Source organism: Neopelma chrysocephalum, unplaced genomic scaffold, assembly GCF_003984885.1.
Source record: "Neopelma chrysocephalum unplaced genomic scaffold, ASM398488v2 Primary Assembly neopelma1_60, whole genome shotgun sequence".
In the NCBI taxonomy this organism is placed as follows: domain Eukaryota; kingdom Metazoa; phylum Chordata; class Aves; order Passeriformes; family Pipridae; genus Neopelma; species Neopelma chrysocephalum.
The window spans coordinates 11,271,000-11,406,812 of NW_020897715.1; the positions used below are offsets into that span (position 1 = coordinate 11,271,000).

The 135,813-nt window shown below is 40.0% G+C and overlaps 4 protein-coding genes and 1 long non-coding RNA gene across 9 annotated transcripts in view; 2 read left to right on the top strand and 3 right to left on the bottom strand.

Annotated features, from left to right (window-relative positions):
* Positions 1-1,779, bottom strand: part of F5 (coagulation factor V) — a 35,142-nt gene extending 33,363 nt beyond the window's left edge. Inside the window, exon 1 of the mRNA XM_027681105.1 lies at positions 1,520-1,779. Coding sequence (XP_027536906.1) covers positions 1,520-1,680 — 161 coding nt within the window. The 5' untranslated portion in view covers positions 1,681-1,779. The remainder of the gene's footprint in view (positions 1-1,519) is intronic.
* A 6,847-nt stretch (positions 1,780-8,626) lies between these two features.
* ATG3 (autophagy related 3) lies at positions 8,627-31,516 on the bottom strand. The gene is made up of 12 exons (XM_027681471.1): positions 31,330-31,516; positions 28,595-28,636; positions 25,279-25,328; positions 23,928-23,998; positions 22,086-22,193; positions 20,027-20,076; positions 17,965-18,046; positions 17,411-17,445; positions 16,528-16,683; positions 15,761-15,888; positions 10,515-10,583; positions 8,627-8,864 (listed from the first exon to the last, which is right to left on the bottom strand). Exons 1-12 carry the CDS (start codon positions 31,399-31,401, stop codon positions 8,783-8,785), a joined length of 945 nt encoding a protein of 314 aa, XP_027537272.1. The 5' UTR covers positions 31,402-31,516; the 3' UTR covers positions 8,627-8,782.
* Positions 31,517-32,058: 542 nt separating this feature from the next.
* Positions 32,059-44,399, top strand: SLC35A5 (solute carrier family 35 member A5). Of its 4 annotated transcripts, XM_027681113.1 has the most exons (9): positions 32,293-32,399; positions 32,511-32,675; positions 33,149-33,301; positions 34,036-34,134; positions 35,278-35,414; positions 38,514-38,581; positions 39,874-40,669; positions 42,378-42,481; positions 44,286-44,399. In XM_027681113.1, the coding sequence occupies exons 3-8, from the start codon at positions 33,172-33,174 to the stop codon at positions 42,444-42,446; spliced, it is 1,299 nt and encodes a 432-aa protein (XP_027536914.1). In that variant the 5' UTR covers positions 32,293-32,399; positions 32,511-32,675; positions 33,149-33,171; the 3' UTR covers positions 42,447-42,481; positions 44,286-44,399. The 4 variants fall into 4 exon arrangements, with proteins under 4 accessions (XP_027536912.1, XP_027536913.1, XP_027536914.1 ...); XM_027681111.1 differs by lacking the exons at positions 32,293-32,399; positions 44,286-44,399 and adding an exon at positions 32,059-32,138 and having other exon boundaries at positions 42,378-42,747; XM_027681112.1 differs by lacking the exons at positions 32,293-32,399; positions 44,286-44,399 and adding an exon at positions 32,120-32,142 and having other exon boundaries at positions 42,378-42,747.
* A 2,456-nt stretch (positions 44,400-46,855) lies between these two features.
* Positions 46,856-68,403, bottom strand: CCDC80 (coiled-coil domain containing 80). 2 transcript variants are annotated; one of them, XM_027681107.1, is made up of 8 exons: positions 67,791-68,403; positions 65,506-67,407; positions 61,345-61,501; positions 56,579-56,715; positions 55,812-55,960; positions 52,477-52,580; positions 50,818-50,898; positions 46,856-48,138 (listed from the first exon to the last, which is right to left on the bottom strand). In XM_027681107.1, exons 2-8 carry the CDS (start codon positions 67,396-67,398, stop codon positions 47,792-47,794), a joined length of 2,868 nt encoding a protein of 955 aa, XP_027536908.1. In that variant the 5' UTR covers positions 67,399-67,407; positions 67,791-68,403; the 3' UTR covers positions 46,856-47,791. The 2 variants fall into 2 exon arrangements, with proteins under 2 accessions (XP_027536908.1, XP_027536910.1); XM_027681109.1 differs by having other exon boundaries at positions 65,506-67,406; positions 67,736-68,403.
* Positions 68,404-69,209: 806 nt separating this feature from the next.
* Positions 69,210-98,137, top strand: LOC113966431. Its single transcript, XR_003533826.1, has 2 exons — positions 69,210-69,294; positions 97,937-98,137. It is a non-coding gene; the product is annotated as an uncharacterized LOC113966431 (long non-coding RNA).
* Positions 98,138-135,813: the final 37,676 nt, after the last annotated feature.

Here is a 135,813-nt window from a genome sequence, read left to right on the forward strand (position 1 = left end):
TTTGGAATCCAAGCCATTAGCTTTTTCTTAGTGAGTATCTTTGTGTTGGGTTTTTTGGGGGGATGTTGGTGGGGGCTTTTTTGTTTGTTTGTTTGTTTTGTTTTTAAGTTAAATTTCTATAAGCTCTACAAAATTTATTGGTCATTTGCGATGGGACTTGCTCTAAATATTTATGACAGATAACTCAATAGGCTTTGTGTATGAAATATTCCTGAGTTATCCCAGAGTACTTCAACTGAGGTTTGAGACAGTCTTGTGAGTCTGTACTGCATGAAACAGTCTATCCACAACGTGACATTTAACAAAACAGCAGTTGATGCTTATACTGATTTACTGAGTGCAGAAGGGAATGAAGTTCTAACTAGTAAGTTCACATGCCCAGGTCAATACTTAAATGACATTTGGCTTCATGTTCCTACATTTAAATCCTATTTTCTTCTCTCTTGCCAGTTTGACATTATGCTTATACCAGCTGTGTTTAATTTCCAAGTGGGGTTTTAGAAATCACAGAAACTTTGTTTTAATTAAGTCTTCAGAAAAAGAACAGTTATAAAGTCACAGTCTGAACTGGAAATATCTTTTCCATATTATCCCAAAATGCAATACATGTTTAGAAGAAAAAAAATTACAAATGAAAAAAATAAGGAAAACAAGTAATTCACCAATATATATAAAAAAGCAGCAGCATCCAAATACACTTTCAATGTAGGAGAACAAGTAATTTTTAATTAATTTTAATATTTAATTTTTAGTAATTTTTTTGCCCAATTTAAGCAGAATTCTAAATTACATTCACATTCTGTACTCTGTAGCATTGTACTTGCAGTGTTTATAATCCTAAGGATAATAGTGGTAAAACAAATAACATATTTTATATGCTTGATTGGTGTATGCAGGTAGGCTGGCCATGCTGCAATGCCCTCTGAAAAAAATGAAATTAGTAGTTTCACTTAACAAAGTGTAGCAATGCTTGATCCTTTACTCGGTAGAACTGAGGACATACATTTCACAAAACTACTGAACAACTCAGAAACAACATAGCTAGTTCCAAAGTTCATCAGACTTTGATTTAAGTGAAAGTGACAGTATACAAACTGGAACATATTTATTCCTTCAGCAAATTCTAAAACATGAAAATTTTTGAAATCTTACAAACCATGGCTCAACTTAACATTGCTCAAAATCCATATACCTAAAATAAATACCTTAGAAAACCATGAACAACAAGCATTGACCTACACAGAAGATGACAAAAGCAAGACCTGGAACATATTTAACAAAAGCACTCTGAAAATATAAAAATAATTCTATCCACTAATGAAGCAAATAAAAAGGAGCTTTTAATACTTCACTGGCTCTAGTTCAGATCATGCTGTTTAAAGTAAACCAAGCTCCTCTGAATTCAACAGGCTCTAAAGTCCTCCTGGGCTCTAGAATTCCACAGGAGACGGGAGACACAAACCACTTTTCAGTCACAAGGGAGGACTAGTTTTATCCTTCTTATTCTGTACTTTGTTACCTGGACTTTTCCTCAGATTCCAGTTTGTAGGTCCAGCTAGTGATCTGAGCAGCTATATAGTGCTCCCTGACCTTCGCAGCTCCCGCCACACGCTTCTCTGAGTCTGGCCACCACGAACCCAGCACAAGCAAGAGAAACAGACCCATGCAGTGCAGTGTCATGGTACAGATGCCTGTTGATGCTGCTCTGGAGGACAAGGCAGAAGCTGCTGCTTTTATTGCTGTTGCTGCTTCTAACTTCCCCTCAGAAATGAAATAATTATGATGCAAGAGAGTAACAGCATTTGCTACGCTCAGGTCATTGCTCTTCACCTCCTCCTCCCCTTACCGACAGGGATCCAACAGAGATAAAAAACTGTTTAAACTACCTTCCTTCCCCTCCTCCACATCACCTTCAGCAAGGGACAAGCACCAAGGAGGAGCAGCCAAAGCCCCACTACAGACTGTGGTTGGGTCACTGTGTACTGAAGCAGCAGGATATCAGAGGCAGAAGACAATTATTTGGATTACTTCAATTACAGGATGTTTGATTTGCATGGTTAGGAAGAAGGGGGGGGCATATTTTCTGTCTTCCCAGAAAACAGAAACCCAGCACATGGTTGGCATTGATGGAAATTTCCCAGGTAGATGCTACACTTCCTAAGAAATAATTCCCAGTTTAAAAGCAAAATGCTGAGGCATTAGGTGTGGGAACTAGAAGTGGGTGCAGAGCTAAATCTAGTTCAGATCACCATGTACTGCACACTCACAGTAGCAAGCCAATAACCTTTCCAAACATGTTGTCAGCTTCAGTCTGGTTCCCACTACACTCCCAAATACCTCAGGTAACGGGTAATGAATGGGCTTCTCAATGGCAGCTAACAGGTCAGCCTGGAGACTTTTCATCTAGTCTTGACTACGGTCTGTTGACATTTATCTAATGAGAAATCATTAGGAAAATACCTTTCGATAAGCTCATCACTGATGTCACAAAAAATGTTTCCCTGCTTTTGCCAGTGCTGAGAAGTTTGTCAAAACAAGAAAATTGTTGATCATGTTTCCTGCATGCTCAATTACTCAAAAAAATAAAAATCCCTATCTATTTTTTTCATGGACAGAAGATGAAAACAATTTTTCAATAATGTTTTGCTAATGTTTTCATGAAAAAAATACCTAAACCCTAAAATCAAAATAATTCTACTCCAGAACTAGACAAAAAGGACAACATTTTCTCAGAGTACTTCTAAAGAAAACCTGACCAATTCTTGATATACTGTTTAATAGCAGAATGGCCTAACTAGCAGCTTGGTTAATTCTATCCAAACTGTATGATACCATATGGCCTTAGAAGAAATAGGGAAGATGGTTGGGAAAAAAAAATGATGAAGACAAATAGCTAAATGTTCCCTACCAAACTTCAGGGTCATTTCATACTAAAACCTGAAAGCAATTATGATCACCTAGACAGCATAAGACTACAGACATGGTGGTATATTTATCACTTTAAGCAAGTCTTCCTGTGCTTCTGTCTAATGAACTAAGTGTTTGCATTTGGAATTTCCACTATAAGTAGATTTCGAATAATTCTTCCCTGTAATAAAAAGCTATAATATTGCAGGCTAAAAATTAATACCCAGAATACCTGTTTAATCCCCCTTGCTTTGTGTCTGTGAGCTGGGCATCATTAAAGCTGACATCAATTTGTTATTTCTCTTTTATCAATTTTTATGAATTTGGGAGTTGTATTTTTAAATTTCTTAGTCAATGAATAATGCAGTATCAATCTAAAGGTAAAAGGAATTACTTTTTTATGGGTGGCTGATAATATTGACCGTTTAAAGAACAGTATAAAATTAGATTATATATACTTTCCATTAAGCTACATTGATTACCATGTATTACCCTTTTTTAACGCTTTAAGAACAAGCAGTCCAACACTGGCTACTTGCTTTTTTTCTCCTCTTCCCATGCTCCTAGTATCAATATGAAATTGAGTTGACTGAAATCATCTTGGTCAGTCTTGTTGTTTTTTTTTTCTTTTATTTAAGCTGCTACATCACATTGTCTCTAGGCTTTAGGAAGTTTCACAGTGTTCTGAAAATCATTATTTATAATCCAAAGATTTTGTTCCCTTTTCCCTGACCGTTAATTTCTAATATCTGCAATTATATCCTCTTGTCTGATGTGGTGAAAGTCTAAAACATACATATAATTTTTTTAGTTGGCACTGGTTACCTGCAAGCTAATACTATTAGTCACAGGACAAGTGACTACAGAAGATGTTCTTCAGGCTGAAGTCTTCCAAGATAATGCAATTTTATTGGCAACTCATATATTTAGCTGTTATCTTTTTTCTACTTCACGACATTGCACATGTTGCAAACTTCATATTTTATCCCTATTGCCTACCCACATGTTCAAATGTATATTACATTTCACCAGCAACATCAAAAGATCATGTCATCAAAGGCCATGCACAGAGGAGTGTGCGTCTAGTCCAGGCTGGCAAGACAATCTCTGCAGCACAATGAGCAATGCTGTTCCCAAAGCAAAGAACTACCTTTGGGATGTACAGAAATGCCAAATGAAAACAAAGCATAAGCAATACCTTTTAACACTAAAAGTGGGTCTGCATCTTCTAACTGGGTGAGGGTACTGTCTGTTCTGACACCTAGTAATTATAATCTTGATTCTTGTTATGCTACATGTGAAATCATCTAGAAGAGGATGCTCCCAGTCCTGCTCTAAAGCTGACCTGTAAAATTAACTGGCATTGCCAGTTTTTCACCCAGAACAGCCTAGGCTGAGCCTGAGCAATTAAGAACAGATCTTTCCAAAGAGTGGAAGAGTAGTGATATGCAACTTACTGCAAATTATACGTTATGACCCACAACAAACTTGGTTCTACTTCATCACAAACACTATCCTAAGTGCCAGCAGGCACTCATATCCTGATGGTTGCCATCAGTTTTCACAATTGTATTACGGTGATGAAGAGGGAGACAGAGATCATATAGAGGGAAGAAAAGGTTGTAAAACAATTCTGGAATTGGTTGCTAATAATGCCCCAGCAGAGATCTATCTCTCTATCTCTCATCCAAACACACGAATCAATGCACAGTGGTCCAGCGAGCGCACTTTGTTTAGTGCAGAGTGGACGGATTTCATGGGCAAACAAGGAGTTAATTATTGATCAGCAGTGAACACGTGCTTCTGAAGTAGGTAAAAGACAGAGGGGGCACTTACCAAATCATCCAGGCAGAACTGGGAACAGAAACCATCCAATGAGTATCTTCACTTCTGCAAGTAGGCACTAAAGCCAAGAAAGGTTAATCTGTGAAATAGCTCATTTCAGAAGTTTAAAGTAGGTGTGCCATGTCAAAAACCACATGAGCAGGCAAAAAGAAAAGATGGCAGAAAAACTTTGGCTTTCTTTCAGATAGCAACTTATACAAAAGGAAGATGTGTATGTGTTTTGGTGACAGCCCTCACAAGAACACATTCTGTTAAGGGAAGGCAGGCTGTGTGACTTCTGTGTTCGTAAACACACTACAAGGTAGTAAGAACCCAGAAGGGTGTTTCATATTTCCCTGGCACTAAAGGGCTCAAGAAGACAGATAATCATGTTGATTTAAACCTAAATACATTCACAAGTTTTAAACCTGTATTTTTCCTTAGGAGAAAAGCAGGCATCCTTTGTTAGAATTGAGTGTTTCTCCAGTCAATGTTTGCCAAACCAATTATTTAGCAGGACTTAAAACTATTTGCACAGAAATGCTGAATTCAATGCAGTTTCAGAGAGAAAGAAATGTGTTTATTTTCAAAGTACTATAAAATGTAATTTCAGTGCTTTAACTAATTTGTCTAAGACCATTGGCTCATGGTCTGAAAAAAAAATCCTTTTAATGGACAAAAAGAGAAGAGGATATACTAGCTTCCTGTCTTCAAAAATTGCATTAATGATGTGTCATTCAAAATTTTGGACTGACCCAAATCAAATATTTTTTTTTCCCTTCTGTGTCTTTAATTTTCATCAGAAAATTTCCAGTTTGGCTCGAGAAAGAATTTTGCTCCTACTCAATGTTTGTGTTCTCTGTGTTCCAGTTTGTCTTCTTTACTAAGAGATTTCTGTATTTGCCCAGGCTTACAACTGATATGCAACACGGGAGCAGCTGCCCTCATGCTAAGCCAGTCTAGCAGCATATTCAACTTGGATTTCTTTCTGTAGAGAATAACAACAGTAAGGGTATCAGTGCAACAGTTTGCAACTAGGAAGATTTGCATCTTTTTATCATAAAACTTTGCTGCAAATGAAACTGGATTATCAAAAACAAAAAGAGAGCCTCTTATCAAGTTGTATACATACCTACTTCCAACAATAGGTACAATATTCTGGACTAATTAAATTTTTCTTCTTTCATATGGTTGAATTTTCTACATCCAGGTTTGGGTTGTTGTTTTTTTTTTCAAATAGTAGACTTCAAACACTTCTAAGAAGTTAGTAGCAGAGGTTATTTTCCAATAGAAAAGCAGGTAGGTGTATTTCTTTCTGAAACATGAAATCAGTAAGCTTTTAGCATAAGACAGTAAATTGTATCTGTCCTTACAGACTTCACCACACAGACAAATTCAGGGCAGTCTAGTTCTCCAGCAGTGGCTCAGGTTGTTTGATAAACAAGCTGGTTAAACAAGCTCCATTCTCCCATATGTAAAAATGCAGCCACAGAAGGACAAAGTTGAAATTACCCTGTTTGTTTAAACAGTATTTCCACCCTCCATTATTTATAGCTTAGACTTCGATTAGACTTTTAGAAGACTAAATACAGGACTGAACTTCCCACATATTGCTTGGAATTTACTGCTTTGTTGTTTTTTCTCTTCTACACTTGTTTTCTTACCATAAGCAAGTATTTTTTTATATTTTAAAAGCATTTCATGTAAATTGAGGACTAGGTATCTGAAGTTTGACCATAGAGCTTGTGATGTTTATTATTTTACACTTCTGTGAGGTTACCCCCTTTGCACCACAACCCATTCCTTGTGCATAACTTTCAGATTCAGTACAATCAAAATTTCACCCACATCTTTGCTGCATGCAGCACCTGTAAAGGGGAATGTACTCCAAGTCCAAGACCAAGAGAGAGAGATCTAGAAGGCAAATAAAGAGCCACAAGAGCTGTAAGATGTGCAGTAGGAAAGTGGATTGCAGCACAGCAGAACTTCTCAAAAGGTATTCTGAGGCAGAGACAAAATTTAGACCATTAATGACCACGTAGGATTTGACAGAAGCTATAACTGAGGTTTACTATTATGTTTGCATATGTTTATAGCAGTTCCTACAGCAGCAATATTCAGTTCTATCAGGAATTGTAAGTATTAGTCCCAAAAGGAGGACTAAGGTACAGTACAACTGCTGCAAGTGTACCCAGGTCAAATTTGCATGCTCAGGTGCAGTCACTTTGATATGCAGCCAAGCAGAGCACCACATATGAGTCACCAAGCTTTGGGTTTTGTCACACCAGACATTTCTGTGCTAAGAATGCTATCGGGCATTAAATATCATGGTGCTGATGGAAGCCATTGGCTAGTTCTCTTCAGTTCTGCTGTGCCTCTGTTGTTCTGCTTGGGTCAGAGAAAAAGGCCTTCATTGGTTTATACTTTTTCTTAAAAGAAAAATAAAAAAATCACACCACTTACTTCCATCAACAGCCTGACAAGGAAGAATGTGATATTTGACAACTCACTGGAGACTGGTGAAACTAATTCACCTTCCTAAAGACGAATAGACACCTTTTAGGGAGAAGGATGTTTCAAAAGATTATGACAGAGCAGAGGAAAAAATATACATCATCATTATTAGTTATTTTAAGTCCTACTCCCTCTCTTTGCTCCCCTCCAAACTCCCCTCTTTATTGGGTGGGGGACAGCTACTTCCTTTGTAACCAGAAAGCCCAAAACGTCTTTGACATTAGTATGATAGGAAAAATCCTATGGCATGACTCAGTGGGTGTGGTTAAGTTTTAACAGGTTTCAGCTCACTTACATAGACATTGCCTAAGATATAGTCCAAAAAAGAGGAAGTGAAGATAGATATCAAAAGAGGAAAGCCAGTTTAAGCATAGAATGCAGAACTGATTACAGGCTCTCATGTAAGTAAGAGCATGGTACAGAGGACAGCCAAAACAGGGACCAGCTGTGCCAGGACAGGGACCAAACTTCCTACCCAACAGCAAATTCAGTCCACTGCAGACACCTAACTTCTGATTACCTTGCAGAATGCAAGGTGGATGTTTGGGAGACAAAGATGCTGTCCTAAAAGCCAGTTTAAGTGAACCTAATGAGTATAAATATATACAGATACGTATAGTGAGAGATGATGGTCCTATCCTCCCGTTTTCATCAATAAAAACCTTACATTTTACAGTGCAGAAAGTGGCTGCTGAAGCCTGGACACATCTGCAATATCTGAATTCATAAATAACTCGGTTTATGTTTACTTCAAAGAGGAAACCATGCTATTAGACTACCAATTAGTGCTGGTGAGGCACACAAATAATCAAGATTGAACCTTGCTCTACCACTGCAATCCTCTCCCTTTACCCTCAAGCTGTAATTTCGTCAATAAGACTGTTCTTGTCTTTATTAGAAGACGAACAGACTACATACCAATATTCCTGCTTTGTCTCCCAAAACATTCTATCTCAAAACACTAGTCTTGCTCAAGTGTAAATCTAAACCACCTTTCAAAGATTGGTTAGTTACAGTTATTTTAGTTTAAGATGTAGTCAAACTTTCCTAACAAGACAATCACTCATTTTGTTCAGCTACCAAAATCCTCCTCCACACAGAGGAAACATAACCATTCATAGCCAGGGAATAAACCCACATAACTATCAAGTGAATTTAAATAGGAGAGGAAAAAAAAAAAGAAAATTCACATTTTCAGGAATCAGCAATGAAGCTAAAAGTATTAGGCTTCTACTATAAAAGTAGATTTCAGTTTCCAACATACACAAAAATAGTCTTCTGATGAAAGGAAATTGAAGGAATCATGGAGAAAAAAAATCCCACTTCTTAGTGCAGCGTCTGTATCGGAATGAATGTGATTTATTTATATTACACACAAAGATTTTTATTAAAAAGGCTGGTAATGGAACATTTTATTTTAATGCATCAAGTTGATAAAAGATTAGTTACAGAAATTGTGTATAATGTTGTGTAAGTCACATGGATGGGTTATTTAAAAAAAGATTTTATAATTAGAGGAGTACATCTCTTATTTTAGTTACATTGTAAAGTGCCTTGTGTAGTCATATTCTATTGTTGGAATGACCGCCTGTACAAATTTCAAGAAAATAAGAAGGTACCTGAGTTACATGTTAAGGAAAATGTACAATAGCTAGAAATCCTGTAAAACAAAGCAGAATTCATGTTCAGTTATCAGCTCAACAGTATTTCTTGCTAATAGGAAAATAACACCTAGCAATTATGCAGTTAGAGACTAGGAAATTATACAGCAGAATTCTGGTAATGACATCCAATGCTTGACCAAATGTACAGATCTTCCTGTTTTAAGTTAAGAGAGGGAAACAGGAGCTATTTTCAATAAATCTTGCAGACACCACACAAACATTTACAATACTATTTACATACTTAGTATTTGTAAACAAACGCCAAGGTGAATTCCACTCAGCAAGGCTAATCCCTAGCTACCCTCCTGTAGTGGCAGGCAAAGCAGGATCCTCCTCAGTGTTTCAGTGGCTCAGAAAAAGAAATCGGTTTTCCTGTTCTGAACCATCCTTTGAAAGAGGTCCTTCCTGTTAATGAGTGCAGAGATTAGCCTTACTATCCTGAGCAGTCTGTCTTTGTAGAGGAGAATTCCCTTGTATATAGCACCTTCAAATGCATGTTGGGCCTGACTTTGCAGTCTGGAGTATGTTGGATAATTACAATCTAAAGTATCTCTCCATGAGGGAATGAGGCAGTCAGGGATCTGCAGAATTAAAATACATCACTACTTTCAATTGACTATTAAGTTGCATTGGTACTGTATATAAGTAAACTCTACTATTTTGATGTATCAGTCTCATGGACCATTTCTTCATAAACACACAACAACGAGAGAAATCGCACATTAAAAATGCCTCAATTTGTTAAGTAATAATAAAAAAAGTAATCAAAACCTTGAAAATAAGCTAATTGTAACTGTTGAGGAGTAGGGGACTTGAACTACCTTGCCAGATAGTTATTTTCCAGTTTAGTTTCAGTTGATTGCTGCACAAATTGAGCAAGTCTCAACTTATACAGTAAATGGGAATTTTACCAATTCAAGACCTACAGCTGCTCAGTAATTCCTTCCTGCTTGCTTTACAGCATCAAACAACACTATTCTGAAAGGACACACTTGCTTCTAACATGGAGGTTACTTCACTCAGAAAGCATAGCATCATTTACTACAAAGCATAACTAAGATAAGTCAGCTTGCTGAAAGAAAATTCTAATGGTGAAGCATTTGATATTGATGTACAGAATGGTTTCAGTAATTTTCATTGTCTTTTTGTCAGCTAAAGGTTTTACCAAGTTACTGCTCATGTGCAGAGTAGAAAATAATGGGACCTCTACATCTTTCAGAAATTAATTTCAGATTCAAAGGTAATACAAAGTTGTTCCAAGGAGTGATTATACTCCAGATGGAGTCTGTGAATCTCCAGTCTCACCCTCCTACACTGGGATCTCTGTTTCATGCTCACAGCTACCTCCTTCACATCCCTACAAAGAAGGGCTCAATTCTGTCCCTCCAATCCTACATGCTTTCCCCATTGCTCCTGCCATACACCACTCCTGGCTCCCCAGAGTGTTTGTACAACGGAGCTCATCCGAGAACTCTAGCAAGTGCCACCCCAAGCAGTTGTTCACTGCTTTCACACACAATTGCATTCCAGTTTAGGAACCTTGAGATGACAGCTCCTTACACTGGAGAAATCTCCATGAATCGGTGTAGTAACAAAAAAGGATACATATGAACTCCGAGTTCTCCCCCACCTTCTGCAACAGTCTCAATTATTTTCTTCATGACTTCTGCATGCCTGAAAAACAGATCAGAAAATATTTTAAGGAAAAACTAATGCCCTCTTCCTCTCAGTAAGATTAGGTTCTCTGCAAATCAAATAATTTTGGACTGTTAGTTTCAGAAACAGCAAGAGGAAATTTTCAGTTTACTGAGAAAATAAAACCCCAACAGTAACTGAAAGATAATACTAAGTGATGAATGTAACATTATTTTTAAAACTCCTTACAAGGAAATTAAAAAATGTTCCATGCCACAATGGAGACTGAGTGCCATACTGAGATTCAATACATACTTCTTGACACTAGTATAATTTTTAACTGGTAAATTCCAAGAAAGCCACCAGGTAAGCCCCCAGAAGGTAATTGTGACCAGCAGGAAGCCACCAGAAGTTCCCAGATTCCTCCTGAAGAAGATGCCTAGAAACTGCTGCAACATTCTTGTCTGCCTCTGCTGCACTCTTAAATTTGTAAAGCTTAAGAGGTTTCAAACACCAAAACAAGTCATAGTTTCATAGGCAGGTTAAACTAACCCTGCATAAATTCAGAACTGTTGCTCTAGGACTGTTTTAGGATATGGAGATTTTCTCTGGTGGTAACTTGGGTTCTATAACAAATCAACAAATTCTAAGGTAGTTTATTCTCTCTTGTGACTCTGTTATTGTAAAGCACTACGGAGGAGGATAAATATTTCCTCAGGTCACTAAGTTTTTACATTCTCATCAGTGACATACCCAACCTACTATGCAACATACAATATTTATGTATTCTGGGAATATAATAGAGAATTACAGAATCGCTAAAATTGGAAGAGACAGTTTTCATCTAGTCTAACCCTCCTTGCTCAACGAGCAGCAAACTAGAACAAATTGCTCAGGACCTTATCTGGTCTGGTTTTGAATATCTGTAATGATGAAGGTTTCAAATCTTTTAATGACCAGGTACAATTTGCAATGGTCTTGTGTTCAGTTCTTAAACCCCTTAAACCAGGGGCTGAAGAACATACTGTATTTATGTTTTATTTATATACTTGTGTCATGGCTTGAGCAGGCCCAAGTGGCGTACCACTTTGCTGTCTTGGACTCCAGCTCATACTGGAGCTCCAACATGTCTGGTACAGCAGCGCTCAATGGCGGCGTGACTTCATTCAAGCCACACAAACTCCCAGGTAGAGTAAGTAATCTTTCTTTTATCTATACTTCAACTTTGTTTTAAATACACGATTCCTTAGGCAATCTTTATCAGAGATGTCACACAGGGCTATGGACATCCACCTACACAGCACTGCCGGTTAGTGAGCAGCAGTAGTTTGAAATGCCCATCCTAAAACAACCTACGTGCCGATTGACAACAAGTTGAGCGGTAAGCAGAGTTTGCATAACTTTCTGACCACACTTTGATACCACTATGTCAATTTAAGTAGCTCACCAGCAACTGGCACTTAGCAGTTCCTCTGTAGTTAATTGTGCTGCCAGCAACTGCAAACAAGGAAGGAAGCTGTTGCAAAGCTACCAAGACACATTGTAAACAGGAACATGCAAGTCCAGGGAAATACTAAAGGTCATAATTCGTCATTTGCTCTTGATCTTTGCAAATCAACTAACCCCCACAGTGGATTCCAATTCTGGATCACCACGATGTCCGTGTGGAACACATGCCCTTTCAGGTGCCAAGGCCAGTTGCTTCTATACAGGAACTTGGCCACTGCCAAAACTAAAGTTTTGACCTTATCCATAACTGTGGACTATTTTTTTTCTGATGGCACAGAATACAGGTCACCTTGAAGCTATTAGAAGTCTCTAAGAGCATATTGGTTCAATTCATACATCTTAATGACATTTGTTCTTCTCTGTTTTCTAAGAACTAGTCAGATATCTGGAATTCTATAGTGGCCACAGTAATGGTCATTCTTACTGTCATACAATCATTCATGAAAAGCTTTGCAGGTGCTTCATAAACTTTGTAAAGCTTGTTTCTTATTTTCAGCTTCCTACTGTAAGAAAACTTGGAGGAATTAACATGAAATATGTACACACTACAATGGAAAGAAATATTTTTGGAAGAAATGTAATCTACAATATCTTGCTATCTAGAAATCTTTTTTTTTTAACTTCTGAATAAAAGTTCCCCAGAAATAACTTTTAACTCCAGATGACTAAATACACTATGTGCTTGTCAGTGTTCATTCCAGGATCTGTTTGTAGATGATTTGAGCTATCAAACAGATTACACATTTAAAACACATTAAAATCACCTAATTTACTTTGTGGTATATCAACCAATTCTTGAGGTGGTTCAAGTAACATAAAGGAGTTATTATTCATATCCCAACTCAGCAATGCTACTGTTCCTATTGAAAACAAATTGATATACAGTTTAAACCATACATTAAGGACTTAAAAATAAGTTGAAAGCAGCTAATTTCTTAGATTGATTATATGACCCTCTATGATCGTATCAGGAATGTTCACTTTCCAGCTGAAGAACCCCTCTTCTGCTTTGCAATTGACCAAAGCTGCCACTCAAAATATTTGGTTTTAACTTCACACTGAAATTCAGCACAGGTCTGGAAGGGAAATACATACCATCAGAAAGCAAGTGTAAAAAATAAAAGCTTTCCTGACATGTGGGGGAAAAAACCCTCATAACACCAGAAATTATTCATTCCCATAGCCTCCCACTACCTCCTGCCCCAGTTCAAAGAGATAAAAGGCCTTTGACAGGACTTTCAGTGTAGTGGACAACAACTAAAGCTTCCATAGCAGAGAGTAAAATGCAAGACATCTTAGGAGACTGTACTTTCAAGAAAAAAAAATTACCTATGAATTTGATTCAGTGTCTGTATCTGTTCACACACAATGAGACAGAAGGTATGCAAAAATCCAAGAAAGTCATCATTAGCAGTAACATCTCAGAACCCACAATAACATCTACTCTGCTAAGAGTAGATCACTGCTAAGATTCACTGCTCCTTACAGTTGCCTCTAGTCACTTCCTTACAGATATTTAGAGTACATAAGAAGGAAAAAGAGTTGAGAAGGCTATCACCATTTAGTCTGAAATGGAGAAAAATAAGCCCTCAGAATCAGTGTAAGTAATTACAGTTAAATTGTAAATGTGTTTAGTAGTAACTTGTTTAATAGTCCCTTCATAACACCCACATAAAAAGCTGAGAATTGTGATTAAAGCAGTTTACAGCAATTAATGAGGAAGTTAACTATGTTCCTCCCAGTACCATAAAAATGCTGACAAGAAATAAAACTTACAGCAGAGCTGCAAGATGAACAATTTTAACTAACTACTTAAAATAGAAGCTATCTCAAGCAGCTGACAACAGCATCCGACTGCTGTTTCTTTCCTTTCTCTGACGCATGACATGAGGATATTCACGTCACAAGAAACAGGTAAGTTAGTTTAGTATCATACAAATATCCTACATTACACAATTCTTGTGACATGATGGAAGCAACAGTGGTAGCTAAACACTGGTATTTCCTAGCTGAATTAAAAACAATAGTTTCAGCTATTACTTTTTACCTCAAAAACCCAGACCTTCTTATCTGTTAGCCTTACCAAATTAAAAAAATAGAATAGCTCACCTTGGAGAGTAAGAGAACATATACTTAAAACCTTCATTTTGGATATACTGTTGGCCTCTTTCTTCACAGTTTCAAGATTACCTTTTCAAATCTTACAAATGTTAAGCAGTTGCTGGTCAACTAGATTGCTATTTGAGAAGAACTAGACACAATGTTTCCTCCATATTTAAGATTAGCAGCAAATCTGTCTCACTTCATTATAAATCATCTCTTTCATTCTTAAAGTTGAAACAAGGCTCATGATGCAAACCATTTCTTCAAGTGTAGATGTGGATTACATAACAAAGGAACTGGCACTTCACTGGCTTCAGAGGAAGAAGTGAAAACGTGACTACAGAGCTCTCACCCACTAAGAGACTCAATCCAAATTCACAGATTAACATTACATTGGTTCTTACTCTGCAAAAGTATTAGCAAAGTTAAGCAGAGGCCACAGGCCAGTATAAAACCCACACTTCTACCCAGTCAGTGAGGGCGGTCATGCCCAAATATCTGGTCATTATGTTTCTTCTGAGAGTGCCCTCCCAGCCTGCATCCATCAACAGAAGCTTCTTCCCAACCAATTTATTAGCAGGGCTTCCAGAAAACACAAACTTTACTAAGGCCATGAATATATATCCTCATAATAAGATCAAAAGTTCCCTTGCTCTCTCAAAAGAATGGTATATCCTTCCCAAGACTGATGATCAAATAATGGCTTTGATTCAGCAAAACCTACCATAAGCTTGTCAAGAACAAGCTGATTATTTGACACCTCAACTAGTGATAAAGACCCCTGACATGTTTCTTTAAGTCAAAGGAAATTAAAAGACTTAAAGGGGCAATCTGAACTTTTAAAAAAAAAATATACGCAATATTACAAAGGGTGTCTTTTTTTAAAATGAGATAAAAGCCCAAACTCATATCTCCAAGAACTTAATACTGTCAAGAAGCTGAGGAGTTACACTGTGTAAGATACTGCCTTTGTATCACTAAGACACCTAAAAGGATGCTGGAGCCTATAGCTAAGACAGAATGCACCTTTCAAAGACCTAGAAAAAATACCTATGCAGCAAGTCAAACTACAGGCTCCCTCTGTCTTTGGTGAGAAATGTGGAAAATTCAACAGAAAACACCCTAAAAACACAAGTGCGTTTTGTTTGTGTAGCAATCACAGGATCTCTATTTATAAGTGCAAAATTTCAAGGACTTCTGGGGGAGCAGAAGTTAGTTAACATAAAATAAGAAATTGTTATTTCATGTTCAAATAGCTTTTTCTGCTGCCAAAGTATACATTATACTTCGACCCTCCTCAAAAACCAGTTGCAAGGACAGAACTTTATAGAGTTCTAGTAGTCTGCCATCTTCTGGAGTCTGTAGGGAAGCTGAGTAAAAGCAAGTTGATCAGAGAGAAGACAGCGTTAACTGCTGAACACACTTGCTGCAGTGAGCACTGGAATGAATTCCAAGAATTGCCGAACTCTTCCCTTCATACTGCCTCAGAAACTAACAGACCACTATGGCAGCCACCTGTGGAGGATGTCCAGAGAACCTGAACAAAATCCTTAACATGGACACTGAAGTGCTTTGTGTCTGTCAGATCAGAAACAAAGATTTACCTGCATGGATGAACTGAGCACATGGGAGGTGGAGGAAGATGAGGATGGTTTTCAATGGTCACTGTTTTCTTGACGTGATCTTGACTAATATCTTCATACATGTGCTCTACTGTTAAAGGCTGCCGTTGCTATAGAGGCAAAAGGAATAGGAAAACAAAAGCATTAATAACAAAAAATCTTTCTCTTTTCTAACATCATTAACAGGTGACGCACCATAAATTATAAGCACCTTAAATTTAACAGTTCTGAAGGTACACAAAATCCATATGCTAAAGAACTAGTGCTGCACAGCCTTTTCTTTTTAATATACCAGGTGAATGATAAAGCCAATATGTTTGACAACCAGCTAGGTTCCCACCTAGGCATTTCAGCCATAAGCTCTAACCAACTTTAACTCAAGAAATTTAGTCATTAAAGGGAAGAATGATTCATCTAATCCTTTCCCTCTGAAGATGATGGAAACACATACCCACTTACTTGACTGAGTTTACTGGGGTTATTACCAGCTCTACAGTGATAACAGAAACTCCAGTGACAGAGCACAATTTGCTTCTTTCCAAATGTGCTCAGTTACCAAGTGCACTTTTCACATAAATTGTTCCTACTTCCTGCAAGTACCATAAGTCTTGCCTACGAGCTTGTTCAATCGCTTTCTCACCATTCTTTCCTTTAAATTTCTACTATGAATAAGCAACAAAATAGCCCTGCTATTTCACACAGTGAGTCTAATTTTACAGAAGTAGGGAAAAAACCCAACTGAACTATACCTCATCATATCCAAATAACCAGAGCCTTGGAGTTTGGTAATATTTGTCATAAGTGATGTAGAGGTCATAGGTTCTAGTCTGTAGAATAGCATCTTCCCCTCCAACATCAACTTTAGCTTTGTTAGCTTCTACAATCTGTCTTGTGTCAAGTGTTGCCTGTTTCAAGATAAAAATGACAAGATTAGTACAGTCTTGTTTGGGTTCTCTCCTTTCCCATCCCAAGTAGTTACGTAAAGCTGTAGAACCTTATTAATGTTCTTAAGTGAGAATTAAAAAAACCCTAGGCTTTTGGGATTTGTTTTTATCTTTAAATTAGTTTTATCTTTAAATCAGTTTCTCTCCCACCAAGTATTTTTGGTTTTATTTTTCATGGGGTTTTTTACTTTTCAAAAAAGGTCTGATTTCTTAAGGAAGTATGCAACTACCTTGTTACACCCCCTACCTTCTTTCACAAGTAACAGACAATTCCAATGAAATTCAGAAGGAAGAGGTCTCAGTTTATGCAAGTTCATTAAGACCTTAGGATAGTACCACAAATAATGATGCCCTGTTTTTTCTCATGACGGTCTGATGCATTAGTGGAATCTACTGAACCTACAAGCCACTTATCCTCCATATGTAAACCTCAAGAACAACCACTGCATTTTTTACTTCTCATGAATACAGCACTGTGTGAGCAGAGCAAAATGGATTAGCAAAACCAACCAAAATTTCTGTGATCAGAATCTTTGAGAACCCAAGGGTTTAGGTTACTGCAGTAGGTTGTCTGGAGACAAATCCACAAGAAACCAGGTTCAGTAATCCCACTACTCATATGTTTGTTATTTCATTCATTTGCTTGTGCTTATATTGTAACAGACAAGATAGAGAACTGTTCACTCACATCATCTGTCTCCAATAGCCCACTTTCTTCATATTCTGAAAAGAAGACCCATAAAATTCTATGTTCAGCTTGTAGCTATTCATCATATTTGTCATTCATAAACAACTCCTTTTAAAAAATCTACATGTATCTAAAGATGTTTTATTCACGAAGACTTCCCAATCCCCAAAGCAGACTATTCCTTTTTTCATAAAACTTTGACCAAGACTACAGTAAGTAGGTGATGAGCAATTCTTCAGTGGTTTTATATAAGCAGATTGAGTTTAAGTGTAGATATGAAGCTGGAAGGAAGCTGTGCTAAATCCCTAATTTATACTTGCTTGGATCTGTTCTGTTACACAGATTAACTTCCCAGTCACTAACATTCACACAGGTTTTGGCACACAAGTCAGAGTAAACATGCATCAATAAGACCACACAGAAGATGCTAAAGAGCATATGCCTGCTGAATGTTTCAGCATGCATTCCATGAAAATAAAGAGTGATTCTTAAGAGTGTACTGCTTTACTTAAAGGCCTGAAATAAAGCCTGTCCCACCCAATTTAAGGAAATACCTTCCATGTCTGCAGCTTCTCCTTCATCTTCCTCATCATCATCTTCACAAGATGCTGAACACTCTGGTATTTTTAAATTATCCTTAAGAAGTTAAATTGAAAACACTGCTTTAAAGACTGTTGCATCTATACAACTTATAGCCCCAGCAAATTTAAGGTGTAAGTCCAGTCAATACATCTGGTGAACTAGAAGAATAATTTCTGCAATTTTAAGAAATACTACGCTGGACTCAAATATTGGCTTATTAACTCATCTTAGTTTCAAAGTCCTAGTATGACATTAAAGATCCAGTTAAAACGTTCTCCTTTGACTTTGCAATCTGGAATGATTTAATTCCTAAGCAGAGTGAACATGGTGTTAAACAGTTAAAAGACCCACCTATCTCAAATGAAAGGCAATGACTTCACAGCTAAGATTACACATGTAGGTTAAGATTTTGTAAGTTCCAACCCATGTCCAACTGTGCAGCAGTTATCATAAAATATCTCAAGGAAGGGATTCATAAGGATGATTAAGTCCAATTCCCTGCTCCTTGCCCGAATACATAAAACTAAATCATATGACTAAAAGTGTCATCCATTTCCACAAACTACGAGCCTTGTCCAGCTCCATAATTGTTTTTAAAACATAGAGTCCCAAAAGATACCACATTTTGATATCATACTCCAAGGAAACACAGTCCAACAGAAATGAATACAGCACAAGCTCACAGACAACTTTTTCTTTGGGGCCTTGCATAGCATTTGAATCCAACAGACAACTCTGGTGAAATTCAGAAGGCAGAGGTTTCAATTTACACAGGTTTCGAGAAGACTTTAGGAGAATACTCAAAAAAATTATTATAATTAGAAGCTGTTCTAATTGCAAGCATCAGGTGGTTGTTTTTTCAATTTAAAAAACAGGAAATACCACAGCTAGTAAGAAACTAAGTTCCAACGTGCATTGTCAAACAGAACATTAGCAGAAAAGGGTTGTTCTCCTGGACTGGACCTATGGTCCAAGCAAGCAAGTTTTTTTTACATACAATAGATTAGAAGTGAAATCCAATTCAAAACACACAAGAGCAGTTATAAATCATAGAAACATTCTGCAAGTATTGTGTTTGGCAGAAACAGTGATCAATTTTAGCTATTCTTTAGAGTGTTTCTTTCACCCTTATGCTACTGACTCATAAAAAAGCAGTATTTTTACTACATTTAGCACAGTCTCACTTGAATTACATACACTTCACAGTTCATCCTATCAATAGTATTTTGAGTTGTTTACAATTGTGTGCTAGCACTGGGCAGTCCATTCTCTTTCCCTCTAATTTTTAGAATCCAAAGCCTAGTGCTTGGATGGTTTAGCAAACTCTCACAGCACACAGACAGAATTCCACTTTAACAACCAACTCATCTTTAAAAGCATTTTGTGTCTGTGACTCTCTCCACGTTTCTTAAAAATGTTAGCCAATACGTTCTCATTTCAAGTACTTCCAACCGTTCTCAATTTCCTGAGAACTTCAATTTCAGATTTTTCTCCTGCTGCAGTGACTTTTTGGAAACACATGCAGAAACTGATGACTTTGTAAGATGTATACATTTAAACAGTTTTAGTACTTATAAACCAGAAGCATAAGCCTGTCAAACAGGACCAAATGTGTTTAAACGCTGCTTGCAGCAGTTAAAGATTACAAAGAAATACTTTATATCCTGACACTATTTTTCCATATAAAAATTTCTTTACACTGGATCTCCAAACAGTAGTTTCTTGAAGCGCAAATGTGCTGTATCAGTGTAAACAGAACTTCATTTTCAGTTTGTAGAAGCTTGCCTAAGGCCATTCTAAAAAGACAAATGCCTCAGTAAACACAGTAATAAGGAAATGCACATGCTTATAACGCATATGTGCACATTCCTGCAGACTAATACCACAGGTTATGAAGGTCAATGTATATCTGCAAGACAACTAGTGACAAAGTACATTTTAATCTTTCACAGGGAGAATTAGATTGCTACAGGTAAAACTTCTATTACCTTTAGGTCCTGTAATAAAGCAACAAGAAAATTTAGAAACAAGTACCTTACTGTCTAGTGTGATCTCCTTAACTGCTTCTGTTGCGCCCACTATACCTGTTAATTGAACAAGAAGTCAGTGTTAAAAAAGCTTGTTTCTCTGTTAGAGAATAGAATAGAAAGAGGGTGCAAAGATCTCAGAAAGCAGCATACCATCTTTCCAAGTTACCTCTCACAAAAATTTGGTTATTTAGAAGGCTGTTCATTTGGTATTGGTAATGTGCTTAGTGCTGGACATCCAAAAGCAAACCATACCAGTAACATGGAGCACCACAGCACAGCTGTGGCGTGTCATACAAAATTTATTGATGGGATACGGTATATTTGGACTTTAATTTTAAGGTACTTTTGCATAAAAGTGAGTTCAGGATAGGCACTCCCATCACAATAATGGATCTCAACTTCATGAGAAAGGCGTGCATTTTTGAGTATTTCTGAATATCTTGAAAGCAATGACAAAGCACAATGTAGGAGAACACTCAATGCTTTTAGCTGAGAGGAAGTGAGAGTAAAAACCATCCCAAATCCCAATAGTGTCTACTCTTGAGTTCCTTTCCATTAGCTTTATAGTTTCACTGCAGTTCTCACCCAGTACTTTTTGGGATACATGCCAAAATTCTGCTTTGACAGAGGAAATTTATCTAATTAACTCTTTAACTCAAAATAAGTTACATCACTGTGGAGAATGAACCTGGAATCACATAACTGCTCATCAGAAATAACTATTTAAAGATCAGAAATGCCAGTTGAATGCTGCTTGGAAATAATACATTTCTAGTGGCTGTATGATCATCTGAACACATTTTTTCCTACCACAAGTGGTACTATCAAAGACAGATGGGCGGAAACAGACTTTGTTTTTATCTCATTTGACAGCATTTGGAGACCTGGCCAGGTGTAGACAGAGTGTTACAGTTGTGCTACCACAGCATGGTGCCCAAACCAGTAAACCCTAAAAAGAAAAACTTGGCATAGAAGTCTATTCACAGCAGGGATGGAGACTACATCCTTAATTCAAGGACATGACAAAGATATTCCAAACCATTTCTTTGGTGTGGGCTGTTCAATTATGAACTGTGATGCATTTAAGAACCGCCAATGATGAGAAATATATGTCCAGAGAAACAAAAGGCATCATCTCCCACCCTTTTTCTCCCCACCCTGATTGAACTATTCAGCGAACTTTTTCCATATTACAGCAGAAAATTTACAGCAAAGAAAGTAAAAACTGAGAGGAGAACCTTCTGGGTTTGGAAATGATGGAGAAAACATCAGTGAAGGACAGAATTTTATTAACTCATTATAGAACATCAAGAAACAAGACTAAAACTAATATAATTTCCAATTCTTAGAAAAGAGCAAAAGGATTTATAAGAGGCTGCTAGAAAAGCCAGTGAGATAGATTCATGTAAGCAGTAATTGTTAGACTTCTTTATCCACACAAGCTTATCTAAGGACTTATGATAAAAAAGCATCATCTCCCATACATTTCTCTACTTAATAATATTTTCTTTCTTTTTAGTACTGCACCCACTTCCTCTACTTACCTCAGATACTAAGATAGCTATTTTCTAATGATTCCTCCTTTCAGCTCAATCCAAAAATTCAACAGAATGGGAAACACTAAAATAATTAAGTCAGTTGAGGTCATCATTAAGATATAGATCTCAACGTGCTTCACACGCAATCTTAACCTAAAAATAAAGAAATATTTCCATATTCTTCAAATACTTCAAACCACCATTATCTTCACAGGATTCCAGTACTCAGGAATGAGCGACTACACAGCTCATTTGTTAAAATAAGTTCCTAGAACTGTAATAAGAGAATACTGAAATTATTGCCAACACCTCTGAAAAGTAGCCTGTTTCAGGCATATACAGCCACGGAGTTAAACAGCTGAGCAGTCATGTACCAATCAAGTGGTCAACTGACAGCATAACTTATTTCTCCTAGACTAGGTATCAGTACACAGTCATCTGTATATAAGAAAAATTTTACTTTCAGAGAGTGGAAACTGAAAATCAGATTACCAAACACAAAGCCTGAGGCAAAACTTTGAGTACCTGCATTGTGAAAAGTGTCCACCCATCCCCCATCACCATCATCTTCTTCTATAATTGCTTCCTGCTCATCTGAGTACTCCATCTGCTTACACCTTTTATAGCACGGCACTGCAAAAGATTGCAAAACAGAATGAATGCAGTCAATCTTATACAAAACCAGACTGGAGCAAGAAATTATCCCACAAGGTCTTCTGAAATGTGGTAGTCTCTCATACATCCTTATTAGGGGAATCCTAAACCTATACTTCAAATGCAAAAGCCAGAACTTGCAAAATTATGTTGATGTGCTGTACCAGATGTTTTATTTCATGTAAAATAAAACAACTGCAGTGGCCTTGAAAGTTCATTCTTCTGTTACCCACGACAGCCCTTTCACCCAAACTCTTAAGAATTAAAAAAGAATTAACTTCTAATTTGCTAACAACTGGAGACAATCTATTACTTTCGTTCACATTGATAAACAACTTTTGGTTTAAGCACAATTTTGCCTGGATTTGCATCAGTTTTCCAAATTAATTTGTCTTTAGAATTCTGCTAAAAGTTTGCATTGGCTATTTATGCAATATATTAGGTATGTTTAATTCTAAATTAACATCTAGAATTTTAGAAGATTAGAATTAATGTGTTATTTAGAGTAACTTCAGCCATATGTGTTACAGAGCCATTCAAGTACAGATTGAGACAAAGTTTTCAGACAACAGTCAAAGAAAGAATGCATATCTGATTAAGGCAAAACAGACATTTTCCAACAGCATAAATAAAGACTATGTAGAAAATGCTCTTTTTCTACCAGTGTGGAGAAAAACAAATCTGCCGCATGAAGTGCAGATTTTGAAAGCTGCTGTTTGACCTTTCAGAGGAGGAGGAGAGGGGTGTGAAAGTCACAGTGAAGTCTTCCAAAGAGTTTCAAAATGAAGTCAGTAGGATGGCTCCCAGTCTCACCCATAGTCCACAACTTTTACTCAGGTGGTAGGACATGTGACACCATCAACAGGAAATACATTATTTTGAAATGTGATCTAGAAGGATCAGAGTAATGAGGGAGACCCCAGAAGTGACAGGAAAAGAGAAACAGTAGATCACTTGGCCATTCAACCATCAGGACCATCTTATGAAAGTCTGTCCACCACTACCGTAATAAATTTCCCAACAGTGCATTGTGAGGCTCCAAAAGCCAGCAACTGAAATTCAAGCACAGAATATAACCCATTGCAGGTAAAAATTTCCTCGGGCTGTTCTCAGTACTAAAGGTTCATCTAATGGCATTCACACATTTTGATACAAGATCTTTTGAGAAAATTATTTCCTCATGGTTGTGCCAAGATGTTAGCCTTCTTATCCATCAAAAAGGTAATCACCACAAGTAATATACATACACAACTTTGAAGCTGATATAACTTTATTTAAAATTGCTTTTATATGATGCTATTGACAGAGATAGTGACATTAATTACATATCTGAAGTATCAGTGTCCCTGTGAAAGACATTTTGGGAACTCTTCAATAGCCTCAGTTTGCAAAAGAAAGAGGAAAATAAACACATTTTCCTTTCAGATACTGAATATGAGTTGAAGGATAGGAGAAAGGAAGACAGACAGAGGTTTATAATGTTTGAACTTCATTTTTACTCCATCAAGGCAAGCTCTATTATTCATATAAGCTCCACTAACAAGCAGCCTAAGGAAAAGAATTTAGAAGTGCAGGAAAAACTTTAATATTGCAAAGTCAGAGCACCGAAAGTGTAAGGTATTTGCTTCCCTTAGCAATACAGACAATGAGTAGATAGCACAGTCAACCATTCCATCAATCCTAAGACCACTTATATTTAAACTCCAGCCTTACCATTTTTAGTTACCAAAAACTGTTTGTCTGTTGGCAGATAAGCCTTGACTTTCAGTTCTTCTCCTGAAGCCCTGTAAAATGAAGTGCACCATTTGAGAATTTGATGATCTGCAAACAAAAGAACCCTTCTATTTTCAGTGTGTATCAGGAACATTTTATATAATCCTCTTGACCTACTCTAAGAATCTGTCTGGTATGACTTGACTCTTCCCTATACACAGACTTTGATATAGATATGGGGTTGAAAACCTTGGCCACCCCTAAACTGGTCTGGGATCAAAACTATTTTCTGCCTCAAAAACTACTTTCACCTTGAGATGGCCAAGCAAAGATGCGTTGACAAAATAGTCTATTCTATATAAAATTTTCTAGGATCAGCAACAACATAGTCGCAAATGTCTGAAGAAAGCAACTTCAGAAAAAGCAAGAAATAGACCTCTATAAATACAAAATCTGTCCATAGTCACTAGTGCTCGAGTAATCTTTTTTAATTTCACATTAGTCAAGCATTTGCCTTCACCTTTCCTGGTTTTTGGTTTGAAATAAGAGTAACATTCTAAATAATCCCTTCCAAACATCCGGCACATAGGTCAGACTCAACATCATATTTTCTCTGAAGGAGATGGCAAAGGGGCAAGAAACTATGATTCAAGCATAATAATTCCTCCTTCAGCAATTCATGGCCTACTATAGAGACAAGACCTTGATGATACCAACTGCACAGACAATGCTCATTCAGGAACTGATTAGTTTCATAATGAAAGACGGTGGTAAAATGTGAGTAAGCACCTTATTGTACATGAAACATATGTACATGGGATACATAAGGGATTTCAAAGGACAAGCACTGCACAAAGTGTTCTGCTTCGGGCCAACTTTAACATATTTAATTAACAAATGCTTGTCTAAAATAGACCATTTACAACTACTTCCAAGCAATTCCAGTTGCACATGGCCTTTGCTTTTTCAATCACCAACACAAATTCAGGGAGACTTGCTGTTGCTGCAGGTAAGCACAAAAAGCATTCACAGTATTTAACAACTTATGTCCTCTAAAACCTTAGAAAGATAAATGAAACAAACAAAAAAAATCCCAAACAAATCCTCATTCAACTACTGCTACACAGCAATAAGCAAGCCCCGCTTGACTTAAATATAAAGACATCATAAAAGTTCTGCTGTAAGAGTCTATGTACTGTTCTGAAATGAGACAACTGTATGTACTGTTCTGAAATGAGACAACTGTATGTACTGTTCTGAAATGAGACAACTGTATAGCTGAACCCAATGGAAACACATCAAAGCACAGGTAGGGATTGCAGCTTTCTATAATCCTTTCAATTTTACTTACCATTGCCAAGTAGGACAGTGGTGAACTAAGTGATCTCCAGCTGCGACAAACTGTTAAGGCAGGAAAAAAAATTAAAGTACTGTTAAATATGGCATGAGAAAATCTCCAATTTTCCTCAATATTAATATTTCAGTTGTACATTCTTTTGATAGATTAACTATGTAACTTACAACTGTTTATATCAGTTAGATACTTTATTTTAACTCCATTTCTCAGCTAACCATGAAAATGCGAAGACTAAATCAACTTCACCCGAATGAAATGTGTACTAAGCCCCACAGCAAATTCAGTTAGTTTCAAAAGCTGTGGTATTGCCTACCAGTACAGCAAGAAGCAAAAAACTTTCTGGACCTGGTAATATTGTATACTTTTTGATAAAGAAACTATTTTTCTTTGCCACTCTTCAAAGTTTTACAAAGACAACAAAGAGCTTAATGTAAAAAACATGTTTAATTCTCTTTCCCTGTTCAAAACAATGTTGCAGCAAGAAGAAACCCAAGAACAACATCAGTTCATTGAATCAATGAGAGAACTGCACAAAAGAATAAACAGTATGCATTTTAATAATACCATCACTATAATAGTTGATCGCTGACCTTAACTAAATATGAATTACCAAGTACTTAGTACACTGAAAAAAATCACATATAACTTTGTTCTGAAGAAATAAGTTTTTAAAAATATTCACTCTGCTTGTTCTTAGTATGAGAGATAAAGGCTTTTATAAAATCTCATTACTATTTCAAAGTGGTACTGTCATGTTAGACTTGCCAGCACTAGACTTGTGTACAAACTCAAAATTCACTCAGCCAAGTCTAACCCACCAGGCTTGTTTTTTGCACATATAAACTGAGGAAGGCAAGCCTGCATTTAGGAGAAGTGATTTTTTGTGGTCCTTGCAGCAGCTACGTTTCAATATGAGGTGCACAGCTATTGCTACAGTTGCTCTCTTGTCCTAAAATGCCAGTTTATAAGAATACCCTTCCCAGCTGAGCAGCTGCTGCTGCAGTGACACAACAGGCTTGCAGCGTGTCACAGCCATTTTCTCACATGTCCTCCAAAGCCAGCCAGGTCAGTTTAGGGAAAACACCACAGCACTGCCTGGGGATTAACAGATTTAATCTCTGCGGAAGTCCTTCCCTTTCACCCATTTTTTTAACAAAAGCCTCTAGCAAAAGGGAAATATTCGCTTCAAAGAAAACAGCAATCCTTCCCAATACATATGGAAATTTTAAAACTCATTACCCTTTGCATAACAAATAACAAATGAAACTCCAAAATTATTTAAAGTTCTCTGTTCAAGGAACTGGAACTCTATTTGTAACACCAATGTTGAAATATACTATTAAAATTAAAGATGAAAACCCACAAAACGTTGTTTATGGGTCTAACAGATATAAAACCCTAAAACAACACTTGAAATTCCATTTACATTTTTTTCAGCTTAGGCAGCAAAATTATCTAGCTGGTTTCACTTTCTGTTTCTCAAGCACTGACACCATCTCATTCCTGAATCAATATTGCAAAGTAGAAGGAGATCGATTTTAGGACATCTTATTTCTAGTCCTGGAAAGAATGATTTTTTTAAAGATTTGCCTGTATTTACATATATAATTATAACAGGTGTCAACTTTTGGAGGCATTAACTAGTAAGAACTCATAACAGGCAAGAATTTTTTGCAGTTAAATCAAGTACACAGATATATGAAAAGAGGGAGTAGGTGTTGAGTTTGATTAATGAGTCATCTTTAGCCTCATTGCTAATTGATTCATCTTCAGAGGCAAGCCACAGGAACCTCACAAAAATCTATAAAACAGTTAGTATTTCAGACTAAAATACAGCTAAAATTACCCTAGAAATCCAAACTCATTCAAAGATAACATCCTAGCTCCATTATTGATGATTTTCAACCCTTCTTTAGCAATCACTACTATATAAAGACCAAAATCATCATGGAAGACGAAAGACTGTCAAAGGGACAATCAGCAGATCCACACTCCAGCTTCATCTAAATTTAACAAAAATTTATTCTTGCTATATAAGTGGTTCCCTTGACTACTGTTTTGAAGGATCCAATTTATTCATCCCAGCAGCATCTAACTTGACACAGAGAACACATACCATTCACAGTCATACTGGTGTTTAAACACTGCAAACTGTGTAATGTAATATAGTGTGGTTCTTGCTACGTTCTATAGAAAATACCTTTTCTTTCAGTACTCCTGCAAAGTTTTCTCCCATAAATCAAGAAGGGATTAAGTATTAGCAGAACATTTTCCTAGACTTTATGTTATTCTTGTTTGTATATAATGAAGCTCATGTATTATTATTAAATATATGATATATAAATATTTATATATACACACATAAATATGGTTATCAGAACAGGAGAACATATTGCTAAGCCTGTTTGTCTGCGTGGTACTCTTCTGGGGCATAGAAAGCAGCAGTGCTTGCTTGCCAGAAAACAGAGCAGAAAACTGCAAGGTACCAATGACAGAAAAGATACTTCTGTCCACATTATCTACCTGCATCAGTCATCATTTGTTCCATTTTTTTCCACCTCATCTTCACATTTCTGCATTCTGTTTCATTTTTCTTTCATTCTACACAAAACCCTTAACATTGTTTTCTTAGACCTCTGTAAAGACAATGTATTTGCAGATCAGTAGCATTTTAATAAGAGAAAAAGCAGAACGGGGAAGTCAAAACAGCACCACACAATCAGTGTTTTTACTAGTCCAGAAAAAAAATCCCATTTGTTTCTCTTTGCATCGGGGTCCTTAAAAAAATACAACTGCTTGGCAGCAATGCAAGATAGCCTGAAGTAGCCTATAGAGAAGAGGAGAGAAAAATAATAATCATTGGATACTTGGTGTGGACAAGTATACGTAATGATCTTGACAGAGCCTTGGAAGGAACCAAAAGTGAGGTAAGCAAAGTTTGGTCCAAAGATAAACATTCCCCTTTGAGTTGCTCAGGGAAAAGACTTTTTAAATCAATATATTCCTGCTTTAGTCCTGAACTCCCATGAGAAATGGAGCTGCTGACCCAGCTTCCTTTCAATCTTTTCACAATGTAACAGAGGAAAAAAGCACCCTACATTCAGACGTCAAGTGTCATCTCAAGAGGAATTATGTTGATATACTTCATCTGTAGAGTAAGAAGGCCATTTACAAGTTTCTCTTCATGAAAATTGTTTCAAGAGGCAACAATTATATGGCAAAGACATGAACTGTTTGAGATGAACATTTCATTTTGTGTAAAAAATTTACCATTACTTTCAAATATACTTTGTTCTTTCTAAATACTTACTTCTTCAGGTGTAATTACTCCAGTTTCTTTAAACTTGGACTCCTGCAATTAAAAAAAAAAAAAAGTTTAGAAATCTTGAGAACTGCTGACAAATCAACCTACTCGACTTTACTGGAAAGACAAACATCTGCCCTACTTTTGTCTTGCAAACAGCTCTGTCCAAAGATCCATGAATCAGCCTGGAGGCAACCTCTGCCAGGGCTGATAGGCAGCCTCCTTATTCTACAGTGTTAGGCTCACTAAAATTAATTGTTGCAGAATGTGAGGTATTATAAAAATTATCACATATACAAAATTTTTGCTACCAACAATTATACCAATAATGAAGAGAAGATCCTCAGCACTCAATACTATATTTGCCAGTAAGAGACAGAGAATCAGTGATTCTCACAGTCAGGACTCTGAAGTTCTAGGCACTGAACAGTACTGCAATGCATTAATACAAGGTTTTGCAGTTAAAAAAGGTCATGAAGTGAATGACCAAAATGACTTTTCTCTGGGCTAGAAAAACTTACACAGAAAGACTCAGTTATTAACTTTCTTTTAATGCCCATTTCTTTGCCTTCACCTTGCAACCCATGGTAAGAGCTTTGATTTTTGCATATTATCATACGGGGTTTTTTATGGATGAAAGAACAGATGGCAACCAGACATATGACTTAGTTCTGCATGGAGAAATAAAGTACTTTTGCATTAAAGGTGACATGTACGAAGGTTAAGGATAAAACATCTTTTATCATATTCAAATCTAGAGGAAATGTATTTTGTTTTGACTTCTGGTTTCATGTTTGTTTTCTTCAGAAAAGTCTCAAGTACCAAGGAAATCTACTGTTCCCCAGCATCAGAGCAATCCAAAAATGGCTTTTGAAAAAGAATACAATTTCAACCATGGCACAGCTGAATTCTTGCCTAAAGAACTTTTTTTTCCTATCAAGACTAAAAGCGGCAACCGAAAATATCTTGATTTTGGCCACAACTTCACCTTATTCAAACAGTCAGAAAACATTAAAGAAAACCAGCCACTGCTTAACTTGTTTATTCTTATTCCTTCACCCTGGTGTGTGATATCACATATGCTATGTAAAATGAAATGAGTACACCTGTTTCATATAGTACTGGACACTGCCTTTCTCCCTCATTTCTAAAGAAGATACATTTGAGAACAAGATCAAGATATGCAAAACTGCAGCTGTACAAACATCATAACATCATTATGTGCTAGTTGAAATCAAAGCAATTTGAATTGCCGTAAGACTCAGAACCCTCAATAACATGTTGTGCAACACCGCAGTGGAGACAACTTACTATTTAACCTCAAAACGAACCATAAGCAAAAGGCAACATGCACGAATTTGTGTTTCTGGAATTGCAGAGAGAAAACATGTAAAATATCCATCCTCTGTACCCTGAGGGTAAATCACTTTTTCCTCTCTGTGCATTCTGTGGTACATAAGCTAGTGAGAGACACAGGCCTAGCTTCTTTCTAAAGTTACCAAGTATTTATTTCAAGCCCTTGTAAAGGGGTTGATATACTCATAATACTATAACCTCCCATTCCTGGGAGGTTCTACTCCTGCTTCCTTTCAGTAGTTCATGAGGACACAAGAATTCCTCCACTATGACATGAGCTGTGCAACAACAACTGTACTACAGTACACAAGTCACTTCACCTTTACAGGTTACAACTTCACTGCAGCCCACACGTGTCACATTGGTGGGCAACTCTAGAAAGGTCCACTATCCAGAAAAGAGCACACTACATACCACAGAGGGACAAGTTCAATTAATAATTGAGTATCACTGCTTTCTGCCCAAAAATCTCAGCTGCAGAGTACAAAGCACATAAAAGGTCAAACCACAAAGCCACAGGCAGAGAGACTACTGTCATAAATAAGTACAGGAGAAGTATTTTTTCAAAAACGTTCTAAAATGTGAAAATCAGTAGTGAGAAAGCTGCTGGCAAGTTAAGTTGACATACACAAAGTTGGAGTTTACATAAAAAATTATTTGTAAATAGGAGTCAGAAAGTGGGATGCAGTCTAACAACTGCACGAAATCACAAATTGCCTCTACCTAAATAAGCAATAACAGATTATAACAGATGTCCTGCCCACCTTTACAAGCAGACTATTATAAGAAACAAATGGCTCATTTCTACCATTCACAGTTACTGTAACACACAGAGGCTTGTAGCAACATAGCAATTCTGACACAAAAATAAGATATGCTGCATAATTTAACATCTGCTTACATAATTAAGAAGTGATTTATTTTGTTTTGTTTGCGTTTTTTTATGTCAGCTGAAGAAGTCGCCCTTTTACCCAAAATAACCATTGCAACGAATTCCCAAAACCAGGCTCCAGCCTGGCTGTACGCTTGCATTTCAATTCCTGGTCACACAACCAGCTAAAGTTTTGCCACTTTTACAGAAAGGAGCAGCAAATAAGTGATATCTTGAGAAGCAGGACCAGCAATACACGTACTTCGGTAGGCCCGCACCTCCCAGGTGGGTGCTCCCCTCTCCCAGTGGGATGTGAGCTTCAGCTCGGGCTCCCTCCATCCCGCACGGCCCGGTGTGGGGTGAAGGCCGATGGCTCTGCCCCAGCACACCCAGCACGGCGCCTTCCGAGACCCGCGGCCGCCACCTCGGAGCTCTGGGGCCCGGACAAGGGCAGGAAGCGGCCGCGGGTGTCCCGTCCCCCCTCCCCAGCCCGGCTCCCGCACAGCGCCGGCACCTTGAGCACGGGCGTGAGGTACTCGGCCACCTCCAGGGCCTTCCCCTTGACGGTGTTGATGACGTTCTGCATGGTGGCAGTGGGTCGGTCGGTCGATGGTCAGACGGACGGATGGACAGACGGACGCTCCCCCGCCCCCCCGCCCCTCTGTCACGGCGCTGCCCGCGCCCTCCCCCAGCGCTCACGTGACCCACGCCACCGCCCACACATGTCGCGCGCGTGACGTCACACAGGGCGCGCGGAAGGCGGGAAGGCGCGGAGGGGGCGGGGCCGGAGGCGGGGCTCACGTGGGTGGGTGGGGGCGCGAGAAGGGGCGGGGCTAGCGAGTTCCTCGCCGTCACGTGCCCGGCGGGGGGCGGGGCTTGGCCCTCTGTGCCCAAGGGGGGGCTGTGAGGGCGCGCGCTCCCGCGCGGGGCGGGGCGGTGGCGCGGGGAGGGGCCGCACCGCGGGCGCGCGCGCGCGGCCCCGCCCCGCCAGGTGAGGCCGGTGGGGGGGGCGGTGAGTCGGGGCAGGGGGTGCGGGGGTAGCTCCATGTGGGACCTCGGGCGGGGTCCGGGGGAGCCTGGCCAGGGGCGCCGGGGCCGCGCCGCGGGGATGAGCGAAGGGGAGAGCTGTGCCGCAGCCTCCTGGGATCCGCCGCGCCCGGGAGTGCCTGAGAGCGTCTGGGTGCGGCGTCTGAGCCCCGGGCGCTGCCGCCCCTCAGCTCCGCTCGCCCCGCGCGGGCGCGGCCCCGCCGCTCCCTGCTGTAGCCCGCGGCAGCGACGTGGCCGGCGGCAGAGCCGGGCGGGTGGTGCTCGCTCGGCGGAGAGGTGGGTGAGTGTCCCCCCGCGGAGCCGGCGCTCCGGTTCTCCTCGCTCCCGCAGGGCTGGCACGGACCGTCACCGGAGCCCAGCCCGCAGCCGGCCCCGAGGGATTCTCCCCCTCCTCTCCCGCGCGGGTTTTCAGGCCCCGGGGCCCGTTAACGGGCCGGGCGAGTAACGGCGCCGCTGGAGGCGGCGGACGCGGCTCGGGTGCTGCTCCAGCCGTCCCTGTGGCTCCCCCGCCTCAGTGAGCATCGGATCATCCTTGAGGTGCTGCTCTCACTCCGCTTTTGTAGCGCTTCTCCTTGCTGGGATTAGGAACAAGAATACTTAAAAAAATATTTAAGAAAAATAAGCGTGTGTTTTATTTAATCCTTTTAGCTGATTGGTACTCCGTAGATGCAGTCTTCTGGGAAACCAGCCTCTTTCTGCCGCCTTCAAGAGTCCCTGCGTATATACACTGTTTATACCCCTTTGGTGGTCCTCGTAGCATATCCTTCTCTCCTTATCACTCTCAACAACCAGCTGAAGGGAGGTTGCAACCAGGTGAGGGTCTGTCTCTTATCCCAGACAACTAGAGACAGGGGGACACAGTCTTAAGTTGCACCAGAGGAGGTTTAGGATGGACGTTAGGAAGAAGTTCTTCACAAAAAGGGTGATTGGGCATTAGAATGGACTGCCCAGGGAGGTGATGGAGTCACCAACCCTGGAGGTGTTTAAGGAAAGACTGGAAGTGGCACCTAGTGCCATGGTCTAGGTGACAAGATGGTGTTCAGTCATTGGTTGGACTTGATGTTCTCAGAGGTCTTTTCCAGCCTAATTGATTCTGTGATTATGATTCTGTGATTCCCTTTTTTTTTTTTTAATAAGAAAACAATAACTGTAGAACAAGATCATGGCTTGCGATGTAAGCATCTTTATATAAATTAACACAAAGCAGTAAAATACACTTGTTTCACCTGGTTTAAACAGTTTCTAGAAGTACTATTTATAGTGTGTTTTCATCTTGCCATCCAAAGGACATTGACAACGAGACAGCAGAATGAAGTTTGAGTGCCGCAGTCGATTTATGTGTTGCACCAAGGCAATCAACCAGACCTTTCTGCTTGGAGGAGTGTTTATTGTCTTGGGTTCAAGTAGAATCCTCCTGATGAAGTACTCTGCCAATGAAGGTACTGTTGGGCAAACATGGTGCACCTCAAATAAGAAAGAGTTGATGTTTTGGGCTAAAACAGATACACAAAAACCCAACTTTTCCACCTCAGAGTTCTTTGCATAAACATCCTATTATATGTATAGGGACATGTGTTTCTGCACTAGAAAGTCTCTGTATAATCACTGATCTAACACAAAGTGATAATTTGGGTTGTAGGGTGTATGAGCTACCCTTAAAAGATGAGGCAGCTGATTTTTCAAAGACTAAAGTGTGTGTAAGCACTATTGATGGTACATGTCTTGATTGAAATATTTTTATTGCAACAGGCTTAGGAGAAAAATGGTATCATAAAACTGACTAGTATTGCTAGTCCTGGAAAAAGGTTATGTCATCCTGGAAGCCATTTTTTTTCTGAGAGTAAAAAATACCATACTGGTCTTTGGGGAAAACATTCCTGCTTTTAATTTATTTTTTTTTTTAAAGAGTGATGTTCTTGAGTTCTTACAAAAAAGTTCTGCTGTAAACTGGGACCAAATGAGGAAAGATTTCAACCCAGAAAGGAGGCTATTCAGGAAGTTATATATCATAAAATTTGGAGTATTTGTAATGAAAGTGCTGATATAGCCTTTTGCATTTATGGAAAGTGACCAAAATTCTGATTGGGGTGGTTAAAATAGGTTCTTTCTTGGATCATGAATGCAAGAGTCAGAATCTGATTGTGTACTTTCTCTGATTTGCCTAATCCCACAGATAACAAATATGATTACCTTCCTACAACAGTGAACATGTGTTCTGAAGTAGTAAAACTGGTCCTGTGTGTGGTGTTGGCACTATGGAAGAAGAAAAAACGTAAGTACCTATGTTTAAAATAACTAAAATGTGTTGACTTGCTAAGTTTTGATGTCCTTCAAATATGTTCATTTTGTTTGGGATTTTTTTAATGATAGATGACACTGTCCATTACCCACAGATTTTGCATTGCAGGTGATTTTTCGTTTTTTCTTTCTTGACTTTTCCATCCTGATGTAAAAACCTTAACATAACTATGAAAGATTAACCTCATAGCATTTCAAAATGGTAGAGAACAGATATTTAAATTGGAAGAGGGTGTCAGGCACTGGAGGCTCATGTTAAGTTGAACTGTTGCTTTTGTCCGTGGAACAGTCATGGCTTTGGCAAGCTAATGAAATTTTTACCTCCACAATTTGGTACAGACTTACCTAAGACAGTAAATATATCCAGTCAGTGTTTGCCATCATTGGCTATTGCTGATTACATGTTTTCTGGTTTTCTTTCTTTCTTTCTTTTTTTTTCTTCCAGATGTCTGAGTTTTGCTGAACTCAATGTGTCAGTGCTTCAGGAGAGGATTAGATAACATTGTATAGTCTTAAATGTGTGCTAACAAAGTACTTCTGTCATCAGCTCTAGAGTAGTCTAAGGTTTATCACAGTCTTCCTCCTAAAGTTTGTGTCATAAATACCTGAGTAAATGTCATTCTTTGTGCTTTGTCCTTTCTTTCTTCCTAGTGAGTTCTGGTTTAATTTGTATTTCTGGCATTACTGGCTGACCTTTGGATGCTCTATGAAGGGACCCACTGTCTGTGCCATTGTTTCAGTTCTAGATTTAATCGATAATCAACAGAAAAATCATACCCAGTAATGATGCCATTATTGTGTGGGGACCCTGGAGTGCTTTTTGGCCCTCAAAGAACAGTTGATACTTGAATTTTTGTTCCCAGTGATAGGGGTGACAGGTTCTGTGACATTTTCTCTGCTGAGCAAGAATGTAAACATCTATAGGCACAAGATTGCTGCTCTAGCTGTGTATTCTGCCCTGGAACTGCTCTCCATGTTGCCAGAGGGCTGTGATACCTTCGTTTTTAATGACCAATGATGTTCCTGAATAGAGAACAGTGGTACTTATACTGTTACAAGGGAATGGGCTTTTGATAATAATAAAGTTGTCTTTATTACTGATTTCTTTTCCTTTCAGAAAAGGGTTGTATGGATCATCCCCTTGAATGTCTTTCCTGGAAGAGTTTATGTAATTTGATGAAATGGTCAATTCCTGCCTTTCTTTACTTTTTGGATAATTTGATTGTCTTCTATGTACTGTCCTACCTCCAGCCAGTAAGTATACATATACTGAATAAAGGAACTTCAGTCTTCGTGGTAGATAATACTGCTCTTAGACTATCTACTGTTGTAACACTAGCAAGGCAAAATTTACTGGGGAAAGAATAATCTGTTACCTGACCACCCAGACCTTCCCATTCTCTTGCCCACTGCTCAGTGTTGTACAGCTTTTAGCAGAGAAGAGCCTTAGTATTTTCTCCATCTGAAGTGATTTAGAAATTTAAAAGGCTGAATTGCTTAAGTACTGGACAGGTTTTTCAGTCTTCAACTCTATATTCTGTATTTCAGGTCTTCATTTTTCTTTCAATCCATTTGTTCATCTTTCTGTTATTTGAGCTGCACTTTTCTGTGGGGGTTTTGCCACTTTATGTATGTGACATAAAGTGAATAAATGTAATCTCACAAAGGAAGTAAGTGTAACAGGAACTGAGGAGGAGAGGAAGAAAACTGACTTAATTTTTGTATTTGATAGTTATGTTAAGGCACAAAATTTAATTTCTACTTTCTTCTAGCTACATTCATCTTTTTGGATGAATCTGCATATGCTCAGGAAATGGTACAGTTTTTGTGCTTTCTTTTAGTTTTGTACTATGATACCTTTTAGTTCAGAATTTACATTTGAAGTAAGATGGAAGCAGATGGTTTGTGCTTGCTATAAAGTACTGCGGCTGCCCCTGTTGGACATTAAAAGGAAATGGTTTTCTGCCTTCTCTTTAAAATATTGTCCTTTTAGGTATACATTTCTGTTGGGGACAAGCTAGTCCAGAGTCTAGAATAGGACCCAGCTGAGAAAACCTAATTGAAATCAGGAGTTGGGTATCTTAAGTAACATGCAGAGATGGCTGATTCTGTGGTTTGTTGTCTGGGGCTTTTTGTTGGTGTTTTTTTTTTTTTTTTTGCTGTTGGTGGGGGGGGAGGTTTCAGTTGGTTGGGTTTGGGGTTTTTCTTTTTCAAGTTTTAGGAAGGAAATTCAGCTATAATATTTGCAAGAACAAAGCCTGATATTTAGAAGGTTACATAAATACAATTGCTTCCTTAAGCAATTTGATTTGGCTCAGTTAAGGTGATCTTTTGTAATATGCACAGCTTTTATTTTGCTTACACACCCCCCCAGACATACCTTGTCTCTCTCCCCTCAGAACATTGGCTGTGATTCCTCTTTTTAGAACTTTTAGCATCTTTAACTGGATATATTCTATGATGGTTAGCTGAAATTGTAACATTATTACGATAGACAAGTATTAAAAGAGATATCTAAATACTTGTAAGATAGAATATCTTGGCAGCGTACAAGACTATGAATGTGAAAAGATGGAGGCAAGATGCTTAAAGAGATTTGGCTGTATCTAACTGAATTTGGTTTCATGTGAGTTTAAAAACAAAGTAGGTTTGGGACTAAGTAGTACCTGGGTGAGTAGTTGCTTGAAGTATAGAGTAGCTTTGCTGAGATTTTTTTGCTTGAGGCTTCAGTTATAGCCATGGATATTTTAGTGGCTAAATTTCCTAGTGATAAGACTTAACTTTTAAATACTTTGTTTGTGACATGCAAATTAGTGGCATGGAGATCTTTGATATTCCTTTTCATCTAGGACAAGCAACTCAAAATTAGTTCTTTTTAACTACCCTTCTTAAGATTTTGATCATATTATGTTACCAGATGTTGGATGGGGAGCTTTGACTGTAAAGCAAAACCAGAGTACGCATGGAATGCTTTTACATTTTGCATCAGAATCCTTTTTTCCTGAATGGTTTCTGCTAGATTTACTTGTTTATTCAATATTTTCTCTTTCCACAGTCTTCATTTAACATGAATATTTATTGAGTTTTAATTTTGCAAGGTGGAAAATTTGTGTTTTCTTAGGCAGATATCTCTTGTGTCAGTCACTCCTCAGCTTACTTGAGACCCTGTGTTGTGCTGTTTCATGGGAATTATTATTCAGCAGATAGTTTGTTGGAATAGAGGGGAATGAAGGTAATGGGAAAAGGGTCTATGCTTTTCCTCTGGTAAATGGGAAGGGCTCTGCTCTTGCAAAATTTGGAACGTGGAAATGCAGATGAGAAAACTGAAGACAAAGTCTGTGTTTTGTACTCCTGAGTCCATATATGCTTTTATGTAAAACTGTCTAAAAAAGCGAGTTCACTATAAGGCTGAATTGGAGGAAAGACTTGAGATATTTGCATCTTTTGTACATGTACTGACTACACAGGGCAGGCCTGAATAACACACAGTTTGCAAAACATCCCAACCTCCAAAAAGAAGGGTTTTTTTTCCTGCTGGTCCTGGTAGATTCTGATCTTTGATGGTAACTGCAGTGCCTAAAAGAGCCTCTTCTTGGTCCAGTGTCCCAGTATAGAGTGTCTAATACAGAGACAAAACAGACAATCCTTGCCACAAGGAGTTTGCAGCTTGGGATCATGGCCATGGATTAGGGCACTGACATTATTATACAGTTATTCTCAAATTAGACAGTAGCTTTAGAGTTGTCTTCAGTTGTACTTTGAAATAGCTGACTTTTTATTACTATTGCAGTCTTGAAAATTCATGCCAAGCACCTCCTTACCTTTCATAAATTATGCAGCAAATGCACTTGACATACAAGAAATTTTATTTTCTACAAGTGCCTTGTCCAAGTCTGGGATTACCTGGGCACTACACATAGCACCGCAGCCAGAAGCAGCCTCACCTTTTTATTCTTTGCTTATTTTCGTTTTGAAGCAACTTCCTCCTTTGTGCTGACGCAGCTGGTTTTGCAGCTGACTGGTCAGCCTGGCTGGGGAACTGATCTGATAGAAAACTAAACTGTTTTCTGTTAAATAAGTTTTCTGTCGCATTGGTTTCCTCACATCTTGGTTTCAGTACAGCTTTCCCCGCTACAGTTGAACTTGGCCTGTGTGGTTTGCATGAGATTTTTGAAATGGGCCTTGAATGTCATTTCACAGGTATGTTATTCTACCACTTGGGTGAGGAAGAAAATTCAGTACCAGTACTTTTCACTCTGTCACCTTGCAGAGAGGTGAAGACTTGAAGACTGTAGGTTTTTGGTGTCCCACTGTGTCTGGAGTATAACTTTATTCCCCTTTTTCTCTTTAAAGGCAATGGCTGTACTCTTCTCAAATTTTGTCATTATAACAACAGCTCTTCTCTTCAGGATAGTACTAAAGTAAGTAGTATTTACTAAAATAAATGAAATTTGTTATCTTCCTAGTCTTGATGAAGTTAAGTTACATTTCATCTCTTTGATGGGAACAGTAATTCTCTTTTCTTTTGGCTATACCAACTTGGAGAGATGGTTTTGTTTTCTACATCTGAAGGTATAGGAAATAATATGTTATTAGGACTCCCTTCATATTTCTACACATTTGTTCAACTCTAATAGAAAATAATTGAAATCATGATTATATAGTCATTGAATGGTCAGAATTAAGTTTGTGTGCTTTCATTTATACATTAAATCTTTTATTTCATGATTACCAGTAGTTCTTACCAGTCTGTTGCAATATGAATGTGATCTAGCAAAAGGGGATCTGTACGAGTGAAAGACAGAGGTGTCTTTGGTGTCAGTCCTGATGAGTTTCTGGTCAACTGCCTAGTATGTTTTGAAAAGCAAGTATACGTCCCTTCTTCATTATTCATGTGACAAAAGCCAAACTCTGTCCCATGTGTTCCACTTTGCCTGATTTGTGCTCTTTATGATGTGATTTAGATTCAGAAAAGACTAACAGGGAAATGGATATGAACTTTACATTCTAAAATTTGCTTGTGTTGAATGTGACGCAAAGATGTCTTTCCTTGCAGGTGTCAATATACCAAAGCAGTGTCTGATAGTCTGACTTGAAATGCTTTTTCTCGGTTTAGTTTTGTGTCTCTTGTGGTGTCACAGTTCACTTAATCTTCCAAATTTTTGATTTTCACCAAGATAAACAGGCTTTGCTTGAGTGAAAAAACAGTATAAATAATACTAACAGTCTTATAAATTACATTCATAGATTTGTAAGAGTTACCACCATAAAATGCTAGAAAGGGGCACAAAATCATGGGGGAAAAGTGAAGTGTGAAAGTTTACCAAAGAAATGATGAAATTATTTGAATGTATGTGATTTTATTCATCAGACCAGTGTTCTCATGGAGACAACAGTTGCTTTTAAGTTGTTAGGTAATCAGTATCTAGAAATAATGGGATCTTGAAAGAGTTTCCTTTTCCTTATCTCTTCAGGATACTCCATTTTGTACTTCTTTGATTACCAGGCTGGACCCCCTTTGCCTTCTAAAATGTGTTGCGTTTTGGCATTTTACTGTTAACTCTGAAAAGCTTCTGAAAAGACTTTTCTTTGTGCCTGTCTGTCTCCTTATCTGTGTGGCATGATGTCTTTATGTGGTTTATAGACCTGGTTCTTCTGTCATGTAATTTATGCCACTGTGTTTCTAAATTTGGTGGCTCTTTTTGTCCACTAGGCGAAGACTCTCTTGGGTACAATGGGCATCTCTGGTGATTTTATTCCTGTCCATCGTTGCCCTGACTCGAGGAACTGGAGGCCATGAGCAAAGCTTGGCTGCACATGGATTTCATCACAGTATGTTTTTTAGTCCGTCTAACCACTGCCTTCTCTATACTGGACCTGAGGAAGCATGCGTGGAAAAAGGCAACTGCGTAGCACCAAGTTTCCTTCACAGCTTCCAATGGAATGTCACCAATACCATGGCAGGAGCATTGAAACCTCTCCGCCTCAGCCTGGGCCATCTGCTTATTCTAGTGCAGTGTTTTGTTTCTGCCCTGGCCAACATCTACAATGAAAAGATGTTGAAAGATGTGGATCAGCTTGGTGAAAGTATCTTCACGCAGAACAGCAAACTCTATGCCTTTGGGGTGCTGTTCAATGGGCTTATGCTGGCGCTGCAGACAAAGGACCGGAGGCAGATAGGGAACTGTGGCTTCTTTTATGGGCACAACATCTTCTCCGTGGCTCTTATATTTGTCACAGCTTTCCTGGGGCTGTCTGTAGCCTTCATCTTGAAGTTCCGAGACAACATGTTCCATGTTATGACTGCTCAGATCAACACTGTCATCATCACCACAGTGTCTTTCATCATCTTTGACTTCAGGCCTTCTCTAGAGTTCTTTTTGGAAGCTCCTGTAGTGCTTCTCTCCATATTCATCTATAATGCCGGTAAAGCAAGAGGCCTGGAATATGCCAGTCTGCGGGAAAGGGGAAAACTTGTCAAAGGAGATGGATGGGAGAGGTCAAGTGGGGTAAGGCTTTTCTGTACTTGTCTCCCATGGTTTTCTCTTTTGTTTCACCTCCATTTATGCTACGGAATGTTTGGAAGACTCATCTTGGATGTGACCAGACTCATCCCTCAACACCAAAGCTCCTCAGTATTTCTTAAAATCATGGGTATTGCTTTCCATATGCTACTTTTTGAAATCACGAAGCCTATGTAGGCATTGCTTTCCTGCTGTGACTTTAGGCAGTCCTGTGAGCAAGTCCTTTCTTGAAAGCTTTATAACCAAGACAGTTTACTTGCCCAGGGCATTCAGAAACTGGAATTGATGCCTGGGAAATAATTGTATTTAAGTAGAACTGATAAATCTCTGTAGCTTAGCCCACGTCATGAAGAGGTCAACATATATGTTGTTAAGATTGTTTCTACCTTAACAGTCAAAGATAGCTGAAGACAAAAAGGTAATATTCAAAATACTGAGTTTTAACACATTTTTTTCTTCTTCTTGCTAAATATTTCTTCTAGGCCTGCTAGTGGTTTTTGTTCTAATTTGAATAGTGATCTAGTTAACTAGAACGTGTCAGGGAGGTCTCGCTCTTAGATCTGTCTGTCAGCTGAGCTGAGCAGTGACCTGAGGGGGAATGGGTAGTGTCCGTGTGCCTTCACTCTGCCTGTAACGACGGATTGTGCATACACGCTGAAACCAGCAGAGAGCACTGTCCCCACTGAAGTCTGAAAAACACTAAACTTGGAAGAGAGATTTTTCAGAAATTCCACAAGGTGCCTTTTTAGGTTGTTGTTTAATGAGCAGTAAATAACACAAAATTGTATATATTTGATATGCCAGGTGTCATCTATTTTAGCACTTACAACTGAACAGCTGTGGTAAAAACAAATAGCACTATGTGAACAGGCTAAGCCAGCTGTATCTTGGGTTGCATCAAAAGTAGCGGGAACAGCAGGTCAAGGGAGGTGATTTTGCCCCTCTACTCTGCTCTTGTGAGACTCCCACCTGTGGTTCTGTATCCAGCTCTGGGGATGTAGATCTGCTGTAGTAAGTCCAGGAGAAGGCCACAAAGATGATCAAAGGGCTGGAGCACCTCTCCTCTGAAGACAGGCTGAGAGAGCTGGGGCTGTTCAGTTAGGAGAAGAGAAGGCTTCAGGGAGACCTTATAGCACCTTCCGGTATCTAAGAGGGGCTGGCAAGAGAACTGGGGAGGGACCTTTTACAAGGGCATGTAGAGATAGGACAAGGTGGCATGGTTTTAAACTGAAAGAGTGTGGATTTATTTAGATTAGGAAGCAATTCTTTCCTATGAAGGTGATGAGGCAGTGGAACAGGTTGCCCAGAGGAGTTGTGGATGCCCCATCCCTGGCAGTGTTCCAGGCCAGGCTGGATGGGACTTTGAGCAACATGGTTTAGTGGGAGGTGTTCCTACTCATGGCAGGGGGGTTGAAACTAGATGATCTTGAAGGTCCCTTCCAACCCAAACCATTTTATGATTCTAGGCTGTTTTAGGCAACAAGTCACTACAAAGTATTTAAGATGCAGGGAATGTTTTTATGAGCATGTATATCCTAAACCTCATAATACACTGGTGAGAAATTTAAATTACAGCGTCTTGATTTTACTATAAGTGATGTCTTCAAAATAAACCTCACTCTTTTTTTTTTTTTGTGTTAATAACAAGATAACTTTTGCTCACATTATTCTCTTTTGCTTCTGGTTCCTGTAGGATGGAGAAGAATTTGAGAGGTTGAACAAGCCAGGCAGTGACATCGATACAGATGAAGATTCCCTCTAGCATGAGGCTGGCTCAAAGGAGTGCTATTGCTCATAGTGAGAGAGAGTTAATCTTTTATTAACAGGGTTGTTTTTCCCCACTGGCAGACTAATCGAGACTGATTTGGGGCTGGATCTCAAATGTCATTGCGGACAATATTCAAGCTGTATATATGGAGATTTGTATTCCTCTGTGCCTGTCTCCCAGTGTCTGGGGAAGTGAAAATCTGGAATGCCTTTGTAGCAGCTGGTGAATTTTACATGCAGCTTATGTGGCCTAACTTTGAAAGAGCTCGAATAAAACAAAAATGTGTTGAACAGTATGAATGCGTCATAGGGTCTTTTTTTTGTGTTCATAAAGGCTTTGTGTAGAGGCTTAGTTTGCACTGGGGCCACTATCTGAAAACAAATATTATGCAGCTACAGCGATGCCCTTCAACATCTGGAGCACTGAGCAAGAGGGTGCAGGTGGTACTATCATCTGGTGTTGCTCCACCCTGTCAGACTGATAAGGTCTTGGATTCATTTTGTAGAGAGAGAAAACATTCTGCAGAATGCCAGGCATAGTGATCTTGGAATTGCCGTTGAGGCATCTGCTGGATTGTATTTTGAGTGAGACAAAAAATTAGTGAGGTTCCAAATTATTCAGAGAATTTTGAAACTGGGAAGGGAATGGGGATGCTGATAAGGGATTCTTGGTATGTTCCGAAAGCCTCTTCTCTCATAGCAGGAGAAAACATGTTGGTTTAAAATTTCCTCCCTTCAAAAATGTGTCTTTCATAGTTGAAAGATACTGTCAGAAGAATTTTTAAGAAGATAAGCAATGAGTTCAGTGTCAGAGCCTCATACCACAGTGTATAGTAAGCAGTTAGTGATGCATTTCTCTGGACTGAAGACAGTCCTGCCTTTGTTCCCCTCTGCCATTCTGTCCAGGCTTAGTATATAAAGCTTACTTATGTGTACTGTATTGATGGCTTATTGCTATATTAATTAACATAGCTCCTGTCATTGATCCATCAAGAGGGGCAGCCTGTTTCCATGCGTGACCAGTGACTGTCAAATCATAAACTGAATCTAAAATTATTATTATTTTTGTCTAGTATATATTAAGAATAACTGTACAAAATTAATTTACTGTTGTGGTTGAAAAATCTTTTGCATCTAATTTCATTGTGTATGGATAGTAGGGCATTTCAACACAAGGAACCCCAGTTGTTTACATCTGTACTGAATAGGAAGGCATATTTCAGTGTAAATTCCAGAAATGTAGTTTTTATTGGTTTATGATGACCTATTTTGGGAAATGAAACTTGGAAAAGAATGCTCAAACCGTTGAAGACTTAGTGGTAATACGACTTTTTTTTCATTACATACAGCTGTGCAATATATACCTGCCTGAGTTGGTCATCTATTTCAGTCATAGCAGGTGTTTCCAAGAAGAGTGAAAGTACTGTTAGCTTTAGATTGCTTTGCATTTACATGAGCAGTAGTAGTTTTTTACATGAAGTAAAAGCAAGTTAGAACATAGAAATCGGCCTCATCCCTGTAATGACAGGGCATCAAACCAAAGATGAATGTAATCTGTACAGATGCAAACATATGTTTGACCTTCCTGCCTGAAATATCAGCATTAAGAGAAATAAGATATAGAAATGACTGATCTGCAACTGTTATAAAGTGCACTTAGTTCTTGCTTTCAACTCTTGTCCTGCTGAATGATTTTGCCCTCTAATTTTCACCAATGCTATCCTGTGTGGCTTACTTGACAAAAATACTGGTGATACGATTGTTGATCAAAGTGTTTACTTGCACTGTGGAGTTGGTCCTGTCTAACGTGTAGAAATCTTTCTTTTGGCTTCAGGTTGGAGGTCTCAGGGAGATTATGTTGGATGGCCAGGTAGGTTTCTTAAAATAATGGAGGAGAACTGTATATCCCCTTTGCAGCAGCAGGAATGTTAATGGATGCCTAAAAATGGATAAGGATTTGCATCATCTTAGCAGTAAAATAGTGTGTATAGTAACCCAAAAGCATAATCATGCAATTTTTGGCAGCAGTACTACCCATGGCAATGGTCAAATTTAGTATGTAAATGAGATTTGTTAGAGAAAGTGACTGTAAAGGATTGTCAGCTGGAGAGCAGCCCTAGTTAGCAAGGGGGAGCAATTCTCTAGAGTTACACATCTTAGATAGATCATGGGAAATCTCTCTTGATTAAGTATTTCCACTGTATGGAAACTTCTCCATGTTGGAAAGCTTAACTATATTTTGCCTTAAATGACAATAGGGAAATTTACGAGGATATTTTTGGAGAGCAGCATTAGTTTGGCACTCATAGCATTTAATGAATACATTGGGCAGAGAGCTTTTTCTAAGCTTTGATTTAGAGCCCAGATTCACAAACGTTTGAACTTAATTGCTGCTGAGGATGTTATGTTCCTCCCTCCAGGTTTGAGGAAATAGTTCACAAAAAAATCCCAGGAAGAGAGGTGTGTTCATGTTTCTCTTGTTTATAACAAGCAAATTAAAGCAGTGTTTATTTTGGTTAATTTCAGCTATTTTGTGAATGTAGCAGCTTCAAAGACAGACTGTGGGTGAAAACAGCCATCTTGGAGCTGAATCAAATCTGATAAATATGTATAAAAAAAAGCTTTTCTTTATCATGTGGAATCTTCCCACAAGATCTGTAGGAATAGGATCTTCAGCTCATTAAATCTGTCCATGAAGTGATGCTGCAGGGACAGATCCAGTGCTTTGGATTTGATTTGTGTTTTGCCAAATGAAGTGTTCATTTGGAGTACTGTAGCTCCCGAATGCCTATAGCCTGCAAGATTGTCATTGAAAGGATATTTTGACTTGTTATTCCTTCTGGCTTTGCTTTTAGTTTTCCACAGGGAGAGGTAGGTTCCAAAATCAGGATTTTAAATAATTGCTAAAAGTTACTGGTAATTTCGAGCCATTTTGTAATGAAGGCAAAAATGGGCATCAGAATGTAGAATGGTAGAGAGTCTTCCTCAAATTTTATGAATATTTGAATGTGTACTTTTGTTTAAGATCCCAACTCAACCTCCCTTGATAAGTGAACAACTTGTTTGAAGTTGTCTTTTTAATGCAATTCCCACTGAATGCCTAGGCTGGGTTTGGTACTTGTCCATCTTAACTTTGAATTTTGGACAGGGCTAAAAAAACGGCCATTTAGATTAGGTGTTGCACTCTTTTTTTTTTTTTTGGTAAATTAACTGTATCTTCCCCCAGTTTAGCAGAGACCATTTAGTTTGTATCATTTGTAGTGTGAGTTAAAAGGGCTTTCATTTAAAGACTTTACATGAAAACAAGATTACAGGAAAGTAAATGAACACCTGAAAGAAAACACCCCAAAGGCGTTTTTCTTTCTGTCTACAGGAGATGCCTGTTAATCATCTGGGATACTTTCCTCTGTTTTTGCTTCAGGCAAGGAAAGTTAGGCAGCTGACCTTAGTACAGTGATGCACTTGTTTTCTAGAAGTGAGCTACAGGACACTCCATTTTTTTTCTAGAAACCTTTCCATTCTGTGATTCTTCTTGGTTTTTTTTTTAATTTCTCTGTCCACTGCTTTCAGCTGTGGAAGTGCTGTAGTCAGTGAGAGCTTGGAAGCTCTCTGCAGGCAGCAGTCCTCTCAAATACCTGCCTTCCCCGACTTAGCTCCAGTCACCTGAGAAAGGTAAGTCAGGAGCTGTACCCTGTGCTGACTAGACCTTGTGATACAAAGGGCAGCCAGCCCCAGGGGATGACCAGGTTTATAAAATAAGGCCTTGTGACTTCCACACCTGTCTGCCTTTCTGACACTCAGAAGAGCAAGCAACGTCTGAAGTTTTGTGGCTAACTTTCTAAAGAAAGCATCTAGTTTTGAGTGAAGAAATCAGAAAAATGCTAAAACACATGCAGAGCATGCTCTGGCCAGCTTAGGGCTGATGCCTTCTCCCTATTCCTGTGCTATTGCTGTGATGGCAAAACCTACTACCAGTGCCCTGTTGCATGTATCTATATGTGATGTGCACCCACACCACGGATTATAAGAAGAAATGTGACTGGTCAGGCACACCTTCAACATTAGAAGTGACCACTGTGACACTATGAAGGCTTGAATGGTACCTTCTTCTCTTCAGGATATTCCATAATCTTTCTGCTGCATCTTTAATGTTTAGAAATCTAACCCAAATGGTGTTGAAACCATGGCTATATGCAGCTCCTGCCACTGGTTTCAGTAGAGTAGGGTGATGCAACAGATCGAATGCCCAAAGACACCCATGAGAAGGGAGAGGAAAACCATTTCAGAAAGTGTGCCAAAAATAGAGATGGTTTAGCAGATCAAATTAATCTCAGATAGTTTTATAAACGTTTAATCTAGATCACTTTTATGGGGGAGGGTATGAGAAGAAGAGGTAAAAGATAATTTGAAATTTAGAGTAGTAGTTTAATTAAAAGCATTACTATAGAGAGCTAGTTACAACTCATTTAAAATATATGTGAATGAGATTTTGTTTTCTGATAAAAATAATGCTTTTCAGTTTTCTGTATTTCAGACAATGCTAACTCTGGTTGGTGTTTCCACTTAGCTCTCATTAACTTGGATTTAGTTGTGAGATGGGCAGGACCTAAGAGAAGAGGAACTCCAATTAAAAGAATAAATAGTTATGCAGTAAGCTTTGTAGTTAAGAACTTTATATTGTATTGGAGCAAATTCTGCCATAGCCATAAATCTTATTTTCATTGATAAAGTCAGCTAATTACAATATTAATGCACTGTAGAAGGGATGCTGTCTTTTTAAACAAAGTGTTTCAAAAAGATTTTATTATTGTTGTTGTTATTTTTAAAGAGCATGCCCCATGCTTCTTTCTTAAATTTTCCTTTTCTGGGGGAGACCTGAAGTGTGATCTTTTGTTTCTCCATAAGCATAATGAAATCTCACTTTCCAATAAATATACTTATTTTTTTCTCCTTAGAAAAAATACTAAAAAGCACATTGCAACATTTGTTGGACAGTTTGTGTCCTGCCCTACCGCAGTGCCCATAGACTGGGGCTGTGGGGTTTTTTTTGTTTGGTTTTAATACAAACAGCACCTGCTGATGGCCTTTGTTTATAAAGGTTTAAAAATATAAAGGAGTCTTTATTGTTTAAAGCTTCAATACTACTGGTTTGAATTGCTTCACTGTAAAGGCTTCTGCGTTTTTTGAGAAGGCAAATGACCAAAGTCCCTTGATTGAACAGTAGAAGAACGAGGCGTGGATATCTAGTTGGCCTGGGAAGACTCTCTGCAACTGGCCATGTATTGCTTGGATAGCTATTAGAAGGCAGACAGGGGACAGTCAGAGGCTAAGTTGCCCTTTTCAGTATGGATATCCATGGTGGTAACTGCCGTGGTGACGGTAGTCATCTTGGTAACCTTCCTGGTATCCCTGGTGGTAGCTATGGTAGCCATACCCACCATACTCATCGTCTGGGCACTGCATGCCGAGCGACTGCTGAATTGTCATCTCCTGTCGCCGAAGCTGCATGGAATCAATCAGGTCATACACAATCGCCATAGACCACATTGGAGAAGGATACCAGGACTTGACATTTCCATCTTTCCCCACTAGAAGCATGGAGAAATATTCTGGGCTAATTTGAAAATAATTTCGGATGTCTTTCACCAAGTTAGCTGGGATGTCTTCTCGGTCTACAGTTGAGCTTCCTAAAAAGTGATCACATAAAATCAGCATTGATGTTTTGTTTAGGTAGTGATGATGGTTTGTAGGTAAGTGAGTTAGCAACATGAGAGAGGATACAGCCCGATAGTTGGCAATGTAAGGTGCTTGTAATTTACAAGTTCAGAATTTCCTGGATCCAAAATGAAGTTGCTCTACTGTGAACTAAGGATGTATTTTTAACAGTTTTGTTAGATTTAGTAAACTTGCCCTTTTTCTCTAGGCTGAAGCTACTGGACTGTGGTACATCTTTTTGTCACCCAACTTCTTTAACTACTATGCAGCTTGGGTCACCAATTCATGTATTGCAGAAGGCATATGTGAACAACAGTAATGGCGAAAGAAATCACAAGAATTGAAGTGTGATAGAAGAACTGAAGGATGAATTTGCTGGGTCATTAATGGCACTATAGAACCTCACTCCTGATATGTGAGATATGGGGTGTGGTAGATGTCATGTCCACTTCAAAGTACATGTTCTAGTGCAAATCTGGTGAACTCCAAGCTTTTAAGTATGAAGTCTGTGCTGGGTAAATGAGTAGAAACTATAACACAACTAAGATCAGTGGGCACATATATACATAGTTGGCTTGGCAGCTGAATGCTTACGAAGTGGCATCCTGCCTTACAGATTTGAGATTCTCTGAAGGAGGTCAGCAAGCAGGTGATTAAGGGTGGCCTGGCTGATACAGATTAAGTGAATTTCCAGAAGGCTTCAAAAGGTACTTTGATGGTTTGGTTGAAAAGCAGAAACAAGGTGGGAGTGAATGATCACCTGGAGTGGAGGGAGGTCATCAGTGAAGTTCTGCGATTTTGCTGGGACTGGTGCTGGTCAGTGTATTTGTAAATAATGCACATAAGGTATGAGGATGGAGGTTAGGAAGTATACTGAGGATGTGAAGTATACTGAGGATGTGAGGCATTGCAGAAGATCCTTGTAAGACCATGTGACTGATTAGTAAAATTAGAGAAGAAATTCTATTCAGATTGAAGAAAGACACATTTTTCTGACTCCACATAAGAAATGGTGAAAATTTTTCTCACTCCCCATAAGAAATGGCGAAGATTGACAGTTGGCAGTGAGATCTTAGGGCTATGAAAGAGTTTCATGAAAGGCTAGTTCAGTGCTCACTGAACATCTGCAAAACCAGATGTTATAAACCATGAGGAAAATAGTAACAAAACAGTATTATTATGCTACTATGGAAACCTGTTGTTTGTGTGCATCTTAAGCACTGCATGAAATTCTGGTTCTCTCACCTCAGAAGACTATAGTAGAACTGGGGGGAAAAAAGTCAGAAAGGCAGCAAGGTTGATCGCAGGTTGGGAATCAACTCTGTATGATTCTATGTCCAAGTAAGTGGAGACTGCAATCTGTCATGTAGATGGGTTGGGAGAGGTCTGCAGAATTGTGAATGTCACTACAGGGATGGATAGGAATTAAATGTTTACCTTTTTCCCCACACAAGAAATAAGGGGCATCAAACAAAGATACGGGGGCCATATTCAGGACAGATAAAAGGTACCTCTGTAGAGGTTCTCACAGGAGAACACATGCTAGGAGTTAACATGGATCGAAGGGACATTAGACAAGTACATAGAAAAGAGGACTCTTGATCTTGATAGGAACTATAACCAAGATCATGAAGCCTTCAGTGGAAAATAAGCAGAGGCTGCAAGAATGTTGATGGAAGAAGTGCGACATTTGCTTCTTCTGCTCTTATTCTTTCTTATACATGGACTTAATGTTCCTGTGCTATAGAGGGACTAGGATGCTTTCATGCACAGAGCAGTTGGAACAGAGATGGGATAAATGAGCTCCTTTCTGTCTCTGTTCTACTGATGGAGACAGTTGTTTGGATTAGGTAGTAGAGGAACCTGTAGCATTTGAAAAGTACCCTGACAGTGACCTCTCCTAAGAATATCTACTTGAAGTAGCCTGCTGAGATGCAAGTGGAATACTTGAGGGGTACTTATAAGAAAGACAGAGAAAGAAAGACTTTTTACCAGGGCTCATAGAGACAGGACAGGGGGTAATAGTTTTAAACTGAAAGAGGGTAGATTTAGATTTGATTTAAGGAAGAGATTTTTTTAGGATAAGGGAGGTGTGACAGAGGAGCAGATTGCCCAGATGGATGCCCCATCTCTGGAGGAGTTCAAGGCCAGTTAGATGGGGCTTTGAGCAACCCAATCAAGTGAAAGATGTCCCTGCCTATGGCAGGGGGTTGGAACTTGATGATCTTTAAGAGGTTCTATTCACTCCAAGCCATTCTATGAATATGAATGAGGGACCCATATAGGAGAATCTGCTGAGTGTGTGTTCTATTAGCCCTGCAAACTCTTGAGCATGTAAAAGACACAGACATCCCTTTGACAGCAAGGCTGGCAGAGGAGTGTACTGGGGAATGTAAATTTAGGTGAGAGATAAAAATGTGAGTTAACTTCTAGATATTTGTGCTTTTGCATCCTGAAGAACCTATATAAAGGTTAGCACAGAAACACCAAGAAAGCTTTTTGTTTGCTTTTGTGTCATCTTATGTCTTAAAAGAAATAAAACAAAAGAGAAAAACTGTCAATCCCTCTAAAGAAATTACAACAAAGAAGCATTCAGCACTGTGTAATGCCCTTCATGGGTACTACTGAAGAAACTGGGAACAGTTGCTTACCATTAATTGGATACAACTCTAAGACGCCTCCAATATCTTCTCCAAGTCCTAGCAATTTGAGAATAGTTATGTGGCGCAGACCTGTGGAGGAAATGAAGAAGGTTTTGCGTCAGACCAGATCTTTCTGTTCATCCTTGGGCAGATTTCAGTTTCATCAGCCAGGTCTGTGCTTGCTAAATTAGGGCCCGGTCTCAGCCAGCCCTCTAGAAGGAAGAGTTACTGATTTCTGTGGAGTCCCTGCCAGTCACATCACCTGTCCCAAACACAGGGATAAACTGGTGTGTTGCATGAATCATGAATCAGTTGCATAAAAGCAGTTGCTGGTGTCCCAAGGACAGCAGTGTGGTGCTGTGGTTCTGTAGCATAGGGATACAAGCATCAGATATGCCAGTAACTTGCAGAGGCCATTCTCCAAATCCATAATGTTTCTGCACTGTTTTGTTCACTAGTAAAGCTTTTACTTGTCATACACACCGCAACAAATTATTTAGAGGCAATATAATCTATCCCAGTTAAACTCTGAATGAGGGAAATAGCTTATGACAGGTACTCACTTCTTTCATTTGTGCTGCACAGAGGCTTGGACTGTTGCCTCTGCTTTGAAGAAAGACCTTAGGGATGGCAGAAACTGCTCATGTAAAATGCATCTGTACAATCTAAAAAATCTTTGATGTAACTGTTTTACAACTTGGAAGTAAGATGCTTGGAAACATACCACTTAGTTAAAACACATGTTGACAAAGGCTTTAGAAACTCACTGGATCTCCTTCAAGCTGTCCCTAAAAGGGTGGGGATAATAACTGTTTTGGTTACATTCCATTCTTCAGAAAGCATTTTACAGTGGTCCGTGTCACAGTTTACTTTGGTAGTTAGGAAATGAGATGATGCTGATGCTCTGAATGAAAGCCAAGTGACTATGAATAAACAATGATACTATGCAGATCTCCCTTCAGGTGTAATTGGAATGTAGTGATATAGCAGCTGTTGAATGGGCTTCATTCTGTTGTGGGAGTCCAGTCTACACCCTGTATGGTATTGGCATTTCTAGGAACTTAACAAGTAAGTCTCTCTGCGCTTCATTATGAAAAGACAGAAGAGTGTTTCTGGGTCTTGCTCTTAATTGCCTGCTGGAGGAGCCCATGTCTCTCCACTGACTATGTAGTTGGATCATTAAGTACCTAGTTATGGGTCTGGGAGGGCCTTTATTGGATTAAAGTGGCTTCCATTAATATTTTTACCCACTTGGGCAATGAAGCAGGAAGGAAAAGAAAAAAAGCCCTCATGTCCATGCATCTCTCTGATACCTGGCCCAGTTCTGAGCTGGATGTTACAGGATCTGCTCTTGCCAAAGCATTTTATTTATGTCATTCATTTGTGCAGTACAAAAAAGAAAATACTATTCTGAAGTACAAGCCTGGAGAGAAGCTTTGGAGCACCAGCATTTTCTGCCTCATGCAAATGATTCCATGGAACACTTTGTTTAGCTGTCAGTGTGCTGTACTACCTGCTTAACAAACCTTTTGTGTTTGAATTTGGAGGAAAATTTTCAGTTATCAGACTCCTCAGACTGTCTATGTTCAGACTTCAGCAAAGGAATGCATCACATCATCAGGAAGGATGTGGTTTGGGGGAGCAAGAATATAATGTCTTTTGACTCACCAAAATTGCAGGCTTGTCCACTGAGAGCAGCAAGCTGCTGGGAATAAGCCCAATCTTCATCACTGGGAGCAGAGATCACTACCAGCCTCCTTCTCCATCGGAACCTGAAAAGAGAGTGACAGGGCGTGGTCATGACACGTGACTCAAATTCTCTCAGCATTTTCATTTGCTGTAGGCTGAGACATGTCATACCTCTCACAACTTGTCAGTAACAGCTGGATGGGAAATATTCACGGTTCTGTCTGTCACTGGGAGAGGGTAAAGCTTGGTTTGAATTTCGCAATTCCAAAACTTTTGTAGAAACACCTGCAGTGCCACTGCTTCACCAAACAAACATTGCAAAGCTCACAATCTTTACTCAAAGCCCTCTTCAGTAGTTACAGCAATGCAGAGAAGTGTATATTTAAGAGAGAAAGATTCCTGTGGAATTCCTCACTAGACATTTAGCTTTTACGTCATTCACCACTGCTGGAACTGCACAGTTATTTTGCAGTTCAAGGGCTGTCTGAGAATTAGGGTGTATCTTCATTTCAGACATAACTCATACTTCTGTGTAAATAATCACTGACCTCCTTTTTTTTCCTGTACCACATTTGCTCCAAATACCTTTAACAGGGCTTTAAATCTGAGCTTGCTTATAAGTATGTGGTTGTGTGAGCCTATGGCTATGTAAGGCATGCATGGGGCAATAAGATAAACCTTGAAATATTTCTTTAGTAGGGGCTGCACCATCTAACCAAGATTTTGCACAAAAAGGTCCTTCCATTTTCCTGTCAAGGAAAGGCAGTGCCATAAGGACACTTGAAACCTTTAAAAATTCTAACTCTAGGGGATTTAAATACTCCCTCAACAACTTCTTTTTTGAATATAGATACTTCTCCACTTAACCTAAAGAAAACAGATTTATAGGAATTTGCAAAGCTGCAGAGATATTTTTATAGCAGGAAATGATCTTTTAAATGGATGCAGATGTTACTCTGTTATAATAATAGCCTGCTTTTCTGCAGCACCATGTGAAGATCTCAAAATAAGGGATAATGCAATGGGTCAATTCTACTTCACTTGAGAAAAGCTGAAGATATGGTGGAACTTGCTCAGTCACAGAATAAGTTGTTAAAAGAGCAGCGTATACTGATGTCTTTGTCTTGTTGATTGATACTTATATGTATTTTTACAGTTTAAAATTAAATCCTTGAAAAGCAAACCACCCCAATTTTAATCTTTCCCAGGAGGAACAGCAAAGATGTGTGTGTGTACAGTTATGTGAACAGGAATGAGAAGCATTAAGAATCACATATGTGATGTGAAAGAAAGGAGGGGAATTTTGTGTCATTATTCTGAAAATGTGTAACAAAATAATCTTTGTGATATTTTGTATAGAAAAGCACCTGGCTACGTATGAACAGTGACTGAGAACGTAGCTGTTGGATCATATTTTGCCTAGGGCAAAACTGTGAGTTTCTTTGAGATGCTCTTAAATTGCTTCCTATTTTTTTAATTATCTCCTTCAGAGATGCACAGAGCTGAAGAGTGTTGAAAGCCACTCAAGCTATTTATTCCCTCACTCCAGGCAATCTGTATACTTGATGTGCTTGTCTGGGCCTATGTTTTACTGAGAAATTAATTCAGTTGGTCCATCACAGCTGCTACTTCACCAACACTAACATACAGACTGATGCCTTATTTCTGACATCAGAAGCCATGGACCAATACTCCTGACAAATCTGCCATACCTTCCCTGTGTGCATCCTTTCTTCCTCTTCTAGCTGTTTTGCATTCTGTTCTGATTTGTGAGCCCAGAGAGCAGTACAGCCAGTGTTGTCCCCACTGTTACAGGAGACCTCCCTCCCAAACTCAAGGTCTTCCTCCTTACACATGTGGATTTTAAGCATTACTCAAACCGGCTCTGGCTCTCATGGTCTCCTTTCATGCCAGCCAGGCTTCTTAAGAACAATATTTGCATTATTATAACTGACTTCTCCAATGAGCAACACCAGGGAGATGATGCCAGGGCTCTTGTTCAACTGGGAACATAACCTTGGACAAAGCTGGAATGAATCTTGCTGGGAATCTGACCAGTTAATGTGGCTAGAGAAGTCTACCCAATATTTAAAGCCTGATGCTTCTTTCACAGACAACAAATGCATTCTGTGCAGTGGCAATTCTGTTTATAGATGCAACATTCTGTATTTTTTGGACCTGTTTTTCTAATGTGTGTTTATTGCTAGGGCAGTTTCCAAGCAAAGAAGGATTTGGGGCCCATCCCTTTCTGGAATACAAGCCTCTTCCTTGTGTTGATCAGCTGTTTCCAAACTGTGGTTCTTTTTGGTGGTCTTGGGGATGAATCACTGAGACCTAAACAGGAGGTGGTGAGGTGGGTGGGGTGGATCTTGTTAAAGGTTCCCTTTCTGTTGAAGTGGCCATAGAATTTTAAAATGTTTATGAACCAACAACCTATTCATTTACTTGTTGCTCCTTTCCTCTCTCATCAGAATCCAGCATGCTGCCTCAGTTATTTTTAAAGCCATCTGGCATTAACAGTGTATTCTCACGGATTCCAACAGTAGGTGAGGAGGATGCAGTTGCAACAGGTAAAGCCTACCTAGAGCGATGGGGTAGCCTTAATTTCATGTAAATTATCCTGTGACAGAGAGGGCTGTAGCTTCACGGCTCTTCTGTGGATCTGAATTCCCACAGTCCAGACATATTTATTGCCTAGAATTTAGGTCTCACAAGTAGAGCAATAATATGGCATATAGAGATTGCATAAACAAAACTCTCTTTCTGCAAAAGGTCTCTCAAACATTTTGCAAGAGACATCTGCCAGACCTTTAATAATATTCATGACTAATAGTGGCCAAGGCCAACTGTTCTCTCAAGCAGGATAAAAAGGAAGTTACAGAGAATTAATTGCTGATTTGAAGTACATGGAAGGGATTAGAATGGGATTAATGAGATTGGGATGGTTGATGATCAAAACACATAAACACTGTGCTTCGTACATTCAAAGCACTGAGCTAACATCTGTCAATTAATCCTTATTTGCTCTTCTAATGTAAATCAGTGTTATCATCTCCATGTCATGATGGGAGGAACTGAGGTACCGAAAGTCAGTGTCCAAAGGAGGTGCAGTCAGTCAGGAAACATAACATCCTTCCTGACTTCCAGTATTCTGTACAAGACTGCATTCAGTTCTGGCTGCGCCTCTGTATTTGCTTAACACTGTAAATACTGAGTAATCTATATTTAAAAATCACAGAAATAGTTGTATGGGTATTTTTCCTGTAAAACAATAATCAGTAGAACTAGCAGCAGATAAGAACAGAAGATAATACCTGGATAAGAAGCTCTCAAGGGATTGCTTCTTATCTTCTTTGCAGACAATGCCCTCTTTTTTCTGTCTTTCCATGTCTTTAATTCGTGACTGGAAGGTGTCAATCAAATCAAACACAGACTTCATTGCTATGGGTACTTCATAGTATTGCTGTTAAGAAAAAAACCCAGATGAATATAAGGATGCTCATATTAGCAGCCTTTCTGCATGTATCACAGCACCATAGGAATATAGAGATTCAAGCAGTCCTATTTACACACAGGTAACAAAGCCTAAAACATATTAGAAACCATGGAAAATATTATTGCTTTTGCAGTCAGACTGCCCTTTGGTAGTGGCATATTTTCAGTATTTGCCCAGTGTGATAGGGCCAGGACATTGCAGGCAAAAAATTATCATTATATTCTTCTGTCAGGCCATTCAGCTAGAGGATTGTCCATATGCACTGTGCTGGCATCCCTTTGAGTGGCCAAACTGCATGCTTTAGAGTGCTGGGTACTACATTAAAACCCCTGTCAGCTGGGGGTCCGGTTCCTCACCATTCCCGCAGAAATCCACAATTCCTGATATCCCCTAAGCGCAGAAAATGAAGATAGCTACACAATTCCTGAAAATTTCTTGCTGCTCTTTTTCTTGTCCTCCAACAATGACCAAGTCCATCATCGGTCTCTTATGTACCTCATGTAAAAGGCTGCAATGTAATTTCCTAAAAATTATATTTTTTTCATATTATTTCAATGCCTTTTCTTTGAAGAGTTGAAACCTCACCTTGACCTTCATGTCAATGTCTGTAAGCACCATGAAAAAGTCATTGTAGGTCATCCCATATTCTTTCCTCAACTCGCTGATGAGCTGCTGGTCCACAAGGTCTTCATCCTCTATCACTTTCATGGGCTTTTCATTATCTTAATGTGAGACAAAGGAGAAATAAAAATAGTTGTGGAATCACACAGCACTCTGCCTTTAATTTCAATCTTGAAAGAAAGGGGAAAAATAATTTCCCAGAAGCCCTCTTCCTGCTGCATAGTCAATATATTAAAAACCATCAGTATGGTATTATGGTTTTTAACTGTCCAGTTTTCAGTCCCAGTATTCTCTGAAAATCAGTCTATCCTAGGGCATGTGCACTTCGATATTTAACATTTCTTCATTCTTTTGAAAAATCTTCCTTTTTCCTGGAAAGATCTTTTAGATTTTTTTGGTATTATTCATGTATATGCATGTACTAATCATTTCACCAGCTCCTGAAATGCAGCCATTTCTGGAAAAGACAGTAGAAATTTTGACAATGTGCACCGTGTGCAAATGAAACAGCATGGATAATTTAGGTCAATAAAATATAGCTAGAACAGCTTGAGGTTGGCCAGGACACTAGAGTTAACCTTGCCAGTCTTAAAAAAATTACATGCAAAGTTTAGTGACTACAAGAAATCAGAAACTGTTTAATGTGTTTTGAATGCTGCAGTCCTAGCAGCACACCTCTCTATAGACCTTGCTTTGGCACTCCCTCCTCCATCTGCATGCTGATGTCTTTCCTATTCTAGCACCCTGACAGACCAAACCTTCATTCGGTGAACGTTTTGTACCTAGTCAGTGCTCCACCCCAGGAAAACATTCATAAACATTTGAAGAGAAAAAGACCTCTGAAGACAGAGATTTGAAGACAAGCCTGTGGAGGTGCTGAGGTTCCTTACTTCCCGTGGAACCAGGGTGTATTGGGGTCATGTTCTGAAAGCCTCCCTGTCATCAGCTCAGCCTCAGCTCCAGCATCCAGCACAGTCCTATATAAGTGCAACAGTGCTGGAACAAGCCTCCATATGCAACTGTGGGCCTGGAAAGCTAGAGACAAGCTAAATCACACACAAAGGGAAACGTCACCTGGGCACCCAAGAGCTCCCTGCAAACATTACTTGTCTATACCCTGTGACACCATTATGAATATTAATATTCATAGTCTCACTTAGAAATCCCAGCCATGGCTTAAGTGACCCTGAAGTCAGAGACATGAGAGGTGATCAAGAGGTAAAATCCAGAGGTACAACTTTCCAGTCCCCTGCTCCATAATTATTCACCAGAAAAGAGAGATGAGATTAATTATCCAAGTTGATCACACAGCAACAGAAAATAATTGATGCATTATACAACAAAGCATTCTAACTAATTTTTTAAACATCTGTAGCTTTAAGGCTGTTTCAAAATTTGCAGTAGGTCCAATCTGTGTATAGACTGAATGAAACTTCTGAATTAAAATATCTGAATCAGAATCTGACCTTTAGGTTTCACACTTTGAACCCTCTTCTTACAGAATAAAAGCCAAGCCAGCAAATGTTAAAATTTGGTTATACTAATCAAGCTATAAATGTAATATATATGTTTTTTATGGATATATATGTACCTCAGTTGAAAGTTTTGTAAAGAATTAACAGGCAATGTTATCAATTTCCCATTGGGTGGGTTGCTGCATATGCTAATTGGTTATTCACTTCATAAAACATATGTAAATCATGTATCAGTGCCTCATAAGTGAGGTTTACATGTTACTAATGGCAAGCATGACCATTAAAACACAGAGCAAAGAATCATGTTTAAAAGCAAAGACTATCTCATTGGCCTAGATGGAGGTAGAATAATGCAAAAATTGTTATTGTGAAATTTGATGTACAGCAGTACCTTAGACCAACCAACCCATGGCACTCTTCTGCTTTATACTCTAGATAACAGTATGAAGTTAGCGCTTTAGAGTTTCATTGTTGGGGGATCTTCTTTCAAAACTTATGATAAAAAGAAGAAAATTAAATTACAGAGAATGATACAGAAAAGCGTTTCAAGGAAAAAAATAATGCCACAAAGGCTGGCCTGCCTTCCAAACTTGGAATTGATCTCTATGGAGAAAAAAAAAAGAATTTAATCTAATTACCTCTTTCCAATTCACTACTTGTCCCTGATCTCAACCTCATGAAGGACATCTGGGTTCAGCATGACAAACCACAGGAGTTGAGACTGTCTGCTGCTACCTGCAAAGTTCTCGCTCCCTTTGCTTTTTCTAGAAAGGTCATTGAAAGAGTGTGGAAATGTTTCTCCATATATCTTTGGCAGCTAGACAGACTGGGAAGATGAGTTACTCTTTAGAAGTGACACTCAGCTTTTGTGTCATTCCAGTGGGAAACTGGGAAATACTCTTTGGTTTCACTATGAGCTGATCTTGGCCGGTGTCAATGAGCTCTTTCATTCACTAGTTCTAAATGTGTTTGAAATTTCAAGTGAAAAGTCTTTTCTGTGGACTTTTCTGTTGTTGTCTGTTTGTATTGCAATCCAAGATGCAGCACTCTGAGCAGACCTCATCATGCTGGGTGCTCAGGCTTCTCACTATAGCATACATGCTGTGAACAAAACGTTTCTTAGGAGAAACTTTTGCTGCCTCTGGTGCTGATAGAGAGTGAGTCTTGAAGACGCCATGCAAACAGGAAGGGTAGGGGAGAAGGAGAGGTAGAACAGAAAGATGTTTGTATTATTTGAACTTTCTAAAAAGCTCAGGATTTGGTGTTTTGAGCAGCACTATAAGATGAACTTCATGTAAGGCTTAACCTATACCCTTCTAAGTCTCCTGAATTTCTTGAACAATTTAATTTCTTCTGTGAGAATTCAGCTGTTATATACAGTCATGTGGTTTGGGGAAAGTTTGGATGTAGGTTAAGTTTGGAACTGAAAGAGTATGGTCTATGTCAGAGTGAATATCTGTTTATTAGCTAGACTAGAAGCTAAATATAACCCTAAGCAGTCCACTGACAGGCAGATGGGTCTAGGTACACAAAAAGTGTCCTTGAGTAACCTTGGCCTGATGTGGAAAATCCTGTACTGCTCCCGATTTGTCATGGAGGTGCACAAATGGACAGTCTGGCAGGATTTGTGACTGACTGTCATTCAGGAACACAAGGCTAGGTCTCCTGTTAAGTCCTGTCCCTCTGAAAGTAGCAGAGACACAGCTGGAAGCCAGACATAAATCTGTGATCTTCTGGCCAGTTATATGCCCAACCTGCAACACCCTGGAGCTGGTGTGGTCCTGAGCTTTCTGTTCTATCACACATCTCCCCCCAAGGTTCGGTAAAACCAGATGAACTTTGAGGGGAAAGCCGTGGTGGACTTATAAGCAAAACTAACAGCTTTTATTCTATTTGTAGAATAGAATTGTAGAATATTTGTATTTCTTCGGCTTCATCCAGCAAAGCATTCACAGTGCTGTTAACCTTTAGATGCAGACAGCAATGAGATAGTGCACATGATTCAAGAGCCACCTAAGCTTAAGTGCTTTGCTGGACTGAGACCCGAAATCTTTGTCCAAACATTATTATTATGATAGGAAGGATTCTCACTGGCTTTGGTGTGTGCTTCCCCAGGACCTGAACACTGAGAGCAGTTGTTTCAAAGCTGACTAAGAGAAATGGATCCCCAGTGTCACCTGTCTATATGGGAACTCTATATGTAAAGAAGGTGGCACTAAATATGTCTGAATGAGCTACTTTGCAGGTCCTGCACAGTCTGATTATAGTGCCTCCAAAACCTCTGGCTCCAATGAGATGAACCTCTTTACAATAGCCAGCAATAAGCAGTCACAGTGATGGGTATCTTGTTTCACAGGGAAAGAGAGGTGATAGGGCTTCAAATGGTAAATCTTTAAATATCAGGTATGCTGGTACAAATTTTTAAGGTTGTCCATACCTAGAGGCTGTGGTTGAAATCTTCTAAAAATAATACCTGTTTACCAACACAGAGAGGAAAATGCACCTGGACCTCCCCTTACTGTGGGGGCTGATCTTGCAAAAGAACGGAACTCACGGCAAAGGTTCTAACTATCACCCTACTGTGTCCTGGGTTTAGCTGGTATACTCCTCTGAAAAATAAAGATTCCAGGACCTTGTGAGGAGTACAAAGGCACGAGAAAATATTGTGTGGCAGTGGGGAGATAATGATGTTGAACTTCAAAATGGGATTAACTTGGGCCAAATTTTTAATATACTCTCAAACAATTCCCTTCAGTGTTTCCTACCCCCAATCTCCTCTCCTTCATGACAACAACCAGTTTCTGTAAGTATCTAGCCACCCATGGCTGATGTCTTGCAAAAACCAAGGGCAGGAGGGCATTGTATTAGTGCAGTCTTTAAGTTGGACAGTGAGGTTGGTATTCAGGATATTGGTAGAGCTAAGCCTGATTTCCTCTTTCTGTCCCATGCCCTAATCTCATTTTTTCCCGCCTTTTCACTGTTCCACTGTTTTACTGGCTTTAAGAATTCCCACAAAGAAAACTGAAGGTGCTCAAGTTACAGCACTGGAAACCTAACCATGGAAAATACCAGAGACACTTATGTAAATATAACAGGGAGGTAGTTAGCATGGAAGGAGGAGGAATGGGTTTGAAACTCAACTGGACCACAGCAACAGATCCTGCTTAGATTTTGACCCAAGATGGGGAGATTTCTTCCTTTGTTGTCTATATTGTGCCCATTAGGTGTAAAGAAATCATTAAAAAAAAAAAGAACCTAGCTGGAAGTGGTCAATTTTCATGCTGCTGTTGTTCATGGTGCCAAAAATTGTAATGACTGAGATCTTCCTCGTTGCCATCTTGCAGAAGCTCTCCAGGTACTCGTCTCGCTGCTGTACGTACATGGTGTTGTCCGCCTTGGGGGTTGTGATCAGCTAGTTGATGGCAGAGATAAAAGAGCTTGTTTAGTATAAGGAATGAAGTAGATGAGTATTTTACTGAAGGAGAAATAGTCACTGTTTGCAAATTGGGCTCTCTTTCTCATAAAGCTCTTATTTATTTGTGTTTGGAGTGTACCTTCAGGCCCAGGCTGAACCCAAAGGTGTTCAATCAGCCACAGGAAAACTTTTGGAAGCATGTCCAGCTGGTTGCATAAGCTCCTCCACTGTCTCTCCACAATTCTGGTAGAAGAAAGCATTGGATTTTACAGAAAACCATGTACTTTCCTATTATGCCTTGCCCTACCAGTCCTACCAGCTCCCCCTCACAGCCTTCAGTGGTGCCATGAATCTAGGATTCCTGTTACTCACTCACAGTGGGAGCACTGGGAACATGGCAGCTGCTCTGGCCTTATCCCATGGTCCAGGCAGGGCTCCCAGTGGCTATTTTGTCTGTCAAGGGGTGAGTGAATAGGGCTACATGAATACTTATGTAACTGATGGCCATATAAGAAGACCTTGAAGACTTGCTAAGGCCACTGTGATCTCATCTGAAAATGGCTGGTTTAGCTTTTGTTTGTTCTAAGCCATTTTGATGTCTTTTGGGTCTTATATTTGCTGGAAGGCACAGCAATGGAGGGAAAGGAAGAAGAGGAATAATTAGAACAACAAAAGTATAAAAAATCTGTATGGTTTGTAGTACTTATTTCAAAGCCTTCTACGAATTGCAAAGATTTAACTTTTAAAAAATTTAAAGCATGTGACTTAGATCCTTCATCAGCGACTGGGATGCAAATATTCCAGGGAAGGTGTGCATGTGTAATGCCATTCGGTGGTCCTATGCAGCAGTTTCCAGCAGAAGGTGGCTAGGGATGCTGCAGCTCTAACAGTGTAATCCTTCTAACTAGCAGCAGTGAACTGCAATCAACCACCTGCCATTAATCTCCCAAACACAAAGGCAGCTGGAATCTGGATCCAAATTTTATGGTTTAAGGTCACAAATAATCACCAGAATCCTTCAATTGCAAACTTGTGCTTTAGTCTGTAACAGGTGGAATCATTTTCTATCTGCCTTCTGAAGTTTGTAGGGCCTGGAGGTTAATTTTTATGATAGACTCTTTATAAATCCAATTCATCAATTTACTGAAATGTAAAATATATTTCTGGGCTTAAAGATCTGTCTCTCATTTATGCAAAGGCCCCTGGCACAACTACAACACTGGAACATGAAGGTGAATGAGAGTCAGATACAAAGAGGATTTGATTTCTGGGCTATAGCATGTAGCACGTTGCTTATAAAGGGCATAGAGATGCTTAAATGGAAGCAAAAAGGGTCATGAAAAGGATTTGAGGACTGAGATCAAAACCAGACCATGGGTTTTGTATTGTCCTCCTACTTTTGAGGTCATAAGCTGGAAAGCAGAGGCAGGCCTGAATTTGATCTGCTTCATCAAACCTTGTAGAACAAAGCAGGGATCATTTAAGAGGCAAAGCAAACAGCAAATCAAAGCTTTGTGCCAGGACTGTTTTAACCCGGACATTATATACACTATATCTATCTGTGTTTCCATCAGAGAATCACGGAATGGTTTGGGTTGGAAGGGACCTTCAAGATCCCCAAATTCCAACCCCTCTGCCATGGGCAGGGGCACCTTCCATTAAACCAGGTTGCTCAAAACCCCATCCAGCCTAGCCTTGAACACTTCCAGGGTTGGAGTATCCAGAGCTTCCACTCTCCCTTTTCTTTATATGCTCCCTTTAGGTTCTGGGAGGCTGCTGTATAAACTGTCAGTCTGCATTTCATCACCCCAGGGAAATAAACATAGAACCCAAACTCACTAAGCCAAAATTTCTCAACATTAGTAAGACTGCAATAAAAGCCCCACTATAGAGAGGTGGGGCTGCAGGACTCAAAATCAATACCTTTTTTTTTAGTTTCTCCACCGGGGACCTATATTTGTCATTACTTGAACTTAACCCAGAATAGCTTTCAAAAATCTGGATGTTTGAATTTCACACTGAAATCTTAAATACTTAATGATCTAGAACTTAAAATCTCATGTTCCTCTCAAAAGACCTTTGGAAAAGGACTGAAGCAATGTCCTTGGGAACCAGTCTATTAAGGCATCTGAAAGATGCAAAAGCAACAGGGAAAAAATTGCACAGAGACACTTCTGCAGCAGTGTGGCTTAAGTCTCTGGGGAATGGTTTAAAGACTCGTGGATGATAGGGTTCATCTAACTGGACGGACTGACCCTAATGGAAGAGAGCAGTTTGATAGGAAGGGATGCAAATAGGCACATGTGTGGGTTCAAAGAATCTTGAGAAGTTCTCTTTTTTCCACATGTTCCATGCATGGCAAAGAGATAGTAGAGTTCAGCCACTGCTTTTACTAATAATCAAATCAAACATATTCTCCAAGGCTGAGAATGATTTTAGGTTCTGGAAAAGTAAAGTGCAGCGTGGCATAATCATATGTGTTCAGTGAGTTTTGGCCTGACAACTTGAGATTGTGCAACTCTTTCCTTGGAGATCCAGCTGAGAAGCGGCCTAGTATCAGAAGGTTCAAATTTCAGAAAACCCTTTAAGTTGCCAGGACTGTAGTGGTGTAATGAATTAGCAGCCTGACATTTGTGAGCTCTGCTTTTGGCTCTTTTTTTCCAAGTTTGTTTTTATTTGTCCTGATGCTACACATATTCTTGAAAGTCACAACATTGAGACCAAATGTCAAAGATCCCAACTTTTGCATAGTTTCTCTCTCGAGCTTTTGATTTGGCTAAATATTAGTTAACAAGTAACTAAGAGATATTATTTGCAAAATTCAGTCAAGTTCAAATTTTTCAAATATATGGCTTTTTTCCACTTCCAGTGCTAGCCCTACAACTGGAAGAATGGGGGGAAGGAGAAGAAAGTTGCCTTCTGTTCAGGTCCATGAATCATCAGCAGAATGATTAAATTCCAGTGGTTGGAATCTTAACTTGGCATCTTAGCTTGGCATCTTAGCTATTTGTATTGGAATATGGAGCATGAAGGTCAAAGGTGTGTTTTGACATTGACTATCAGACAATAACTGTGAAACAGGCCAGCTTGCAGTAGAATAATTGCAAAAAATCAGCTCCCGCAATAATATTTTTAAAGAACTGTTTTTCGAAGTGTACCCTTCAGGATATGTGCCATCTGCCAGAAGAAACATTTCTATTACAACTAGAACTGTTTCCTGTCCCAGGTGAAGTGGTTTTTATGATAAGTAGTTGGAAAAACATACAGCACTATTAAACCCAGGGACAAGTAACTCCAGACCACGCTGAAGTTCTCAGACCTGAAAACTTATTATAGTGTTATAGTTTAATAAAAACAGCAGGAGAACAAAACCAAAACAAAACAAATTTTGCACAGGACCTCTGAAGATGTCTAGGAGATCTGAATGCCAAATTCCCATTAGATCTTAGTCCCAAGTTCTCCATCCCTCAGGGCATCTGATCACAAGCCTTTGTGCATATCTTCAGTCAGACACGCACTAGTATTGCCAAAACACCTGGCTTGCTTCCAGTTTTAGGACACCAGCACCAATACAAAGCAGGTGTGCCAGCTGGCAGGACATGCTGAGCATTGAAATGTGGTAACATTGGCAAGTACCCCAAAGTGGTGAATGGGTGTAATCCACACTGGAACCTCATTTTACTGATCATACTGATAAAGATCCTGACACCTACATATCCACTGGTAACAAGATAATGTGATGGCTATATGGTGGCTCGTGGAGGTGACTGGGAAGAGGTTTTAGCCTAATTTTTGGCTACTGCATATAAGATTTCCAATATGAGGCTGCAAAACCTTCCATGTTGAATATGGTTGTTTGGGTCTAGAAATTTTACCTCTTGAACAAAAGCACAAAGAAGAGTAATATAAAACCACCATAAACTTACAGTTCCACATATTCCTGCCAGGAGGGAGATATGACTTCATTTAGGTAATAAGATTCAGATGAACAAGTTACTTACAATGAGCCGCCTTTTGCCTTCAAAATATTCCAGAAGGTTGGTTGCTGATTTCCTGGGGGGCTGTAGGAAAGGCTTCTTATTGGGCTTGGGAAAATCCTCATTCTCAGTCCTGCTCCCCTTCTTGTTCTTCTTGCTGCGGTCTTTGTCCTGCTTGCTCTTTTTCTCAGCTTTGTCCTTCTTGGACTGCTTTTCACTCTTCTGCTGCTTGTCAGGTCTGTCCTTCTTCTTCTTCTTCTCAGGTTTATCCATTCGCTCATGCTTCTTTGATTCTTTTCCTTTCTTTGGGGGAATATTTCCCACTGCAAACTGTTCCTCTAAATGGGAACTAGCAGGCTTGTTCGGGTCATATTTATCCTCATATTCATTACTCAGTATCTTTTCTTGGGCCTTCTTTTTTGGTGGTTTAGTCTTAATTGGTTTGTGTTGCCCTGGCGTGACATTCAGGTCCCTATGATTGTAGTCCTTTCTGTCTGTTCGGTTATCTTTAAATCTACCCATATTTGCCTTTGTATAGTGCACTGAGGGAGCCGTTGGGACTTCTGTGAAACTGTCATAGCGGGCAGCTTTGTTTGGTTTCCGTGTGGCTGCCTGTTGTTTCTCCGAGTGTCCGCGCTGACGGTCCCTACGGTTTGCTTTCCACGCAGGAGAGTAGAAGTCCTCAGAGGCTGTGACTCGTGGAGTGGTGGCATCAGGGGCTACTGGCAGCCTGTGGTACTCTGTGGTGGAATGTGACTTTGTGGTCCAGGTCCTCTGTGTGGTGGGGAGGGGTGTGGTTGTTGTAGACCGGCTTGCTGTTGTCACTGCACGGGTGGTGGCATGAGTAGTTGTGGTGGTGGGAGGGAGAGTAGTGGTCCTTACTGTAGGCAGAGGAGTGGCCACTGTGGTTGTCATTGGTTTCCTCACTGTTTTGGTCCTTATTGGCTGATTATTGCTCTTCCTTGGCTCCTCCTTCCTTGCTGACACCTGGGCATGTTCACCACCAGGGGTAGGCTGGGTGCTGCCCCCATTATTGCCTTCCTCAACCACTTGCCCCTCTACCCCAGCTGCTTTGCAAGTCTGGATGAAGCCCTTCTGCCTCATCTTCTCAATTTTTCTTATGGGGTTCTGATCAATGACTTCATACATGGCCTCTAGCCTGACTGGATAAGGATACCTTTCCTCCACCTGCAGAGTTTTCTTCAACAGTACCATGCCAAATTTCCCTTTCTCCAGTTTCAGAAAGCTCATGAGCTTAGGGATGAGGGCAGGATCTAGTGGCTGTTCCAGGATTTTTCCTTCATTGGTTATCCTTCTGACTTTTCCCCCTTCTTCCCCTTCTTCATGGAACAAGACAATCTGCTGGATGTGCCTCTCAGCCAGTTCACAGTAAACATCATTTTTCAGCAGGCTCATCATGAGCCGGTAGTAGCCCTCAGAGGCATGGGGGGCAGAAATAACCCACACCCGATTTTTCCCTGCAAAGCTGGCCAGGACATTGGGGGAACTTGACCCTGAAGGGAAACGTACCACTCGTGACTGTGAGGCAGAGGATATCCCTTCGTCCTTAATCATCTCAGACTTGGAGTATTTGGCTGCAGCTGTGAGTCTCTGTACCCATCTCATTCTGGTCCCCGTGCCCCTGGCCTGGGAACGTGCTTCCCCTTGCAGGAGATTGGCAGGTGGTTTTGGAGGTGTGGAAGAATCCCTCTTGGAGACAGGGTGTTGAGGATTTGGACTTGAATTCCTCAGGGATGCTCCAGACCTTCTCAGGACATTGCTTGAAGCCCTGTAAGCCAGGGGCACTTTCCTAACTCCATGGCTCCCTCTCTCTGCCAGCCTCTCTGCCTTCTCAGAGCCACACACTAGCCATGCTGCCCACAGCAGGGCTAAGCTGAGAGCTGGCCTCCAGTTCATTGTGCAATCTGTATAAGGAGGGGGAGGAGAAAAACAAAAAGTTAGGCGGTAACAGTATGATGATACCTTGCACAAGTGATAAAAAAAGCAAAGCATAGGCTGGCTGGTTTTTGTGATTTATAAGTGCTGATTACACCTCAGTCCTGCCCTACTGGCTTTGTACATTTTACAGTTATTTTTGGAAAAACACAATTTTATGAAAAAATTAGATCATCCTTCTGTAACATGATATTGTCTATCCAAAAGGACACTGTGATCTGCATCCTTCTCTCTCTCTGTCTCTCTCATGCTCTCACTATACACACATGCAAAGACACACAGAGAAAGGGTCCCGTACCTAGAGCAGAAAGCCAAGAAGTTGACTTGAAACTTACACTCTCAGGGAAGTTCCCCTTCCAGAGATGAGGTTTCACGTCTTTTTCCTTTAAAAGGAGACCATACAGCTTTGCTGCTGCTTAGTGATTTATCTTTGCACAGCCCAACAGGTTCCAGAGCCTGTCTTGTGTATCTTTTAACTCTCTTCTTCACCTTCTTGACAAGCAGGATGAGGTTAGTGGAAATTTCCTTTGTGATCTCTGCTTCTCCATTTACCTGCAGGTCTGGATTTTTGCTGTGCCGGTTACCCACAAAGGCAGGGATTTCATTTAAGGAAAGGGAACTCCTGGCTGCTCCAAGTCTCTCTGTTTTATACTTCCCTTCCCACTCCTTGCTTCCTCAGTCCCGTTTAGCTCCTTTGTTTCCAGAGAGGAAAGCACCAGCACTAATATATTTTCCAGGCTGAAGAAAAACACAGGAATGTGATGCTGAAAAAAAAGAAAGGACGCTTCCCTTTCCCCTTTCTCCACACTTTGACAAAAGCAAATTGTAAAACACTCGTCTTTTTTTCTTCTTGGCTGGCCGCGGTCCCAGAAATGTCAGGGCAACCCCAGCCCTGCTCCGAACCCGCCTCAGACAACGGTGGCCACTGGAAATGGGGGAAACTTCACTCAGGATTTAACAGCTCAGCAGAACCCGCCTCCTCCCCACTCTGACACAGGGAGGGAGGAGGAGGAAGGCTCAGGGGGCTGAAACACTGCACAGCATCACAGATCACTTCAGAGAGGTTGACTCCAGCCTTAACTCTTTCCTTCACGCATCCCAGCTCCCTGGTGTTCTCCAACCCCAGCTTTCTCTTTCCTCCCATTTAACGGACTCCAGTTGGATAAAAAATAGTCCTGTGAGAAGTGCATTTCTCCATCAGCATCAATAACAGCTCTGGTGTTTAAGAATTATTATTTTTTAACCTCATAATTTCTGCCTCCTGTTCCCCCTTTCCTTCTTTTTTATTGCTTTCTGGGAGTTCCTCAGGAAAATCCAATTTCCCTTCACTTTCCAACCAATTTCTCTTTCAGGTCTTTGTGTGTGTCAGTATATTCTTTCCTGCAAACATCATATGGGCATAGCTGTTTGTTAATTTGTAGTTTTTAAAGAGATCAGCTTGTTTACTATTGTACTGAAATTAGGGTCATATGTATTTCCCATGAATGTGCACCAGCAGTGAAAAAAAAAAAGAGAAAAGGTACAAAAATACCTACAGAGACAAGGCTAAAGGCAGGGTCATGTCCTTTGCTCTTCCTTCATGGTGTAAACGACACCATTCTATTGAGCTGACGTAAACTGGCACGGCTGTGCTGCCAACACCTGGTCTTTAACTGATTCACACTGGCTTCAAAGTGCGCCCTGCACCTTCAATGTAAAACACTGCTTAATTTTAGTTGATATGTAACACCTGAAAATATCCAAGACCTTAATAGTACTTTTACTGTTTTCCAGGGTTTTGCTTATTTACAGAGATGCCATTACATTTTTGTGATAACACACTGGATTTGACCTTTGTTATATTGGCTGAAAGTGAAGGTACACCTTCTACTTCCCTTGAAATCAATGTTTCAAAGAAAAAACCCTTCCTATTCTTTCTCTCTTTTCTTATTTTCTTCATTTTTACTCTAAGTCTTCTAATGCACTGATAAACATTAGTAGTGATTTCACCAATATGTGTCCACATTTTGGGTTTTGTGCTTAGTGGTTTGCCTGGGAGGTAGGGGAGGATGCTGAATGCCTGGGCTCACATTAACTTGAGGGAAAAAATGCTCAGCCTCTTCCAGCATATAATATCCTATCCTACATCCACTGGGAGGTAAGTGGACTGTACCTCATACAAGGATCACAAAACTGAGTTCTGTGGAGCAAGGGCGGGTAACATTTTCCACTTAATTTAGTGTCAGGTCTGCTCATTTATTAATCTTGACAAGGAAAAAATGTCTTTAAAAATTACACTGTTTCATTGTGACATTTTAAAGAAACTGTAATTAAAAATATGGATGTTATTTCTATGTTTCATCCAGTTTTATTACAAAGATTTAAAAAGAATTGACCTGAAGCCAAGTATTTAATTTGGGGTAAATTAATTTTAAAAATTAAATTACTTCAATTTTATTGGGCTTTGTAATAATTTGAAACCATACAGAGGCAAAACATCACTCATCTGCACAGGTCTAATGATGCCAAGGAAAACACGCTCAGTATATGATGACAGCAGAGGAAAGAAACAGATTTCCATACTAGCTTTGCTGTCTATTCTATCCAATTTGCTTTGCTTTCCCAACTTGACTAAAGAAGTAGCATGCTACAGAATCTAACAAAGTATCCAAGGGTGGCAGATCAAGGAAGAAGATAGATCTTAAGGCAGTTGTAGAGAGGGACTAGCACACAACAAGATATGGAACCACAGGGATTATTCTCAAGGCCAATGTTTGTCAGTATCTTTATCCAAGGTGAGGAATAAACTTGAAATGACTGCTGGAAATATTTGACATTAGAATCTCTTAGAAAGTAAATAAAAGTAAATGATTTATACAGGCCAACAAGGGACTCCTGGTAAAGTGAACATATATTTTAAAGGACCAATGCAAGGTCATGCAGCAAGAAGAAAAAATAAATGCATAAAGCATACTTAAGACAAAGAACAATATCCTAGAAGGCAGCTATTCAGTAAGAGACTTGAAGCTCACAGCATATAAGCCACTGGAAATAAGCTTTTGGTGTGATATTGCAGCAAGGAGAAAGCCTGGCAGCAGCCCAGTGAGAAGTTGGGAAGTCATATGTAGTATCAATAATGTGATTTATGCTGTGCACATAGGGTTTTTCAAAAGGATTGCAAAGGGTTCAAAAAGTGACCTGGTGGATGTATATGATCCTATTGAAAGGGAGGTAGGGAAATAACTATGTGGAAGGCACAGCCGCACATTGGACATGATCTTCTCACGCATACACAGGAAAGAGCTGTCTGCAAATAAATTGCTTTTTAAGTCAGCAGAGGAAGGCAGAAGGATGACCAATGATTAGGAATTAAATCTTGCTAAATGCAGACTTGAAGTAAATGCAATTACTTGAAAATTTTAATAATGATCTCAGTTAACCCCTGAATGTGGTGGTTTTCTGTGGCTTAGTCGCCAAATCAGGGCTCTAACAGACCTTCTTGGCTGGACTGGAAGTAATCACAAAAGGATGGAATAAAATCCCTAAGGACCCATCTACATGGAAAATCTGAGATCAAAATGGCACCCACCTCTGAAAAGTCCAACTCTCTGAAGGCTTATAGAAATTAATTCTGTAGTCCACTGAACTGAAATGAGCAGTTTGAGAAAGGTGGAATGCAATGTAAAAATCCTGTATTCCTCAGAGTGCTTTTAATAAGGAACTGAAAGTTAATGCTATAATCACAAAGGGAAAGGTCTGCTTAAGGATGAAGTACTGTGAGTCTTACTATACTCTTTTTTACGTATCAGACTTAAATATATGTGTCAAGGGATGTGCACACAACTACACTGTTTTAGCTGCTGAAGAACTAATAGGAAAGTCAACTACCTCCTGAACTAGGACTCTTTCTCAGTCCTACAAAACCCAGAGAAATAAGGCAGCAGCAAGAAAAGAACAACCAGAGGAGCAAATGGGAAAAACTTTCCTTTTAAATAGACTTCCAGGCAATTCTTCAGGGAGTGTGGAAGAAACTGCTTACAAGGAAGGTGGAAGGAGGCGAGGGGCTTAGGAAAACTGGCATCGCCTGCTTTGTACAGTGCTGGGAAGCTGGGAGCCAGATAAACAGGTGTAGGTTCCCCTGCTGATGCTGGTGGGGGGTTATTAGAGTAGAGAGCACCAGAGCCTGAATCCCATGAAGCCAGACATTGTTGATGCTCCAAGAAGGGACATGTTTCTTGAACCCCGCTGGCTCCTCGCTTTCCTGAGAGGGAAAGAGGCTATTATTAGTAATCTGACTCAGGTCATAACCCAGCCAGCAGCTGGGGAAATAACAACTAGTAGTGTAAACAGGGGAACTGTGCTGCAGCCCCCTGTATATAAGCAGGAAAGGGAGTCAGTACAGGGAGGCTTGCAAAAGCAGTGACCCGTAATAAAAAGAGCAGTGCCTGGTTAGTCAGATCAAGCTCCTAAAATAGGCGCTTTTGATAAATAGGTTGGCCTCATTTGAGTCTTCACTTTTAAAATATACATTTTTCCTCAAGAATGTTGCTTAGAAACGATGATGGAAATGTGACACTCAGGCTTTAAAAATAAATATTACAAACTTTAAGGTTAAATGTTTTAAACTGAGGCTAAGCTTTTTAGCTACTTGGTAGGGTTGCAGCCCCAAATGTTCAGGCTATAATTGAGATGCAGGGAAATTCTGATGTCTGGATGTTATTATTGGCCTGTGCTTGAGCTGACCTTGACTTTAGCACCTCTGCTTGTCTGGTTTACAGAGCTTCCTGGTGAGAGGAAGGCTCTCACATATACCCATTTTTTGTTCTACATCTGGTTGACATCTGGGATAGAAACATCAGCCAGGGAGAACAAAACCTTTTCTGGCCAGGATTGGCACAAGTTCTACATCAAACTGACTGATGCAACTGGTGCTATGTACACTAAGATGAAAGTGTAATACATGAGAGCAAATGAATACAAACATTGCCATCTGCCGGCCTTGAAAACGGTGTTACCAAGCCACAGGCAGGTGGGACTGATATAACCACTGCAGTGTACTGCAAGTGGTCTCTCATGATACAGCTGTTGAGGTGTAGCATTCAGAAAGCCGCAGAAATAGTCTTGGAATAATTATAAACAGACAGTTACAGAAATAGTTCATGAGATGAAAAGGAAAATGAGACTTCATTAGCTCCAATTATCAGCACATCCCTCTCTTACAGTGTATAACCCCACTGGGAAGCTGTACTACAATCATCTCATCATGCTGATGTTGAAAACTGTCTCGTGAAGTGCCATGAGTTACCACTCCCAAATCACATGCCTGCATAGCTAAATGAATTTGGCCACAGCAAAAAGTCACCAGCTGCAAGGGCTTGGATTCTCATCTCACTTTCTCACCTCTGCAGCAGAGGGCTTTATCAGGTCTGAACACTGATCTGTGCCACGTCCTTTCTCTAGTATGCTTTCTTTGTCCTTCTCCCTTTGTCTGGGGGACTGCCAGCTGATGTTGAGCCTTTCTGAACAAGAGAGGGAATTGTCTCCTGGCTCTTGTGGCCCCACTTTGTGGTACAAAGCAGATTTAAGCAGGATGGAAGTTGGTGCTTATGCAACTTCTCTCTTTGCACAAATACTAAGACTTGGTTTCTTAATGCAGAGCTCCCAGGTCTGATCTCTTTGACAGCTGTTTTGTCCAAATGCAATCACTTATGGCTTTGCACACTTGGAATAAGATCAAGTAGAAATTGTCTTGCAATACAATCAACTCATTCACTTACCAGGGAAGACTCATCTCTCCTCTCCACTGGTAGAGGAACTTCAGTGAGATTCTGCCAGAAAACAGAGCCCACTGATTCAGTGGGGATTGTTCCTTACATATTTGTGGGCCTCATTATCTATCCTAAAATATCCTGGCTTACAAATCTTTTCTTGCACCCTGTAATTTAAATTAAAAAAACGTTGGTTTGTTTGTTTAGGTTTTTTTTTCAAAGACTTGTTTTGATTATGAAATTGAAGGGGTAGGAATGGAGGAGGATCATGTTTAAAAACCAGATTGTGCTACAGTTCAGCAGTAGAAGAGTATTCCAAAACAGGGCTGTGCACAGTGATTACTGTCGGTGCCTACGTGTCAGAATGCTTTAGGGATGAATATAAAAAATTACTAGTTACATGGCTGCACACATTCTTGTTTAACATTCATTAGTAATCAATGGAGAACATTCAAATTCTCTGTTGGTTTTAAGTCAGAAAAGCAATTAAGCATATACTGAAATACCACCTCACTTTGCTGCTTGCACAGCTCTGTGGAGGGAAGTCAAGGCAAGGCAAGCCAAAAGACTGAGGTAGAATGAGAATTTAACATTTATGTCCCTTTACTTCAGGTCAGACTGAAGATAGTTTGAGCCTGAAAGTGACAGCAGGAAATGTCATGTGCAGATAACATAGCACTCTTTTTGTCAGGCTGTTTATGCTCACTTGTAAACACTCACAGCACTTGTCTTTATTTGTATGCTATCAGGCAATTACAGCATTTAATCTTCAGTGGAGTCACTCTTTTTCTTTCATGTGAACAGGCACTCTTATGTCTCACTCAGTGGCAACCTTTGGCTCTCCCTTGTCTCCCTTGGCCTGAACTAGATGAACTAGATCTTCTCTGCCAGACACTTTTGGAATCTTTCCTTGGTGGGTGGCGGGGGAGGGGGGCACCCATTGTAGTGGGTGCTCTCTCAAGTGCTCCACAGGTCAGATGTCTGTAAGTGGGGTCATAAAACTGGGGAAAAGGAGTACAAGTAGTTGGAAACCCAGGGCTCTTTAGTTCTTTCCTTGAACTAGTTTTCTGCACCAACCCAAACCTTGGAGAAGCACACTGGGAGACGGAGAAGAAATGGACAAGTGTCTGCTTAAACTCGAGTATTTAGAAAATCAAGTCAAAAGCTACAAGATCATTTAGAGTGGGGTGAATATCTATGGCCTCCTTTAAGGGGTTTCATTTCCTTTGGGAAGGCCCATGCCATTCTCCAGAATATACTCTTTGGCTGGTGAATACAGTTCTTCCTGTTTCCTTGCAGAATTTTGTTTCCCTTCTGAGGCTGTGTAAGGGCAGAACCTACTCACGTGAAAGAAGGGGAGAATGGCTAATCTGGCTAGTGTCATCATTCTACCAGGCTACAGGAACATGAAAAATGTGACCTCCCTGTGCTACTTCTGGAAGTAGAAGTACACACAGAATGATGTAGACAGCTGGTTCTGCTGGTTCATAATTCATGAGATGATGGTGAGTGGTCAGCAACTGGCAATACAACAGTGCTGACCACTCCAGTCCTTTCAACTAACAACATATGAAGAGGGTGAAAAGTGTTGTGAGAAGTCACAACATTTGTCCAACAGGTTGGGAACTAGGAGTTTTGTTGTTTGGTTTTTTAAGGTCTTTGATATAATCTCAGCTCAGATTGGAACTGAACCCTCATGCCATGTGGATAGGTTCCCACCAGACCAAAAATTAACAATACAGTTGAATCCTAATGGTTTCCCTAGCAGTGAAAAAGCAACGAATAAAAAGGATCCTGGTCCCTGGTAGTGTCTCAAATTAAGAAGATGTACATATGCATCTCTCCTGTTTGGTAATACTGGTACTACTTTTTAATCAAACAATAATAGAAAATAATAGAAAATCTGTGGTTTTGAGGTTGCTGACACAGTCTGCTTCACAGACAATAAATTCACATAAGCAAAATTGGTGCAGAAGGGGTTAGGACTTACAGCAAAGCTAGGGAGTGGTCTCTGCCATGCACAATCAGTGTCAGTATTTTCATTCAGGATAAAAAAATACTTTTTAAGGGTGGAAGAACTTGTGCATATAAATTCCACAGCTCAGTTTTGCACTGCAGAGTAAGAGACATTTTTCACAGTTATTGACAAAGGACATTCCAGCAACTAGTAAGATCTGGATTTCATTATATATTTTGGGCTAGAGTGCAAAAGTACTATCTGCCAGAAAAAATGTGGTTGAAGCATGTTTTATTAATATATTGGTGCTGTTCTTGGATTATACCCCTGTAGAGGCTCACATCTGAAATGAAACATCTGATTTGCTATATATTAGATAGCATTTCAAGGTTTATTTTTTGGATGGGATTCCCTTACAATATACAGAGACCACGTATATTCCTATTTTTAAGCATTCAGAGACAAACTCTCACTGCCCTTCCCCAATAGATCATTGCTGAGTGCTGTTTCAGGAGCATGTTAGTGCCTGTGTACTAGAAGCACAAGTATTATTATAGTGCAGTTAGTTCTTACTATTGAGTTTGGTACCTCTCTATGTATTTTATGACTGGAGAATGACTTTCTAGTCCAGGTAGCTTCTGTCTAAATGCATGGAGTAAAGCAGCCCAATGCTGTCAACATTTCTGTCCAATGAATGGGCTAAGTCACTGGAGAAACAGTGTCAGGAAGCCTGAGCAGACCTGGAAGACCGAAAGAAGTGCATTTATTTCCCTGTAACCTCACCTTGGAGAGTTATGTTAATGATAAAAACTCCCTGACAAATCACAGTCTCCAAAAAGAACAAAAAAGAGAGGGAAATCTGTGAAACAGATTTCATCAAAGAAATACACAGTAAGGACTGATATTTCCATTGCTTGTTTTGCTTTCTTATCTTCATGTTAAAGGCAGCCTTGTATGTAAAGCCACATATGATCCTGATATGTGGAACCCAGCTGCCTTGAAATCAATGACAAAGTTCCTGTGTTCAGTGAAGACTGTTGGATTTTGCTCATATTTATAGGATACAGTTAAGCTGAGAAGTTAAGAGAGACCACAGCCTTCCAAAATTAAAGAGGAGAGAGAAAGAAATGAGAAAGCAAGTATGTGGTGAAAGAGATCCCAGGTGAAATAATTGGTCCAAGTTTTCATGTCTGGATGTTGTTATTTTTTCCATAATTACTATAGCAAACTCCTGCTTCCAACCAGGGGAGGTGACCTGGGATTTTTCCAGTAGCTGTGGAAATTTAACACAAAAATGGCCAGAACTGTTAAAACTGTTTTACTCATGCGTGTCAGCACTGGGAGAATCAAGATATAGCAGACATCATTTAGTCAAAAGCAAAATTTTGTGAGTGTATGTGTGTGTTCATGCAATCAAAATGGACACCAAGGAACTGAAAACTGCTGTCTACCAAGAAGAGATTGTCTTAAGTACCAAGTAATATACAATAATGTAGGCATGATAAAACATGATTAGATATCTGTTTCTTGCAGTTATCTTTAAAAGTCACATTGTTGGAATAGGGAAGTCTAATTTACACTGATACCACCTTCAACTGTGGAAGTATCTGGCACATCATATCTGCTGCTGTTGGAAATGCCATTGTATTTAGACCTCCAGTTCTCTTCAGCATTCCTCCTACTGAGGTGATTAGTGTTAAACAGTTACGTGATGCAGATGGTTATAAAATAGCCATATCACTTCACCTCCCATAAGGAATGATTTTCTAATCTCCAGAAGCATGAGGGCACATATCCATGCTCTGCAAAACCATTTGGGATCTATCGCATCTCTGCAGGATGCAAGGGAGATGATCAGAAGCCCACTCCATTTCCTTCCTTTTCCACAGACTTTCTTCTCTGATTTTCATTTGTGTTACTGGTATTATAGTTGCTAGCCCTTCCAGAGAGGAAAAAAAACCCACAAAAAGCAAAAAGAGAAGGCAACCCAAATCCTATTATGGACTAACAACATTGCAATTTACCAAAAACTACCTACTGAAAAGTCCTGGTTTCACACATCCACTAATGCCCCTCCCACCCTTCAAAACTGTCTGCAAATATCTATTGCTAATAGTTGTCTGGTGCTAAAACTGTGACCAACACTCTGAACCTATTTGTCCTTAATCTCACCCTTGCAAATATATTATTACATCTGATAAAACTTTATTCTTGCTGACTGCTAAAAATTCCTGTAAGGAGTAAGGTTTTATTATTTCATCCATGGTGGCTATTAGTAGCCTGGCTGTAGCTGCGATGCTATTGTACCTGCAATCAAAAATCTGGGACATCAAGAAAATATCTTCTTCGGGGAAATTATAATCTCTCTCGAGACCAGGTGGATAGATGGATGCAAGATCTTAAGGGACAATGAGAGCATGGAGGTAGGCATGCCAAACCATTGTGGTAGCGCACCGGTGGCCAAAGTTATGTGAATTAACTCAGTGGCAGTGCTGTGGGGGCATCTTAGCAAAGAGAAGGTTTTAGGGGTTTTTAAGAAACAATACAAAGGAGAAGAATGAGCATTTTTCCTCAAGTGTAGCTGGCAAAACGTGATTTTATTCATCAACAGCGAGAAGCAAAGGGAGCTCAGTACAGAACTCAGTACAGCCTTTCATTACTTAGTTCATTTAAGGCGAGATCTCAAGTTTTTGAGTTAGAGAAATATTTCTTTATTGCTGTGCTGGTAGCCAAAAATGTCTGACATCTGCATGACTAACATCTGCATGCCATCATGCACAGCCAGATGGTGGGCTATAAAATGTCAAGAAGTTTTGGTAATGGAAAGATCAGCAGCAGACTGAAACACACACAGAACTATTTATAGAGGGAGAGATTTCATTTTCTTTGAGAAGAACAGTACAAGTGATTGAGAGACTGAGAGACTGACTTAGGAGGAGGTAGTGAAAAAAGCAGATACATGAAGTTTAGGCAAATGACCAGCCACTAGCCTGTGACATGAGGAACCAGAGACCAGGAGGTTTTCTACTGGGAAGGCAAGAGCAATGGGATCACTGGTCAAAGGCAAGTCTAGGGTGAAGCTTCTGAGGTTAAGGAGATGTTTTAGAACTTTGGAAGAAACATTCCAAGGGAGATAGCTCATGGTGCCCGAGTCACTTTAATCTGAGCTGGGCAAAGCACTAGAGTGTATCTTGTTGGCAGGAGAATAAGTCCTAGATGATTGTACTGGCCTTTATCACCCACTCCATCTCAATCTGGCGTTCCAGTCCTGGACAGTATTGGATACATACACACATTCTGTACAGAAAGAAGGAAAATAGGAAATTCCCATCCAAGCTTCAGGTGTGACTTGACCTTGTGTAAACATGAGCCTGCTGGCTCTGCAGAACAAGCACAGTTCTCGTTGAGGGATCTGGGCTCTCCTAGGTTCACACATCATCAGCAAACTCATTAGCTAAACTGTAAAGGCACAAATTGTTCTCCCCTTTCATTTCTGCCAATTCTAATGCCTTTGGTGCACCTACACAGCTGTAATTGAACACAGACCTGGGAGGCAATTGGCAGTGCAGTTGTATTTCGGAGCTAAATTCAGCTGACAGCCCTGGTCCAGGTAAGTAGGAGACGAGATACTGGCTTGATTCCCAAAGCTCGCAGCAGAGTGGCAAGCTAGCTCCTAGCTGTTTTTTTTTTTAATGTTAGGATTCCACGAGAAAATCTTAAGTATTAATAGACATAGGACCTGCCCATATAATTTTTAGAAAATCAGCTACATCACAAGCTTTAAGGGAAGGCAGTGCACGAATTGGCTGCTTGACATTAGAAATGTGCCTGATAGAGTTTCCAAGTTAGGGCCATATTCAGTATGGAAACAGTCCCAGCTATTCCACTCTCCCTGGTTTGAGTGGATTAGCTTAGTATGAATAATTGTGTTGCTACACTTGCAGGAGTAGCAAGTAGAGTCCGTGGTAGAAAAAGAAAATGAATTATTTCTATGTGTTTATTCTTTCAGTTTATTCGAAAGAGATTTAAAATTGATGGGAGCTAGTACCCATAAACATAAACAGGTTCTCCGGGGCGTTGCACAATAACACAACCTAATTGTCTAAGCCTATTACACAACCTTATCAGCCTCGTGGTTTGCCACTAAACTGTACCATAACTGTTTTGCAACGCCATCTAGTGCCACATGGGGATGCCTCAGAGGCACTCAGGATACTGCTTTTCTCTGATTCTATTGCACTGAATTGAACAGCCAATGGCTTTGCAAGGAGAAGAAATGTTTGCATGTAACAGCACTGACAATTAGACCAACAGATAGGAGAGGAGGTTTTGATCCACAGGATCTGAGCCGTTAGTTTATTCTAAATGAAAAAAAAATTCGCTGAAGCAATAACCGGTTTCCAGGCACTATTGAAGTTGGGGTTTCACTCACAGTCCTAGCCCAGCTTCAAGTCTTGGTGTGAGGATTCATGATGTACTAATGTTCCTCTGCTTTTAATATCAGTGAAAAAAATCTTCTTAATCTTCTCCCATTTATGTTTAATGGAAAAATAGCCCCCAAATAAACATAGCATGTAAATTATACTAGTGCTCTTTTAGACTGAATTAAAATACCCTTCCCTTAATTGTAGACCTATTAAATGGAAGCCTTGCTGAGAATTTACTGATGAGTTCCCCATTTGATGAGCCTGCTACATAGCAAGCTTCCAAGATTTATGAATCTCTGAGGAATGAAAGGGGAAAAGAGTGATACAGGGTCACAGAAAAACCAATAACCTCTTTCTGTAATCTCTAGCCATCTAGAAATCCACAAATAATTTTTTCCCCATATGTTTTCAAACATTAATATTTTGGAAAGTGTTGAATTTATTGTTGGATTTTTTTGCTTCAGAACTGATTTTTTTTTCTCTATTTACAAAAAAAATAATGAAAACCTTATGCTTGAAAAATATTATGATTATGAGGAACGATGAAGCCCTTATTATCCTGCGACAAGTTTGTAACTAAATTCTCCCTCTTTCTAATGATAATTTTTACTCTGGTTCTTCATTTGCCATTCTTGTACAGCACATAACAAGAAGTTACTTTGCATCCACCAAATTCTTCCCATCCTGTCCCTTTTAAGAATTCTGGCCGTTTCACAGTGCAAATGTTTGGTGGTGTGTTTTTTGCACTGAACAGAAAGTTTTGGAACAATCCCTTAATCCAAAACAGACGTCTCTTTGCTTATCCTTCTCTCTAGCTGACTCTACAGCCGGAAGGCTGTGTGATTAAGGAATATGCAGCACCCAGTGCAGGCCAAACTCACCTGTAGGGGGAAAGATGGTACTTAAAACTTTTAAAACTTTCCACTCCATGTGTACATGGGGCTAAAATAAACACATTCAGACTGGGGGAATTCTCCATCATCCTGGTGCCCTCTAGGAGGCAGCCTGTAGTTTGAACAGAAGCTAGGAGGGGGTGTGCGATGCAGCAATAACTAGAAGCCCAGTTTGTGTGATAAGCCTATTTTACTCGTAAGATCTCTGACCACAGATCCATGTCTGTAGAAGGTAAGTTTCCTCTCTGTTATTCCAGGAAGCAAATGTAATAACACACTATCTGACAGGTCAGAAATAGATGTGTCTAGGCATTGCTAAGTGTTTTTATTAGAATCGAGTGAGACAATGCAGAACAATGCCGTGGTGCCTTCATTTAGTACGTTCACTGAGCCATCTCAGGCCAGTGTTTATATGAGGATCTGTACAGACTCATATAAATACAAGCCTCAGACCCTGTCGCGCCATTCACAAAGCAGATATTGTAGCAATGCTGTGGGTTTTTTCCTGTTTCACACATTGTGCCCTATCTTGGAGGATAATGTTGTCTATATCTATAATTTCCTATTTGAGATCCTAAACTGGAAGCTGACATTTAGCAATATGTAAGCCTTTGCAAGGCACTTCTGAAATAGTGCCTATGCCTCATGACAGCCTTTCATTAGCCACGGTTTGCAAATATGGAAATGAAGATTGTAGGAAATTTCAGTGTTTTGATCTGTCACTCCTTCTATTTGGAACAGACTTCAACAATGTCAACTCCTGCTCCCTATTAGTCTGCATAGGACATGGACTCAGACCTGCTGTTCTTGAAAGTGGGTTTATCACTCATTAGCTCTTCTAGTCAATGAAACTCTGCAGAAGGGGGGAAAATACGTGGACAAATATGGGGATGATCCTGCATTCTTGTGTATTAACTTGAAGAGCTTCCTAAGGATATGACACAAGTTCTATGATTTTAATTCTAAAATGCATGGCCTATAAATTCCCACAATGCCATGTTAAAGCAGCCAGTCTTAGGACAATGTGTTTTTTTAACTCTGGAATGTATGATTCATTGCTTAAAATGTATTTTTTCTGTTGCTGCTACTAGTGGGCCTCTCATCACCTCATCTGTGTATTTCAACCTTTTCTATCCTTAGTGACAAAAGATAGGATTCCTATTAATGCAGCGTTTCCATCCCATAAAATGCTACAGTGTTAGCTGTGAGTTTGTTGAAAAACCCAAAACTGTCCTGCTCCCATTTACTGAGCATGCTGTATGGATAGCAATGACTATGCAACCCTGATGTCAGGGAACATTTTTATAGTTTAGCAAGCCTGGAAGGCAACTGTGCATATAAAAAGACAACTAAAAAGAATGAAGATCCAATATCACATTAGGAAAGCAGCAGGGAGAGGAGAGGGCAGGCTTCAAAACCAGGCAGCAAGTGAGGGGACTGAGAGAGCATGGACTTGCCTACCAGAGCATAAACACACTGGCTGGTGGAAGGATGGAGGATACAAATTGCAACTCACCACTAAACTTTCCTTTCTCGGTGTTTTCCTTTCTATCTTGATCACGGCTGAGAAGCTTTTTCCTTTGGTTTTAAAAGGAGCTCTATATGCACTACTGTTCTAACTCTTCACACATGCCATTGTTTCTGAATGTGTTGTCATCTCTCCCATTCTTCCATAGGATGTGAACTCCTTTTTCTTTTCTCTTCGCCTGCCCTCCCTGGGAGATTGGAGTTTAAACTTGCCTATGAATGACTGCATTGCTGCCTTTGCCCATTTCATTTCCATTTCAGCAGTGGCCGGGTCTTAAATCATTGCCTGCAGCACCGGATGTCAGCATGACATATCCGAGTTGGCAATGACAGTCCTGGACATGAGCAACCTGACACTTCAGAGTTTGAGTCCCAGCTATTAGAAAATTAAAAGCTCTGATCAGAAAGGGAAGGAGCATGTTGGAGAGCTGGTTTAAGCGGCTGACTTCAGAAAGAGCTTAAATTTGTTTGGACCAGATATTGGACCTTGGAGCCTGCATTGATATTCATGGAGATCATACAGGTCCAAAGAAGGATTAGAGTCAAGGATGAGGACAAGGACTGTGTACTGCACTATATGAATTCCAGATGTAAGTGGAGAAGCTACACCCAGAGCCTTCCTCTTGAGCTCAAACATCGCAGATGTCTTCCTAGAGAGCAGGCATGGCATGCTGCATTGCTGGTGTCATCTGTACAGTAACAGCTTGTTATATTTTCCTCAGTTTCTGAACGTTATGTAGATGGCTGTGTGAGGAAACCCATTACCCCAGAGAGTGCTGTAATATGTAAGATACTGGGATGGGTGCTGTCAATGTCTATGGAGCTCTGTCGTCCCTGATGGTTTGAGAGGAGAGAATTTTGGTTTGACCTCAAAGCCAGAGCAGAAAGAAGGAATTTCTAGGTACACTATGTTACAATATGCAGCCTTGGTGGCCACAGAGAGTTTTTCAGACATAAAGATTCTCTAATTAAAGGTGGGATAGTTTGAGGATTACGATTCCAGCTTATTTGAAAGACTGTGAGAGAACAAAGCTAACTGTTGAAAAAATCCCCAAAATATCAACAGGAGCAGAACTGTTCAGGGGAGAGAGCAAAAATGTAGTGGATACTTATGATCAGCCACTGCACAGGTTCAAGCTGAAGGAAGGAAGAAGGATATGGAAAGCCTGCAAGGGATATCCCTACACCTCTTGAAACTGTCAGAATTCAATAGCACTCTGCAAGCAGTGAGGTAAACTGAGTACCTTCATTGAGTTAACACTGAATATGTGGCATAATCCACTACCAACGATGGAAAATACAGCTACTTGATTTACCAAGGACAGAAAAAGTGAAAGTCCTCTGTGATGTTTTCTCTGGGTTCTGACAGCCTTCATCAGAATATTTGCAGATGCCAGTTAGAACAAATGCTTACAGACATCATCCACCTCCAGTGCTATTCCTCTGTCAGTTGAAACAGATGCTAGAGAGTTCCCAAGCATTCATAAGACTTAGTGTTTATAAAGAGACTGTAAGAGGCAAATGGGAAGGCTACAGAAGGCCAGTAAGCAATAATCCAAGATGATTCTGTGGCTCCTCTTGAAGGAATACTTTGAGAGCTTCTCTTCTTTGGAAGAGACACTAAAGATACATATTCATAGCCCAAATCTCCTAGTTTGGGAGAATATCCATTAGAACCTTGGCAATGCAAGTGAGAATGAACAAGAAGAGAGTAGCTTCATTGAACTTGTGCACTGTTCAATTGAACTGATGAACTGAAATAAGTCAAACATGACTGAGAACCTCTTTCATTTTACTAGTTCTTTTTCAGGGCAAGGGTGAGTTGTGGAGGAAACGGAACCACCTCTTGAATCATGACACCTTATAGAAAATCCAGCCTTTCTCTTGGTTTACCTGGGTAAAAAGTTTATTTATATGAAATGCTGGATTGCTTTGTGAACTACTTCAGCAGGCCAAGCCAAGTCGGTCTTCCAGCACCATGAATTTATGTCCTTGCTGTGGCTTCCTGCCAGCATCCTCTTCATTGAACTGTATTTACATTAGCACTGTAAAACATTACTTCATTCAAGTGTCTGAAGTGAAGCACTCACTCCATGCACTTTGTCCTCAGCTGTTGCCAGCTGGTGAGAAGGTTGCCTTTCCCAGCTGGGCCCTGCCATTCTGAATGTAATGGGAATTAAATGATGAGAAATAAATGATTCACTGGGACTGCTCAGGTTCCAGTTTCAGTTTTAGTTGTCATATATAAATGCAAAATACCGGACAATTAATTTCTTCAGCTGAGATTGAAAGATAAATGCCTTCAGCAGGCATTGCTCTTGGCATCAGATCTTGGCATCCTTCAGTCTGTGTACTGGTAAAGCAATCTGATGGTTTCACTGCATTTCAGTTTGATTTTTAATTCTGCAACTTTAAAAGCCATTTAGGAAGGGGAAGTGTTTTCATTTTATGGAAGGCAGAAGTGGCAGGAGAAAGAGGCAGATCATATTGTCTAACCTGGTGTAGCTCATGTAACCCCATGTGAAGCTTCTCTAGTCTGCTGAATCAATGGGATGATCCCAAGGTCTCTTACTGACAGAACTAAGACAACTTCTATAGGAATAAAAGATAAAGAAGGTTTGACTCTCTGTAGTGTGCTTTAGTGCACAGGCTGTATTACTTCTGAATAAACACTTCAGAATGGAGTTAATGTCATATGTTCTTCTGCATGTTCTAAAAGGGCTTGCCAAAGGGCAGGCTTTGCTTTCTCTATTTCAAGATAAAGTTTAGATTTGTTAAATAGTTTGGAAATGAGATTTCTCATGGAGGTGTCCCTGTTTTGGAACATGTAACTATCTCAGTGTTAACATGCAGACTGTGGTATCACAAAACTTTTCACACAATAATCAATTTCTGGATAAAACACAGATCTGTGTCTCAGGAGACTGCATTTCACTTTCTGGCTTAGAGGTCCTTGCTTTGAGAAGGGCAATAGCACTTACTGTTCAACACCAGGATGTCAGGGCTGTGTCAAGTCCTTAAGATGCTTGAATAGAAAGTTTGAAGAAGCTAGTAAGTACTGCTATCTCTCTTAGTATTATTGTTTCAATTTTATTCCTTCCTCATTCTTAACTTGCTCAGAGTTTATCTTTAATTTGTGGAAACCACAAGCAGAGAATAAGGAAATGTTTTCATGGCTTTGTGGGAGGCAAGCAAAGAAAGTATGTTGTGGGGCTGTAAGGATGGTCAGCTATGACAACTATGGGCACTGCCTTCTTCCCTAGGGTTAAAAAAACCCCCAAACAAACAAAAGTAAGTTTCTCCCTTATTGTTGTGGTACTACCAGTGGAGCATTGATATTCGTCAGGGTATCTTTACAACAGCTTTAGATTTGAAAAAAAAATAAGGAGAAATTAATGGTAAATTGTTGTTTTAAATTTGCTATATGGGTGTTTGCATCTTCATGGGAAGAAACTGTTTCCACAAGTCAAAACCACTGGATAGCTGCAGTCTTTCCTGGAGGTACCTCACCAGAGACGAAGCTCACCTTTCACTCCTGGGCATACAGGCAGCTGCTGCCCTCTCTTATATTCAAACAGCTTTCAAGTGCTGTGAGCCTGTTTGGGGGTGATTCTACCTCACTGAAGCAGGTCTCAATTTCTGAATCTTAAACATACCAGCTCTCTTACATGCTGGCAGAAAATACATCCTGCCCTCCATGTTACCTGATATGCCACTGGAAGGATTGTCTTGGAGAAAGTGCAAGTGACACCTGTGGAGATGCATTTAAACTTGCCTGGGAACTTTGCTATATTTCTTATGAAGAATATATTGACTACTTTTGTCTACAGGGTCACGGCTGGTCAGCAATGAAGAAACATTAAAGACTCTGGAAGTCCATTTTGGATCTGTCAAAGACTGTGAGCACATCTATTTATTTATTCTTCCCTCCCCTCTCTTTGGTGTAGATTAGAGGTAAAATTCTCCAGGGAGTGGATTCCTCATTAAGATTTCCAATACCTCCCAGTATGCAGAGGCTGGGATTACCACATGAAGGGCATCCTGCTATTTTTGCCTCTGGTCCAGTCCCTTTGAAGGGACCCTGGAACACTTCACAATAGTGCAGATTTACGAGGACTGCGCAGCCTGCCAGAGCCTTTCTGACATACTCCTGTAAACTAATTATGGGAAACTGCCCCAGGCCTCTGTCATTAAAAATACATTCTTAGCATTTCATGAACAAAGCTTAGTTTCCTCCTTCTGTTCCTATAGGATATGATCCGTTTCCTGGCAGATGTTTATCCTAAAACATAAGCGATTGTTGCTGAGGAAAGTAAGTTAAAAATAATGTGTCACCTAGGATGAGTCACAATGTGAATCCTGAAATCTCAGCATGATCTGAACTTCTCCAGTGCCCAAGGAAATTGCTTTTTAAGATTTTTAGTTGTTTAAATTCATCTAATTAGAGACTGGGCACTTTGAATTCTGTAGTTTGTTGTCAAACCTTCGTTTTCAAAACTGCCTTAGCATGGCTTTTGACCAAAATCCATTACCCACCCACTGGCTATTTGGGCACCTGAACAAAACGAGTCGATCCATCCAACTGCTTGCGCCTTGCTGGCTCTTATATGCTACAAGACGGGGTGCCAGGACAGGCAGACAGATATAGAATAAACAAGAATGGTTGTTGGCAGGAGTGGAGCTCTGGCTCATGAGGGCAGATAAACACAACGTGTCTTGGCTGACTGAGTCGCATGTGTGATCCCAGGCCCTGGAGAGCAGGGCAGGTTGTGTGTGCATGGGCTGTGTGGGCCTGGAGCTGATTCAGAGGTTCCACATGCAGATGTAGATGTTATTGATGTGCACATCATAAACAATGCCCTTGGAAACACTTGTTCCCTGTCTAGGCAAGAGCCACTGGGACAAGGTGGAATACAGAGACCGAATTCAATTCACCCCTGTGGAGGAGACTGAGGCACCTTCTGGTTCAGGCAGGTGGTGAGGTTATCACCACTTACCTTATTATCTCAGGCCAATTGAGCTGCCAGAACTAGGTGTGCTTCAGATTGTCTAACCTGCTAATTCCTGTATCATAACTCAAACCTCAGTGAAAGACCTGACATTTGTCAAGCCATTCACCTGAGCTGTGACTTAAACTTGCATTTTGCAGTGAGCAGGGTACTTGTAAGCACTTCAGCTTGTTGCTGCTGTTGCATGTGGAGGGTATCAACTGAGGTCCTAATTCCTTCTAGGACCTGAACTCCTGTGTGTGTTTCAGATGCAATATGTATGTGCACAGTACTCAAAGATCTTGATTTTAAAGGAACTAAAAATTCCAGGGTCGAGTTCTTCCCAAGGCTTTCAGTTTGTGTATAGGTCAAGCACCAGATGATTTGCTACAGCACAAGGCTTTGAACTGATCCCTGAAATTCTACAGCCATTCTCCTGCTATAAGGTTTTGAGCTGCCAAGTAAAGTGCACTGGGAAAAATAATATGCAGAAGGATGTCCATATTTTTCATCTGTAAATGCTTAAGACCAAAGATTCCAGAGGAATGGACATATCTGTTTTGTGATAGTATCATTACTTAAGTTCTGATATAAATTAACCCCTCCTTTTCCCACCCTTTTTTTTTCCAGTGGTTTATTTTTGGTGGAGGGAGGGTTGGTTGGCTGGTTTGGGGGGTTTTTTTGTTTGTTTTTTTTTTGGTTGTGTTTCTTTTGTTTTGTTTTGGTTTGGTTTGGTTTGGTTTTGGGGTTTTTTTTTGTTTGTTTGCTTGTTTGGGTTTTTTTGGTGATTTGGTGGGTTTTTTTTGTTTTTTGTTTTTAATCTCTTACAAGGGATTTAGGTTAGTAATGGAGGCTGGGCCACAACAGAATGTTTACCATGAGGTCTTCTGCTGCATAGATAACTTTTTCCCCCTGCAAATGATGGGTCTGAAATTCTTCCTCAGAGGGAGATCAGAACAAGAAGAGAACCTGAAGACCCTCCTCCCCCTGCCACACATGCACAGAAGAGGAGATGAGGTCTTCTGTGGGGTGAAGATTTGCAGGGGCAGAAGGCCTTTACAAATGCTACTGGAGATGACAGAAGCTGCAGAGGAGTCAGAGAGAAAAAGGATATTGAGAGATAAGGTTAAGGGACATGCAGGAAACTACTGGTCCATGTCTATACCAACTGCGGTGAATTAGAGAAGAATTGCAGTGTTCTCTTCCTCTATCTCATCCCATGAAGAGTTGTGCAGTCAGGGAGAGCCCCTTGCTAACATGGATGGTGGGTAACTGATTTTCATTAGCTGAAGCTCTGGCTATTGACCTGATAATTTTCTACTCATTCTTTACATTGGTGTAAATGATTAAAAAAATAGGGGAGCGGAGAACCAGGGTGTGAGTCCCTGGCAGTACTGGAAAAGCAACACAGCACAACCTCCATTTTGAAATGGGTATGGGTGAGGCAGTAATTGAGGTGTACAGGGTGAGGAATGATTTGGTCAAGCAAAGAATTGGTGTAATTAGCTGTCTGTTTATGCATATGGCTCTTCTGGCTATTTTTCCTTTTCTCAGCAGCATAGTTTGGATCTGAGCCTATTCCAGACAACTCTGACTTTCCTCTTCCTAATTTCCCGTAGTAAAGGTTGAATAAAATCAAATGCTAAACAAACTGTGGGCTCAAACTTTCCTTTAGAAGTTAGAGGAAAAATTCCCCCCACATCCCCTCCCCTCAATTTCTCAGACTTTTCCAGCCTGTTTTGTGAAAGATTCTCAGTCTTTCCTTGTGAAAGCTGATGGATGGCTCCAGCAGGGGACCCAGTGAACTCCCACAGAAGAATGGGGCAGAGGTATGTGAATCCCTGTGATTTTTCTGGAAGGGGAAAATGAGGGAAGGAGGTAGGCTGCTTTGCAGCTGGGATCCACCACAGAGTGAAACAATGCCAAACAAGAAACTCAGCTCAGAGCCCAGAAAAAAAATAAGGGATTTTGATGGCCTTTGGACTGGCTATTAAACAAGCTACAGGGGCTCCATTCTGCTACAAGCCTTTTGATTAACCCTACCCTCCAAACACATAACCTGCAAATAAACATAAACCAGGCCTACACTAGCTGAGGCTGAAAAGCTGTGCACGCACCATCCTCCTTTTTTTTTTTACTACAAAGTCATGTGATACAACAGTTACTGTCTCCTGTTCCGGAGCTGGTGCAGCACACCAGCTGGAAGGGCATTTCTACCATGTTCCTTTGCACAGCATGGACATGCTTTTTTGCTACACCCTGGCTTCTCGGGGTCTGTGTTTGTGTCTGTGATCTGATATCATTCTGTTGCTGCTTCATCAGCAGGAGACAAAAGAATTTTAGTGCCACTAAAGCTTATGAACCACAGGCTTCTCCACTCCAGCTTGTCCATTGACTTCTATCCAGAGACAGGGGAAGAGCTGTCGTCTGAATGACTTTTTTGTGAAAGCATGAGTTAATGCGGCACTGACTTTTTCAGCCCCTTCCATCTACTTACACTCCAGAAGAAACCAAAGGTGGAAACAATATATTTGGTCTCACCTAATAAATCTCTAGCAGTATGGAATAACTCCTACTACTCTAATGCCAGTATTTATTTTGTTGTGTTTCTTACAGTGTAAGTGCTCTCCCTTCCTTGTAAGTCTATTTCACACCCTGACAGACTTCACTATCTTATGTCAGTAAGATGTAGACGAACAAGAAAGAGTCACTATTGGAGCAACAAGAGTGATAAGAGGCTTAGCGAACATGAACTGTGAGTAAAGGTGGAGAGAATCTGTTTTGTTTAGTCTAGGAAAAAGAACATGACAAGAGCAGAGGTGGGAAGTATGATAGTGTTCAGACATTTTCAAGAATTTTGCAGATAGGACAGGGATCAAGTCTGCAGGTCAAGACAGGGTGAAGCAAGGAGATATTGGCCTAAGTTCAGTAAAGAAGAGTTACGTTAGATCTCTAAGAAAGGTAGAAAAAAAAGCCCAAAATCTTTCTAGCTGAAAGAATAGTTGAGCAATGGCTGTCTAGGGATTATAGACTTATTGCTCTTAGGAGGTTCATGAGAAGCCTGGATAGGTGAAAACTCTAGAAAGGGGATCCCAAAATTTCACTGCCTTTCCATGGTAAATTTTGTGTATCACCACCAATACAAATTCTGTTTATTTTTGACTAGATTCAGCTGCTTGCAACCATCTGTCTTTTCATTTTCCCTCCCTGCCCCACTTCCTTCCAACATTTAGGTGTTTTCCTGTATCTTCCTCTTGACCCATTTCATATTGCCAGATCAAAACACTGAGTGGTTGTAGATCCAAATGATCCTGTTCCTGTAACTGTACCTCATCAAATTTGAACAGTATTTTTGTAGAGTAGCAAAGCTCAGCATTTAGCTCTTCTTTTGTATGGCATCTAGCATAGCAAGATTCTTTTCCGTTACTGGCACCCCAAATGATCACAGAATAAGCTGAGTTGGAAAAGACCCACAAGGATCATTGAGTCCAACATCTGGCCCTGCACAGGACCACCCCAAGAATCACACCATGTGCCTGAGAGCATTGTCCAAACACTTCTTGAACTCTGTCAGGCTTGGTGCTGTGACCACTTCCCTGGAGAACCTGTTCCACTGCCCAACCACGCTCTGGGTGAAGAACTTTTTTCTAATATCCAGCCTAATCCTCCCCTGACACAACTTCAGACCATTCCCATGGGTCCTGTCACCGGTCACAGGAGTGAAGGGGTCAGCACCTGCCCCTCTGCTTCCCCTCATGAGGTCTCCCCTCTGTCTCCTCCAGGCTGAACAGATCAAGTGAGCTCAGCTACTCCTCATACAGCTTCCCCTCAAGGCCCTTCACTATCTTTGTATTCCTCCTTTGGACGCTCTCTAAAAGCTTTATATCTTTCTTATATTGTGGTACCCAAAACTGCACAAAGGACTCAAGGTGAGGCCACACCACTGCACAGCAGAGCAGGAAAATGCTGCAGGAGAAACAGTATATATAATAAGAAGAATTGCAATTATCACTCTTCTACAAATAACTCAGTTCTACCTGTGGCTGCAGTTAAGCACTAAAGAAAGAGTGGGATATTTCATCCAGTGTTGAGCTGGATGAAATATTACGTCTTAGCTATGGTAGGATAACTGCAATATGGAAGGTACAGTATGTTTCAGTTGCAGGGCCCAGGACTGATTGTGTAATGCTGCATGACAAACACATTTGATGTTTTATAAGCGTTCACCAGGGAACAGCAAATCAGCAGTAAGATCTCATACTTTGGAAGAATACACTGTACTACACACATTTTTACATCTTTGAACTAGTGTAACTAGTTGTTTTGAAAGAAATCGACTGAAGACATATGATGCAACCAGACCTCGTGTGTCAGCTACCTATGTTAGCTGCCTGATGAGGCAGGACCAACACTGTAATATTGTGTGAGATCAGCCCCTGACCCTGAATGAAACAGATTGGAGGCAAAAGGAGAAGAAATGAGTGTTAAATCATATGTCCTGCTTAACTACTCAGTGTCTTTCAGCAAGCTACAATCACCCTGTGCTTGACTTTCCAGAGGCATTACTGTCCCTGATGAGGAAGAAGAGGCTGAGTTCCTCCTCTGTCTGTACAGGACCACATGCTGCTTCTGCATTAACATCCTGATTAACAGCCCACTGAGAGTCATGTAGGACAGCAGAAAATGCAGCCAAGGTTTCCTGTGGAGAAGCTGGCAGCCCTCAGGAACCCCCTCCAGGTCCATCTTGCTCCCTGCCTGTAGCCAGGCAGCCAGCCCAGAGTCCCCCTAACAGCCCCTCACTCCTTAGTCTGTGGCTATGACCCTCCCATCGTCCTGAGCATTGACTGTCCTGGGGCTGCAGCTTTTCTGGGAGCACTGTAGCCCAACAGGCATTGGGACAATCCCTTCAAGGGAGCAGTGTCTGCCTGGGGAGTGTATGTGGCGAGCTCTTGAAACATCTCTGTGTCCAAAGCCAATATCTTCAAGCTGAGGCAAATCAGAAGTTAAGGGTTGCTTGTAAAGGTTAAATTGTGACATTTTTAAAGGGCACTGAGTCTCAGTCAGTGCATGCTTTGGCAGTGTGTCCAGTCTGTTACAACCATATTGTGCCATCCCTGGGAGGCTGTTGGAAAAGGCAGTAGTTCACTTCTGCTCCTGACTCTGCTGACCACCACACAGCCCACCCTGCTGGAAGGGGCAGGGGGAAAAGGACCTCCAGGCATGACTTGGGCTTCAGCCCCACAATTGGATAAAGTTAGTATAAACCTTCTTCTCAATCAATTTCTGTCAGAGCTAATGGCAGAAGATGCAAAGAAGATGAAGAAAACATCAAGCTCCTTACCTCAATGTATGTAGGCATTGTTTGGAAGTAATGGAGAGTCAGGACCAATGATCTACAAGGAGATTTCCGTGGGAAAGTATCTGGCATCAGGTGATAGCTGCTTCACTTGGATTGAACAGCCTCTGCCCAACTTGTCATTTTGTAAAAATAAAAAAAATTTGGTGGAGTGTTTGGTTTTGAGGTTAATGTGTAGAAAATGTGGGGAATGTACCCTTTTAAAATCATTTAAACCTGAACATGTTGCCTCTTTCCTCTCTCCATTTTCCAGAGTTCCCAGAGGTATAAGCCCTTCTGTGGTGCTTCCTCCTCCACTTGCTGTTTCCCCCCACCACTGATGTACTTACCAGCTGCCATGCAAGTATGCTGCTTTTCAGGCTTTTCAGTTAGTGAGGCAATAAGAAGAAATTGGCATTTAAGTTACCCCGTAGGATGTTGATGACATTTTCCCTTACTCTGTTTTAGACCATGCTGGCTCAAGCCATCTTGTATCTATCCAAAGTTATTGCAGACAAGGCAAGCTTTGATCTTTCCAAAAGTGCAGAACTGTACATTTGCTGTAATGTGATGTCTCTCCTATTATTGCTGAGCCTGGAACACAATAACATCTTATAGAGGGCTTTGGAGTTTAGACTACAGCCCATTTATTTATTTTGCTGGAGCACTGTCCCATAAGGAAAATCCTAGGCTGGGTTTAAAGAGCCAGACAATGGAGCAGCCGTCACATTTAGATGTTGCTTTTGAAACAATACCCTAATGCTACATCACTTTGCTCTGCTGGGTTCTGCTTCTACTTGTCAATGGCAGAAATCACAAGATCAGAATTAGTGAAAGGGCTTTAGTGATGTTTAGTGCAAAGCATGTTGAAAATGAAAACACCGAGCTCAACTCTGCTGAAAAAGCAGCTCTTAGGTTCCTAGGTTTCTTCTTGACTAGTGGGTAGAGGCATTACCTCACACTCAGTATGGAATCAGGCAATGGACTGTGTGTTTCAGACTTTTGCAAGAAAATAGTAATCTTACACTTGGAGTAAATATTAAGAGTGCCAAATGTATGTCAAAAATCTAGACCATTTACTACCATGGAAAGGGGCTTGAGTCTCCCAGCATTTATAGAAAAGAAAAAAGAGACATGTCTAGTCTTACTGTCTGTGAAAATAATCTTAGAACATTTTTGGAGTCTGCAGATAGCCCAAAATAAGAGCCTAAAGCTGTAGGACTTGCTGTATTTACAGCCTACTCATTTTCAATGACAAAATGAAAAAAAGAATAGTATTTTTTACCAATATATTCTGTTGAAAAAAACAACTTATCAACAGTTTTTAGTAAAAAATTTTGATGCTGATTTGCTTGCTCTATTGCCAAGCTCCTCCTCCTGCTCCGGGTTTTTAAAAATACAAAAGTGGTAAATTTAAACAGGTAGAAGCAGCTGCATATTGCGAAGAGGCATGGGGTGAATAACTTTTTCATTTATTAAAAAAATATGGAAGCTAAGATTGAAATTGGCAAACAAAAAATCCTGAAAAAACATTGGAAAGCAAACACTTGACATTTATTCTGTAAAGTGAGCTTTCAATTCTCATTAGCCTGATTAGAGCGATTTATATAACAGTTTTGGTTTTGGCTTCCCTGTGATATTAAGTGCCTCTTACAGATTGCTTAATATCTTAGACATCTTCAAGGACTTCCATGTCCCTTAAGCATCTCTGTTAAACTTCTAAATCTCACTTGCTCTCTTACAATCAGTGACTTTTACAATGCAATTATGTGCAAGGATTTTGAAATCTGGGGTTGTGTATGCATATATTTGTATATATCTGTCCAAAACAGATACTAAGATACTGTGTAAAGGGGATTACGTAGTAATTTTCTGATGAATCCATTGACAATGTTAGTACTTTTAAGGTTTGCGAACTACTTGAGATCTCTCTGTCACATCAGATTGCTGCAAAACCTTGGAATCTTGCCATGAAAATAAGGACTAGTTTGACATGGATTACATGCGTTTTTGCTAGTAATTACAGGAACAGGACATTTGGCAAGCTGGCATTTGATGGGGGTACAAATATGACAGGTCAAGCAGGGTAACAGGAAATACTGGGAGCAGCTCTTTCAGCCAAGTTTGGTTTTTAAAGGACCAGGTCAACAGTAACAGACCTAACTAAAAGCCTAAGTCTAAACCAGAACAGCCAAGACTGCGTGTGATACCCCACCTAATTGCTCAAATCTTTCTTACTTATTACCACTTTCAGTTTAAGCCCTGTGTTTATTATGAGTGTGTAAGGAGTTTCTGAGCCCTTGCGCTGTGTATGGACACAGAGCCCTGCAAGTGTGCAACTGCTAAGATCCATTTAAAACTTACTTTGTGCACAGGGATATTCTATTGGATAAACTGAGAAATATCAGAACTAAAAACATAACTCACATGCTTGGGGGCAAAGCAAAGGCTGTGGATCCAACTGGGAGGCTGAAATTACTAACTTCTGAATGATTAACTGTGTGACCTTTGAAGAGCCTGTACTGCAGGAGCTTCATATCTTCAGGATTTTTGTGAGATACCGAGAGCGTAGGTCTATGGTCTTTCTGCAGAATAGTTCAAAGCTTGGAAACCTTATCCTGGGGGTAGAGATATAAGAAGCCTTATCTATTCATTTCAGAAAAGAGAAGGTGAAGAGGTGGCTTGGTCAGAGTCCACAAGACTTTAGTGTGGTAGAAGGTTTCTGTGAACAAAGAACTCTTTTATGCAGCAGAGAGAGGCATAACAAACCCTGTGTCTGGAAGCTGCAGCTCAGTTTATACAGATGGGAACTGAGGTGCAAAATAATGGGCTTGAGGCAGAAATCACTGACACAAATTCTATGCCTGGTGTTACACTGCGGATCAGACTGGGTCATCACAACCAGCACTCTTGGCTTTGAAATCTGTATGCCTATGATTAACGTGATTCCCACATTATATGCACACATCAGCATTACATTTAGTCACTGAAGAAGAGAGAGAATGCATTCAATTAGCTCTGGGCTTTCTGCCTAAAGAGGGAAAATGAAGTGAGATTTTGTTTAAGGACAACTCTGGTAACTCTGAAAAACAACATGGAATTATTAGCATTTGGGCAGATTGAACAGGTTTTCAAGGCCCAGTACAAAAGACCTTGCAGAAAGATCTCTGTTCTCAGTGACCTGCACAGAAAGCAGGCCAGAAGGAAGGCCTGTGCCTACCCTACTAGGGCTTAGTTGTGGTCCTAGAAAGCATAGGACATGCTTAGATAAGCAAATCAGAGGTAGGCAGGTCCATACTAGAACCCTTTATTTCAGTAGGGATCTTGCATAAATAGAAAGGGGAATATCCTTTTGTCTGAGGATGGTCTTACTTAGAAAGGGTGGTATGGATGATGGTAATGGAAGGGAACTGAATCCTTTCCAGAGCAGCCCTGGTTTAAATGTTTCATTTTGCTGGAAAACCCCTAAGTTCTTGTAAGAACTTTAGAATAGAGTCACTTTAAAGTGTTCCTGACTCACATGATGGGAATTCATTGCATTGAAAATCTAATTTTCAAAATGAAAAAATTATGATTTTCAAATGTAAAATAACTTGTCTTTGAAAAGGTAAGCAAGATACCATTTTTTTCAAAACTGCACTTTCAAATCTCATTTAAGTACTCAGGGGGTATCAAAATGAAATTTGTTGGTGATTTCAGATAGAAAACGTTTTAATAATAATTATGGTGCATGAGTAGTGTTTCACCCTTTGAAGTTTATTCAGATCGGAAATACTTTGAAGTTGGTTATCTCAGAATCACATAATCACAGACTGGGTCAGGTTGGAAGGGACCACTGTGGGTTATCTGGTCCAACCCCCCTGCACAAGCAGGGCCACCCTAGAGCACATTGCACAGGGTTGCATCCAGATGGTTCTTGAATATCTCCAGTGAGGAAGCACAGTCACCCACACAGTAAAGAAGTTCTTCCTCATGTTCAGGTGGAACTTCCTGTGCATCAGTTTCTGCCCATTCCCTCTTGTCCTGTTGCATGGCACCACTGAGAAGAACCTGGCTCCATCCTCTGGGTGACCTCCCTTTAGGTGCAGGACCCTGAATTTGCCTCTGTTGAATTTCAGAAAGTTCCTCTCTGCCCTTGCCTCCAACCTGTTGAGGTCCTTCTGAAGGGCTGCACAGCCCTCTGGGGTATCAGCCACTCCTCCCAGCTTTGTGTTGTCAGCGAACTTGCTGAGGAGGCTTCTGTCCCTTCATCCAAGACATTGATGAATGGGACAAGAAAATCACTTCCTATACAGTCTTATTTTCTGCCATGGGATGCTAAAGCATCTGTAGTTGTCACCCACGTGTATAGATGAGTCCTTTCAATACAGCTGCTTTGTTTTGCTTTTCCATTTTTTCCATCAGAGTGCCCAGTTATTCCAGACCAACACTTGTATTTGTTGAACATTTCCTATCATCTGTCTCCAAGGTCCTCAGTTTAAGCAGAGTGCTGAGGCGTGGATAATTGAACTCACTCATTTTGGGGTCCAGGTTGTTGTTGACTTCTCTTTCTCTTCTCTCTTGCAAACTTTCATTTTAAAAGGTCACAATTTTCTTTGCCAAGTTGTGAAACTTGGTTTTGGGTTTTTTCATTCTGTTTTCCAGCCACCTTGCAAAGGAAGTATCATGTGGAGTCATGCTTTTGATGTCACCTAGGACTGCGGGTCTGCACTATGCACATCTGAAATAGCTGGTTTAGACCCTTTTCATTTTCATCTTGTTGCTTTTGGCAGGAAAAAAGGTGTTCAAAAGTAAGAGAATTTGTTCCCAGCTGATTTGAAAACTGAATGGCTCCCTGTTTGTTTTTTTCTTTTCTAAAAGTCCTTTACAAGGGACTGTTTTTTGAGGGCTTGTGATCACGCGTGTAGTTTGCTTTCTGTCTAGCCACAGCAGTTTACCACTTACAAAAGAGTCTTTCAGCACCTGACCCTGTATTCAGGGCAAGATCTGCAACCTTTAATTGTTTAATTAGCTGGTGCTAGCTTAAAATATATAACAGAGCTCTCTCTCAGGTAAGTAGGTTATTTCAGGAAGCATCCCCACAAATTATTTTCATTCCTTTTCCTTTGCTACTTTACCCAGCAGAAGGAAGCAAAGGTCGTGATCTTTGACAATGATCAGCCCACCTTCAAAATACTTGCAAGTAGCCCTCATCTTCTCAACTAATGAAATAAAAGCCTCTATCAGGACTCTCCTATAGTAGGCTGTTTGTGCCTGATGTGCTCTCTGCTGAGGAGGGGTGTGAGTGGTGGTGGCTAAAAGAAAAATGACCTTATATCTTTTCATTGCTTCTTTGTTTGTTTAGTGGTGAGCAGGCAACCCTTTCATCTGAAAACTTGTGCATTCTTTTCTACTCCATAAAAATGTGGAGTCAAATATAATCCCAAGTTGGGCAGGAAGGTGCTTTACCTACAGTAACAAACAGTACACGGAACAAAGGCTGCTTGTCCTGACTACCTCTGTCAAAAACAAAAGATCATGAGTAAAGGTGAAAGGCAGTACTTCTAAAATGTATCCTTTTAAACATCAGTTAACTGCAGAAGGTGACACTGACAGAATACGAGGTTTCATTTTATGTGTTTGCAGATTTTGACATGATGAGGAGACAATTGAGCTGCTGAGAAGTTTTTCTTCTTTTAATGACATTCAGACACTCCTGCTACAAGAAGATGAGTTAGCATTTGCCATCTTCATCGTGCTGCCAACTGATCTCTCCCAGTTTATTTCTGGTAGAATTTCCAATATTTTTAATACCATAATGCTGGCAGATAAAAGATTAAGAATAAACTGCCTCTATCCCTATCTTTTCTGTGAGAGATAAACAAGAGTGAACATAAAGTACGTCAGTAGCATTTTTATGGAGCCACTTTTTAAACTGTAACTTGTTTTAAAGTCAGCATTGCACTTGGCTCAAATGATGAGATACCGACATTAAATGCTACTCAGGCAGAGCCAGTGTTAATATTTTCAATGCTTTATTAAAAAGGAATGAATGTAAACTAATTCTACTTCTGTTATGATGAAGTTCCTTCATAACATCTGAGCAAAATCAAAGCTCTTTGAGGACTTAGGCAAAGTATAATTTTTCTGCTGTTTATTTGGGGCAGGGAGCAGTGAGGGAATGATTTTTAAAATGCTTACTGAGAGTCAGCTAATTTTCCTCATCCCTGTTTGAAAGTTTCCAGAAAAAGGAGCATGAGGAAATCAGGTCGACTCCCATGGTCAACAGCAGCCAATGCCAATGAATACGTGTACTGTTGGTTAGTGAAACTCATTATCCCTATGTGCCAGAACTGAGACAATGGAGACAAAAGTCACAGCCATTCAACTCCAAATATATCACTGGGCTAAATTGCCTGACATGACTAAGAAAATGATTGATCAAAAGAAATTACTATGCAAGAAAAAAACCTTCTTCTCTATCACCAATCTCTTGTCCCCTCCTGCACCTGGCACTGGCTACCTAGTCAGTCTACAGGACACTTAACTGGGTGCTGTTATTTAGCTACAGGAAAGACATAATTTCTGCAGCAGATGAGCACTAATGCATAAATTCTGGTAACCTCACTGCAAAATATTGATATGTTAATCTATCCATTTTGCAGACGAAGAAAAGGGGCAATTGCTAGTGTGCCACTTCAGCGTTACTGTCTGCCTTGAGTCCTACCCGTGTCTGTATAGTAGACTGACATATTTTAATTCTAGCAGGCTCACCTGCCATGTGCCTGCTTTAGAGCCTGAGCTGGTCTAACACCTCCACTTTGTGTTGCTAAAGTTGTACCCTGTGCAGCTCACACATCAGTTCACAGTGTGGTCACTGGGTCACCCTCTATTCTAGCTTCTAACCATGGCAAGCTGGTGGCTCTCAAACACTAGGGATGTTGCAATTCATCTGAAGAGGGTTCCTCAGATGAAAATCTGGAAATGAAGACTGCTGACTGGGAAGCAAGAACCAGACTGTCTCAGAACTAGACTATCTGATAAACTTCATTTTATCAGCTTGTTGGATCAAATAGGATAGATCAATACCATTCCATCACGACAGTTTATCATCTGGAGTCCCTCTGTAGCTTACAGAGACAGATCTTAAGAATGACAGTTCCTTTCCAAATGCTCCACAAAAAAATATTGGCTCCAGTTGGTGTTAAATAACATGAGTTAGTTTAAACAAAGTCAAGCAGTTCAATGCTTTGCATTCCATAGAAGTTAATGAATATTTCTTGCAGTTCTCTTTATTCTTTGGATGACACTGTCTTCCTGGAGGGTGGATAAGAATATGAAGTCTGTGAAGATAAAGCAGTAAGTCTTGCTGTGACTCAGGAGAGAAGGGAAGTGAAACAGACTGTGAACTAGAATCAATGGGATATATGAAGATTGCATACTTCTTGTCCAAGTATATTGGCTGTACAATTCTGTATCATGATCCAAGGTTATGCCTGGTACTAGCTCAGCTGTATTTCAGCCAGGTCCTCGCTGAAGAAAGGTGGACTTAAGGAATTTATTCTATTCTATTTAGTCTCCGTGTTCCAGGAGAAACCGAGTGCTGCCACAGCTGAGGAAATGGTATAATATACAGATATGTTAAAAGAGATGGAAACCAAAAGAGAGCTATGTACTCATGGTGAATAAGTAAGGCATTAAGAAGACATTTCTGTTGTAAGAAACATTGAGGTACACACTATTCCTCTCTCTAGTTGAACAGTACCTCCATAAGCAAAAAGTTGTACCAAAAAATACCTTTATCCGTGTTCCTAACTCCTCCAATAAGAATCTAAGTAGGTCCAAAGATTCACCAAACCTAGTTCTGCAAAGAGACAAAAGCAGTGAAGATGTGAGGGAAAAAATCATTTTAGTAGTTTTTAAACTGCTGCCTTTCATACTTACAGTAGTCTATTCAATTCTCTGTTACAGTGGGAAAGGGAGATCATCTTGCCCCACCCTGAACATCACAGTCTAATCTGTTCTTTTTATTTAACTGGTCTCTTAGTTCAACAGCCAATTATATATTTACCGAGTTCTCAGTTTAAAATCATTCTCAGGCTTGTGGAATTTTTGCTGCCAACCTCAAGAATCCATCTACTTGTCTTTGCTGAAGACTTGTGTCAGCTTAGACAAATTGCATTTGGCCAGATGGCAGTGCCCTTGCCCATGGTAAACAGAGCTTTGTTACACAAACAGGCCTGCTGTCATTAGTGTGCTGCTCAGCAGAGGAGGTTTGAGCTAGCTGCAGTAAAATCTGTTGTCTTGATATAAAAATCTTCTGTGTGATAAGAATCTTCCCCATATGGATGAGGAAAATCTGTTCCTTCTTTCCTTTGCTGAGCATGTTGAGCTCTACAGATGTAAACCTGCCCATATGTGCTAAACACATCTGAGTATTTTCAGGCATTTCAGTGGTACTCTGAATCAACAACATCGTGAAAGAACCTGTCAGAAGGTAGAGAAATTATCTTTGAGAAGCTGGAGATATTTTTTTAAGATCCAGAGGGAATGAAAAAAATCAAAATTTTGCCAGGGAACATTTTTTTAAAACATTTAGTCCAATGATTTGCTAGATGCTAGATCTATTTGTTGAAATCTGTGTTCTATGTATTAGAAATAGCTGCACTGTATTTCGGTGAATATTTATAGAAAAGCTAAGCCCTGGTCCTAGAGCTTGTCTCTGCTTTTCTCTTTTTTGAAGCTTGCTATTTATATCATCTAACCATAGTATAGTTTGGCTCGCAAAGCTGTGGCTGACCAAAGTCCTGAGGGCCTGCCACACGGAAGATGACTTCTCCACTGGTTAAACCCCATCAAAAACAGCTTTTCCACTGGATGTGCCGGGAAGCATCTCACTGAATAAATCATCTTTTCTAAAGAGAAAAAAGTTTTGTGGCATAATTCTGCTGACTACACTGAACTTCTGCCCCAGAAGGATTCTGGCCCTTGCCTCTTGCCTTTGCTGTTATAAACTCTTCTGCTTTTAATAAATAATTGAATCTTGATGAGTTTCTTCTAAGTAAGCTTACACAGCAGTAAGACTGCAGGATTTTCTACATGGCAGCAAATTGCAAAGAATAAATAACTGCAGTATTTTTCATACAAGCGAAGAAAAGAAACCAATCATACTCTCAGCTGTTTGAAAATCTTGGTAAGTTTAATGTGAAAAACAGAGACCATATAGCTTCCATTTCAGAACATCAGAAATGTGAGATCCTCAAGTTCTTTTTGACAAGCTCTACCACTTTGGTAGCAAAAATTAGCATCATTTAAGGTAAAAGGCCATTGCCAGTTTCATCTGTGTCTTATAAACAGAAATTATCTAAAATTGGAATTTTACCATCTTACCCATCCAACCACTGAGGTTTAGTTATAAAGGAATGCTAAAATGAGCCATCCCATGTCTGTACTAGCAGAACAAAACCAAAATTGGTGAGGTTTTGTGGCATCAAACTAAACCTGCCTCTCATAACAGAGATGAGAATAAACTGAAACATTTTATCTGAGTCACAAACTGTGGTGGTTTACATGAGCAGGGACCAGAGGTCCAGTTGCCCACAGAAGGCGGAATGCAGCCACCCAGGTCAGAGTCTGGCCCCAACAGCAGAGTCGATTTCTTGTAGTTTCTGAAGAGAGAACTGGAATATCTCTCATGATCAGAAGGCTGTCTTTCTACTCAGAGAAACCTTAAGTGTTGACATCATGATAACAAGCTGTAACCATTACATCTGCAGAACAAGCTCTCTCTTTTGCCAGTCACAGCAGGGCACTGTAGCCAGCTCTTTGTGGAAGCAATAGCCTCATCCATAAGTAGTGGCTGAGTGGCTACACACATAAAATGCTCTTGTGATGTTCTCTCCTTTCATTAGTTCTCTTGCTGCAGAGACAAGCATAAGTGACCTTCAGGTTTCATTTGGATTTATTAATCTAATGACCACCTGTGGCCTCAGAATGACACTTGACATATATCACGTGGCCATTTGACGACATCACTCTTTACTCAAGTTGTCCCATGTTTTTCATCTCCGTGTTCCAGATGAGTTTGCTTGGCCTCCATTAATCTCCCATCAAGAATGATATTTCTATTCAGGCTTTAGATAACCTTTCCAAACCCAACTCTCTTTCTGCTAATCTTTCAGCTACTTGGAACATTCTTTTTTATCTTTTTTTTCCCCCTCTATTAAATACACAGTTATTTTAAAGCTGAAATGTGGAAATACCTCCATTAAAAGGATATATGTAAGAAAAACAAGGAAACAAGGTTGGTTCAGTCACGCAAGCTGTAATTTAGTTTAGAGTGTCCTAGCCGAATGATCCATCTACCATACTTGAGGATGTGAACAAAGAGATAACTGAAAGCACATGTGTTCTTGCAGAAAGTCTGACTCCATAAAAATGATGAAATTTGCATTTATGGTGTTTAAACAAGATAGTTTTTGACTGACCTTTGTCCACAGCACCTTGGAATGCTTTATGTCAGCTGTCTCTCTCTAGCAGTAATGCTCTGTCATTTTCTAATTAAATCTGTGCAACTGTTCACACTGGAACTAGAACTCAGCAAAGGACATCTATAAGGTTGCAGGGGCATGTATCTTCATTATCTATTTTTCTCATCTTATGACTCACACTGAGTTACATTCTGCTTAAACAAAGCAATATGGTTCTTACTATTGAGAGCACAAGAGTGCAAATATCATGCTAGTCCATGGGTTTGCTGTTGTTTTGTACAGTACCAGCTGGTTTTTATTGAGGAAACAGTATTATGTTGTTGAATAATTTTGGTCTCTCCAGGCCTTATTGTTCTATGTTGGCTGGGGTGAATAAGAAAGTACTAAATCCTTTGAAGAGTTAGGAAATGACAGTAACTGGAAGAGTATGTACTCCACAGCTGATGAAGAACCAGATGATCTTTCTTTTTTTTTAATTTTTACTGAAAGCACTGATTGACTTACAATGGTTTTACTGAGGAAAAAAAAAAGGAACTTTCTTCTGTTTTCCTTCTTCTAGTTTCAAAACTATTGGAACATAACACTGCTCTTCCAGAGATCCACCAGCCCTGAACTGTCTCACTATATCACTGCCTAAATAGCTCACCACATTTGCGTTATCTCAACATGCATCAGTTTCCTCCACTGTAAAATATTTTGATCTCTTAAGAAGACTTCCCTTTCTCTAAAGGTTGTAACTTACAAACTTAGAGATCTGAGGTTGAAAAAATGAAGATCACACTGTAACTACTCAAAAAATTGATCATGGGCGTTTCGTTCTGACACTAATGCTGACAGGTGTCCAATAAGGCATATATTTTCTTTCTTTTGCATACACATATCTCTGTGCTCTACACTGGGGCCCCGAAGTTTTTGCTCTGTTAAGTGATGAATTTGACACTGAAAAAAGGTCTTTCACACACACTAGTGAAGAATCGGGTTGGTGCACTAAGTGAAACTTGTGTCTGTGTTGCTATCTACCCTTAGGTAGAGCCCAGAGGTTGCAAATGGTACTTGCAAAAACCCCCCTATTTCATGATATTTTTTGACAGCAGCCATGAGATGAATGACTTTGGACTGCATGTCCTTACAATGGGGATTCTTTCTGTGAGTCAGGTCAGAGGGAGAGAAGCGGCCTGGAAGGTGGCAGAGGTATGAAATATCTCCTTGTTCTCTGCCAAGTCAGTTTTTTGGGAGGACAGTTGTCTTGAATATCTCAAAGCAAGAAATTGTAAGAGATCAGAGCTCAGCTCTAGACTTCATTACCGAGTTTTCTAGTGGGCTTGTGCCAAAGCAGAAGGTTTGGCTTGCTTGAAAGGAACATCCTTGTGGAATGGGGACACTTCTTTTAAATGAATGAAGCTGGATGGGGAAGAGTGGGGAAGACTGAGTGCAAAATTTATCCTGTTGCACATTTCACATGATGAAATTTCCCTTGCTAAAGCAAACCAAGCCAAAAGAAAAAAAAAGGAAGAGAAAGAACTGAGGTTTTTTGTGGTAGAGCTGTGCTTCACATGCTGTGTTATGAAATGAACCGAACTGTATCCAGCAGACTTTAATTAACTTTTTATTAGGAGAAAAAATCAGCTCTACAATATAAAAGATTATTTTAAAAATGAAGTATCTTGGCTATTTTTCATCCCAAATGCACAAAGGAACAAGACTACCATACATTCCAGTGGCTTGAAATATTTCTGTTGGAATAAAAAAGTGAAGTTAGTTTTGAGTCATGCAAGAAGACATTGACACATCCTTAGGTTTCATTGCTTTTATTGGAACTGAAATAAATAGAAATCATTTTATTCTGAAATCATGAAGAAATTACAGCACCACAGTTTAGACCTTTGTGGTGAATTTCTGCTTTGGTGGAACATTTAGAGCTAAGTTGCTAACTTCTTTAAAAAATCTTTAGCTGAATGAGACACGTCTGTGAAGAACAACGCTGATTTTGGGTTTAATATCAGCAGTATATCTGTCCATGTCAGAAATTACATAAATAAAGCAGGAAGCATGAACTCAAAGGCCCTCATCCTCTTGTTTCCACTGCTTAAAAAATTACTAAGTTACTTCTAACCTACTCTCACTCTAATTTCCTCTGGCAAATTTTCTCTGGTATAATGTTTTCTTAATATGATGTAAAAGGAGATTGGTTGGTTGGTTGTTTTTCTTCTTCAGCTGAGTTAGTACTCTATCTTTTCTAACCCTAGTTTTCATCTTCATCTCGTAAACTTTTGAACCTGATTGATATCTCAAAGATAACTATTTCCCTACAGGTTTTGTGCAACTTAGAAGAGAAAAAAGGTCCAAAGTAATGCCATTATGAAGGAGACACAGAAAGCAAGCAGTGTTTATTTTCAGCAGCCATGCTATCTCTTATGAAGGAGTGTACACAAGGAGACCTTTCAAAGAGTGGAAATTGGCTTTTTAGTAGGGGAAAAGAATTGTGCAAAGTAGGGGAAAAGAATCTTACAAAGTCATTACACCAAGTAACTATTGTTTTTACAATTTTGGAGCAAAAGGAGTCAAACTATTTTGGAAAAATGCTAATACCTTCCTCTGTACCAAGAAAAGATAGAGTACAGCATTAAGCTAGTCCTTGTCTTGAGAGTTATATGCTTCTGTCTGAGAACTCACAGACTAAATTTTGTTCAAATTCAGCTATTTTCTAGATTTGCAGAAAGAAGAAGAATAAATAAGATGAAAAACATTGGAAGAAATCTTTAAAGGTGTAAATTTGACACAACTTCTGTCAGCTCTCAAAGAAACAGCAAATAATCTGACATCCAGGATCCAGAGAGCAAAAATATATAAACCAGTGCAAGCATGTCTTCTCTCACATTCAATTATTCCTGAAGACAGCAAATCTGTCTTTTTGAAGTCTGCTACTCCTGTGTATTTTTTATTAAGAAATAACATATTCCGAGAGCCATCTGAAATTTTTCTTAATGAAGCTGAGAGGAACACTGTGGGGAAAAATTGCTTAAGAAGACATACATTTGGCCCAATATTCATAATTTATCACCATATCATATTTTCTAAAGATTGTTGTCCAGAATAAATCATAAATTTATGAAGTGCAGAACTGAATCCGAAAAGGTTTTAATTCCATGGAACCACCATATTGCCAAGGGGCATATTTTAATTCCTCTCCATTAGCAAAGTCATTTGGTTTTAAACCACAGTATTCGGTCTTTCTTCCCCAATGCAAAAAGTACACAAACATTTCGTGTCGTTGTTAGAATACACATTGCATAAATCTCTCTCAATCTTCCATTATCTAGTGTAGCTATAAGTATTTAATACTTTTAGAGTAAAATAGTACATCAGAATATGACTGGAGATTTTAGGTCATAAATATAGAAAAAGGTCTGTAGCTGAAGTCTAAAAGGTTAATACTTTAAATTCAGACACTCGTTGTTGGGGAGTACATTAATGTTCTGTGCAGGACAGGAGGGTAAGCTGCAGGAAATGTTTAGTGGCTGCACACTTTGGAAGGCAAATTGCATTGAGGGGCACGTGCCCAAAACAAGACACAGCCTCTGCTGTGGGGAACTCACAGCCTGAGACAAGGATCCCCAGGGTCTCTGGCATCACTGGCTGGCTAAAAGAGCCGTGCATGCTTTGCCTGCAGATCATAACTTCCTCAGTGTCACTGCCTGTGTGTCAACAAAGGCTGGGGGCCATCAGTATAAGCAGTGGGTATAAACTGAACTGGGAAAAAGGCAAACTGGAAACTCCTGGCATCCAGCCCAGGCTTCAAACCACACGGCTATCCTATGTATTTCTCTGTGTATCTGAACTGGGGTTCTGTTTGGGGTCATCTTTATGATCTGTATATTCACTCCAGGACCAGTTCTATATATAGCACATTTGTTTATGTTGCCTTGCTGTGCCAGAAGCCTTCTCTCCAGGAGATCCACATTGTTGACTCATTTCATCATTGTTCTTTCCCATCTCTTGTTGGTGAAGGGCTTAGTTGTTGCCAGCTGGTACTCTACTGAATTTGCAATTCACTGTATATCAAATAACTTTTAAAACAAATTTCATAGTTTGATCTTTCCAGTTACAAACAGTCTCCAGCTTTGTGCTGCTGTTTGATTCTCATTATAAAATCAAGTTGACTCAAAGAGGAGGGGATTTCTTAAAAGAAAATCTGTGTGTGAAGGGAAATGGGAAGGAAATATCCCAGAAGTAAACTGGGAGATATGTCTGGGAGTAAGCCATTCAGATTTAACATATTGCTTTGTTTCCACAACTTTCAGCTCTTACAACACCAAGAGCTATTCTTCATCCCAATGTAAAACTCCAGGGTTTCTGGTGACCTCCCAATGATGGCCCACAGGTTACTGCCGCATCTCCTGCCATACAGAGGGCACAGGTCTGAGTAACTTAGGAATATAAGGATAATTCTGATTTGGGACAGCTAGATTAATTCCATCCTGTGGTTTACTGTGGTCCTCTAGTTTTCAAATTGTCCTATTCATCATCAGAAATTCAGCCTATCTGGTGGATGAAGGCAAACCCAGGAAGATGTTTGGCCACAGTGGGGCCTCTCTGGACCTCAGGATGAGGATGACACAGTATGTGGCCAAAGAGTATGATGTTCACAGAATGTCGTCTGGTACTGATGTTATTAGGAGCCTTCAGTGAGCAATTGCAGTGAGGATGGCTTTACATGCTGAGCTTCAAGATAGGGAAGAATTCATTGATATGCTTCTCTCCTAGGGCTGCAGTACTACTTACATTTCTAGCACTACTGCATGACTGTTTCTCTGTACCTCCCTAAATCTGCCTTGTTGAGCAGAAAAATTGGAGTGAAGCTGTTGCACAATGGTGGGTAGTTACAGCATTTCGGCAGGGAAGGGAAAATCAGGCTCACCAGTGTCAAAGGACTAGAGATTCTTTGCCTTCCCTAATAAACCTGTGCCTGTGCAGTGCAAGAACATACACGTGTGCATGTGGGATCTAACCTGCACTCAAATGTGTATCCAGGTGCTTGGGTTGGATGGAGCAGAGATATCTCAGCAGTCTCACAGCTCATTTCAGCCAGAAGAATAAAAAAATCAGCAAGTTTCTCCAGTGAGGAGCATCAATTTAGGCAGGTGAAAAAGTTGCTGTGGTGAACAGCCTACTGCAAAGGTCTGCAGAGCAAAGCAGCATCACAATGCACATTTGTGCAAGACAGATGGGAAAGCTGATGAATGGCTAAAGCTGTAAGGTTCAGAGCCTGCTAGAAACAAACTGTTCCCATGCAGAAAGGTCCCTGGTGAAGCCGTCAAGTTCTGATCTGTTATTCTGAACCAGAAGAATCAATGTTTTCTTATCCTGGCTCAGCTTCAGCAAAATCATCATAATAACAGTTTACTGTGTGGTCTGAGATGAAAAAATAGCAGCTCAAAATGGTTTTTGTTCAGATTCAGTTCAGCACCCTCTCCAAAAGGCACTTAAGCTCTTGAGGAACTGCCCATTCTCAGAGTGTACCTGTGTGCCTGGATGGTAAGAGGAAAAGTTTTAATTGTTCTGTGGATTTTTAGCTCAATTTTACCTGTGTTTTGTTGCACCTGCCATGTGTAAATCTCTATGTCATTGCTCCCTAGTCACTCAGCAGCTTCACTGGGATGAGCAGGTGGGCCACAGCTCAATTTCTAGCAGGTAAAGACCCCTCTTTACAAAGTCACTGCTGTGCTTGTGCCTTCATAGAATTAAAGAGGCCGGTGGCTGACTAGGCCATGGAAATGGGCTTCTTGCCCTTAAAAAGGAGCCTGGAGATTAGGGTTGCAACACATCAGCATGTGCTATGTTGGCAGTAGCCGCTGCTATAGCTAATCTCTGAACACGTGGAAGATATCAGGCTCCAGGATCATCAATCATACATTCATTTATTTTAATGAAAGGAAAGAATGAAGCCTTCAGTTTCCCTGGAAAAGGATGAAGAAAAGTTTGACCTAATGCCAGAATAAAAATGATTAAAGGGAGACTGTCCCTTTCCCCTTCTCTATAGGTATGTGTTCTGCCAGTTCCTGGGCCCCAGACACTCCAGTCACTGGAGCAAAAGAGCTGTCTTCCGTGCTATTCTCTGTGCAACAAATGCAGTGTTTAGACCAAGGTCAGGCTCGAATTAGTGCTTTTCCCCCTGAGGGACATCATCACCGTATTATGCCAGAACCAGTCTGCACTGGGTGAAGTTCCTTTATGGGATTATCCCTTCCCATCCTGTCTGCCTCCATGTCCTGTGACCCCCAGCCTATTCAGAGCAGTGTCCTTTAGGGCGCCTGCAGCACTGGGATCCAGCTGGCAGCTTACCCAGAGTTGCTCTGGTAAAGGTTTTGGTGGGCTATTCTCCTCTCCCTCGCTCCCACCCTAAAGCCACATGCTTTCATACTTAATGTATACACAGACATAGGCACATATGTACTTGTGCAACAATCTGCTTTATCAGCCTGGGCCTTTTCATACAGTGAGATTTGCACTCACAGCTGCCATGGTTACAGCCTGACTTCACTGGCCAGGAATTAGACTACTGTATGGTCTCCTACACTGTGTAGGCATTTGAAAGGTAACTGCTTTGCAGTGAGCAAATTTGTTTTGTGCAGAAGGAGGCAAAATGATCAAGTTATCAGTTTTATTTTATTTTGGGCCAAATCTCCCCAACTGAAAGACCTAAAAATCATTGCACACATGGTAAAAAATGATAGAACTTGGACCGCAATATTCAAGACCATTGCTATAGATAGGGTGACACAGGCTGTCTGATAATGATGCAACGTGCTACATAGCAGTCCCTTTCAGCTGTGTTTGGGCGGTAGAATGCTGTTTTATTTTATAGTAAGGATTCCCATTTAAACTACTGCTGAATCAGTTCCATTGCTATCAGTGAACTGTTCCAAAAGAGCCTTTATGTTCCCTTGTAAAATGCATCCTGCAGTGACTCTTACTTTTGCTGGTAAAGTTTGTAAAACATTTACTGGGAAGTGTGACAAGAAACAAGTTTTGCTGGATGGGTTTATTTTCCATTGACAAAAGTTTTGCCTTTTGGTACCGCAGGAGAAAGCAACAAGAAGAGAGAAATAAAATAATAACTGGTATAGCTGAATTATCATAATGTCTGTAATTTTAGCTTATTTTAATTCTTGCAAAATAACCTGTGAAATCATAGGCAGCCCACTTGGTAAGTACATTTCTCTCACCATTTGTTCTACTGTATTTGATCTTCTGTAAGCCATTTTATATCTCCAAAAATATAAGGTTTGCCACATGGGTTTAGTTAAACCTATTCTGGTATTTTGTATCCATATATATTTTGTATCCATATATTACCACTACGAATTGCTTCAGGAAAACTGTTACTGTCTCAGTAGTCAATACTACATAACTGGCTATCAGTTGAAATTATGTCCTTCCTCATCTCACTCAACTGGTGAGAAATTGGTTGTGCCCAGCATAACATACTTCGTAGCATATTCTGTCAGTCACCCACTCTGCCCCCGTGTGGGTTTTTTCCCTTTTGAAATTTCCAATTCCAGACCACCAACCCCACGCCACCAAATTCCTGACTACAGTGACTGCCTCAGTAGCTTCCTGGGGTTTTTTTTCTTCTCTCTGACATGGCAACTCGACTTCACCTCTTCAGAGTACTACTCACCTTTTCAGTTTGATGTTAATATGGCCAAATTTCCCACCGCTATAACATTCCTTGAAATCATTGCACATTTGTGACAGCAACAGGATTGGGTCCATGGTACTCAAAGCTGATGCTACAGATTTACACAGCCTCTGTGGCAATCATCCAATATTCAGCAATGGTGCAATGGTTTTGGATCATTTCCTGATTTTATTTAAGCATCTTCATTCTGACCACAATAGCCCCAGTCTCCCACAATAGCCCCAGTCTCCCCCTCTACAGAAACTTTCTGTGCCTAGTCATATTTTTTACTTAACTCTGGAATATCCTCTGTGGCTCTTTTGGAGGTGAATAGAGTATTACAGGCAAATGTGTGCCATTGATTCATATAATGTTCTATAAAGTTCAATATGTTATTTCTCATTCTGACATAATAAACAGGTTTTTAAGTTTTAGGAGATGAGCAGGTAATGCAACATTTACTATCTTCCAGTCATCCATCACAGAAATTGTCGTGCATGAGAGAAGCCCATTGTTTCGTTTGCAGTTCATCGATTCTGTTCTTTGGTCCCATCAGGACTTTTGGTGTGTCTGTTATCCAGCCTTGGTGGTTTGCTTTTCTTTTGTTTGTTCATTCAATGCTTCTCGTTTCTGACATATTGTCTGAAGAGACTAACTCCAGAGTAGACTTCTCAGTGCCGTTCATTTAGCCAAAGGCCAAGGTGAGGAAGTTTTTCTGCAGCAAAATCACTTGTGCATCAGATACACAGGTTGTCCATCCAGCTGATTTCAGAAACACCATGAAAATATAGATTACATGAGCATTTTGTCAAAGGGAAAGAGTGATGAAAGCAATTAGTAGTAACATACAAAGCCTTTCACCTGGAAGTCAATAGTTCTAATCTGTGATAAACAAAACTTGGTTAGTCCTTAATCTCTGGTTGTTTTGTGCTCTCTCACATTGTAGTGAAAGCCTGTGTAATAACAAGCACTAACAGCTCCAACTACAGTGTATTCTGCAGCGAGGCAGGCTGGTTTTAAAGTAGCAATGAGATGGATTTACACTGCTCCTGTACAGCTTTCATAATGGGGAAGAAGCACTGGGAAAGCTGTTAAACTAGTGCTAAACAAAACTTGAAAGGAATGTACTTAACGATCAGTTATTTGGGTATGAATTCTTGTCCTAATGTAAACACTGGAAAAACTCCCTCTGAATTCTTCTCAATTTTGCCACAGGCCCCTGGAATATTCATGTGAATAAACATGGGATCTGTTAAAGAAGATCCCTGGCCAAGGTGATACGGGCCCCTGCCTTACAAAGTGGCTGTTAGACAGGTTTTCCAGCTAAAGTTTTGACTTTTGGTATTTATCTAATATTTTAGATTGCTTGGGAGGGGAAAGTCAGGAAGAAGTCGATGGAGTTTCACCTTATCTGGACCTGATTGCTGTTCCACAGCTCTGATCAACACGATCAGTTTACCATGAAAGAAACGCTGCAGTGAAGTCTGTATCATTGCCCTGACCTCAGCCACAACCTCTCTCTGGGTGTGAGCTCACATATGTCTTTATGGTGCCTGCTCTGAATATTTGCAGGCTGGAATGGCAGTTTGAACTGCTCTCAAGCCAGAAGGGAGAGCCAAGGTGCATTACATCATGCGTTAGTAATTCAACCAAGAGGCACTTCTACCAGGACTCACTGAACTTCTCTTTTTCTCCCTCTTCTCTTAGAAAGCTATTTTCTATTGTAACAGGTGCTAATGACATATTATGACTTTCCTGGAGTGCCCAAATGGCCTGTTGAGAGTCAGGGAATAAACTATCATTAAAGAAGTAAAAATTAATCACAGCAGTATAGTCAGAAAAAAATATGTTTGATCAAATTTTTCCCCAGTACCCTGCAGACAAATGCTCCATAAATAGCTGTCTCACTGTTATACGATATTTTTGTGGGCATATCTAGATTTGTGTGGATCCTTATAGACAGTGTCTCCTAGGATTCTGTGCAACCAGTGATTTGCTATCTAGGTAAACAGGTGTTATGTAGAGAAAAAGCTATGATCATTTCTTGTCTTTTATTCTATGTTTTCATATCCTATGATTTCACAATAATCCTTAACTCTTTCAGCTAGCAATTACCTTCAAGAAAAACTTCCCACTGCAAAGTCTTCAAGCAAAGGAGAGACTACTATACATCCAGTCATTATGCAAAAGATTGAAATCCCTCGTGCTCATTCCTTGAATATTCTCTTTAAATTAATTTGCCTCAATATTGCTTTCTAGTCATGAGATGTTATGAAGCAGTTGGGCTAGGATTAAGCACATACTGTTTTGGGCAGAAGCACCTTCATACACGCAAGCCATACATCTTGATTCTCCCTTAGATCTGCCAGCAAATTCTTCATGAGGCATTGCTTAGCTGTTGAAAATGAAACGGACTTCCGAAGATAAGGATGTGCCCCATGGATCTTGGGAGCATGGTGTCAGTAACTACATTGGGAAGACTGAATAAACTAAACATTTGTTTTGCCACAGAAGTGGCAAAACCATTAGGGAAGGTTTCCTGGAAAGTTTGAGGCAGCATACGTTAATGAGGGAGGGAGGCACTTGCTCCAACATGTGGCTGGTATCTGTTGTTTTGTGCAATGTAAAGTCTGGTCTTTTTTAATCAATGAATATTATAAGTTAATCCTAGTTTAGTGCTTGAGATGCAGTGTATTGTAAAATTAGTATATCATTCCCTAGGAGGCTGACAATCCTGCTTCAGTAGATCTTATTTCCATTTGTGCAGGAATGTCTTTGAGGACAAGACATTTTAACACTTGGAGATGGGGAACAAGGAGATGTAAAGCTAGTATCTGACTACTGCACAGCTGGGAGAGGAATTGGGGAGTTTGTAATTAGATCCAATCTGACTTTACAACTATTATATTGCATTTACACTTCATGCTTGATCAAAGCACTATTACATTTGTATGTAGAAAAGAAGGTTCTAATCCGAATCTGGAAAAAAAACTGTGTTAAGTTCCACTCAACATCAGTTGAGATTTGCTTTTATCAAAGCTGATGGCTTACTCAGGTTGGGACAAGGTACCTTATCTCTCAATTTGTGTTATAACAATGGCTCACAATTAGTTTTAATGTAACAGTCAATCAATTTAGTGAAAAGAAATTGTTTTTCTTCTGCTTTTTCAGTCTCCAACTTGATCAGGTCAACACACCTACATTGTCAAGAGCACCTTCCCCAGACTAACTGGTGTAGTGTGGCTTATAGCTGTACTTCTCAAGGCTAGAAAGAGCTCTAGAAAGATATGACGATGTACACACTGAACCTCCCCTGGATCTCATGTATTTAGCCCTAAATATAGTCAATACTTTAAAATTTCCCATTCAAAATGCAGCTCACAGGGATGATGTTTTCATCAGATTAATTCAGTGGTATAAATGACACGCAGTGCAATACATATAGTGAGGGTTGTTTGGAATGTGTGAGAGTGCAAAGCATGTTGAGATCATGCTGTAAACGTGGGCTCAGGTTTGATGTGGTTTGTACCTATAGGTTATGTCTATACCAGCTGTCTGGAATGGACCTTAGAATGAACAGTCCTGCTAATAGGGTTTCCTCTTGCAGAGACCCATTTGGCTCACTCCTGATAGAGCATGAGGGGTAATGGAACCCATATGCAGCACAGATGGACAGGTATTCCCAGACTGGCTGGGAAGGAAGTTCCTTGACAATGAAGGCACACTCCTGGGAAACCTGTGTGTCAGTTACAGCTCAGCCATAGGCCTTGTGTATGACCTGAAAGAATTTATTTAATCCTCTTCACACCTAGTTTTCCCATCTAAAAAACTTCCAACACTTGTCTTATCAATGTAGTGTTAAATCTACTAATGGGGAGTCTCCTTTCTTTGTGTAGAAAATTTAGCACAGTAAGATGGCTTAGTTACAGCTTGCAGGCTCTGCTATAATAGAACTGGTAACTGTAGTAAGAAAATAAAACATTCAGTCATTGCTTTTGTACATTATCACCATCTAAAAATCTGGTGTGAAGAATATCCTTTTTTGTAGTGTTTTAATTTGTTTTTAGTGTTCTGGCCTTTTAGGAATATTTTAAGATGATACAGCTTAATTTTCCTCTTTCATAAATGAGCACATACATTAACCATGTGGAAAAAGGAAACATCTTTTTCACACTCAGGCTTTCCTGTGCATTCTATGCATGCCAGGCGAAGTGGTCGGACCCTCTGAAGCTGTCTGCAGAGATGGAGGCTTGCTTTGGTTGGCGTCCAATATAAAATAATTTACATTTTTTTCTGAAAGCTCTTGAGATCTTTTACAGAGCATCAGCCCTAAAAACTAATACAGAATTCCTGGGACATGACAATAACACCTTGTGAGAAAAATCTCATTTATTGAATTTAGAAAGATGGCAAAAGTTTGCAGAACAAAAGGAATAAAACGGAAAGGAAAAATTACAACATGTGTTGGGTGTCCTAGGCACGCAGGATTCCCAGGAACACACCCTTCAATTCAAAAGTCCCGCTTTTTAAACATTCTTAAGGTTCAACCCCGTTTACGTCATGGAAGAGGCGTTCCCCTCTTTCTGGTTGGCTGTGTCGTGCTGGGAGGTGGAGTGTCCAGCCGCATGGCAGCTTCCAGGACCAGCCATGTGGTATAAGGGGTTTCCTTACCAATATTCATTTACAGTTCCCTATTCCCGTTCGCATGTTTCCCTGACACCGGTTCCAGGCTGAATCCGGCGTCTTACAGCTCCGCGATACGCCCTATAGGTTAGTAAAGAAAAACTCTTATGTTAGTGATTTGCTAAATTCATTTGCTTGTAATAAAACCGATTCTTTATTTCTCACAACCTGAACTGTTGTTACAGAACTGAGTCACTGATGCATAAACCAAGACAGCATAAGAGGAAAATAGGACCACAGTGACAGGTAAGATTTGCAGACTCATTAAATTATTTTCTGATGTTGTTATCCCCTAGTTTTTCACTGTTCATGAACTCATCAAATTCATCTTAAAACACCAACGGTTGTTTATATTATTTTGTCAGCACTAAAAGTGGTTCACAACCTACTTTATTGACTTCTGTATATCACAGCAATGATTCGAAAAATTTGGAATCAATCCCCTCTTTCATGTTTGGGGTCCTGCTACTAACCTGGGCACTGTTTAAAGATGTACCTAAACAGGAGTAAGCGCATCAATCAGTGAGTCCAGCACTGTTCTTCAAGATATGAATGTACTTAGCACCTTGTTGAATTTATGTCCTTACTTAGACATGTAGGCTCCCTTGTAACCAGTTCACTAGGGTTTTTCAGAACATTATTAGCACTCCTAAAGACCCAAAAAGGTAGTAAAGAAGTTCTTTTGAGGTGACAGAAAAGGAGTGGAAATCCTTTGAGATGGTTTTACATGTCAAACAGCAAGCTGAATTGCCCGTTCTGCATGATTACGTATAAAGACCCTATTGTAACAACGTGAGACATCCAGGGAGAAGGGGTTGGAGTTGCTCTATGAACTTTCAGTTTGAACTTCCAGATCTTTCTACAATTAAAATTTTAGACAGCCTTGCATGTGTGCATTCTTTTGACACTGCATTACCTTAGAGGGTGGCTGTTTTGATTTTGGGCAAGGAACTTGAAAACACTGATGGATAAATAAATGTAAATCAACTGCAGATGCCGTTGTCTGACTATCGCTCTTCCCTAAAACTCCTGCAAATACTTAATGTCTGTGTAATGCAATGAGTGGGCTTTGTTAATAAGGTAATTTGAAAGGTGTTATGGTGAGGTAAGGGAAAACAAAGCAAAGGATCAATGAAGTGCTTATGAACTTGAGTCTGTTTTTCCTTTCACTGGTAATGCGGCCAAGTGCTGCACAAAACACACAGTTTTTGCCCTCTTCTTTAATTCACTTTCCTCTACAAATTCCAAGCAGGCCTAACACGTCTTAGTGTTAAGCACAGACCTGTTCTTCAGGCTGTCCAGCAACTGCCTTTCCGGGTACAGCTCTCAGTCTCCTGTAACTTGTTAATTACATGCTGCATAACTGAATATGCTGGATGACTATGTGAACTTTCTATGACTTAATATTTACAGTGTACTAGCTCCCTCATGCCCTATCTGAGTTTGGACTGAGTAACGCAATATAATTTCTGCCATATAATGTACAAACATGCCTTAAGAACAGTATGTTGGAGAGAGATGTGAGCCAGTCCTGTGTATGGAGCCTCATCCTCTAAGCAAGGTCAATTAGCCCAACTAGATTTCCTTGCTAAGCTGTTTCTGAACTGGTTTTGGTACCTGGACAGTGCAAACATAACTGTCTAGAGACAAGGCCTGAACCTGGGCTGTGGACTTTGCTGCCATCCTTTGTACATATGCTAGTTAAAACTGCAAGACTCATCTTAATAAACTCCAAGGCACTTTCAAGTTTTTGACAATGTAAGACTGCAGGAACACGAGAGCAGGAGACAGTACAATTTTCTGCCTGAGCAGTGCTAAAGGTTTTAGTGTAAATGGTGATTAAGCTTTTTGATTCTGGATAATACAACACAATCACAGACACTAAGTCCTTGGAATTCATTCTTTTATTTCCCTCGAAATGAGAACAACCACCCTTCCGAGTCATGGGCTTCTAAACAGGGAATATTTCCAGATGAAAAATGGACTAAGCTCTGCACAGAGAGAGGCCTCTCTGGTATGGAAAGAATGAATAAACTATGGTACATGTCCTCCAGTATAGTGTAACTTTAGTAAATTCCAAGCGAGATAAAAGCTTTTATTCTCTACAGGACAAGGCAATGTATTCATTCACTAGATTCACCTTCACATGTTCTTCTCCCAACCTCTCTGTGAGTATATTCTGGTTATGAGTCATCCAAGTGTCATAACCAAGGTCTAGTAATACCACACAATACCAGTCTCATGCAAGGTATAAATCCCACAGGGATGCTGAGCTGTGTAGTGTTTCAGTCATACAATGTTTCCTATCTAAACACATTTTTACAGCCCAGCTCAGGTCTAGACAACTGTAAATCACAATCCAGAAAAATCTACTTAATACTCCTAATCTGGGGGATCAGAGGAGAAGAAAGAATTGAACCTTACTTGGACATGATCACTAGCAAAAAATACAGCTGTTCCCTGCCTGAGGAAGATGTGCTCTTGAAGACAGTGCTCTTGAGGGCTGAATTACTCAGAATCTGCCTGTTATGCTCTTTATGGAGAAAAGCAGGTCTTTTGCCAATAACTAGAGCACCAGCACCTTCCTGAACTGCACAAGTAGGGAAGGGCATAAAAGTGGATTGGCACCAGGATTCCCACATCCTACTCCCAGAAATGGTTTGGATTCTCTGTGTGGCACTTTTCTTACAGAAGAAGAATTCACTCAGAAAGTTTGGTTAGTATTTTGGGATCCTGTGTGAGAAAGACAAGTAGTGGAGACACAGATAATCTACTGACAGTAACAGAAAGGTTATAAATGGTGAATAAAACATAGTTTTCTAAAGAAAGATTGCTTCACATAAGATTTGCCCTCAGGTAAATCAATGTGATTAGGAAATTGTAGTGTCAGCAAGGATGTATCTCATGAGGAGGTCAAGCAAGTTGCTTTTTTACCTCCATTCCAGTTCAGGTATATCTGGAACTAAAAGTATTCCTGCTCATTTTCAGTTCAGGCCATTAAAAGTTTGTTCACTATGTTGGTAACTTGGAACTGACTCATAACAGTCAGTTGCTGGAAAAGATTCAATGGAACAGAGCTTCAGGCACAGAAGATATTACCTCCCTTTGCTAATTAACTAAGGTAAATTTTGAGAGGATCTACTTCCTGTTGAGGTTCCACATGACTCCAAAACTGTACTCTCCAATTCTAGTTCAAAAGAAAAATGACATTTTTAAGGGGCTTGGGTTGGGTTCGATACTCTGGCTGCATTGCCTGCAAGCATGGGGTCTTAGTCACCTGCTCTAAGACGTGATGGGTGCTACAAACAGAAAATCCTTACTGAGTCATTTACTCAGTGTCCCTGATGAAATGGGTCTATTTTATTCCCTACATTTGCAATTCCTTAGTCCAGTTAATTGTATTTGAAACAGTCAATAAAGCTTCTGTTACTTAAGAGACTGCTGTTCCAATTAACAGATTTTCCTATCAGGAAGGTCCCTTAATTTTCTTACTACTTCTTCCAGCATCAGTGTGGATAATTTTTTCTCCAAGGAGGCCAGACCAATTAAATCTTGTGGTAGCTTTTTCTCCCTCTGTGTGACCCCATACAGAGGGCCAGATTTGCTCCCCCTCTCCCCATTGATAACTTACTCACATGAGTAGTCCCACAGAAAGGAACACACTTGTATGACTAATCTGCTCAGCAGCATACAAAGTTCACTGTCTGGACTAGAATTAAATGACTTTTCTAAAGAGTGCTACAGTGGTTGCAGAGGGGGTGGATTAAAACTCAGAAGTCCCTGGTGGCAAATGCCATACTTTGAGAACTAGACTGTTCTTCCTGTCTAGCTAAACTGTCTGGACACCAAAATTGTTTCTCAGACATTTTCTTTCCCCTTAAAAAATAAATAAAATGCAAAGGTTTTCCTGTAAGGGTCTCCTAACTTGTGCAACTCTGTCTTAGTTGGATTAAATGCCTGAAAATGTTGATGGTCTTGTTTTTCCCAGACATTTGCTTGCCAAATTTCTTGAGCTAGCAGGCGTATTGCTGTATGTTGGCGCATACATTACCTCAGCTTAAACTAATTTATGGGATGTGGCACCTCTGACACAGTTCCCCTGTTCCAAACAACAGTCTTAATCAGTCACACTCAGAAACGTATAATGCTGAGGAGCTGTAACTACTAGTAGCTTTTCTCTTGATTAGGACTCTGGCGCTGGTCCATTATTCAGCCCTCTATGAACAAATGCGTGAAGCAGCTCAATGAAGCAGAGATGGCACTGACAGATGGGTCAGAGAGGTTTTATTCTGTCCGGAAGAAGAAAAATGTGTTGAGACAACTGGGGGACAGGGAAAGTCATACAAGAGACTCTTGCCTTCTTAAATTTCCTTCTTGAAAAAAGATGTTTGGAGTGAGCCTGCACTAGACCATGATAGCATTTACTTGTTTCTTGGGATGCCGTGTAGGATAGAGCTTTCTGAGGTAGTGAATACCTCTACAGTCACTTTAGAAGACAGGGATGCTGATGCTGGCTCTCTGCTGTGCCTTCTAGAAAACTGCAAAGGAGGCATAGACTCATAGCAGAGAATAAAAATAGGATTTGTGCTTTTGTGTGTCCCCTTTCACCACCTGAAGTACCCTGAAGTTTATGTGGCCCTCAATATAAGGATAGCCAAGAGGCTGCTTCACATTGTAACAATGTTATATACCTGTTTGAGGACTACAATGGATTTTGGGAGGAATAGCATCTGTACTGTATATCTCTCCTAGCTGTATTCTGCTTCATCTTTTCTAAGCAAAGAACTACATAAGAACTCCATAAGAGAGCTGCTGGTTTTGCACCATACTTGTTCTTGCACAGGCTGTGGTCACTTTCTCAGCAGAGTTGTGAATTTAGCCTGACATCCCCTTCAGCACTGTTTTTACTGAGTAACGGAAAGAAAAACAAGAACCAAGGGTTAAGAATTTACAGAGAAATGCTAGATACAGTCAAGTACAGACAAATGCTAGGTACAGTTAAGTACAATCCTTGGTCCATCTGTTTCTGCAGCTTGTTTCATAACTCAGAAAAAGAATTAAGGAAATTAGCTAAAGGAATTCACTTTAAAGAGTGATCAACATTTAGAAGTGTTTTCCTTAAAGTTTGCCAAAAGTATTTTTTCTATTTAACTCAACATTTCTCACTGCCTCTTTATTTATTTTCCAACTAAGTAGGTTGTTTCAAAAAATACTTGTCTGTCCTTTAAATGAAAAAGGAGAAAAAAAGGGAGGAAGCTAAAAAAGTGGTCAACAGAACCAAATGAAACCTTGCAAGTTTTTGCATTTTCACTAAATAGCTTGAAACCATGAACAGCCAAATCCCTATGAAGTTTGGTCTGGCTTTTTTTCGTCCTAAAATGTGTGGATGCTCAATAAGATGGATGAAACCTTACCACAGGCAATGGGCTGGTGGTGAAGGGCCCACTGGTGAGGGTGAAGCAGCTTCCTGCTAAGCCAGCATGGCTGGCAATTTTACCTTACTTTGCCCTACAAAGGACACCCTGAAATACAAGGTGTTTCACCTCACATTTCAGACAAAAAGCAGTTAAAAAGGAAGAAAAGTATGACTCCGTCCTTGGTTATTTTTGTCAGCCTGGGTAGGGTGGTGCTGCTAGCAGTGCACCAGACACCGGAGCTGGCGTGGGCTGCACTGAGCTGGGCAGGAAAGAAAATGGAGCTGTTTTCAAGCACTCTCGGGCTGCCAAACCACCCCTTCACTCGGCACTAACCCTGCCCTGACCCTCCTACCCTGCAGAAGGGGCCATTCTGCTCTACCAGGCCAATGCTGCCTCTGCACAAGGTTTCAGCCCGTGCTGTAGATGTGAGGGTTATGCCATGGCATTTGGGTGCTGAACATTCCTGCACCACAGCTGTGAGGGCAGGGGAGAGGAGGACACCCTGTGGGCAGGGCACAGGGAGCAGCTGTGGGAGAGGAGGCATGGACAAGGGCTTGGGGAGGCTGTTGCTGTGGAGCAGCACAGGGGACTGGACTCCCTTCAGCCCCTGCTGAGGTAAGAAATGGTGAACATGGCTCTTTTGAGCTCTCCTGAAGTGGGGAGAGAGCTTGGGCTCTCTGTTTGTCCAGTCCTTCTTTTCAGCTGCTGCAGTGCAGCTCCCTCGCACTCATTTCAATATTCCCCACAATCAGCTCCTTCATCCCCTCTTCCTCCACCCCACCGCTCCCCCTTGCTTTTACTCATAAATTCTTCTACTGACTCCTCTCCTCTTCACCCAGACAAACCACCAGAGTGGGACCCAAGGGCTGCTACACAGCTGGGGTTCCATTTGCTTTTCCCGTCTTACACAGTCCTGTCCTTCAGCCAGGCAGTATGGGCACTTCATCTGGGACACAGGTAAGGCTCCGGGTATTTGGGTGAGGAGGGAACTCCTGCTTCATCCTCCTGCTTCTTTCAAGCCCGATAAATACCCTGAATTCTGTCACCTCCACCAAAAACTAATGGGATTTGCAAATATCTGGAACACCGCTCACCTACATATAATGTCCTGTCTGCCTGGAATAAGAGGGTTTTTTTGCACCTGTCTAGAATGAGAGTGGACACTGTGTGACTTTTGAAAATACAAATAGGCATAGATGAGTCCGTTTTTCTCAGTGAATAGTGTCTTGTCACATGAGAACTAAACAATAAGAAAAAAGTGCAAGAAAAATTATGCCTGAAGGAGAGATTGGAAGTACCTCTGGTGTTCTAGCTGTATCCTGTTAGAATGACATCCCCTTAACAATCTGCAACCAGCCATCTCATCCCTCTGATTTAATGGGCTTAAGGCAAATGCATTTGACTGTGTACTAAGGGCTGAATAAAAAAAAAAAAGACAAAAATATAGTTAAAAGCCAAAAAGTTTGTCAAAGCTAAACCCTAAAACTTTGTAAGTCAAACTTCTCACATTTTCCTTCAAAAGTCTAACTTCTGTGCATTAAACTAACCTGGCACCCTCTTCTCACTGGTAACTCCAAGTAGGGCTAAGAGACTCAGCACATGCACCTCTAGGTTTGTTTTTGTCAGCACACCATGCTCTCTGACTGCCAGCCCTAAGAAGCCAATTGCCATGACTAATAAGTTCCATCTCACACTTCGCATGAAGAGGTTTGGTAGCTTTTTCCAGACCCTTAAATTGAATCAGGGATAAGCCAACAAAGAGATTACAGATATATCAAGAGTTTACTTTGTGTGATTGCCACATGTTTGATGCCAGATACAGTATCCTGTTTTCCCTCTACACTTCACTTGGAGATCACATCAAATAAATCTCAACTTCTCAGTTATGTAGAAGTAAAGCAAACTGCCCTCCAGTTCTGAAATTCTTTTTATATAGCCAGTTATGAAAAAAATAAAATCAAAGAATAGGCATTATGCTGAGGGAAATCACTGTGATTTGAGAAGAGATTTTGGTGAAAGATTTTTTCAAGTGTTGATGAACTGTGAGCCCAAACTATGACAAACAGGATAGGGGAGGGGAGAGAGAAAAACAATCCACTGTGGACTTTTTCACTTAGAAGTATTTTGACTATTTTCTGAGAGCTTTTCCTCTGAGCCCTGACCTATTTCCACCTGCCGCATGGCATTTGCAAATTACTATAATGAATCCATTGTTACGGTTGGAAATAAATTTCCTCACTGGCAGAGGTTAGAATTAGGATGCTTTTTACAGCCTTAGACCTTACACTCAGCACATATTTGGGCGGTTTCTGGAGCAGCTCCTGGTGCTGCCTCTCCTCTTAGGCGTCTTGATGTGACTGAGCACAAGTGACCTTTTCTTCTTTGATCTGCAGAGACCAGTGTAGCCTCTGTAGCAAAGTAGCTGCTTGTTACTCAAAAATGGTAAGTTCATAAAAAATGCTTCACCTTTTACCTGTCACAATGAAAACCATGTTGAATTGCCAGTATAAAAACATCTTCAGGCTAGTTATGTCTCAAGCATTGGCATATTTAGAAAGTTTAGCTGTCTTCAGCTGTGGTCAGTGAGCAGGAGGATTAAAATGATCCTACTGCTGAATGCTCATAGAATAGACAGGTCTTAGTGAATGCAATCGGTTCTGGTAAATATGGATATGTGAGTCTGTGGTGTCCCAGTACATTTATCTGTGAGCACATGAGTCATGACTGCACGACTTACATGCCCACCAGACTTACCTGTTCTCTCCTGTAATATATAGGCACTGCTCTGCTTACAACTTGGGTCAGCTCAGAATATGGCTTCTGGAAGTCAAATGAATCTATTAGAAATCTGTCATTTAAACAGCCTGTTGTTATTGAAGTAAATCCTTTCTAGCTGCTGGTGGAAAAAAAATCAGCTGATCCTATGAAATGCAAATTTCACTCCAAATGATCTAACTAGAGAAGCAGAAGTTGTGAACACTGATATGGAGGATGGAGCAGGGTGCTGAGGAAATTCAGTTTATTGGCTTTGATGGGTGTTAAATGTTTGTGTGTGTTTTGCCATGGATGTTTAGTGCAGGAACTGTGGAGACATATATAACTTAATTCATCCATCTTCTATGTAAATTACAGAGTACTTACCAGCAGATTCTGAAGGCTTTATTGTCATGGTAGGTAAAATGTCTGAAGATGTAAAAACATGCATTGTTCTGTACAGAAGAAAAATAAGGCAGATTCTTGCCCTGAGAGCTCATCAATTAAATTCCAAATGCTAACACTGAATTCCAGTTTTCAGAATTGTAAGTACCAGGAAGGCTTTCCCCATGCCTTGAACTCAGGGATTTGCTGAGGTCTCAACTCCTGCTACATAGCTCCCTTTCTTTTTCTGCCCCTCAGGGCTGGCTTAAGAGACTGTTGCACTGTGAGCTGTGAGAGAAACAAATGATTATTCCACTAACTATTGATTCCAAGATTTGTAGGGCTCCGAAACAGGTAGAGAACTGGGAGGTAAATTTGAAAATTTATCCCTTGGCACTTTCTCTGTAACCTGCTGAGCCTAATAGGTGTGAGCAGGGCACCCCTAGTGAAATGTGCAATCTCTAGAAGAATCAGCAGTGAGTTGGGGCCACCACACAGGCAGAGGGAATGAGACCGGGGCTGCTTTACTCACTGCCTTTTGTAGCTGCACTGTAGTAATCTCTCAGGATACTGGGTGCCTTCCTCATGATCCCCAAGGCCTGGCTTTGTTTTTTCTGATTAGAAACATACGTGACTCATGTCTTCACATCCCAGGATTTAGAGGAAAAGGTTGAAATTCAGTGGGAAGCTGAACTGGTTGGCTCCAATCCAACTGTAACAGGAATAAGAGCCTTAATGGATATAGGTGAATATCAGATCTGAAGGACAAGGACTTTACAGGGTGGGATGGAGATCACTGTAGCACACTAAAGAAGATTTGACTTGCTCTGAGCTATAATTTTTGAGATGTGCTGCTTTTTCACTGAGAACCATTTCAACCCAAGAATTTGACTGTTCTCTTCAGTGACTTCTTTTCATGTTATGGAAGATAATTCTGTTCTACATGTCCTAATATCATTGGGAGAGAAAGCCTTGTTGCGTAACCTTAAATCCTGTTGAGCTTTGTTTATTCCTACCAACATGTTGCATGGATTGCTGCCACGATCTGTGGATGGCAGGAATCAATCCCAATGAAGTACCTAGAGAAAAGTTGTTGTTATGCTAAAGAAATCACCACAGCAATAGACTCCAATTTGTGTTTTCCAGCAGAGGTTTGTGGACTCAGACAGTTGCTGTCTCTCAGTATCTTTTAGCCCCTTACTAGAATGTCTGTGAATCAGGCAAGGGCTGATGAAGAGGACATAAGGAGAGACACTATATTTTTTCTAATAGGAACTTCAATTTTAGAACTCTCAAGCAAGCATTAAGTTCATGGGTAAGAATATCGACATTATCTTACAAATGCTTTTATCTGTCTCCAGGGCAGAAAGCTGCTTTTCTGGAGCTTAAACTGTAGCCCTTAAAGCATGTAGGCTTTGGGAGCCTGTACTGTGTGGAGAACAGGCTTGCCAGTGAAAGTTACAGGAATTTGCAGTTTATAAGTATGTAGCACTTGCAATAACATCATAAATATTTCCTTTCACATCACACTTGCAGTTCCCAGCACTGTTAATACAGATGTATTGTCAATCCCCAGCCACTGAGGAAGGCGAGCTTGTCTGGAAACTGGTTCGTTCCTTTACTGGAAGGCTCATTCCCTCCCAAAGTCTGTAGTGAGCTGGTTGTAAAGTGTGGGCCCCTGGTTTCCCTTCTAAGCACAAGGAGATTATTTTTGTTATTTCTTCCCTAACAGAGACTCTGGGGTCTCTCATCTGACTTCCTGACGTGTTTGTTTATCCCAGGGTTGAACAAGCCCTCCACCTTTTAAAGCTACAGACAGAAGAACCATGTCTTGGTGTAACATCTCAATTTCTTTAAGTCCGTTGCTGGATAGGTGGTAGAATCATCTGTGCTGCCAATTAGATCAGTAATGCAATGAGAGCAGGACTGTAGCAGCAGTAAAACAATTCTGAAAATAATAAATATTTTTCCCTTGCAAGGCAATATTTGTACACACAGATTAGAATCCCAGCAAGCTTCCTTAATCCTTTTGTGCTTCTGTACATCTTAATATTTTTGGAAGTAGTTAGCTATGAAATAATCTGAAAAATAAACTGACATATTTATCTGAGAAATTAGCACAATTTTATTTTTTTTTGTTTTATGTATCTTTTTTGGTTTATGTATCTTTTTTGGTTTATGTATCTTTTTTGGTTTATGTATCTTTTATAATAAAAATTTTTAAAAATCCACTCTTTGCATTGAATCTGAGCAAAGAGTGAATCTGAAAAAGAAGCTGATTTTGCTCTTTAAAGCTTTTCATGCACAAAGTGTAGAGGTATATTAGAAGTGAATGGAAAGATCTGTGAGAATACAGGTGGAGACATCAAGACTCCTTCTGCAAATTTAAAGAGATGCATATCCCTAGAACTGCTTCATCATCATCTCCGACAGCTAACTTTAAACTCAGAGTCGAGAATACAGCAAAGAAGATTTTTGCTATCTTAAGTTGTACTCACTCGTCTCTGTGCATGTCAGATAGTGGCCCAGAAATCTGAAATGCCATGGCTCAGCCTAGCAATAGCCATGACACTGTGTCTGGTGTAGCTCAGCTTGAGCTCCATTGGCACTGACAAAGCTTCATGGAAATGAAGAACACTATAGATATGATGATGATGATGCATTTGCTTAAGAGCTGAAGAAATGGCTTTAGGTCTAAAATCTTTGAATACTATTGAATGTAGAGCCTGATGGACCTGCTTTTTCAAGTGCATTATTGAAGGAATCCATTGGCTTTGCAGCTATAATCTTGCACAATTTCCATGTTTCTTAGGGTGGAGCCCTGCAGAGTCCAGCTCTCACTGAGTACCCAAACTCTACCAAGAACTAAGAGCTTTAATTCTACCATGGTTTTTGAAACCTGCAAGAGTAAAATCCTCAGTGGAACCCTGCAAGGGTGATGTTACAACATCTAGCTTTCTGCAGGGAACTTAGATGAGTAAGATTTGACTGTCAAAACCACCACTGTTTCTGAAGAAAGAGTTATCCTGCCTAATGACACAAACCCAGATTATAAACCTTTGATGTCATCTTGTGTACTTGCAAAACCCAGGGACACATTCCCTCAAACACAGTAGGGGTCAAGGTGTCTCTTTGTTTTCAGTTCTTAGCATTTCAGTGTCTGCATGGTAAAAGTGCCTTTCTAGACTTTTTCTCAGAGTTCCCAGTGCTTCTACTTATATGTTGAATTTTGTTTCTTTTCTTTGCTCTCACTCACACAACTTCCTCCCCTACTCTAATCCACAGAAAAGCATGCATGCCCTTGTGATATGAATATGTACCTAATGAAGCCGTTTTGCTGATGTGTTTTGAGGTTTCCAAATTGCTTTTCATTTACCTGTGCCTTGGGTGGTTAAGGTAACTGTGGTTTGAGGTTACTATCAGCTCATATTGAAGTTATCAGACTTTGATAAATTGTTCTCTAATGACTTCATGTTTAATGACTTTGCCCAAAGGACTCAGACGATCTTTAAGGCAGATTTTAAGAGCTCCTTTAATTTCACTCTTTTCCAAATCCAGATAAGCAAATTAATGAGGCAAATGCTGATCTCTCTGAAAACCCAGTTGGACTTTTTCTATGCGATTGCATACATTACCACTAAGAAATACTCTGTCGAAAGTGAGACAATAGTTACATTAGCAGTGGCTGTTGCAGACTATACCCCACCTCGTAACGGGTGAGGGTAGATGTGTAAACTTGCTTACCGGGAAACAGAGCAGTCCACAGTCCAGTCTCATGTGGAGTAAGAACTGTCCTTGCAAAAAGAGCAGGAGAGAGCTATGTGGCACCTTAGACTCCTCACGGGGCAAACCCATGTCAGTTTACTTTATTGCTTTTATACAAATAACCAGGTTTTGAGGGAGGTTTTATTTCCTCTCCCAAAGTTTGTATATTCAGAGTAGCATTTCCTAATACAGACTCTGTGCTCGCCCTATGTTCATTGTCCTTTCATCTCCAGCATTCCAACATTAATATTTTGGTTCTGTGGTTTCCTGACTGTTCTGTAGTATTACTCATGGATGCCTCCAATTTAGCTAACGGCATGTGCTTTGAATTATTATTATTATTATTAATGTTCCTATTATTATTTCTCTCAGAAATAAAGAGTCCCTACACAGAATCACAGCCCTACTACAACAAGTGCTTTATACACTAATGCACTGTCTCTAGAACACATCTAGTTTTCTAACTATTTCAATAAATTTCTAATTTGCTAGCAAACCAGATATCTTCAGTATTTCTTCAAGCAGACATTTTGTTCTTTTTTATTATGAACCCGAACTTTTCATTGTGTATTTGCATTGTAGGGCTTGTTGTCCCTGAGTTTTGATTTTGTACATTTTCGTCCTCATCTGCTTAATTCTCATTGCATTTCTGTAGATATATCTTGTCAGTATTGTCTTTAAACATGTTCAGGGAGAAGATGAAATGGAAGGGAACTATAGTATTCTCTGCATAGTACCAGGTATAACATTTGTCTCTGAGACTTTGCACAGGCTTTGATGCACATGGCTGCTGGTCTTTGCAGCCAACAAAGTCTTCATATTTCATTGTCTAAGAAAAACAAGCACCGGCTACATAAAACATTGTTGATATTGAAATACAATGTGGTCTTGCCTTGTGTGAATCAAGTTGAGCTTAAAGCAAATCTCCAGTTCCTGTGAACCTAAACACTGGTGAAATTTTGGATCCTGGTGTGAATCCTGTAGCTCAGGCTGAATTCTGTAGCATTTTAATTGCTGGATATTGCTAGGACCTGATTAGTACCTGAGGGTTCAAATGCTGACAGTGACTCATTTCCTGCTTACTGCCAAGTGAAATGTGCTTCAATATAAGGCAACAGGGAGGAAAAAAGAACAGGAAAAAGTCAGCTCACTGCCATTTCATAAATGGCATTTGACTGAAATCTTTTGTCCTGGGAATTTTTTACAACAATGCATGGTCTATAAAAAATAAGCTGGAAAATCTCCATGTTGAATCTCTCCAGACCAGAGCAGACCGTGGAAGCCAACAATAAATAAACCACAAAACTAGTTTTAGCCAAAAAAACCCAAACAGACAAAAATCAAAACCGAAAAATCCATTGTGAGGCTTGTAATTTAGGACAGAAAATGTAAAATACATTAGATAGACTTTAAAAAATAAAAAAGGCGTGTTCTAACTGGTTGCAGTGACCCATGAATTCTATCACTCCTCTGTTCTTCCAGTGAAGCAGGATAGATTTATATGTAGTTTTAGGAAGGGGGAAAGAGCAGATTCTCTCTAAAATCAGTTTGATTCAGAGCACAGTCTGGTGTAGCTCTGCTTTCTGTCATCAGTGAATGAAACAGCATTTTTTCTTCACACATAAAAATAATAAGGGTGTTACTTTCTCTTTTGTTGGTTTCCAATTGCTCTTTCTATTTTTCTAGAACTCACTGTTCTTCCTGGAAGAGCATCTTGAAAGTGCTTATGCAGATCATAAGCATGTCTTTATATCTTACGCCTGTAATACTAACAAAATATCCTCAGTGCATGATAGCTCATTCGCTCCTTGAAGTCAGCCAAAAAGCCTCTGATTTACTTTAGTGATCTTTGGCTCAGACTCTGAATGTTGATTTACTAATGTCACAATAATAAACATTGCTTGAGTTTTGTGAAAAACAGCTAAAGGCTGTATATTTATGCTCCTTAACTTACTTTTCTCTTAGAAGAAGACACACATATCCTTAAGTCAAGCCTAGCCTGAATTTACTGCTGTCAAAGAAAATCTGACATAAATAATGTGTTAAAGCAACTACATTAAAGGGAGGAATATTTAGCTCTCACAGTGTTCTCAAACTCAGATTTGCTATATTAATAGGACCTTGTACATATAATTTTGACTAAAGCATACTAAAAAGCTCCCTTAATTAGCCCTATCCCTTTTGGACTGGCGCTGCTTCCATGCTTTTCATTAGAAGAAATATATCTGGTCTATAGTTGTACTTCTAAATATGTTTCCAGAAACTTCCTCTGCACATTACTAGAAAGCTGCCTTAAGATACAGCCACCCACATTTCCTTAGAGGACCTTTAATGATAGCAACTTGGAGCAGACTGCAGTTTTAAAGATATTTAGTCTAAAACATAATGGTTGAGCAACAATGGGCATGTTGTTGTCATGGGTGTTGAGCTGTCTCCTTGGCAGAAAATAACTGGGTATGTCAGAGTTTGTCTTCAGGAACTCCCTAGAAATTTTGATGATGCTGCCTATCATGAAAATGGTTCTGTTTCTCTGACTGCCTCCACAGCATCAAATTTAATGACAGGTTTCAGCAGTAACATAGGAATCAACTCTTTTCCATCCTAACTTAACAACAGGACTTTCTAATCTGCTTAGTGAAAATACTGCGGTTCTGTCCATGCACAGATGTAAGGAAATGAAAAACAATTGAAAAATATTCAAAAATATCTGAAAACACTTATGTTCACTTTTATAACATAACTCCTACAATGGTCTCTTCTACAACAGGAGGAAATATTTACTGAGAGATCTATTTCAATTCAGAAATACGCTTGATGCGTAATAAACTGTAAGCACACTGAAATGCTCCTAAATTAGGATGTAAACATAAAGATCTTTGTGTAAATCAAGCTCACAGTTTTGTGATGAGATTTCCTATTATGACTTTGTTCATTTTATGAAGTAAAGAATGTTTACTGTAACTATAATGCATTGTCATAACTTAGCAATCATTGCCAAAGTTCCTTTTATAAGGAGCAAACTTGGTTTATATTTTTCTGTCCTTTTATGTAGTGAATATTCTTTTCAAAATCCCTCTTTTGGCCTTTGTCTTCTGGTCAATGTGGGTTATTGAAACTCTGTTATATCATGAGGATTGCTATATAGATTGTCATGAAGCTTCTGTTGCAGGTATAAGTTGAACAATTTACCTCTGCCTCTAAATGACACCCATCAAAGAGTTTTAGTCATGTTGCTTGCCCTTCCTCAAGAAGAACTTCTATTGGTATTTGCTGACTTTCTCAGATTGTGTTGGGTGCAGATGAAATACAGCGTTGTCACTCCCAATGAAATTGAATTCTACAGCAGTATCAGGTATTTAAGTTTTATTCCCTTTGTTAAGCAGTTTCTAGAGAGGGTTTAAGTTCTGAATCTGACGCAACAAATACTAAAGGGAGAGCATACGCATTTGTGAAGTGTTGGAATGATGTTTCAGCTGCTTTGAGCTGAACGTAGTTCCTAACAGATGAAAAACATTTTTGTTCACTTGAGATAACTGCAAGGCAGCCAAATGATTACATTCAAACTTTCCAAAGTTTGCAAAGATTTGCTTCTGAGTCACAGCCAAACATCAGTAACTGCTGCCCAGAAGGGATATTGTTGTTTGGAAAGAGAGAGACAGCTATAACTGATTGCCATGCTGAGCCTGGAAATTCCATCTCAACCTTATCTTCAGCATCATGCTTTTGCAGCGCTCTCACAAGCTCCACCAGTGCTGAAGCAGCAATCCAGGAGCAGCAGACCTACCTTTGTGATGCAACGAACTGCTCCAACAAAAACTGTGGTGAATCCCTACATCAAGAAACAAGTTGTGTAGTAAGCAGATAGCCTGGAGAACAGAAAGAAGTTGTCAATGTTTCTTCTAAAAATATATATGTGCTCCATAAAACTCAGTGGCAAGTCTTTTTTTTTTTTTTTATTTGATACTGATTTTTTGATTTGTGTGGCCAAACAAGATGTTCTGCCAGAATTAAATACAGGTTAGCCTTTATCGAATGACTGCGAATAGCTGACTATTTAACAGAGAATTTGGGCCTTCAAATCTTGGCCTACAGCAATTTGTTTTTGTGTGTTGTGAATGAGATTTCATCTGTTCTTTGAAAAACAGTTGTTCTTGGAGTAAGAACTAAACATTCCTAGGAGGTGTCATAAATTAAAAATAAACAGGTAGAATCTTTGCAGAAACAAGTCGGCATAGGAAATACCTTCAGAACAGTTTTGTATTGGATTATGCAGAGATACCAATTCTGGGATACTTAGGGAGAATCAAAAATTGCGGACATGCCATATTTGGTTTTTAATCTTATTTAAGGCATCAACATGCCTCTACCCAATCTTCCCCAGGAAGGCTTTCCTGAAGACCATATTATGATCTTCTCTTCTAAATCATCCTGCCATTTTTAATGGCAGAAGGGATTAACATTAGAAAACAGTCCAAAAAACCCACTCCCAACTTGAAAACAGTGTTTTTTCTGTGGTTCTTCAAGTATGTATATGGGTTTCATTTACCACCAACCAAACTGTTCCTTTTCTAAGAAGAGGAGGACTAACTCTTGCAAAGGACTAAAAGATTCTGGGCATTTGGAGTCTCTCCTTGCTTCCAGCTTTTCAGTTAAATACAGTTGCAAGCTCTTCACTTTGTGTAGGGGGATAAAAAACAGATGTCTGTCTGTGAAGTTTCTGCAACTGTCATTTAAAAGAAAACACCTTTGACTTGTGCATCAGGCAAATCTGAACTGAAACCAGTTCAGAGAGTAAATATGATTCTTCTGGTATCATTTTCAGAGCCCCTTTTCTGTCTGCAAATCTCTTTAAATGTAAATAAACACTGTTCTCTTAATATGTGAGTTTCTGCCCTAAGAACTCTATTAGGGATTGTACAAATATTACCTCAGTGTATATTCAGACATTATTAAAACAAATTACTCTATTGCAGTACAGCTAAGGCCCATTCATTCACTCATAATGGTGGAGAACTGTGCAGTGTCCCTGAGGTATGCCAGAAACAACCATTCTGTTGTAAGCTTACACAATCAGTTATTTAAAATTGATTTATTTTGTTAATATCGTATAATGGCTCCCAGGAGGAGATGAAAACAAACAGATCAAAGCTAACTATATCCAGGTTATAGGCTCAGACAAGGCAGTAACTCGTGGGTCTAGAACTTGCAGCTACAGAAAGACAGTGCTTTGTGCTCTGTGTGGCTTTTTCTCCCTGCATCCCTTTGAACCTCATGGTAATCATGTGCCTCTGGTCTTAAACCACCATAGTCCTGCACCGTACAGCTTGGCCCACAATCTCCAGGTAGCCTGAACTGTACCTGGCAGAAGTCCAAAGAGGTCTGTGTTGTGCACACTGCTATGGTTTTAAACCACCCATAACAGCTCCCCTGTTCTTGGGTTCCTTTAGTCTTGGGCTGCCTATTGGCATGGGTTAAAACTGGCCAAAGAAAAAAATCTCCTATAGCTAGAGATGCCTGGTGAACAGAGATAATTAGTTTGTTCACCCTTTTATAGTCTGTGTATTGAAAGCACAAAAGGTGTGACCTAGAACACAAAGATCTGCATTGGATTTGGCTCAGTCCGGATAAGAAATTTGGAGCCATGTTTTGACTGGGCTCCCAATAGGAGTTTTAACATTAGATATATCTCTCTTCCTTTCAAAACCATTGTTCGTGTGTTGCACATTCCTGACTCTCCATTTGTTTCCATTTTCCTGTCAGATGCACGTTTCTGTTGGCTTTTGTTATCAGGTCAGTGGTATGACCATACAGTAGCTTTCTCTTGCCACAGGAGAGGTTACTTCTAACTCTGCTGCTGAGATCAAGCCTTACCACTGCTGCTGTAAACAGCCCATGAATTATTTTTGCAGGAACAAAGCAAAATGTCAGAAACAGGATAAGAGCAATGTGCTATGTCCTGTGCTCACCCACACTCTGAACTCCTGTGAATGTTCTCAAACCAGAGGCTATTAAACCACTGGAATAAGGAGCAATAGAGACAGTGGCTAAGAATGTAATTTACTGAGTAGGACTGCTACACTGGCTGCTATCACTGTGGCCTAAGGGCCTTCTGGCTGCAGTCACACATGAAGAGTCTGCTGTAGTGGGAGCTGCTTTGCCCTTATAGAGGTGCACCACAAAGTGGTATGTATCACGTATATCACTCTCCTTCCCGCAAAGCTGCAGACAGACTGTCAAACCTTTGCTCTAAACCTAAAATTCACACCTTGGAGCTGCTTGACTGTTGATCATAATGCAGCCCAGCAAGAGTAAATCCTTGGGATTCTGCTGCCTGGCTGTGCTTTCCTCCGCAATCCATTTTTTTAGATATTCCCTGAGGAGCAGAATCTGCCTGGGCTGCATGGTGACAGATTGTTGAAAGCAAAGCAGTCCCCTATCTATAGAAGAATCACAAGTTTTGCTTATATTCCTGGACCTCTGAGGCTTCAGTGGATAACAAGATCTTATTTCAATCCCTTGGCAACAATCTAGGGATCTGTCCAATAACACAGTTATATTACTTCAAGTAAAATGAGGCCAGGATAAGGATACATTTCTGGCTTCCTTAATGCCTAGTTTAACTGTTGCTACTTTAGTGATATGTTTGGACTTCAGATTTAGGCCTGATTCAAATCTCTGAGGACTGAGCTTTCAAGGCAGAGTTGTCCATACATCTTTCGAGTAGCTGTATCGAGTTTATGTACGTTAGACTGGGTGAGGCTGTCACAACTGTGACCCTGGAATGTACTTACACCTGTGGCTGGCATTGGATATTTCTCTGGGAAGCTGGTAAAAAATGTTTTTTCAACAGTTTCAGAGGAACTGGGGTTCATAATTTTATTGCAGGGAGCAGGAATGAAACATTCTGCAGTGTGGTCTCTTTAGAAAAGCTCTAGAGGTGACTATACTCTCTACTATGAGAGTACTGCCTACCATATATCTCTTTGATCTATTGCTTCTAATAAGATTAGCACACCATATTATCACTCCAGTTGTTACCAATACCGATGGTATTTTGGGGACCTGATCCTGTGCCATCAGTTTCCAGCTTCCAATGAATCAAGAAGTAAGGTCACAATGTATCCCTGTGGTGGTCCCTCCTCCTCCCTGCTCTCTGTTGCAAGCTCCTAAGACAGATGTGTCAAACTGTGCTGACAATGGCTTTGTTCTCTTGGCCCTGCTAATTACAAGATGTTTTGGGGGGTTTTTTTAAGTGATGGGTATTAACCTCCCTGTGTTATTTAATTTGCAAGTTCCTTTTCAGATGTGTAAAAGGCATGAGGTAAAATGGATTGAAAGTATACATCTGTCATGAAGACTGGAAGTTATTTTTTTCTACAGTGTGCCTATTTTGACTATACAGATTATAAATCCTATAAGGTTTTCACTAGGACCTCGAAATTTGCCAGTAATGCAGTTAGATACTAGTAAAGTTATATACATATATTTATAAATACATACAGTATATATACAGCAAAAATCTGTTTTGTAAATATCAACTTAGGATTCTACTTTTTCTATTAAGAGCTTTTTATCTAGGCAATATTTTGGTTAAATTTAAAAGCACATGAAACTGCCAATAAAAGACAAACCCTAGAAAAATAACAGAGCAGGGATTGGGACAGAAAGGATGAGCTAATAATGAAGTTTATATGTAGAACATGCATCAGATTTCAAAAGCAAATGGATTAAACTTAAGCAAAACAGCATGTATTCCAAATTGCAGTAAGCTATAATATTATGAGAAATCTGTGGACCTCCTATTGTAAATATTTATACTTTTGAATTTCCTTAGTAAACCGCCAGATATGATTCCCCAAAGAACATTATTTACTTGTTTTAGGTTTTAACTAATCTGCCCTTCAATTCTCCAGTGAGATCAAATTCTCACATTACTGATACATGGGGTTTTTTTATTGCAGATCAAAGGGGAATACAATTTGCAGATGCATTACAGCATCATCTCTTAAGACCTAGCAGACTATAGTGACTAAAATTTGACATCATAGAGTATTAGAATTTGCATATGATGCCAGAAAAAGTGCCATAAATCTCCCTGGAACTGAAATCCACTAGTTATCCTCACATACTTAACTTCTGCAGAGTCTTCCCTATCCTAAATCACCGCCTGTACCTCAACACAGTTTCAAAGGGAGAACTTCATGCACTCAAAGATCAGTGGATTACTAGTGCTGGAATTATTCTACATAAATTTACATATGAATTCCTGCTCTGTCTCAGTGTAGCTGCAGTTATAAGGTTTCTGAGACATATGAAGTCTGTTGATCAGTCTTGCTCAAGCTGATCGGA

Excerpts from the sequence above, each read along its gene's own strand:
- ATG3 (XM_027681471.1), bottom strand. The coding sequence starts at position 31,401 with ATGCAGAACGTCATCAACACCGTCAAGGGGAAGGCCCTGGAGGTGGCC. Across the intron at positions 23,999-25,278 it reads CACTGTCCTACTTGGCAATG|GGCTTCAGGAGAAGAACTGA; the intron begins GTAAGTAAAATT and ends TTCATTTTACAG. Across the intron at positions 10,584-15,760 it reads TGCTCAGTTCATCCATGCAG|GCATGCAGAAGTCATGAAGA; the intron begins GTAAATCTTTGT and ends TCTGTTTTTCAG.
- CCDC80 (XM_027681107.1), bottom strand. The coding sequence starts at position 67,398 with ATGAACTGGAGGCCAGCTCTCAGCTTAGCCCTGCTGTGGGCAGCATGG. Across the intron at positions 55,961-56,578 it reads ACATTGACATGAAGGTCAAG|CAATACTATGAAGTACCCAT; the intron begins GTGAGGTTTCAA and ends TTTTCTTAACAG. Across the intron at positions 52,581-55,811 it reads CTTGAGAGCTTCTTATCCAG|GTTCCGATGGAGAAGGAGGC; the intron begins GTATTATCTTCT and ends CTCTCTTTTCAG.
- SLC35A5 (XM_027681111.1), top strand. The coding sequence starts at position 33,172 with ATGAAGTTTGAGTGCCGCAGTCGATTTATGTGTTGCACCAAGGCAATC. Across the intron at positions 33,302-34,035 it reads GAAGTACTCTGCCAATGAAG|ATAACAAATATGATTACCTT; the intron begins GTACTGTTGGGC and ends CTAATCCCACAG. Across the intron at positions 38,582-39,873 it reads CTCTTCAGGATAGTACTAAA|GCGAAGACTCTCTTGGGTAC; the intron begins GTAAGTAGTATT and ends TTTGTCCACTAG.